This window comes from Oncorhynchus clarkii, chromosome 12, assembly GCF_045791955.1.
Source record: "Oncorhynchus clarkii lewisi isolate Uvic-CL-2024 chromosome 12, UVic_Ocla_1.0, whole genome shotgun sequence".
In the NCBI taxonomy this organism is placed as follows: domain Eukaryota; kingdom Metazoa; phylum Chordata; class Actinopteri; order Salmoniformes; family Salmonidae; genus Oncorhynchus; species Oncorhynchus clarkii.
Genome location: NC_092158.1, coordinates 55,797,809 through 55,941,987, shown reverse-complemented (window position 1 = coordinate 55,941,987; position 144,179 = coordinate 55,797,809). Strand labels below are relative to the sequence as shown.

Sequence of the window (144,179 nt, the reverse complement as noted above, 5' to 3'; positions counted from 1 at the left end):
GAGGTGTACCTGTGGATGTATTTCAAGGCCTACCTTCAAACTCAGTACCTCCTTCCTTGACATCATGGGAAAATCAAAAGAAATCAGCCAAGACCTCGGAAAAATAATGGTAAACCTCAACAAGTCTGGTTCATCCTTGGGAGCAATTTCCAAACACCTGAAGGTACCACATTCATCTGTACAAACAATAGAACGCAAGTATAAACACCATGGGACCACGCAGCTGTCATACTGCTCAGGAAGGAGACGCGTTCGTTCTGTCTCCTAGAGATGAATGTACTTTTGTGTGAATCAATCAATCAATTCACAATCAATTGTGAAGATTCTGGAGGAAACAGGTACACAATTATCTATATTCAGAGTAAAATTTGATTTTGTTCAGTGTAGGCCTTTACTTGATATTGACATAACCTGAAAGGCCACTCAGGAAGGAAGAAGCCACTGCTCCAAAACCACCATTAAAAAAGTCAGACTACGGTTTGCAACTGCACACGGGGACAAAGATTGTACTTTTTGGAGAATTGTCCTCTGGTCTGATGAAACAAATATAGAACTGTTTGGCCATAATGACCATCATTATGTTTGGAGGAAAAAGAGGGAGGCTTGCAAGCCGAAGAACAACATCCCAACCGTGAAGCACGGGGGTGGTAGCATCATGTTGTGGGGGTGCTTTGCTGCAGGAGGGACTGGTGCACTTCACAAAATAGATGGCATCATGAGGGAGGAACATTATCTGGATGTATTCAAATCTCAAGACATCAGTTAAAACTTGGTCGCAAATGCGTCTTCCAAATGGACAATGACCACAAGCATACTTCCAAAGTTGTGGCAAAATGGCTTAAGGACAACAAAGTCAAGGTATTGGAGTGGCCATCACAAACCTCATTCCTATAGAAAAATCCTATAGAAAATTTGTGGGCAAAACTGAAAAAGTGTGTGCAAGCAAGGAGGCCTACAAACCTGACTCAGTTACACCAGCTCTGTCAGGAGGAATGGGACACAAATCACCCAACTTATTGTGGGAAGCTTGTGGAAGGCTACCCAAAACGTTTGACCCAAGTTAAACAATTTAAAGGCAATGCTACCAAATACTAATTGAGCGTATGTAAACTTCTGAACCACTGGGAATGTGATGAAAGAAATAAAGGGTGAAATAAATCATTCTCTCTTCTATTATTCTGACATTTCACATTCTTAAAATAAAGTGGTGATCCTAACTGACCTAAGACAGGGAACTAGGATTGGTGAAATTGTGAAAACTGCATTTAAATGTATTTGGCTAAGGTGTTCGTAAACTTCTGACTTCAACTGTATATTATTTTGTTCAGTGTAGCCCTCTATTTGAATGCATATACTACAGGCTACCTCTATCCTAATGAATGTTGCACTGAAATGTCACAATGACAATGCTACAATGAATATTGCACTAAAGAACCAGATGAAATGTTACAATAAAGTTGTAATATTAATGTTTAAATACATGTTGCACTAAAGTAACAATGTTACAATGTATGTTACAATAAAGTAACAATGTTGAAATACGTTGATGGTCGTTTTTTTGTCTTTACTCTCAGTATTAACCCCATTTTGCTCAAATTTGTGCATTACAACATTGAAGTGTAAGAGATCTCACATTATTTTTAATCGGCTGGATCTTTATATTTACCACTTGGATCCTGTTTCAATAATAATTAAATCAGACTGTCTTGTTGAGTGTCTGATAATCTACCATTCATATAGGATTGGTTAAAACATAGGAGTGGTGAAAACGTTAATAACGGTCCTCTGAGAATATCAAAAAAGTTTGGTATACCTCCACTGGTATGCCATCCAGCCCTGGAGTTTGCCTGGACTTAAAGGCTTTAATTGCATCAAGAAGTTCCTACCCTGTAATTTGGCCTTCACATGAGTCTTTCTGTACAGCTGTTAATTTAACATTTAAAAAAAACAAAAATCAATACAATTAGCTTCGGTTAGTGGAGATAGAAGAGACTGAAATTTAAACATATGCTTCAAGTACTTTACTTCCTCTTTCAAAACATTGTTTGGTGAATCATGGGTGACTCCGTTTCAGTAAATAATTTTTGGTAGAATTTCTATGTTGAAGATAAAAAATATAATTTGGTGCATTTTTCCCCACAATCCATCCAGTTTGCTTTATATTTATAATATATTACACTTGATCTTTCTTGAATAAGTTCCTCTGTGTCTTTTAGTTTTTCCTCCAACGTTTGAATTTTATTTTTATATTTAAAACATATAATATACTTGCAGTAAAGCCGCTCAACAACCACATCACACCAGTCATCTATCAGACTCACCTCCAGAGCGGCACACAGAAGCAACCATATTCAACATCCTGCTCAAGGGCATGTCGACAGATCTCCCACAAGGTCAAATATGAGGACCCGAACCAGCGATCCATCAGCCACCGGCCCAAGCTCCCAACTGCCAGGCCACCAGCCCTCCAAGATCCCCACCCACAGTTCCCCAAGAGCTGCCCCTCAACCGTTCGAAATCTCCCCAACAGTCCCTCCCCGAGAAAAAATAAAAATAAAAACAATTATTCCATTCCCCACCCCAAGACCCCCTCCCCACATGCACCAACAAAATTAACAAAATTGACACAGGGAATAAATTGAGGACCAGACAGATATACAGTGCCTTGCAAAAGTATTCATCCCCCTTGGCATTTTTCCTATTTTGATGCATTACAACCTGTAATTTAAATGGATTTTTATTTGAATTTCATGTAATGGACATACACAATATAGTCCAAATTGGTGAAGTGAAATGAAAAAAATAACTTGTTTTTGTGGTGCATGCTTAAGTGGTGGATGCATATGTATTCTCCCCCTTTCCTATGAAGCCGCTAAATAAGATCTGGTGCAACCAATTACCTTTAGAAGTCACATCATTCATTAAATAAAGTCCACCTGTGTGCAATCTAAGTGTCGCATGATTTGTCACAAGATTTCAGTATATATACACACCTGTTCTGAAAGGCCCCAGAGTCTGCAACAATGCTAAGCAAGGGGCACCACCAAAGCAAGCGGCACCATGAAGACCAAGGAGCTCTCCAAACAGGTCAGGGACAAAGTTGTGAAGAAATACAGATCAGGGTTGGGTTATAAAAAATAGCCGAAACTTTGAACATCCCACGGAGCACCGTTCAATCCATTATAAAAAATGGAAAGAATATGGCACAACAATTAACCTGCCGAGAGAGGACCGCCCACCAAAACTCACGGACCAGGCAAGGAGGGCATTAATCAGAGAGGCAACAAAGAGACCAAAGATAACCCTGAAGGAGCTGCAAAGCTACACAGCTAAGATAGGAGTATCTATCCATTGGACCAATTTAAGCCGTACACTCCACAGAGCTGGGCTTTACAGAAGAGCGTCCAGCACCTCTCATCATTCCGAGAACACCATCCCGAGAACACCATCTCCACAGTGAAGCATGGTGGTGGCAGCATCATGCTGTGGGGATGTTTTCCATCGGCAGGGACTGGGAAACCGGTCAGAATTGATGGAATGATGGATGGAGCTAAATGCAGGGAAATTCTTGAGGGAAACCTGTTTCAGTCTTCCAGAGATTTGAGATTGGGACGGATGTTCACCTTCCAGCAGGACAATGACCCTAAGCATACTAAGCAAAGCCCAGACCTCAATCCAATTGAGAATCTGTGGTATGACTTAAAGATTGCAGTACAACAGTGGAACCCATCCTGAAGCTAGCACCATTTAGCATTGAACTAGCCTCGAGCTAGGCCCATCTCCCGGCTTGCCGAAGAGGTCCACGAGCTAATTCTTGGGCTACTGCCAATTGGCCTTGACCCTTTACTGCCGAACGGAGCCCCGCCGATCCATCACGATTGGTCTGCCAACGAAATCGTCCGAGGTGGCTTCAACAGGCTCTTCCGTTGTGACATCGCCGAAGCCCCATCTGCTAACCCTGGCCTGCTAGCTGTCTGAATCGCCGTGTCTCCAGCTCACCTAGTGTAGTAGCGCCTACTGAAGCGGCTCCCTGACTCACCTGTTGCTACTATTTGGACCCTATGATCACTCGGCTACACATGCCTCTCCCTAATGTCAATATGCCTTGTCTATTGCTGTTTTGGTTAGTGATTTATTGTCTTATTTCACTGTAGAGCCCCCAGCCCTTTCCAATATGCCTTAGATAGCCCTTTTGTCCCACCCCCCACAACTGCAGTGACCTCACCTGACTTAACTGGTGCCTCTGGAGACAAAACATCTCTCATCGTCACTCAATGCCTAGGTTTACCTCCACTGTACTCACATCCTACCATACCCTTGTCTGTACATTACGCCTTGAATCTATTCTTCCACGCCCAGAAATCTGCTTCTTTTACTCTATTCAGAACGCACTAGGCGACCAGTTCTTATAGCCTTTAGCCGTACCCTTATCCTACTCCTCCTCTCTTCCTCTGGTGAAGTAGAGGTTAACTCAGGCCCTGCAGCCCCCAGAACCACTCCCATTCCACATGCGCTCTAATTTGTTGACCTCTGTAACCGTAAAAGCCTTGGTTTCATGCATGTTAACATCAAAGCTTCCTCCCCAAGTTTGTTTTATTCACTGCTTTAGCACACTCCGCCAACCCTGATGTCCTTGCCGTGTCTGAATCCTGGTTTAGGACGGCCACCAAAAGTCCAGAAATTTCCATCCCCAACTATAACATTTTCCGACAAGATAGAACTGCCAAAGGGGGCGGAGTTGCAATCTACTGCAGAGATAGCCTGCAGAGTTCTGTCATACTATCCAGGTGCCAAAACAATTTGAGCTTCTACTTTTAAAAATCCACCTTTCCCCATCTAGTCTCTCACCGTTGCCGCTTGTTATAAACCCCCCTCATCCCCCAGCTATGCTCTGGACACCATATGTGAATTAATTAACGCCCATCTATTTTCAGAGTTCGCACTGTTAGGTGACCTAAACTGGGATATGCTTGACACCCTGGCCGTCCTACAAATCTAAGCTAGATGCCCTCAATCTCACACAAATGATCAAGGAACCCACCAGGTACAACCCTAAATCCGTAACGATGGGCACCCACTTAGATATCATCCTGCCCAACTTGCCCTCTAAATACACTGCCTCATTTCCCCCCCCTAAGAACTAAGAACAGATATAGGCCTTTGTTCACCCCAGACTTGACTGCCTTTGCCAGCACAAAAACATCCTGTGGAGTTCTGCATTAGAATCGAATAGCCCCCCCCCCCCCCCCCGATATGCAACTTTTTAGGGTAGTCAGGAACCAATATACACAGTCAGTTAGGAAAGCTAAGGCTAGCTTTTTCAAACAGAAAATTGCATCCTGTAGCACTAATTCCAAAAAGTTTTGGGACACTGTAAAGTCCATGGAGAATAAGAGCACCTCCTCCCAGCTGCCCACTGCACTGAGGCTAGGAAGCGCTGTCCCCACCGATAAATCTACGATGATCAATCATTTCAATAAGCCAACTCCAATGGCTGGCCATGCATTCCACCTGGTTACCCCTAACCCGGCCAAACTCTCTGCACCCACTGCAGCAACTCGCCCAAAATGCGAGTGTAGCGAAATGCTTGTGCTTCTAGTTCCGACAATGCAGTAATAACCAACAAGTAATCTAACTAACAATTCCAAAACTACTGTCTTATACACAGTGTAAGGGGATAAAGAATATGTACATAAAGATATATGGATGAGTGATGGTACAGAGCAGCATAGGCAAGATACAGTAGATGGTATCGAGTACAGTATATACAGTGCCTTGCGAAAGTATTCGGCCCCCTTGAACTTTGCGACCTTTTGCCACATTTCAGGCTTCAAACATAAAGATATAAAACTGTATTTTTTTGTGAAGAATCAACAACAAGTGGGACACAATCATGAAGTGGAACGACATTTATTGGATATTTCAAACTTTTTTAACAAATCAAAAACTGAAAAATTGGGCGTGCAAAATTATTCAGCCCCCTTAAGTTAATACTTTGTAGCGCCACCTTTTGCTGCGATTACAGCTGTAAGTCGCTTGGGGTATGTCTCTATCAGTTTTGCACATCGAGAGACTGAAATGTTTTCCCATTCCTCCTTGCAAAACAGCTCGAGCTCAGTGAGGTTGGATGGAGAGCATTTGTGAACAGCAGTTTTCAGTTCTTTCCACAGATTCTCGATTGGATTCAGGTCTGGACTTTGACTTGGCCATTCTAACACCTGGATATGTTTATTTTTGAACCATTCCATTGTAGATTTTGCTTTATGTTTTGGATCATTGTCTTGTTGGAAGACAAATCTCCGTCCCAGTCTCAGGTCTTTTGCAGACTCCATCAGGTTTTCTTCCAGAATGGTCCTGTATTTGGCTCCATCCATCTTCCCATCAATTTTAACCATCTTCCCTGTCCCTGCTGAAGAAAAGCAGGCCCAAACCATGATGCTGCCACCACCATGTTTGACAGTGGGGATGGTGTGTTCAGCTGTGTTGCTTTTACGCCAAACATAACGTTTTGCATTGTTGCCAAAAAGTTCAATTTTGGTTTCATCTGACCAGAGCACCTTCTTCCACATGTTTGGTGTGTCTCCCAGGTGGCTTGTGGCAAACTTTAAACAACACTTTTTATGGATATCTTTAAGAAATGGCTTTCTTCTTGCCACTCTTCCATAAAGGCCAGATTTGTGCAATATACGACTGATTGTTGTCTTATGGACAGAGTCTCCCACCTCAGCTGTAGATCTCTGCAGTTCATCCAGAGTGATCATGGGCCTCTTGGCTGCATCTCTGATCAGTCTTCTCCTTGTATGAGCTGAAAGTTTAGAGGGACGGCCAGGTCTTGGTAGATTTGCAGTGGTCTGATACTCCTTCCATTTCAAAATTATCGCTTGCACAGTGCTCCTTGGGATGTTTAAAGCTTGGGAAATCTTTTTGTATCCAAATCCGGCTTTAAACTTCTTCACAACAGTATCTCGGACCTGCCTGGTGTGTTCCTTGTTCTTCATGATGCTCTCTGCGCTTTTAACGGACCTCTGAGACTATCACAGTGCAGGTGCATTTATACGGAGACTTGATTACACACAGGTGGATTGTATTTATCATCATTAGTCATTTAGGTCAACATTGGATCATTCAGAGATCCTCACTGAACTTCTGGAGAGAGTTTGCTGCACTGAAAGTAAAGGGGCTGAATAATTTTGCACGCCCAATATTTCAGTTTTTGATTTGTTAAAAAGAAAGAAATATCCAATAAATGTCGTTCCACTTCATGATTATGTCCCACTTGTTGTTGATTCTTCACAAAAAAATACAGTTTTATATATTTATGTTTGAAGCCTGAAATGTGGCAAAAGGTCGCAAAGTTCAAGGGGGCCGAATACTTTCGCAAGGCACTGTACATATGAGATGAGTATGTAAACAAAGTGGCATAGTTAAAGTGGCTAGTGATACATGTATTACATAAGGATGCAGTAGATGATAGAGTACAGTCTATACGTATACATATGAGATGAATAATGTAGGGTATGTAAACATTATATTAGGTAGCATTGTTTAAAGTGGCTAGTGATATATTTTACATCATTTCCCATCAATTCCCATTATTAAAGTGGCTGGAGTTGAGTCAGTGTGTTGGCAGCAGCCACTCAATGTTAATGGTGGCTGTTTAACAGTCTGATGGTCTTGAGATAGAAGCTGTTTTTAAGTCTCTTTGTCCCAGCTTTGATGTACCTGTACTGACCTCGCCTTCTGGATGATAGCGGGGTGAACAGGCAGTGGCTCGGGTGGTTGTTGTCCTTGATGATCTTTATGGCCTTCCTGTAACATCGGGTGGTGTAGGTGTCCTGGAGGGCAGGTAGTTTGCCCCTGGTGATGCGTTGTGCAGACCTCACTACCCTCTGGAGAGCCTTACGGTTGTGGGCGGAGCAGTTGCCGTACCAGGCGGTGATACAGCCCGCCAGGATGCTCTCGATTGTGCATCTGTAGAAGTTTGTGAGTGCTTTTGGTGACAAGCCGAATTTCTTCAGCCTCCTGAGGTTGAAGAGGTGCTGCTGCGCCTTCTTCACGATGCTGTCTGTGTGAGTGGACCAATTCAGTTTGTCTGTGATGTGTATGCCGAGGAACTTAAAACTTACTACCCTCTCCACTACTGTTCCATCAATGTGGATAGGGGGGTGTTCCCTCTGCTGTTTCCTGAAGTCCACAATCATCTCCTTAGTTTTGTTGACGTTGAGTGTGAGGTTATTTTCCTGACACCACACTCCGAGGGCCCTCACCTCCTCCCTGTAGGCCGTCTCGTCGTTGTTGGTAATCAAGCCTACCACTGTTGTGTCGTCCGCAAACTTGATGATTGAGTTGGAGGCGTGCGTGGCCACACAGTCGTGGGTGAACAGGGAGTACAGGAGAGGGCTCAGAATGCACCCTTGTGGGGCCCCAGTGTTGAGGATCAGCGGGGTGGAGATGTTGTTGCCTACCCTCACCACCTGGGGGCGGCCCGTCAGGAAGTCCAGTACCCAGTTGCACAGGGCGGGGTCGAGACCCAGGGTCTCGAGCTTGATGACGAGCTTGGAGGGTACTATGGTGTTGAATGCCGAGCTGTAGTCGATGAACAGCATTCTCACATAGGTATTCCTCTTGTCCAGATGGGTTAGGGCAGTGTGCAGTGTGGTTGAGATTGCATCGTCTGTGGACCTATTTGGGCGGTAAGCAAATTGGAGTGGGTCTAGGGTGTCAGGTAGGGTGGAGGTGATATGGTCCTTGACTAGTCTCTCAAAGCACTTCATGATGACGGAAGTGAGTGCTACGGGGCGGTAGTCGTTTAGCTCAGTTACCTTAGCTTTCTTGGGAACAGGAACAATGGTGGCCCTCTTGAAGCATGTGGGAACAGCAGACTGGTATAGGGATTGATTGAATATGTCCGTAAACACACCGGCCAGCTGGTCTGCGCATGCTCTGAGGGCGCGGCTGGGGATGCCGTCTGGGCCTGCAGCTTTGCGAGGGTTAACACGTTTAAATGTTTTACTCACCTCGGCTGCAGTAAAGGAGAGTCCGCATGTTTTCGTTGCAGGCCGTGTCAGTGGCACTGTATTGTCCTCAAAGCGGGCAAAAAAGTTATTTAGTCTGCCTGGGAGCAAGACATCCTGGTCCGTGACTGGGCTGGTTTTCTTCTTGTAGTCCGTGATTGACTGTAGACCCTGCCACATACCTCTTGTGTCTGAGCCGTTGAATTGAGATTCTACTTTGTCTCTATACTGACGCTTAGCTTGTTTGATAGCCTTGCGGAGGGAATAGCTGCACTGTTTGTATTCGGTCATGTTACCAGTCACCTTGCCCTGATTAAAAGCAGTGGTTCGCGCTTTCAGTTTCACGCGAATGCTGCCATCAATCCACGGTTTCTGGTTAGGGAATGTTTTAATCGTTGCTATGGGAACGACATCTTCAACGCACGTCCTAATGAACTCGCACACCGAATCAGCGTATTCGTCAATGTTGTTATCTGACGCAATACAAAACATCTCCCAGTCCACGTGATGGAAGCAGTCTTGGAGTGTGGAATCAGCTTGGTCGGACCAGCGTTGGACAGACCTCAGCGTGGGAGCTTCTTGTTTTAGTTTCTGTCTGTAGGCAGGGATCAGCAAAATGGAGTCGTGGTCAGCTTTTCCGAAAGGAGGGCGGGGCAGGGCCTTATATGCGTCGCGGAAGTTAGAATAACAATGATCCAAGGTTTTTCCAGCCCTGGTTGCGCAATCGATATGCTGATACAATTTAGGGAGTCTTGTTTTCAGATTAGCCTTGTTAAAATCCCCAGCTACAATGAATGCAGCCTCAGGATGTATGGATTCCAGTTTGCAAAGAGTCAAATAAAGTTCATTCAGAGCCATCGATGTGTCTGCTTGGGGGGGAATATATACGGCTGTGATTATAATCGAAGAGAATTCTCTTGGTAGATAATGCGGTCGACATTTGATTGTGAGGAATTCTAAATCAGGTGAACAGAAGGATTTGAGTTCCTGTATGTTTCTGTGATCACACCACGTCTCGTTAGCCATAAGGCATACGCCCCCGGCCCTCTTCTTACCAGAAAGATGTTTGTTTCTGTCGGCGCGATGCGTGGAGAAACCCGCTGGCTGCACCGCCTCCGATAGCGTCTCTCCAGTGAGCCATGTTTCCGTGAAGCAAAGAACGTTACAGTCTCTGATGTCCCTCTGGAATGCTACCCTTGCTCGGATTTCATCAACCTTGTTGTCAAGAGACTGGACATTGGCAAGAAGAATGCTAGGGAGTGGTGCACGATGTGCCCGTCTCCGGAGTCTGACCAGAAGACCGCCTCGTTTCCCTCTTTTACGGAGTCATTTTTTTGGGTCGCCGGCTGGGATCCATTCCGTTGTCCTGGTTGAAAGGCAGAACACAGGATCCGCTTCGCGAAAATCATATTCTTGGTTGTACTGATGGTGAGTTGACGCTGATCTTATATTCAGTAGTTCTTCTCGACTGTATGTAATGAAACCTAAGATGACCTGGGGTACTAATGTAAGAAATAACACGTAAAAAAACAAAAAACTGCATAGTTTCCTAGGAACACGAAGCGAGGCGGCCATCTCTGTCGGCGCCATGGCAACCAAAATGCATGCTCTTCAAATGATCGCTGCCCGCACCCTCCCACCCGACTAGCATCACTACTCTGGACGGTTCTGACTTGGAATATGTGGACAACTACAAATACCTAGGTGTCTGGTTAGACTAAACTCTCCTTCCAGACTCACATTAAGCATCTCCAATCCAAAATTAAATTTAGAATAGGCTTCCTATTTGGCAGCAAAGCCTCCTTAACTCATGCTGCCAAACATACCCTCGTAGAACTGACTATCCTACCGATCCTTGACTTCGGCGATGTCATTTACAAAATAGCCTCCAACACTCTACTCAGAAAACTGTATGTAGTTTATCACAGTGCCATCCGTTTTGTCACCAAAGCCCCATATACTACCCACCACTGCGACCTGTATGCTCATGTTGGCTGGCCCTTGCTACATATTCATCGCCAAACCCACTGGTTCCAGGTCCATAGGTCTTTGCTCTGTAAAGCCCCACCTTATGTCAGCTCACTGGTCACCATATCAATACCCACTCATGACGCGCTTTCACTAGTCATCCCCAAAGCCAACACTTCCTTTGGCCGCCTTTCCTTCCAGTTCTCTGCTGCTGGAACGAATTGCAAAAATCACTTAAGCTGGAAACTTCTTTCTCCCTCTCTAACATTAAGCATCAGCTGTCAAAGCAGCTTACCGATCACTGCACCTGTACACAGCCAATCTGTAAATAGCACAACCAACTACCTCATCCCCATATTGTTATTTATCTTCTTGCTCTTTTGCACCCCAGTATCTCTACTTGCACATCATCATCTGTATCTATCACTCCAGTGTTAATGCTAAATTGTAATTATTTTGCTTCTATGGCCTATTTATTGTCTTACTACCTCCCTAATCTTCTACATTTGCACACACTGTACATATATTTTTCTATTGTGTTTTTGACTGTACATTTATTTGTGTGTAACTTTGTGTTGTTGTTTTTGTCACACTGCTTTGGCTTTATCTTGGCCAGGTCGCAGTTGTAAATGAGAACTTGTTCTCAACTGGCCTACCTGGTTAAATAAAGGTGAAATAAAAATGAAATAAAAAACTTGAAGGAGCTGGAGCAGTTTTGCCTTGAAGAATGGGCAAAAATCCCAGTGGCTAGATGTGCCAAGCTTATAATGACATACCCCAACTGTAATTGCTGCAAAAAGGTGGCTCTACAAAGTATTGACTTTGTACTTTTAATAGTTATGCATGCTCAAATTCAGTTTTTTGTGTTATATCTTGTTTGCTTCACAATAAAAAATATTTTGCATCTTCAAAGTGGTTGGCATGTTGTGTAAATGATGGTGACAGGGCAACCTAATGAAGGGAACCTGGCATCCACGAGTGCCAGAGTGTGTGAGTGGGAGCAGGCGTCCCACCTGGGCGAGCCTGACGGGCCGGGTGAGGCATGGGCGCTAGACAAAGAGGCTGAGGCGTAGAAGCTTGTCGAGCCGGCAGACGCGTGGGTGCCTGGTGAACCGGCTGATGCGTGGGAGCCAGATGAACGACTGAGGCGTGGGAGCCTGATGGGCCGGCATGACGTGGGGTGGGCGCCTGCTGAGGAAAACCGAGGCAAGAAAACCTCTCGAGCCAGCTAATGTGTGGAATCCCGACGAGCTAGCTGAGGCACAAACAAACACACACTCATACACACTCAACCCCTTTCCCCCACAAACAACAGTGAACTCAGATGCTCAAAAGTTGTTCCATCCCAGAGCCCAACTACGAATGCATATACAGTTGCAGCTGTTTGAAAAGGCATGCAAAATGTAGCAAAAATGGGGAAACATAGGGAGATTTGATTAACAATTGTCAAGTCCTAGGTGATGGAGATCAGATACACCCCCTTCCCCTGAAACATACACATGCTAGTCCCCCATTGTGGCCATTTTCCCAAGCATCTCTGTGCAGTCAGACCTTTGATTATTTTGTGCCACCTGGTCTACAATAATGCCCTCTCTCTGGATGTTTGAGTGTGACCCCCCTCCCCATGGGTTACATGCTAGTGTTGCCAGCACTGCCACTACCTGGGTGGGGTTGTCAAGGTTCTCATCTGTCTGCACTTAAATGCACACATGTTTCTTCCAGCATTGCCCAAGCTATGCTATAGGTGACAACCCAGCTAGCATTTGACAACCCAGCTATTTGGTTCCTTGGAAGTTGTGGGAATGTATGTTTTTGGTTTCCCATTGGTTCTGGGAATGAAGCCATAAGATTCCTGATTGGTAAAACTGATTTTTTTTTAAATGTTCTGAGAATGGAAGTGAACATTTAGTGTCTTCTCGGAATGTTGTTTTTAAGGTTGCAGGGAGGTTCAGAGAAGGTTTTACTAGGGTTTTCTTGGGACGTTTTGTTAACGTTCTGAGAATGGAAATTATTATAAGGTAATTAAATGAAAATCGGAGAACATGTTTCAATACATTTTGGGGGTTAACTAGTTTGGGTTAACTGTTTTGACCTCCAAGCACAGATAGGACACAGGCAATGCATTTGCTCAGGCATTAATCATAACAAATACAAATGGCACCACATCAGTGAGATTCAAAAGCTATGATCTTCTGTTCTCTATCCATGGAATTAGTCAACTGCACCACAAGGATGGAGCTAGCATTACATGTTTTTTTTTTAAATAATATGAAGCTGTTTATTTTTGTCTAACTGAAAGGTTGCTGGATCGAATCCCTGAGCTGACAAGGTAAAAATCTGTTGTTCTGAACAAGGCAGTTAACCCACTGTTCCCCAGGCACTGAAGATGTGGATGTTGATTATGGCAGAGGGGTTGGGTTAAATGCGGAAGACACATTTCAGTTGAATGCATTCGGTTGTACAACTGACTAGGTATCCCCCTTTCCTTAAAAGAGTGCATGACCACTACCACCCCTACAGGTCAAAGACAGTACTACATTAGGCCAGCCAGAGCCCAACATGTGCAGCAGCCAGGGTGTTGCATTCTTTTGTTCCTCAGAGAGAACAGTCAGGCAGTATGACGAGACAGGAGGGGTGGAGAGGAGGCAGGTTACACTGGGTGGGTGTCTACCATGGAGAATGACTACAGAAACCAATAGGACTCTCTGCTGAGCTGAGGACAGTGTAGCATTGGCTTAGTGTGTTATGTAAAGAGCCAAGCTGGCAGTCCTCCAGTGACCTTTTACAGAGTGCCGCCACCCCGCCACAGGGCTCTGGCACTGTACACCTCTCCTTCCCCTGCCAGGTAAAATGATCCCCTAGGTTAGAACAGAAAGTAGGCAGTAAGGTTTTATTATGTGAGCCATATGTATCAGCTCTCTGAGAATGCATGCATGGTGCCACACGTCAGCCTTAAAAGGACAGCTCGCTCATAACCATCTCACACAAATGTTTCATTTTTCAGAGGGGAATGTAAACAACACTGAGCTCAATACAATCATCATTGTATAGAGTATTCTGTTCAGCAGCAACACAGTGGGACCCTATCAGGAAAATACGTATTGCTTTGAACAGTGGCCTATTTACAACCAGCAACGCAAGAAGGGCTGACAACCATACCGTGTTTGCTAAGCTCAAAGTTGTTTGGGTGGCCTAATTCACCATTTTTATTACACTGACACAAAGAAACATACTGTATTACTGTTCACATCTACACTCATGTACACTTGCATACACGCGCGCACACACACACACACACACACACTACACGCTCGCTCGCACTATGCAGCCATCACCTGAATTGTGGGAGGTGTTATTTGTCAACCAATCATTAGGGTGTTTTTGTTTGACCCATGCGAACGTGGCCATAGGCATGGCTGAAACAGGAACCAACTTTGCCATGATTCTAAAGCCACAGGGGATACACCTCGCTCTAATCAAATAATTGTACACGTTTTCAGTTTGGGAGTGTGGTCTCAGCCTTGCTGTTGGAAAACCACTACAGTGTCCGACTTTCAGCTGTCGCGGATGCACCTCCCCCGACTTCCCTGGCCAACTTTCGTCTGCAGTCAGCTTCGTTGGGCTTACACACACACACACACACACACACACACACACACACACACACACACACACACACACACACACACACACACACACACACACACACACACACACGGTTCACTTTACAAGTTACAAATAGCCTATATAATGTCAGCTTGCCAGTAGATTGTTTTTGTACAATAAATAGACACTGTACGTCACAATACATGGTACTTGGGACCAACGTCTTGGGCATAAACCAGAACTATTTTGGACCAAGATTAATTTAGACTTCACACATCAGTTATGGTGTTGACCAGCCACCCAAACATTCCAGGAGCCCAATCAGACAGTAATGTAGTGCATGAACACTTCCTTTATCTGTAGGCTGTAGTATGGATGGTCTGTCAGTGTTTCCTCAGTTAAATCGAGACAATCGTCGAGACAATTGAGACATGGATTAGGTGTGCCATTCAAAGAGTGAATGGGGACGAAAAAATATTGAAGTGCCTTTGAACGGGGTATGGTAGTAGGTGCCAGGCGAAATGGTTTGAGTGTGTCAAGAACTGCAACGCTGCTGGGTTTTTCATGCTGAACAGTTTCCCGTGTGTATCAAGAACGGTCCCCTACCCAAAGGATATCCAGCCAACTTGACACAACTGTGGGAAGCATTGGAATCAACATGGGCCAGAATCCCTGTAGAACACTTTCAACACCTTGTGGAGTCCATGCCCCGACAAATTGAGTCTGTTCTGAGGGCAAAAGGGGGTGCAACTCAATATTAGGAAGGAGTTCCTAATGTTTTGTACACTCAGTGTATATATATATTTCTGCCAAGATGCAATTTTAAGGAATAGTGCGAGATTTTGGCAATTAAGCCCTTTTTCTACTTACCCAGAGTCAGATGTCTCTGCGTGCATTTTGAAGGAAGTTTCTAACTAGCGTTGTGTTAGTGCAATGACTGGAAGTCTATGGGAACAGCTAGCTATGGAAACAGCTAGCTATGGAAACAGCTAGCTATGGAAACAGCTAGCTATGGAAACAGCTAGCTATGGAAACAGCTAGCTATGGAAACAGCTAGCTGTTCCCATAGACAATGGCTTGTGTAACTACCTTCAACTGCTTTTAATGCTTGCAAAGACATACAAATGGTATCCACGAGTTCATCTGACTCTTGATAAGTGGAAAAAGGACTCAATTGCCAAAATCTTGCACTATCCCTTTAAGAACAAAGTGACAAGTTAAAACATATTTGTATCAAAAAGAGCCAGCAGTGGCGTGCATCAGTTATGCTTCAGAGGGTATCAACGTAATTACATTTTCATGCATTTTGGAGTAGAATGTCCTTTTAAAAAGTTACCAGAAGTGGCCTTCTCACAATTGTTCTATAAAACCAATTCCCTGATCTATACAGTATAAGTAACCACTACTATAAATACCTGCATACATAAAGTACCAACTACAAACTAACCCACAGATGTGGCATTAAGCACTTTGAACTCTTCATATCTATATGGCCAGGATGAAATGTTCATATCTCTCTATTCCTTTTGCCAGTGTGTTGACTTACCTTATAAACAGAGTATTATGTAATGCTCTACCACTCTGAGTATGTGGGAGGAGGCAAGTCAGAATAATAACTGTCCTCCCCTGACATTCAAAACACACACACTGACTACAGGAAGTCAATAAGGCACGTTGGCTTGGCTGTTTATTGGTTGTGTGTGATCCCCTATTTAAATATATGACAGTGAGAGGCGGTTATGGTTTACTCACCCACCACACCCCTGATAATTAGGGTGGGTGTCCCGTGTCAGAGCTGTACTTTGGTTTTTATCAGCCTCATCTGGTGGTTAACACTGGGCTGTGGGACGTATCTGCTGTAAAACTGCGTCCTGCCTGCATGGCTGTGGAAGAAATAGTGAAATAGTGTATACTGAAGATGAAATTGTACAGATTTGACATCCTTGACAAAGATGAGCCAAAATTACTGTATAAAATAAACAATTCAAATACTGAGCTACAGTGCCTACAGAAAGTATTCACACCTCTTGACTTTTTTTTTGTTGCATTTAAAATCGATTATATTGAGATTTTCTTTTGTCGCTGGCCTACACACAATACCCCATAAAGTCAAAGTGGAATCACAATGTTTGTGATCTTTACTTTTGAAAAAAATAAAATTATCATTCCACTTTGACTTTATGGGGTATTGTGCGGAGGAGGCCAGTTAGTTAAAAATTAAAAGCTGAAATGTTTTGAGTCAATAAATATTCAACCCCTTTGTTATGTCAAGCCTAAATAAGTTCAGGAGTAAAAATGTGCTCAACAAGTCACATAATAAGTTGCATGGAATCACTGTGCAATAATAGTGTTTAACATATATTTTTGAAGACTACGTCATCTCTGTACCCCACACATACAAATTATCTGTAAGGCCCCTCAGTCGCGCAGTGAATTTCACACAGATTCACCCAAAGACCAGGGAGGTTTTCCAATGTCTTGCAAAGAAGGGCATCTATTGGTAGATGGGTAAAAAATAAAAAAGCAGACATTGAATATCCCTTTAAGCATGGTAAAGTTGTTAATTACACTTTGGATGGCACATCAATACACCCAGTCACTACAACGATACAGGCGTCCTTCCTAACTCAGTTGACGGAGATTAAGCAAACTGCTCAGTGATTTCACGAGGCCATGGTGAATTTAAAACAGTTACAGAGTTGGCTGTGATAGGAGAAAACTGAGGATGGACAGTATTATAGTTACTCCACAATACTAACCTAATTGACAGAGTTAAAAGAAGGAAGACTGTACAGAATACAAATATTCCAAAACATGTATTATGTTTTCAACAAGGCAATAATGTAATACTGCAAAAAATGTGATCAAGCAATTAACTTTTTGTCCTGAACACAAAGTGTTAGGTTTGGGGAAAATCTAATACAACACATTACTGAGTACCACTCTCCATATGTTCAAGTATAAAGGTGGCTGCATCATACTATGGGTATGCTTGTAAGCGTTAAGGACTGGGGAGTTTTTCAGGATAAAAAATAAACGGAATAGAGCTAAGCACAGGCAAAACCCTAGAGGAGAACCTGGTTCTGCTTTCCACCAGACACTGGGAGATTAATTCAGATTTCAGCAGGACAACAACCTAAAACGCAAGGCCAAATCTACACTGGAGTTGCTTACCAAGAAGACAGTGAATGTACCTGAGTGGCCTAAGTTACAGTTTTGACTTAAATCTACTTGAAAAAACATGGCAATACCTGATAATGATTGTCTAGCATTGATCAACAAGTAATGTCACAGAGCTTGAATAATTTTGTAAAGAATAATGGGTAAATGTTGCACAATCCCAGTTTGAAAAGCTCTTAGTGTCAAGGGTGCATATTGGCGGCAGAGAAGTCAGACGCAGGAGAGCAAAACTGTGTTTCCAACGGCTAAGTTTAATTATCAAAACCCACCGGATACAGAACAATAAAATACATGGGTACATAACCTGACGCACACCAGAACATAACGTGCACAAGCACTGACAACAAACAATTACAGACAAGGACATGGGGGGGAACATAGGGTTAAATACACAACATGTAATTGATGGAATTGGAACCAGGTGTGATGGAAGGCAAGACATAACCAATGGAAAATGAAAAGTGGATCGGCGATGGCTAGAAGTTCGGTGACGTCGATCGCCGAACGTCGCCCGAACAAGGAGAGGAACCGACTTCGGCGGAAGTCGTGACACTTAGAGACTTATCCAGAAAGACTCACAGCTGTAATCCCTGCCATAGGGGCTTCAACAAAGTATTAACTCAGGGCTGTGAATTTGCAGAACTTTATAAATGTCATGTTTTCACTTTGTCATTATGGGGTACTGTGTGTAGATGGGTGAGAAAAATAAATGTTATCCCTTTTGAATTTAGGCTGTAACACACCAAAATGTGGAATAAGTCAAGGGGTATGAATACTTTCTGAAGGCACTCTATATTGTACGGAAACAAATTTGAAATGTATTTTATACCAATACGAGAAAGATTTTAAAAAATGTTAAGTACAATTTTCTTCTCAAAAAGGGAGGGTTTAAAATCCACAAACAATGGTCAATTGGCCACAAAATCAACATTTTGCAATAGCCATCTCAGTCTCCAGACTTGAAACCCTTTGAAAACATGTGGTTTGAATGGAAGAGGGCAGTCCATACGTGCAGACAATGGATATCAAGGATCTGGAAAGATTCTGTATGGAGAAATGGTGTAAGATTCCTCACAATGTGTTCTCCAAAACATTGGCTGTGGATAAGAGCGTCTGCTAAATGACTAAAATGTACATGTAAAGTGAAGCATTGAATGGCAAAAAAAAACACAGGGCTGTCAATCACTTTGACCACTACCTTTTTGAGAGAAAAAAATAGTACTTGTTAGACAAAATCTCTTTCTCTGAATAATTGTATTAGTATAAAATCATATAATTTTCCCATTCTGTTTTAGCTTACGATTTAGCTCAGCATTTAAATAATTTATTTTATACTTTATACTTTAGCTGTATACTTTAGTATCTCTTCACTTCAAACAACTTCCTCAGATGAATAATACAGTAGGAGGATTATTCCAAATGTTGATCTGCATTGGGGGAAAGTGAATTTTCTTAACTCAATGTTTCCAATGTCATTATGCGATACATTACCCTGACACAAATACACAATTAAATATATGTTAATCACAACTAAAAGACAAAACAGTAATTCATTATTTCAAAGGAGCCACAACATTTGTTTGATGCAAACATATCTACAAAGGAGGTTGATCGACCCTGTTTTGCCACTCATACGCTTGACTGGATAATGTTTATCAGGAAAAGTAATGTGGCTGATGCATACAATCTGGTCTGTGCATGCCAATATCACCCCTCTAAACATATGGCTGGTGTTGGCAGGACACGCCTGGCACCAGGACAGGTCCAGAGAGGAGGGATGCTTCATCATCATTATTGCCCCATTTCTGTTACTCCTCAATGTTCAAAAGTACTGTTGATGTTAACTCTTATAAGAGCCTCAATGTGCACAATATTGGACAACACGAGTCTTACATCTTAGAAGAATCCGTTTAAAATATCACAGCATCCAAATATCCCATTTTGCAACTTGATTAATTAACATGGCCGCAACAATAAAAGATCATTGTATGAAGTGAGATCTGAATCTGGTAAATGAGCTGTTTATATTGTCCTTCACGCTGTAGGCCTATTTGCCATGGTCCGTAAAAAAAGAGCTGATACTGTACGAAATAGTTTTTTTTCACAATGAGAAGATCATATTCAAACACAGCTATCAAAGACACACAAAGGCAACACATTATCTTCAGTGTCAGATGACAAATGTGATGTTCAGCAACCGTAGGGAAAAAGCACAGACTACCTTGTTATTTACCACGAGGAAGGAAGACTCAGCATGATCTGTTGCCCCATGTGATAACATTATTTGGGAGCTTTGTGCCCCCACGCCATGCCTAATCACTAGATATATTATCTAAAACAAGGTCATTTAAAGGCCTCCCTGAGGGGCCATTGAAAGAGGCTGTGGTGCACCTAAACCAAATGTTTCAACCACAGGAGAGGGGGAGAACGACTCACAATAATGGCCAGAACAGAGCAAATGGAATGGCGTCAAACACCTGGAAACCATGTGTTTTAATGTATTTGATATCATTCCACTGATTCTGCTCCAGTCATTAACATGAGTCCGTTCTCCCCAATTAAGGTTCCACCAACCTCCTGGGGTTTCAACCACAACCACTACTGTTGATTGGAATATGTTTCGGGACTCCGCCGATAACATCAATGAGCTAACCACCTCCATCACCGGCTTCATTAGAAAATGTATCGGCGATGTTATCCCCACGGTGAGGGTTCCCTGCTTCCCCAATCAAAAGAAATGGATTAACACCAAGGTTGTCACTACACTAAAGGACAGGGCTACCGCACACAGAGCTATCGTAGAGGACCCTGAGGCTACAACCGAGGACAGGAACAAGTACACAAAGTCCCGCTATGACCTCTGCAGAGTCATCAAAGGAGTAAAAGGACAATATAGGGATAAGGTTGAATCATACTACACAGGCTCCGCTGCCCGCCACATGTGTCAGGGGCTACAGTCTACTACGGATTACAAAGGAAGACCCAGCCATGACCTGCTCAACGATGCCTCTGTACCAGATGAACTCAATGCATTTTTTGCACGCTTCAACAATAACCACATTGTACCGAGTGTGAGGTCAATCACCAACCCAGAGGACTGGCTGATCTTGCTCTCCGAGGCTAACATAAGCAAGATCTTTAATCAGGTCAACACCCGCAAGGCCGTGGAGACCAATGCTATTCCAGGGCACGTTCTCAGAGCAAGCACAGAACAGCTGGCATATTTACAGTAATTTAATTAATTAAATGTCATGAATATCGCCAAAACCATGTTTGTTTTTTGTTCTAATTCCATGAGGAATCACCCAATTCACTTACACCAGGGCCTTCACACTGATGGATAAATTGAGGAATTTAATAATCAAGCTTGATTGAGAGAGCGCTGACATTGAGGGGTTTGCTTTTGAAATGTGTCAGATTAAGTTTGGCACTCTGGCTCCAGGCAGACACAAAAGGCCTGCAGCCCAGTACAGGTCCTGCAACTGAAATGTGCTGCTCACAGGATATCTTTCTCCACTGTCCCTGTCCCCAACGGCCTGAAACCAGTGATCCTCTGCTCACAAACACACTTGACCGTCCTTGACAACGTGCCAACCGTTTGAGCTACACAAAAGGAAGCTGAATAGCTCCATCGTCAACATTTCAAGCTAGCTGTGGAGTGAGTTTACAGCACGTTCTTAACGCTGTTGCACTCACCCCTTCTAAAGTCGCTACACAGCGAGCTACCCTGGCTGTTGAGCTGAGCCCAACTGTCGATACGGATCCAACGGCACCAGGGAAACCGACGTCAGTGTGCGGCTAACAGTATAGCTTCCTTTTTTGTTGTTTCTTGTAGGGTTCTCTTGGATTTTCTTCAGAAGTGTAAGGTTTTGATGCCAGATATCATACAGGCACAATAATAGGCTAACCATTAGCCACAAAGGACAACTGCACTGAGACAGCGACAAGCCAGGGAAAGCAGTAAGAAAAACTATTTCTTAAGTAAATAACTAATCTCCTTCCTCAACAGGGAACAGGGTCCACATGGGAAGGGCAACTGGCTACATCTGAGGCCATCTGTGTTAAAACAAGAGCAAGAAAAAAAAATTGAGACAGACACCACAAGAAGCAGCTGGGCCTGATGGGTGGTCGATGCCTCTTCTTCTTCTCTGGTATAATGGTGAACCCGCAAATGTTATGTGCATGCCGCCATCTACTGTACGGGTAGTGAACTGGAGAAAAAATAAAAGTCCATTGCAGAAAAGAGAAACAGCATTACACAAACAAAATACATCTGACTACACGGTCTCAGAGACTTGTGAGGGTGGAAATTCGTAGAAAGGATTACTTGCAAGGCTTCGGCTGTGAAATCACGGGTACCAAAAAAGCATTCAGCTGCACTCTGCACTCACAATGATGCCAATTTTCTCCAATGTATTCTCTGCTTGTGCTGTAGAGTTTATAACCTTTGCAATAAGTATATAAAGTCCACTTTAACACATGCAATAAATCAGGATCCTTTCACTGGTTGCCATTGTTAATTCAATTCAAATCAAATGTATTTATATAGCCCTTCTTACATCAGCTGATATCTCAAAGTGCTGTACAAAAACCCAGCCTAAAAACCCAAAACAGCAAGCAATGCAGGTGTAGAAGCACGGTGGCTAGGAAAGAATTCCACACTCATCTCTCCTTCAACTCTTCTCATCACCTTTGGATAGGAGACAGGGTGAAGGAGACAGAATTAGCAATAAGGGCTGTAGAGCCTAAGGGCACTCCAGGAATTTGGGCCAGTGTGCGAATGAGACATTTTTCCATTTCTTTCTAGAATCATTATATAGCACATGACTATATTCTTCTTTTAGCTCCTTTGTTTGCAGTAAGCTACTGTTTGTAGCTCATGCCCAGTTCTTTAGGCAAATGTTTGTATGGAAAGAATTTTCGAATAGTCAGTTCCACACATAAATGCAGTTAATTAGGCTATCTGTTTCCTGCCTACAACAGTGAAATGTTGTTTTGGTGCACAGAATCATTGTAAACACTCACGAGTTAGAGAATATGTTTGTTTAATTCTATTAATACTTTCCTTTGTTCATACTTCCCACGTTGTGTCAAAGTTCCGTTTGTCATGTCTTGTCTGTGTCATTTGAGTTATTATGAGGTAATTATGTGGTTATTATGAGGAAGCCAGTTACATTGGCTATTAGTTATGTGGTTACCTATTTCTATTCTACCCTGCCTTTCTAAGGTCTTCGAAAGCCAAGTTAACAAACGGATTACCGACTATTTCGAATCCCACTGTACCTTCTCCACTATGCAATCTGGTTTCAGAGCTGGTCATGGGTGCACCTCAGGCACACTCAAGGTCCTTAACGATATCATAACCGCCATCGATAAGAGACATTACTGTGCAGCTCTATTCATCGACCTGGCCAAGGATTTCGACTCTGTCAATAACATTCTTATCGGCAGACTCAACAGCCTTGGTTTCTCAAATGATTTCCTCGCCTGGTTCACCAACTACTTCTCTGATAGAGTTCAGTGTGTCAAATCGGAGAGCCTGTTATCCTGACCTCTGGCAGTCTCTATGGGGGTGCCACAGGGTTAAATTCTCGGGTCGACTCTCTTCTCTGTATACATCAATGATGTCGCTCTTGCTGCTGGTGATTCTTTGATCCACCTCTACGCAGACAACACCATTCTGTATACCTCTGGCCCTTCTTTGGACACTGTGTTAACTAACCTCCAGACAAGCTTCAATGCCATACAATTCTCCTTCTGTGGCCTCCAACTGCTCTTAAATGCAAGTTAAACTAAATGCATGCTCTTCAACCGATCGCTGCCCACACCTGCCTGCCCGTCCAGCATACCTACTCTGGACGGTTCTGACTACGAATATGTGGACAACTACAAATACCTAGGTTCCTGGTTAGACTGTAAACTCTCCATCCAGACTCACATTAAACATCTCCAATCCAAAAATAAATCTAGAATCGGCTTCCTATTTCGCAAACAAAGCATCCTTCACTCATGCTGCCAAACATACCCTCGTAAAACTTACCATCCTACCGATCCTCGACTTCGGCGATGTCATTTAAAATAGTGATGTCATTAAAAAAAAAAAAAAAGCCTCCAACACTCTACTCAACAAATTGGATGCAGTCTATCACAGTGCCATCCGTTTTGCCACCAAAGCCCCATATACTACCCACCACTGCAACCTGCACGCTCTCGTTGGCTAGGCCTCGCCTCATACTCATCGCCAAACCCACTGGCTCCAGGTCATCTACATGTCTCTGCTAGGTAAAGCCCCACCTTATCTCAGCTCACTGGTCACCATAGCAGCACCCACCCGTAGCACTCGCTCAAGCAGGTATATCTCACTGGTCACCCCCAAAGCCAATTCTTCCTTTGGCCGCCTCTCCTTCCAGTTCTCTGCTGCCAATGACTGGAACAAACTACAAAAATCACTAAAGCTGGAGAGTCTTACCTCCGTCACTAGCTTTAAACACCAGCTGTCAGAGCAGCTCACAGATCACTGCACCTGTACATAGCCCATATGTAAATAGCCCATTCAATCTACCTCATCCCCATACTGTATTTATATATTTATCTTGCTCCTTTGCACCCCAGTATCTCTTCTTGCACATTCATCTTCTGCACATTCTACCATTCCAGTGTTTTATTGCTATATTGTAATAATACCATGGCCTATTTATTACCTTACCTCGCTTATCCTACCTCATTTGCACATACTGTACCTTTTCTACTGTATTATTGACTGTATGTTTGTTTACTCCATGTGTAACTCTGTGTTGTTGTATGTGTCGAACTGCTTTGCTTTATCTTGGCCAGGTCGCAGTTGCAAATGAGAACGTTATCACATAGAGTAGGCCAGAAGGCTAAACTGGAAAACCTAACCTCTATCGAAATAAAAAGATGGCGGAGCCGCAAAAGTTCTGTGGAAGGGTGTTTATTTACATAGTGATTCCAGAACAAAAACAACACTACTGCCATCAAACATTTACCTTTATGGGACAGCTAAAAACAATGCCATGAACTGAGAGAGGCTCCTTTTATAGGACTAGCCCCTCCCCTCAGAATAATTAACACTAATTAATTAAGCAATTACCTATTCAAACCTACATTTTCCATTCACTAAACATACTAAAGTATATACATTGCAACACATTTTTTTATGAAACAATATCCCAATATAACATTTACAAAATTACATCACTACTGACATAGTGTCTTTCAATATCCTCATTTACATTAATGAGCCATTCGGGACAGGCACTACAAAGTCAGCCCATTCCCTTAGCTCGGGTCCCTATCCAGCATACCCGGAAGCTACAGAGATGGAGAGAGAGAGGAACAGAACAAACAAACACACAAACAAACAAACAAATGCGCTCATCCGTAGCATCGATAAGTGTAATAAATATTGCTTATATTAAATATGACCACTTGTCTGTTTATTTCTTTATCCCATAACTGGTTACAACCTCTACGGGATCGGTGTCCCTAAACCGGGACAGTTGTTGCTCAATATGCGATAACGTTACTAGAATGACGCTGCAAACAATAGACAATTTTCCAGGTCATAGACATGAAAGCTTAAATTATTGTTCATCTAACTGCAGTGTCCAATTTACAGTAGCTATTACAGCAACAACAAAAAATACCATTGCTATTGTTTGAGGATAGTGCACAACAACAAAACACTTTTATCACGTCAACTGGTTTGATACATTCGCCTCTGAAGGTAAATAATGTACTTACATTCAGTAATCTTGCTCTGATTTATCATCCTGAGGGTCCCAGAGATAAAACATAGCAAAGTTTTGTTTGATAAAATCTTTTTTTTTATTCAAATGTAGGAACTGTGGTCTACAGTTTGACCCCACTGCTGTCTTTGGCTCCACCCCCACCCCCTCGCGGCCATCTAGATGTCTGAAGGTTAGTGTATTTTCTGTAGGGAAGCTAATGATCCATCATGTATGATATTCCTGGGTGTGTGTAAACTTTAAAATGTGTATTACCATAGCCTTTTTGTATGTTCTCTATAGCTATGTACTTGCAAATGTATAAATTGACTAATTTGGCACATTTGAGCAAACTCCTGGCAGACTTGATACAACATATTGTGTAGAGATGTAATTCTTCACTGGATCAGTCTGAAACTTTGCACACACACGGCTGTCATCTTGTAAAATACACCTAGAATCCTATCTCAATGTATAGCCCTTCTCTTGCAAATCGAAGATGGGGAAAAACATAAGAAAACATTTATATTTTGTATTTATCTTTTACCAGATCTAATATGTTATATTCTACATTACTTTCACATTTCCACAAACTTCAAAGTGTTTCCTTTCAAATGGTATCAAGAATATGCATATCCTTGCTTCAGGTCCTGTGCAACAGGCAGTTAGATTTGGGTATGTCATTTTAGGAGGAAATTGAAAACAAGGGCCCGATCCTAATCATGTAGTTAATGTAGATTTCCTTGACTGGAGTAGAGTATTTAACATCAGAAACAGTTTGATGTGTGATGATGGTTGGGATAACCTGGGTAGAATGTGGGTTATATTGCAGTCAGTCTCTTAGAGCAGCCTTAAAATGGCCTTGCAATGTATAACCCCGAGACAGTTTGGGTGAATTCCATCTTCTTTGTAGAATATTTTCTCTTTCCAAAAAGTGTAAAAGTTATCAAGAAAGACAACATTGACAGCGTTACAAGAACTCTTTAGCCAGACCTGAAGTGATAGCAACCTACTGAATCTACCCTATCCACGTCTTATCGTGGGTATGAGACCGTTTATAATGGGACGCTTGTTTAGGTATCTCCATTTTTGCAATTAGTTCCATGGAGTCACTTTTGAGCATTTCAGAGCTGGCCAACTTAGTGTCATTAAATCCTACATGTACTATAACAGTATCCGTCTGTGTATTTTGGCTTATGGCTTCAGGAAGTAGCGTAGTGAAATACTTAACTTTTGCACCCGGATAGCATAGGGTTCGAATCCCTGGCAAGGAGATGTTCCTTACCATTGAGCTTCCAATGATGAGCGCCGGTCAGAACCCCCTGCTACCGTATCTCCGATCAGCGACAGGAGCCGCAGAAATTGGCTGGGGAGAAGGCCTCGTAGATCCCAATTGTCAGGTGGAGACGCTAGACGCCCTACACCCTGAACACGACAGCGCATAGTGCAGCGGTGGTCGTCAGTGTAGAAGCTACAGCGTCTGCGTACCCGGTGTCCGTACACCCTGAGGAACACAGCGGGGACAGTAGCTCCAAACGAGTTGAGCGTTTAATATCATGATGCTGCGAGAGAAAAAACTGAACGCTGGGGTGCAGGTCTCTTATTTGACACAGGTGAAGTTTCCAGAAAAGTCCTTCACTGGGATGACTGTGAACGTGTCACATTAAAAACATTTAATGGCCTTATGCTTACTTGCAGGTTCCTTCTCGTCAATACAACAACAATAAGAAATAATCAAATATAAGAATATGAACATAAAGTAAATGGCTCAGTAGAATAGAATCACATTTTAGCATAAGTACAGTATATTACAGGAAGGCACAATTTATTTACACGTGTTTTGGGGAAGGGGATTGAGGGGGTGTGTGTGTGTGTGTGTGTCACGAGTCCGACCGAGGGTGTTTCCCTTTCCCGGGCAGGTGGCGCTCGGCGGTCGTCGTCACCGGCCTATTAGCTGCCACTGATTGTTTTTCCTTCCCCTCCTTGTATGTTGAGTGGTAGCACCTGTGGATGTTTAATTAGTTTGTCTTTATTAGACAGCCGGCCCGCCTGGTTGTTGTGCGGGATTATTTCTATGTAACCTTCGGCTCTGTGGTATAGGCACGTGTTAGTGTCCGGTCGGGATTGTTTCCCATTGTACATTTTGATTCCCTGTGTTTTGGGAACGTAACGTTTTTGTGAGCACCCTGTGGTGCGTTGGTGCGATTAAAAGACGCGCAGCATTGAACTCTCTGTCTCCTGCATTTGACTCCACACCCACGACACCCGGAGCAATACAGAATCCCGCACCTATCAAATTGAATGGAGTCAGCAGGAGCAGCAGCCAACCCTCTCCCATCGATGGAGGAACGGGTTCTCCACCACACCACCGTCCTTCATCGGATCGGATCCGCGATGGATCAAGTGATGGAGAGAATGGACAGATGGGAGAGGAGTGGGCTCCTCTCTCCACCTTCGGCACCCACGGTTCCGGACTCCCCATCTCCCGACTCCAGCACTCTCCGTCTGACACTACCGAGGGCTTATGATGGAGCGGCGGCGGGTTGCCAGGGGTTTCTGCTCCAGCTGGAGCTATACCTGGCCACCATCAGACCCACTCCCTCAGGAGCAGAGAGGGTGAGTGTCCTCATCTCCTGCCTCGCGGGTCGTGCCCTGGAATGGGCGAACGCGGTCTGGAATGGTCCAGACTCAGCGCGGGAGCACTACCCAGAATTTTCCCGCCGCTTCCGTGCCGTGTTTGATCACCCTCAAGACGGCCGAGCGGCGGGAGAACGACTATTTCACCTCAGGCAAGAGAGGAGGAGCGCCCAGGATTACGCGCTGGAGTTCCGGACCTTGGCAGCCGGATCTGGGTGGAACGACAGGGCCCTCACGGACCACTACAGGTGTAGTCTCCGAGAGGACGTCCGCCGGGAGTTAGCGTGTCGGGACACCACTCTGTCACTGGACAGCTGATTGACATGTCCATTCGACTGGATAATCTGCTGGCTGCCCGCGGGCGTTCAGAGAGGGTCCTGTGCGTTCCACCACCCAGCCCCTCCGCTCCCATTCCGATGGAGTTGGGAGGGGCTGCGCCGAGGGGTACCGGAGGAGGAGGCCTTCCCTGCACCAACTGTGGTCGGAGAGGACACACGTCTGATCGGTGCTGGGGGGGTCCGTCTGGGAGTAGAGATGGCAGGCGGAACGCTTCTCGGTCACCCCAGGTGAGTCAGCATCAAACTCACCCAGAACCCCCTGTTGGCCACATGTTTGTCTTAACTTTTTTCCTTCGCTTTTTTCCCTCTTCCCAGCATAGGGCGCTAGTCGATTCAGGCGCAGCTGGGAACTTTATGGATCGCGGACTCGCCCTTAAGTTAGGGGTTCCGCTGGTGCCGATAGATTCTCCTTTCCCCGTGCACTCCCTAGATAGCCGGCCATTAGGGTCAGGGATGGTCAGGGAGACCACGGTCCCACTGGACATGGTGACGCAGGGGAATCATAGGGAGCGTATCAGTTTCTTTATTATTGATTCGCCTGCGTTTCCAGTGGTGCTGGGGACTCCCTGGCTGGCCCGGCACAATCCTAAAATTTTGTGGAGACAGGGGGTTCTCCAGGGGTGGTCAGAGGAGTGTTCTGGAAGGTGTTTGGGAGTTTCCATCGGTGCCACGTCGGTGGAGAGTCCAGCCCAGGGTTCCACGGTGTGCATTCCCCCCGAGTATGCCGATTTGGCAATCGCTTTCAGTAAAGTGAAAGCGACTAAATTACCACCTTATCGACCGGGAAGGGATTGTACGATAGATCTCCAGGTAGACGCTGCGCTTCCCAAGAGTCACGTGTACCCGCTGTCCCAGGAGGAGACGTTGGCAATGGAGACATATGTCACGGAGGCGCTGGGACAGGGGTACATTCGGTCCTCCATTTCACCCGTCTCCTCAAGTTTCTTTTTTGTGAGGAAAAAGGAGGGAGGCTTGCGTCCGTGTATCGATTATAGAGGTCTAAACGCCATCACAGTGGGGTCTACCTCTCATCGCTACGGCGGTGGAATCGTTCCACGGAGCGCAGTTCTTCACAAAACTGGATCTCGGGAGCGCGTATAGTTTGGTGCGTATTCGGAAGGGAGACGAGTGGAAAACCGCATTTAGTACTACATCAGGCCACTATGAGTACCTCGTCATGCCGTATGGGTTAAAGAATGCTCCAGCCGTTTTCCAATCCTTTGTAGACGAGATTCTCAGGGACCTGTGCGGGCAGGGAGTGGTGGTTTATATCGATGACATTCTGATCTACTCGGCCACTCACACCGCGCATGTGTCTCTGGTGCGCAAGGTGCTTGGTAGACTGCTGGAGCATAACCTATACGTCAAGGCTGAAAAATGCGTGTTCTCTAAACGAGCCGTCTCTTTTCTGGGATATCGCATTTCCACCTCGGGGGTAGTGATGGAGGGTGACCGCATTAGGGCCGTGCGTAATTGGCCGACTCCGACCACGGTAAAGGGGGTGCAGCGGTTTCTGGGTTTTGCCAACTACTACCGGAGGTTTATCCGGGGTTTTGGCCAGGTAGCGGCTCCCATCACCTCACTGCTGAAGGGGGGCCCGGTGCGTTTGCAGTGGTCAGCAGAGGTGGACGGAGCATTCAACAAGTTGAAGGCGCTGTTTACTGATGCGCCCGTGTTGGCGCATCCGGACCCCTCTCTAGCATTCATAGTGGAGGTGGACGCGTCCGAGGCTGGGGTGGGTGCCGTGCTATCACAGCGCTCGGGTACGCCACCAAAACTCCGCCCCTGCGCTTTCTTCTCAAGGAAGCTCAGCCCAGCGGAGCGTAACTATGATGTGGGGGACCGGGAGTTGCTAGCGGTGGTTAGAGCTCTGAAGGTGTGGAGACACTGGCTAAAGGGGGCTAAACACCCCTTTCTCATCTGGACCGACCACCAGAATCTGGAGTATATTCGGGCAGCTAGGAGACTTAACCCACGTCAGGCAAGGTGGGCCATGTTCTTCACCCGGTTCCGATTTACTTTGTCTTATAGACCGGGCTCCCAGAACGTGAAGGCTGACACACTGTCCCGCCTTTATGACACGGAGGATGGGTCCACCGAACCTACTCCCATCCTTCCCGCCTCGAAGCTGGTAGCCCCAGTGGTATGGGAGGTGGACTCGGACATCGAGCGGGCGTTACGGGCTGAACCCGCGCCTCCTCAGTGTCCAGCGGGGCGAAGGTACGTGCCGCTTGGTGTTCGGGACAAACTGATTCGGTGGGCTCACGTCCTACCCTCCTCGGGTCACCCTGGGGTGACGAGGACAGTGGGGAGCCTTCAGGGGAGGTATTGGTGGCCTACGTTGGCTAAGGACGTTAAGGGTTATGTCTCCTCCTGTTCAGTGTGCGCTCAGAGTAAGGCTCCTAGGCACCTTCCTAGAGGGAAGCTACAACCCCTCCCTGTTCCACAGCGGCCATGGTCACATCTGTCCATAGATTTCCTAACCGATCTTCCGCCGTCTCAGGGGAACACCACGGTTCTGGTGATTGTGGATCGGTTCTCTAAGTCCTGCCGTCTCCTCCCGTTGCCCGGTATCCCTACAGCCCTACAGACTGCGGAGGCGTTATTCACCCATGTCTTCCGGCACTACGGGGTGCCGGAGGACATCGTTTCTGATCGGGGCCCCCAATTCACGTCCCGGGTATGGAGAGCGTTCATGGAACGTTTGGGGGTCTCTGTCAGCCTGACCTCCGGTTATCACCCCGAGAGTAATGGGCAGGTGGAGAGAGTGAACCAGGAGGTGGGTAGGTTTCTGCGGTCGTATTGCCAGGATCGGCCAGGGGAGTGGGCACGATACATTCCCTGGGCTGAAATGGCTCAGAACTCACTACGCCACTCCTCTACTAACGTGTCCCCTTTTCAGTGTGTGTTGGGGTACCAGCCGGTCCTGGCACCATGGCATCCGAGCCAGACCGAGGCTCCTGCGGTGGAGGAATGGGTACAGCGCTCCAAGGAGACCTGGAAGGCCGTCCAGGAATCTCTACGACAAGCGAGTGGACGGCAGAAGAGGAGTGCTGACCGCCACCGCAGTGAGGCCCCCGTGTTTGTACCGGGGGACAGGGTCTGGCTCTCGACCCGAAACCTACCTCTCCGCTTGCCCTGCCGGAAGCTGGGTCCGCAGTGTGTAGGGCCCTTTAAAGTCCTGAGGAGGATAAACGAGGTGTGTTATCGATTACAACTCCCTTCCTATTATCGTATTAACCCCTCGTTTCATGTGTCTCTCCTCAGGCCGGTGGTAGCTGGTCCCCTGCAGGACAGTGAGGTACCGGAGGTCCCCCCCCCCCGCTGGACATCGAGGGGTCCCCGGCGTACACGATCCGGGCCATTCTGGACTCAAGACGCCGGGTGAGGGGCCTGCAGTACCTCGTGGACTGGGAGGGGTACGGTCCGGAGGAGAGGTGCTGGGTACCGGTGGGGGACATCTTGGATCCCTCCATGTTGAGGGATTTCCATCGCCTCCATCCGGATCGCCCTGCGCCTCGTCCTCCGGGGCGACCTCGAGGCCGGTGTCGGCGCGCTGCGGGAGCCGCGCGTCAGGGGAGGGGTACTGTCACGAGTCCGACCGAGGGTGTTTCCCTTTCCCGGGCAGGTGGCGCTCGGCGGTCGTCGTCACCGGCCTATTAGCTGCCACTGATTGTTTTTCCTTCCCCTCCTTGTATGTAGAGTGTTAGCACCTGTGGATGTTTAATTAGTTTGTCTTTATTAGACAGCCGGCCCGCCTGGTTGTTGTGCGGGATTATTTCTATGTAACCTTCGGCTCTGTGGTATAGGCACGTGTTAGTGTCCGGTCGGGATTGTTTCCCATTGTACATTTTGATTCCCTGTGTTTTGGGAACGTAACGTTTTTGTGAGCACCCTGTGGTGCGTTGGTGCGATTAAAAGACGCGCAGCATTGAACTCTCTGTCTCCTGCATTTGACTCCACACCCACGACACCCGGAGCAATACAGTGTGTGTGTGTGTGTGTGTGAGAGAGAGAGATGCATGTGTTCTAAGATACGGAGAGTCAGTGTAGGTGGTCAGTCCAGTTCAAGTGTTCAGTAGTCTGTTTAGCTTGAAGATAGAAACTGTCTCTGAGACCTCATGCCCTGATACTGTCTGCCTGATGGTAAGAGAGTGAACAGCTCGTGTGTGGGGTCCTTGATGATGCTGCGGTCCTTCCTCAGGCACCGTTTTGAGTAGATGTCCTGAATGGATGGATGGATGGGAGCACGGTCCCAGTGATGTACTGGGTCGTTTTCACTACTTGTTGGAGAGCCTTGCGGTCGTGGACGGAGTAATACCGGTACCAGGCTGTGATGCAAATGGTCAGGACGCTCTCAATGGTGCAGCGGTAGTATTTGGAGAGGACCCGGGTGGCATGCCAAATTTCTTCAGCTGCCTTAGGAAGTCGAGACACTGTTGCGCCCTCTTTACAAGAGTGATGGCGTTGTTAGACCATGTCAATCCCTCTGTGATGTGGATGCTGATGAACTTAAAACTGCTGACTATCTCTACTGTAGTTCCATTGATCAAATACAATTTTATTTGTCACATGCGCCGAATACAACAGGTGTAGTAGACCTTACAGTGAAATGCTTATTTACAAGCCCTTAACCAACAGTGCAGTTTCAAGAAAATACCTAAAAAAAAGTAAGAGATAAGAATAACAAGTAATTAAAGAGCGGCAGTAAATAACAATAGCGGGACTATATAAAGGGGTACAGAGTCAATGTGCAGGGACACTGATGTTGAGGTAATTGAGGTAAAATTGTACATGTAGGTAGAGTTGTTATTAAAGTGACTATGCATAGATAATAACAGAGATTAGCAGCAGTGTAGAAGGGCAATGCAAATAGTCTGGGTAGCCATTTGATTAGATGTTCAGGAGTCTGATGACTTGGGGGTAGAACCTGTTTAGAAGCCTCTTGGACCTAGACTTGGAACTCCGGGTACCACTGGGCGTGCGGTAGCAGAGAGAACAGTCTATGACTAGGGTGGCTGGAGTCTTTGACAATTTCTAGGACCTTCCTCTGACAATGCCTGGTATAGAGGTCTTACATGAAAGGAAGCTTGGCCCCGGTGATGTACTGGGCCGTATGCATTACCCTCTGTAGTGCCTTACGGTTGGAGACTGAACAGTTGCCATACCAGGCAGTGATGCAACCGGTCAGGATGCTCTCAATGGTGCAGCTGTAAAACCTTAAGGATCTGAGGACCCATGCCAAATCTTTTCAGTCTCCTGAGGGGGAATAGGTTATGTCGGGCCCTCTTCACAACTGTCTTGGTGTGCTTGGACCATGATAGTATGTTGGTGATGTGGATTCCAAGGAACTTGAAGCTCTCAACCTGCTCCACTACAGCCTTGTCGATGAGAATGGGGGCATGCTCGGTCATCCTATTCCTGTAGTCCACAATCATCTCCTTTGTCTTCATCGCGTTGAGGGAGAGGTTGTTGTCCTTGCACGACACAATCAGGTCTCTGACCTCCTCCCTATAGGCTGACTCATCATTGTTGGTGATCAGGCCTACTACTGTTGTGTCATCAGCAAACTTAATGATGGTGTTGGAGTCGTGCCTGGCCGTGCAGTCATGAATGAACAGGGAGTACAGGAGGGGACTGAGCACGCACCCCTGAGGGGCCCCCCTGTTGAGGATCAGCATGGCGGATGTGTGGTTACCTACCCTTACCACCTGGGGGCGGCCCGTTAGGAAGTCCAGGATCCATTTGCAGAGGGAGGTGCTTAGTCCCAGAGTCCTTAGCTTAGCGATGAGCTTTGAGGGAACTATGGTGTTGAACACTGAGCTGTAGTCAATGAATAGCATTCTCACATAGGTGTTCTTTTTGTCCAGGTATGAAAAGGCAGTGTGGAGTACAATAGAGATTGCATCATCTGTGGATCTGTTTGGGGCGGTATGCAAATTGAGTGTGTCTAGGGTTTCTGGGATAATGGTGTTGATGTGAGCCATGGCCAGCCTTTCAAGGCATTTCATGGCTACAGACGTGAGTGCCACAGGTCGGTAGTCATTTAGGCAGGTTACTTTAGTGTTCTTGGGCACAGGGACTATGGTGGTCTGCTTGAAACATTTTGGTATTACAGACTCAGACAGGGAGAGGATGAAAATGTCAGTGAAGACACTTGCCAGTTGGTCAGCGCATGCTCGGAGTACACGTCCTGAGAATCTATCTGGCCTTGCGGCCTTGTGAATGTTGACCTGTTTAAAGTTCTTACTCACATTGGCTACGGAGAGCATGATCATGCAGTCATCCAGAACAGCTGATGCTGTTTCAGTGTTACTTGCCTCGAAGCAAGCATAGAAGTTATTTAGCTTGTCTGGTAGTTTCGTGTCACTTGGCAGCTCACAGTTGTGCTTCCCTTTCTACACTGTAATCGTTTTCAAGCCCTGCCACATCCGACGAGCATCGGAGCCGGTGTGGTACGATTAGATCTTAGTCCTGTACTGACGCTTTGCCTGTTTGATGGTTCATCGGAGGGAATAGCGGGACTTCTTATAAGCTCCTGGGTTAGAGTCTCGCTCCTTGAAAGCGGCAGCTCTACCTTTTAGCTCAGTGCCATAATCCATGGCTTTATGTTCCCTCCTCTGCTTCCTGAAGTCAATAATCGACTCCTTTGTTGAAATTAGCAAGGGAAATCGATCCCTCTGAAGAAATTCAGATTAAGTTTTCACTTTGAATATGCTTTAGACATAATCAATAATGGTTAGTGTACACATTTAACATTCTGTTTTCCACAGAAATGTTACGTTAAAACTTAAATACATTGACAGGTTGTTAAATCAAATTAATTCAACATAATAATCAGAACCATGAAAATGTGACAGAAATAGAAATTGAATAGAAATGTTGAATTTTAAATTTGATTCGACATACTGTATGTTATTTGACATTGTTTCAATGTAGATATAATAAAATGGTATGTTTGAACCAACGTCATAGTTTCAACGTCATGCCATCAACCTAAATAAAGAGATTGAAGTAAAATGTGAAGCCACAGTCCAATGATTTCTGCTCTAACAGTGACTCCTACTGGTATATGAGGGGTAATGCACTTCATTGAGAATAAGTCTACCATCCAGAGTTGTATCGCTACAGTATGTACTCTGTTCAGTTCAGCTGAGCTATTATGTCAACCCATTTAGACATTGATCAGCTTCCATACCTATTTGAGTAGACTACCTAAATAACATTGAATAGTAGAAAGTAACTCCTCTAACTTTTCTTAAATCAAATAACATTTTATTGAATGCAACGGGTGTAGACTTTACAGTGAAATGCTTACTTACAAGCCCATTCCCCATTCCAAGAGTAAGAAAATGTGACAAACATTTACTAAATAAAAAAGGAAATAGTAACACAATAAAAACAATAACGTGGCTTTATACAAGGAGTACCTGTACCAAGTCAATGTGCAGGGGTACGAGGTTGTTGGGGTAATTGAGGTCATGCAGTATGTACATGTGAGTAGGGTTAAAAGGGACTAGGCGATCAGGAAATACAGTATAATAAACAGAGTAGCAGCAGTGCATGTGAAGTGTGAAAGTGTGTGTTAGAGTGCCAGTGTAGTATATGTGAGTAGAGTCTAGATAACTATTATGTAATTTGATCTTTATTTAACTAGGCAAACCAGATAAGAACAAATTCTTATTTACAATGACGGCCTAGGAAGAGTGGGTTAACTGCCTTGTTCATGGGCAGAACAACATATTTTTACCTTGTCAGGTCAGTGATTCAATCTAGCAACCTTTCGGTTACTGGCACAAAGCTCTTGTAAAGTGGTGCGTAACTGGTGGCAGGGAAGCCAGACGCAGGAGAGCAGAACTAGGTAGTAGCCAGAGCAGTTTAATCCAAAACCCAACGGCATAAAAATACATCAGAATATGGGGTACAAAAAACCTGACGTGCATCATTAAACATGTGCACAAGCACTTACAACTCCACACAAAGACATGGGGGGAACAGAGGGTTAAATACACAACAAATAATGAGGGAAATGGAAACCAGGTGTGTAGGAAAACAGGACAAAACAAATGGAAAATGAAAAGTGGATCGACGATGGCTAGAAGACTGGTGACGCCGACCGCCGCCCGAACAAGGAGTAGAACCGACTTCAGTGGAAGTCGTGACAGTACCCCCTCCGACACCGGCCTCGGGGACAACCCGGAGGGCAAGGTGCAGGGTGATCCGGATGGAGACGGTGGAACTCCCGCAGCATTGAAGGGTCCAACACGTCCTCCAATGGAACCCAGCATCTCTCCTCCGGACCGTACCCCTCCAGTCCACGAGGTACTGAAGGCCCCTCGCCCGACGTCTCAAATCCAGTATGGATCGAACGGAGTACGATGTCCAGAGGGGGCGGAGGAACCTCCCGCACCTCAGACACCTGGAGCGGGTCAGCCACCACCGGCCTGAGGAGAGACACATGGAACGAGAGGTTAATACCGTAATCGGGGGGAAGCTGTAACCTGTAACTCACCTCATTCAGTCTCCTCAGGATTTAAATGGCTCCACAAACCGCGGACCCAGCTTCCGGCAGGGCAGGCAGAGTGGCAGGTTTCGGGTCGAGAGCCAGACCCGGTCTCCCGGTGCGAACACCAGGGCCTCACTGCGGTGACAGTCTGCGCTGGTTTTTTGGCACAGCACGGCGCACTAAAGGTTAATATGAGTGGCATCCCATGTCTCCTCCACGTGCCGAAACCAGTCGTCCACCGCAGAGCCTCATTCTGACTCTGATGCCAAGGAGCCAGAACCGGCTGATACCCCAGTACGCACTGAAAGGGGGAGAGGTTAGTGGAGGAGTGGCAGAGCGAGATCTGGGCCATCTCTGCCCAGGGCATGAACAACGCTCACTCCCCCGGCCGGTCCTGGCAGTAAGACCTCAGAAACCTACCCACATCCTGGTTAACTCTCTTCACCTGCCCGTTACTCTCGGGGTGAAAACCCGAGGTAAGGCTGATCGAGACCCCCAGACGTTCCATGAACGCCCTCCAGACCCTCGAAGTGAACTGGGTCAGACACTATGTCCTCAGGCACCCCGTAGTGCCGGAAGACGTGTGTAAACAAGGCTTCCACAGTCTGTAGGGCCGTAGGGAGACCGGGCAGAGGGAGGAGACGGCAGGACTTAGAAAAACAGTCCACAACGACCAGGATTGTGGTGTTACCTTGTGAGGGAGGAAGATCAGTAAGGAAATCCACCGACAGGTGCGACCACGGCCATTGTGGAACGGGTAAGGAGTGTAGCTTACCTCTGGGCAGGTGCCTAGGAGCCTTACACTGGGCACACACCGAGCAGGAGGAAACATAAACCCTCACGTCCTTAGTCAAAGTGGGCTACCAGTACTTCCCACTCAGACAGCGCACCGTCCGACCGATGCCTGGATGACCAGAGGAGGGTGACGTGTGGGCCCAATAGATCAGCTGGTCATGGACAGCAGACGGAACGTACAGACTCCCAGCGGGACACTGAAGGGAAGTTGGCTCTGCACGTAGCGCCTGCTCAATGTCCGCGTCCAGCTCCCACACTACCGGCGCCACCAGGCAGGAGGCCGGGAGTATGGGAGTGGGATCCATGGGCCACTCCTCTGTGTCATACAGCCGGGAGAGTGCGTCTGCCTTGGCGTTCTGGGAACCTGGTCTGTAAGAGAGGGTGAAAACAAAACGGGTGAAAAACATGGCCCACCTTGCCTGGCGAGAATTCAGTCTCCTCGCCGCCCAGATGTACTCCAGATTGCGGTGGTCAGTCCAGATGAGAAAGGGGTGTTTCGCCCCCTCAAGCCAATATCTCCACGCCTTCAGAGCCTTGACGACAGCCAACAGCTCCCTTGTCCTCCACGTCATACTTTCGCTCCGCCGGGCGTGCTGCTTCTATGAGAAGAAGCAGTAAACATGTGCACAAGCACTTACAACAAACAATTCCACAGAAAGACATCGGGGGAACAGAGGGTTAAATACACAACAAATAATGAGGGAAATGGAAACCAGGTGTGTAGAAAAACAAGACAAAACGATTGCTAGAAGACCGGCGACGCCGACCGCCGCCCGAACAAGGAGAGGAAACGACTTTGGTGGAAGTCGTGACAGCTCTAACCACTAGGCTACCTGCCACTCCAATTAAGGTCAATAAATAAATAATAAACGTGGTCAATGTAAATTGTCAGGGTAGCCATTTGATGTAAATTTTAATCAGTCTTATGGCTTGGGGGTAAAAGCTGTTCAGGTGCTTTTTGGTTCCAGACTTGGTGCTCCAGTACCACGTGCCGTGTCATAGCAGAGAGAACAGTCTATGGCTTGGGTGGCTGAAGTCTTTGACAATTGTTTGGGCCTTCCTCTGACACCTCCTTAGAGATCATGGATGGCAGGTGGCTCGGCCCCACTGTTGTACTGGGCCGTACGCACTACTCTCTGTAGTGCATTGGGGTCAGGATGCCGAGCATATGGCATACCAAGCAGTGATGCAGCCAGTCAAGATGCTCTCAATGGTGCAGCAGTAGGAGCTGAGAATCTGAGGGCCCAACACTGAGGGCCCAACGCTGGTTGAAATGAAATGAAAACAGTACTTGTTGATTACTTTTTTTCAAATCCAATGTATTTTTCACATGGATTCCATGTCACAATATGTAGAAAAATGACATTGAAACAACGTTGATTCAACCAGTGGGTTGTACATCTTCTGACATAGTTATGGTGTTTGGATTGCTTGCTGCATCAACAGGGCAATTCAGGAAAAGCCGTGGGCGTCCACTAATGACGAATGTTTGGTCAGCGTGTTCAGATGCAAAGGTCTTCTCAATTACCTGACCACATATTTATGTATCCATGGAAATGTGTCTTTGTTATGGTGGGTACACCGTGCAACAACACACTTCACTGTTGAACAGAAGTCCCAATATAACAGGCTTACTGCTAACCAATCAATGTGTTCAGCTACAAGCAAGCTCCGTTCACAGTCCCTTTGTCAGAACGCTTGATGAGAACATGAAAAGGACATGAGAAGGCCCTTATGACCGTATGTTTACTAGTTAAATGAGGATAATTTGGCCCACAAAGGGGACACATTATGTAACTAGAGATGGGGTTAAACTTGCTTCCCTTTAGCTGTCAAAAGAGGACATAGACTCCTATCTGTCCTATCATGCTCCCATTGATTGCATTTCACAGATAAAGTAGCAAACCATTACACCAAAGACAGTACAGTATGAAGATACGCTAAAACTGCTTCTCCAATAGAAATCCCCGATCACACTTGTATGGGATGTCATGGCGATGTTGGCTAGCTAAGCTCATGCATAGAAACACATCATCGGGTTTAACGGTTTTCTCTCGCCGAACTGCGCATGTGCAGGCCATCAAATCAAAGTCATTCCTTCGATATAAAGTTGTTCTGATTAAAAAAATTAAAACAGGTCAGTTTGTCACGCTTTGCTTTGCCCAGCGTCGTTCACAGGGGAAATGAGAGCAAAGCTAACAACACTCACTGACATCTCTGGCCATTCGGGTAGTAGTCTGACACAGGGTGTAGTCTGACGAGACCCTGTGGCTTCCCCAACTAGGCTACTTACTTCTCTTCTTCCTTCACGTCCTCCCTTGCTTTACGTAATGGATAGAATCTCTATTCAATTGGATGGATTTACTTATTTTTTTTACCCCTTTTGTTTCTCTAGTCCTCAAAATAATGTCATGGCTATTCACAGGCGACTATTATTTCCTCTCTTAATGTTTAAAAAAGCAGAAAACTCTCAGAGTGTAACAGAGACCCAGTCAAATCAAATGCCATCTGAATGGACATCACATTATCCACACTCATTCAGCCATTCATCATCAAACAGGAAGTGATTAACTGAAAGGAAACAATGGATGTAAGCCCTCAGCTCCTGTACCCAGGGTCCTGGGACACGCTACTCACACTAATCTCTGTACAGCTGAATATGTGCTTCCCATAATGTCCTTGGATATGACTGGGCAATAAGAAGAATGACTGGCAGTGAGGATATGATAAGGATAAGCTGCTTACTGAATCAAAAACTGATTTTAAAGTACCAAGCATAAAGATTCAATCAAAGATCAAGCATGAGGCTTAGAAGATTGATTGTGTTATCTGGTTCTGAGTGTCACAATAATGAGTGTCGTAATGATAACTGCCTCCTTTTCTCTGATTGTCATGTGCGTCTTCTTTTCAGCTTGATACAAGTGTCTCTTGCAATTGCAGCCACGACAGATCATTCTACTCTCTGCACGCTCGCTGGTATGGGGCTTGTTGACTGGGGTAACTGTAGTTAAAACATAATCAAAAATGTACCACAACAGGAGTACATGAAAATTACAACGCACAATATACTAATAATATTACAGATGTACCTGATATTAAAAAAACACATGTTTCCCTTTGTTCATTTCAGAGACAAATAATCCTGTTTAAAAAAAATGCTATACAGTATCCGCCTCACTCTCAAAGAAATAAGTAGTACTACTAGATTTGACAAATTTTGAATATTGAAATGTACAAATGATCCATGTTGTGATATCAATATAATTATTTTGTATTTGTATTGTAATATGAGATCTGTATGTAAAACATGACATTTCAGTCATTTAGAAGATGATCTTATCCATTGCAACTTACACTGAGTGCATTCATCTTAAGATACACTACATGACCATAAGTATGTGGACACCTGCTTGTTGAATGTCTCATTCCAAAATCGTGGGCATTAATATGATGTTGATCCCCCCTTTGCTGCAATAACAGCCTCCACTCTAGTAGAAGGCTTTCCACTAGATGCTGAAACATTGCTGCGGGGTCTTGCTTCCATTCAGCCACAAGCATTATCAATCAATCAATCAAATGTATTTATATAGCCATTTTTACATCAGCCGATGTCACAAAGTGCTGTACAGAAACACAGCCTAAAACCAATAACAGCAAGCAATGCAGATGTAGAAGCACAGTGGCTAGGAAAACCTCCCTAGGTCAGGCATTGATGTTGGGCGATTAGGCCTGATTCAAAGTCGGCGTTCCAATTCATCCCAAAGGGGTTGAGTTCAGGGCTCTGTGCAGAACAGTCAAGTTCTTCCACACTTATCTCGACAAACCATTTCTGTATGGACCTCGCTTTGTGCATGGGGGCATTGTCAGGCTAAAACAGGTAAAGGGCCTTCCCCAAACTGTTGCCACAAAGTTGGAAGTACAGAATCGTATAGAAAGTCATTGTATGCTGTTGCGTTAAGATTTCTCTTCACTGGAACTAAGGAGCCGGAACCATGAAAAACAGCCACAGAACATTATTCGTCCTCCAGAAAACACATTATCCCTCCTCCACCAATCTTTACAGTAGGCACTATGCATTGGGGCAGGTAGCATTCTTCTGGCATTCGCCAAACCCAATTTGACGAACTGACTTGTTGGAAAGGTGGCAAAATTTAATTAAATAACTCAATCATGGACACTCTTACTGACAGTTGTGGCTGCTTTGTGTGATGTAATGTTGTCTTTACCTTCCTACCCTTTGTGCTGTTGTCTCTGCCCAATAATGTTTGTACCATGTGTGCTGCTAAAATGTTGTGTTGCTACCATGTTGTTGCCATGTTGTGTTGCTGCCATGCTATGTTGTAGTCTTAGGTCTCTCTTTATGTAGTGTTGTGGTGTCTCTCTTGACGTGATATGTGTTTTGTCCTATATTTTTATTTTGTTTTTTATTTTGAATCTCAGGCCCTCGTCCCCGCATGAGGCCTTTTGCCTTTTGGTAGGCTGTCATTGTAAATAAGAATTTGTTCTTAACTGAAAGTCATTGTGCTCTTCAGTAAGGCCATTCTACTGCCAATTTTTATATGGAGATTGCATGGCTGTGTGCTCGGTTTTATACATCTGTCAGCAACGGGTGTGGCTAAAATAGACGAATCCACTAATTTGAAGGGGTGTCCAAATACTTTTGTATACAGTGCACTCGGAAAGTATTCAGACCCCTTGACTTTTTCCACATTTTATTACGTTACAGACTTCTTCTAATTCTAATTTTTTTCATCAATTTACACTCAATACCCCATCCTTTTTTGCTAATTTGTCAAATAAAAAAACCCTGAAATATCACATTTACATAAGTATTCAGACCCTTTACTCAGTACTTTGTTGAAGCACCTTTGGCAGCGATTACAGCCTTGAGTCTCTGGGTATGACGCTACAGGCTTGGCACACCTGTATAAGGGGAGTTTCTTCCATTCTTCTCTGCAGATCCTCTCAAGCTCTTGTCAGGTTGGATGGGGAGCATTGCTGCACAGCTATTTTCAGGTCTTTCCAGAGATGTTTGATTGGGGTTAAGTCCAGGCTCTGGCTGGGCCACACAATGACATTCAGAGACTTGTCCCAAAGCCACTCCTGCGTTGTCTTGGCTGTGTGCTTAGGGTCGTTTCCCGTTGGAAGTTGAACCTTCACCCCAGTCTGAGGTCCTGAGCACTCCGGAGCAGGTTGTTATCAAGGATCTCTCTGTATTAAGCTCCGTTCATCTTTCCCTCGATCCTGACTAGTTTCCCAGTCCCTGCCGCTGAAAAACATCCCCACAGCATGATCCTGCCACCACCGCGCTTAACTGTAGGGATGGTGCCAGGTTTCCTCCAGAAGTGACGCTTGGCATTCAGGCCAAAGAGTTTAATCTTGGCATCATCAGACCAAAGAATCTTGTTCCTCATGGTCTGAGAGTCCTTTAGGTGCCTTTTGGCAAACTCTTTAGGTGCCTTTTGCTGTCTGGCCACTACCATAAAGGTTGTCCTTCTGGAAGGTTCTCCCATCTCCGCAGAGGAACTCAAGAGCTATGTCAGAGTGACCATCGGGTTCTTGGTCACCTCCCTGACCAAGGCCCTTCTCCCCCAATTGCTCAGTTTGGCCGGGTGGCCAACTCTAGGAAGAGCCTTGCTGATTACAAACGTTGTCTATTTAGGAAGGATGGAGGCCACTGTGTTATTGGGGACCTTCAATGCTGCAGAATTTTTTTGGTACTCTTCCCCAGATCTGTGCCTCGACATAATCCTGTCTCGGAGCTCTACGGACATTTCCTTTTACCCCATGGTTTGGTTTTTGCTCTGAGATGCACTGTCTACTGTGGGACCTTATATAGACAGGTGTGTGCCTTTCCAAATCATGTCCAATCAATTGAATTTACCACAGGTCGACTCCAATCAAGTTGTAGAAACATCTCAAGGATGATCAATGGAAACAGGATGCACCTGAGCTCAATTTCGAGTCTCATAACAAAGGGTCTGAATATATTTAATAAATGTGCAAACATTTAAAAAAAACTGTTTTTTAATTTTGTCATGATGGTATTGTGTGTAGATTGCTGAGAAAAAAACATGTATTTAATCCATTTTAGAATAAGGCTGTAACATAACAAAATGTGGAGAATGCCAAGGGGTCTGAATACTTTCCGAATGCACTGTATATAGTGTTCCTAGGTGACAGACTGTTTTTAATCTTCATCTCTCTGCCCCCCCACCGGGGATTGATCCACTGTTTATGAGCCCACAGCTTGTCAATGGTTTATGTATAGTTTCACTGGTACAGATAGCCTAGCGGTTAACAGTGCTGGACCAGTAACTGAATGGTCACTGGTTTGAATCTCCAAGTCGACAATGTGAAAGCTCTGTTGACGTGACCTTGAGCAAGACACTTAACCACAATTGCTCCTGTAAGTCGCTCTGGATAAGCATATCACTCTTAATGAAAATGAAATACAGAAATATGTAATCGACGTAAGTACCTGTGTTTATGAAGCATGTGAAACATTTTATTGTATTTTATTTGTCTGCTAAATTACTAAAATGTAGACCGCCTTCAGAAATGATTCAGACCCCTTGATTTATTCCACATTTTGTTGTGCTACAGCCTCAATTCAAAATGGATTACATTAGTTTTTTTCTTTCTCACCCATCAGCAGATAATAAATACCCCATAATGACAAAGTGAAAACGTGTTTTTAGAAATGTAGCAAATTTGATTATGATGATACACAGAATATCTCACTGACATACTGTAAATACGTGATCTGTGAGTCTTTCTCGAGTAAGTCTGTAAGAACTCTGCACACCTGGATTGTACAATATTTGCACATTATTCTTTTAAAAATTCTCAGAGCTCAGACTAGTTGGTTGTTGATTATTGCTATTTCAAGTCTTGCCATAGATTTTAGGTCAAAACTGTAACTAGGCCACTCAGGAACATTCAATGTCATCTAGGTAAGCAACCAGTGTATATTTGGCCTTGTGATTTAGGTTATTGTCATGCTGAAAGGTGAATTTGTCTCCCAGTGTCTCTAGGAAAGCAGACTGAACCAGGTTTTCCTCTAGGATTTTGCCTGTGCTTACCTCTGTTCCTTTTCTTTTTTATCCTAAATAACTCCCTAGTCGTTGCTGATCACAAGCATACCCCTAACATGATGCAGCCACAACCATGCTTGAGAATATGAAGAGTGGGGTGTGAATACTTTCTGAAGGCACTGTATATCGTCTGCAAATATCAGTGTCTAATCATGTAATCCATTAACTGATTGGGCTTTCTGGACTTGTCTGTGAAGTATTGTGAGTTATCCTTTGAGGGCAGGGTGCCAGGCTGTGGAGTTTTTACAACTTTTGTCCGTTTTACATCAATTTCCACAATGATTACTTGGTATTCTTCAATGGGTTTCAGCTGACATACAAACATCTTGAGAAATGTTTGTTTTAAGCCCAGTGTTTGACACATTTCTATGATGAAAAGTTCTGCAATCCAGGTTTTTCTTTCAATAAATGGCAGACATGCAGGAGACCTTCTTGATCACCAATGTTTGCCTCAGGACACCAACACAAGAGGGCGCCATATAACAAGTTCAGAATCCATTCCATGTATTGGTCTACTTTCTGTGGTAATGGAGGGTTTTCCTCAGTCAGTAATGAGTTATTGTTTAAATTGGGTGGAGGCATTGTCTCTGCAGCTAAAGGAATGCCAACCGCACCCACAGCATGAGCAGACAACATTATGATTTATTATTTTCAAATTCATGTTTTCATGCCTGATGGATATGGCACTCAATTACAGTGCACGTTCACTCTTTCATTGCTTAGACTGTAATAAGCAATGCAAGGGAAGACCTTGGGAACATATTTCTGTTGTCCGCTGTTCATTCTGTATGTTGCACCTCTAAGGAGTGTAAATGTAGGTCACTTCAAGGAATTTGACATTATCCTGTCAGTTGTGTCAATTTTGGAGTGTTACCCACATTCCAACGTTTACATGGAATCTCCAAGTGAATTCAACAGTCTTTAGTTGCTATGGCAAATAATCAGGTGAACTTGGCTCAGAGAAGGTTGGAAAACTTTGAGCCAACATTCCAGGATTTTCCTGGAGTTGTTGTAGATTATTCTAAATATTCTGATTTTCCAGCCTCTGGCTTCAAGGAATTTGACATTATCCTGTCAGTTGTGTCAATTTTGGAGTGTTACCCACATTCCAACGTTTACATGGAATCTCCAAGTGAATTCAACAGTCTTTAGTTGCTATGGCAAATAATCAGGTGAACTTGGCTCAGAGAAGGTTGGAAAACTTTGAGCCAACATTCCAGGATTTTCCTGGAGTTGTTGTAGATTATTCTAAATATTCTGATTTTCCAGCCTCTGGCTGCTCTTTTGTAATTATGTTGCAATAACATCTGCCTCATCAGTATTTTCTCACATACATACTCACATACTCACATACTGCTCTTTGTAAGGGACATATCTACGTTTATGGGAAGGGGGTTGTGTGTGTTTTTTTATGGGGCACAAGGGAGGGTAGTACATTTTTTCCCTGGTTTACATTCACCATTTTGCAGGTTTTACTATGTAATGTCTTCCATCGTAGCCAAATATCCTCATCTGCTTGCATGCACCTCCCCCTGTCAAGGTGTTTTGGTACTCCCCATATGCACTAAGCCTTTCCACATGTTTACTATACTGTCTATCCTCTATACACCAATCATAGTGACAATAGTGGTAGGTGAATAGTTTGTCCAGATCTGCAATGGGCTAACTAGCAATCAGACCAAAGGTAAAATCATTCAAAGCTGCACCAATTTTTTATATAAACACAGAGGAATAGCTGATAGGCAGCGGAGAGGCCAGCTGCGTCGTTTGCGCATGAAAGAACAGTGAAGACATGAGACACGCAGATCATAAAGCTCCCCTATTGATCTTGTTCCGGGACAATACATAGACTAGCCTACAACACCACAATGTAATGAATAATTGTATTTTTGTTTTCAAGTGAGTACAAAACTCTACTCTAGGCTGTAAACTGCAGTGAAAATGTCATTTGAATAATGGCACAAAAGCCCTGTTTCACTCCATTTGGATCAGTTGTGTGGGTCTACTCTTAAAAGTTTATAAGGTCTAGAAAGGTACACCCGCTAAGCATTTACCAACTGTGATGTCTTTTGGACGCCATTTTTGGTGCAGTCCGGACCGGCCTTGATTTCCACACCAAAAGACATAGATGTCTATGTTTGGTTCAGATTTGGTCCGGTCAGACAGGCCTTGATTTCAGCATCCACAGACATCAAGTCCGGGCAGGCCTATATTTGGCCCAAACATAGACGTCTAAAGTTGGCAACGATTTGGTCCGTTCTGGACCAAATCTAAACCAATCATAGACAAGTTTGGACAGCACAGCACAGTACAGTACAGAAGAGCACAGAAAAGTTAAGTATAGTGTACCCTACTTTACTCTAATCTACTCTACTGAACTAAACTGTACTGTACTTCTACTTTATGGAATTAAACTCTACAGCACTGTACTCTACTAAATTAAACTATACTGTACTGTACTTTACTGAATAAACTCTAATGTACTGTACTGTACCACACTGTACTGAAAAAGCTGTACTCTACCGTACCATACCGTACTGTAGTCAGGAGTGGGTAGGTTACTTTCTAAATGTAATCCAATACAATTACTAGTTACTTGTCCAAAATTGTAATCAGTAACGTAACTCTCCGATTACATTCAGTTACTTTTAGATTACTTTCCCCTTAAGAGGAATTAGAAGAAGACAAAAATATATGTTTTCAACTGAACGACATCTATTGCAGGATAAATCAATGTTAAAGTTTACATAGCTGGCCATATATGGATGCTAAATTTTCCTTTATGGGTTGGTTATGTAGGCTTCTTTTAATGCATCGCTTTCTACTACATACAGTGCCTTGCGAAAGTATTCGGCCCCCTTGAACTTTGCGACCTTTTGCCACATTTCAGGCTTCAAACATAAAGATATAAAACTGTATTTTTTTGTGAAGAATCAACAACAAGTGGGACACAATCATGAAGTGGAACGACATTTATTGGATATTTCAAACTTTTTTAACAAATCAAAAACTGAAAAATTGGGCGTGCAAAATTATTCAGCCCCTTTACTTTCAGTGCAGCAAACTCTCTCCAGAAGTTCAGTGAGGATCTCTGAATGATCCAATGTTGACCTAAATGACTAATGATGATAAATACAATCCACCTGTGTGTAATCAAGTCTCCGTATAAATGCACCTGCACTGTGATAGTCTCAGAGGTCCGTTAAAAGCGCAGAGAGCATCGTGAAGAACAAGGAACACACCAGGCAGGTCCGAGATACTGTTGTGAAGAAGTTTAAAGCCGGATTTGGATACAAAAAGATTTCCCAAGCTTTAAACATCCCAAGGAGCACTGTGCAAGCGATAATATTGAAATGGAAGGAGTATCAGACCACTGCAAATCTACCAAGACCTGGCCTTCCCTCTAAACTTTCAGCTCATACAAGGAGAAGACTGATCAGAGATGCAGCCAAGAGGCCCATGATCACTCTGGATGAACTGCAGAGATCTACAGCTGAGGTGGGAGACTCTGTCCATAGGACAACAATCAGTCGTATATTGCACAAATCTGGCCTTTATGGAAGAGTGGCAAGAAGAAAGCCATTTCTTAAAGATATCCATAAAAAGTGTCGGTTAAAGTTTGCCACAAGCCACCTGGGAGACACACCAAACATGTGGAAGAAGATGCTCTGGTCAGATGAAACCAAAATTGAACTTTTTGGCAACAATGCAAAACGTTATGTTTGGCGTAAAAGCAACACAGCTGAACACACCATCCCCACTGTCAAACATGGTGGTGGCAGCATCATGGTTTGGGCCTGCTTTTCTTCAGCAGGGACAGGGAAGATGGTTAAAATTGATGGGAAGATGGATGGAGCCAAATACAGGACCATTCTGGAAGAAAACCTGATGGAGTCTGCAAAAGACCTGAGACTGGGACGGAGATTTGTCTTCCAACAAGACAATGATCCAAAACATAAAGCAAAATCTACAATGGAATGGTTCAAAAATAAACATATCCAGGTGTTAGAATGGCCAAGTCAAAGTCCAGACCTGAATCCAATCGAGAATCTGTGGAAAGAACTGAAAACTGCTGTTCACAAATGCTCTCCATCCAACCTCACTGAGCTCGAGCTGTTTTGCAAGGAGGAATGGGAAAAAATGTCAGTCTCTCGATGTGCAAAACTGATAGAGACATACCCCAAGCGACTTACAGCTGTAATCGCAGCAAAAGGTGGCGCTACAAAGTATTAACTTAAGGGGGCTGAATAATTTTGCACGCCCAATTTTTCAGTTTTTGATTTGTTAAAAAAGTTTGAAATATCCAATAAATGTCGTTCCACTTCATGATTGTGTCCCACTTGTTGTTGATTCTTCACAAAAAAATACAGTTTTATATCTTTATGTTTGAAGCCTGAAATGTGGCAAAAGGTCGCAAAGTTCAAGGGGGCCGAATACTTTCGCAAGGCACTGTATAATAATACAATTAAATTATATTGTTACATTAAAAGCCAAGTATATCAGAATTCCACTCATTCCAATAAATGTTATACCCCTTGATCTTCAAGAATAGGACTTGGAAATATGGAAGTATAGATTATCCAAATTGTTTTACCTGAGCATGACCCCAAAACGAAATACTTATTAGCCAGCCCTACTCCGTTGTTTATGATTTTGTTGTCATGGAGGACTGATTGGGATCATTGATTCAAGTTTAAAAATAAATGCTGTGCTCATGGAATGGCATGCTTTGAGCACTACTGAAAATAGCTATTTGCATGTGAACAATGAATGCCATATGCTGCATTTGCTATTGGCCTATTGTTTAACTTTTTGTTGGTGACCCTTTATATCTTGACAATATGCAGCTGTTTAAAGGGCAAACCCACAGGTGCAACAATAACAAAATGGTCTCTGTTTTGGTAAAATGCTGAGGGATGGAGAAACGTAACCACTCTCAGATTAATAGGCAGAGCAATGGATGCAATGACTGACCATCCATGATATCAAAATGGTTGTTTTAACCATGTTATGAGTCTATACAGTGTTTGTTTACATTTACAATGTTTACAAACATTGGAGAAATACATGCTTATATTTTGGGTTCTCATGGAGAGTGACAGTTGAACTAAGCTCATGAGGCATTTAAAAGTTATATTCTTCAAGAATCAATGGATATATATATATATATATATATATATTAATATATAGTATATATAATTTATAAATCCAAAAATGGATGTAGCAACTACAGATTGTGTCTTTAAGTGTATCAAAAATGTGCGAGTTTGAGCATGTGTCCATTAGATTTATGGATTTTTTTGTGTTAATCTGCATGAATTAGATTAAAAACCCCATTTATATTCCATCGGCTGGGATCCCCGCTATGCAGCTGTTGAAAGAGTGCATTTTTCAGTGGCTGTCCACTGGTTTAAAAAACAATGATTGACAGGCAGCTTAAACTTCTTGAATTTAACCATGATTGGGTTCAAATACACATTTAGATGTGTGAACAGCCTACGAAAGCCTATTCCCGCTCTTTTCCATCAAACCCATTTGGTGTGTCATCATAGTGGTCTCTGATATGTGGTCAGACTTGCTCAGGTGGATCAAATTTACATGTGTCTTGTTTCAATGCTGATTTGAATGTCAATGAGAAAACAGAGAAGTGTCAAAGATTTTTTTCCGCAAACATCCTTTCTGAATTTAAAAGTAATCCTCGAAATAATTATCTGGTTCTTCAAAAGTATCTGTAATCTGATTACAATATTTTTGCTGGTGACGTAACGGATTACAGTTACCGTTTTTTTGTAACCCATTACATGTAATCCGTTACTCCCCAACCCTGACTGTACTCTATACTGTGCTCTACCTTACTAAACTAAAATATGTATCTTTGCATATTGGGCGGGAGTAGGACAGTCTGGTTGTATTTTTACTTCTGATACTGAGATGCCTTCTGATACTGAGATTTTTCCTTTAACCTTTAAAATGTACAATTCTAGCATCCAAACTGTGCACCTGTCATTTGAGGAAAGGAAAGAGACATTAAGATCAAGATCACTTTATTGGACGATTGCATGCAAGGTCCAACGGAAATGTGTACTTTCTGTTTGTTGAGATTGATACACGTGGAAAAGTCGATATCCACATTTAAACACCAGTGTCGCTACAGTCAGGGGCGTCATGTACTCATTGTTTTAGAGGGGGCACAATGTACATGGGGATGCATTTTTAAAACACCTGGAACTGCTTTTTCTTGCAATCTGGGGCCATAATCATTATGGCTAAACTGAAATTGAGAAAACAGTGTAGAATTTTAGCAACCAGGAAATTATAGAATGATTTCCACTAGATAACACAGCCACGAAGTCAGAACAGCTTTCCGATTTTGACTACAGATGCTGCTCTGGCAGGAGAAATCAATAGGCGATTATCACAACCAATCACAACACTGGCGGGTAAGTAATACTGTTTAACACTATCATAATGCCAAATATATTATGGACATTTTCTGAAATTACAATGCAAAAATGTAAATAAGCACCTTTAATTCAATGGGCTCCCATGTGGTGCAGGGGTCTAAGGCACTGCATCTCAGTGCAAGAGGGAGGCATCACTACAGTCCCTGGCTGAATCACATCTGGCAGTGATTGGGAGTCCCATAGGACGGTACACAATTGTTTGGCTGGGGTAGGCTGTCATTGTAAATAAGAATGTGTTCTTAATTGACTTGCCTATTTAAATTTAAAAAAGGGGGGAGGGTGAGCATTTTTTTTTTTTTTTTACAGTAGAAGGGGAGTTTCATGTGTAAATATGTTTTAAGGTGGGGAGGTGTTTTTTAATTTTTATGACACCTGGAGTTGGACCTTATAGATAGAACCTGTTCCCATCTCAGTTACACTATGCTGAGTGGTTTCCCAGAGTCTTCTCCCTTTGTCCTCCCCTCTCACCCGCCCATTCCTTACCTATATTTCTCCCTTTCTCAGTCCCCCTCTTTTCTTCGTGAGAAGCAGTCACCTTGTGATGTGTGCTCACTCCGCCTCTTCCCAGCGGATGCTCGCTCTCTGTCAATTTATTTTCTGAGATGAAGAGTTGAGGAAGGGGGAAAAGAAAATAAGAGGGTCTGCGGGGGTAGCGCAGTTAAAACATCCATGGGTGGTTGTGTGGGCAGTCACCATGATTCTTCAGGCAGTCTAAACGAAAACTCTGACGGAACTGGAGGTAGGAAATAAGTTACATAACGTCGGGGTGGTATTTGGTCTGTAGTCGGTGCTTTTTGGTACATGCCAATTTCATGCGTCTTGCCTCCGGGTGTCTTCCTTTATTACAGCCGCCTAGAACATCGTGGCGGCCACGACTTTTCAGCTCGATAGCCCATCTGGCCCCGTGCTAATAGCTTCATAGCTAGGCAACATTTTATGATCTTGAAGATGCCTACTGTTCGGTGTTAAATGACTGCCTTTGTCTGCTTTGAATGAAGGCGTTTGATGTTGTAGTTAGCCAGCCGGTTAGCATGCTAGCTAGCTATCTTGCTACATAATACGTCAAATGTGGGTCACCGTTTGGCTCAAGAATGTATACAAACATAATGGTCAACACAAACAACAATAGTGCTTTGTTGTGTTCTCAGATGCATTTTTTTGCAATCCTGTAGCCTAATGCTGTTTCATTTTCATGTGTCTTTTCTTGGGGGTCGACATTCTAAAGTGGGGGAGCGTACAATTTTTATTCTCAACTAACTGCAGGACTCAAGAGGATGGGGGAGTTGCACCAAAAACACCGGTGGTGGTGGGTCTAGATTTCCAGAGAACACCACCGCTCGGCCCGTTCACGTCTCCATTAACTGTACTTTATCTCTGTATTCAACATTAACCAATATCTGCATATCTCAGTGACGCATAGTTAATGTTTTTTTTGTTGCCACCGTGTTCATTCGTGTAGCACACTGTATCCAAGGCTTTGTGAATGAGAGGCTGGTATTAATCTGCTGGTTGGTCTCCTATGACCCTCGGGTCCCTACTTCACGTTGTTGTTTCCTCACCTATTCGGGATTTCCGGTGTCTAATGTTGCATATGTTGTTATTGTTATGATTGTAACGTGGTTTGATTGAGCTTGTGGTTGCGGGGATGAGGCTTGTACCGGCACACAAAGAAGAAGTGTAAATGTTGTCTCCTTGCATAGATAACCGGTATCTTCTTCATGTTTGCATGGCACACCGAGGCAATGCACTTGTCCCTGAGGTGGGCCTCCCGATGCAACAGTGTCTTGGTATCACTGTGTTACCACATGTTATTAGGCCCACACTGTTATATTGCTATAACCAGGAAGCAAAGTTTTAGCCTGGGTACCTGTTAGTTTAGCTAACATTTCACTCCTTGCCATGAGGAGTTGGCAAGAGCGCAGAAACAGACTGGCATGCACCCAGGCTAGTGATGTTTGTGTTGCAACCAAATGTACACTGCTGAACGTTTGTGGAGCTAATGTAACTTGCAACTGTCAAGATTCTACATAATAATGTAGAGCGAGATGAGGAGAGCAAGATAGGGATTCATCCAGGAAAAGGCTTAACCCAGGGGGGTTGTTCTATATGAATTCAATCCCATTCTGACTGCACCCCTTTTGATTTGACAGAACCTTCCAAACATGTTTGTCCATGGTAGAAGTGGTCAGAAAGTGACTTTTTGGACCTGAACGCCAAAACAAACAAACAAAAAAAAGGTGCTCAAAGTTGACCTATTTTCCATATCCCACCCTACCATGAGACATCTGTCTTAGTCACTGAAAAATATAAACAGTTGAGTTTTATATAAATTGAAAGTTTACAGACAGGGTTGTCAAAATATTCTATGATTTTTTTTAACCAAGTTTTTAAATAAATGTATTGTTTATTTTATTTAAAGGGCCAATCCAAAGTTCAAACAACAACAAAGCCATCACTCCACCCCTAGTTTTGGTAAATAGCTGAGGGAGGGACTTGAGAAATAAAACCACTCTCAAATTCATAGACAGGGCAATGGATGTAAGGACTGACCATCCATGAGATCAAAATGATTCAGTTTTAACCATGTAGCAGAACGAGCTCTCTTTTAGTGGTACATTCTAATGTCTTGATTCCATCCGAAATACACAGCTAAATTATTGAATACTACTTTAACGACTATCTCCCAGATAAAAAATGAGTTGCAGTATTGAGTAGGAAGATGTGACTTTTATAATTTAAAATGACTGAATTCAGTGTGGTGTTTTGGATATCGTCCAGGCCTATTTGATAATATCATCTTTTAACATTAAACCTGTCTTCTCTTGAGATTAAAGCCATATTTAGAGTTTTACTGCAAGATATGAATTGTCACAATGATGTTTGTTCATCAACTTATGTATTTTATTGACGCTGTGGACACTTAGGGTAAGGCAACCAATTTGTAATTTGGGTGAACTATCCCTTTTAACACTGGCCTGTCAATCAATCACTGTGGGTGGGATTGTCAGTGAGGGGGCAGGATGTTTGAGTCAAAGTGGCAGGTCTGAAACCCTACCAAATCAATCACTTAATCTAGCTAGAAAAACTAGTCCAATCTATGCTTTGAATTTAATTTATTGTGGCAAAAACCTAAGAAAAAAGGTTGTGTTCTGTCAAGTACACATGGATTCTCTGTTGAGAACAATATAGAATTGCAGGAAAATGGTTTTAAAATTGCTAAAACAAGTCACTTTAGCAATCACTAGCAAGTCTCGACGTGGGCTTAGAATCCTAGGACAATACAAACAAGATATTTGGTTTACTTGTCCCTATGCGATACAGTAACGGAGAAGGGTGACATCTTACGAGTTCCAACTTTGCTATATAGTTACTTTTGTGTTTATCTTTACTTTTTTTGTACAGTTCATACTATTATCACACTTGACCGCCAAGCACTTCTCGACATCAGATCGACAGTTAGTTACTAACCTCAATTTCTACTTCCACTACAACTCGGCCTCAGCTGTTCCACTGTTCGTACCGGACCCTATTCCTTTGTTCCATGGGCTACCAAAACGCTACAGGCGTAGGTAGACAAGGTGGAGTCCTGGTGAAATTGAGGCGAAGAGAGAATCAAATGGCATTCCCCTTAGTTATATTGGCAAATGTCCAGTCACTCGAGAATAAGATGGGAGACTCTCGACCGAAGCTTGTCCATCAGCAAGACTTTTGCAATATTATGAAAGTTGCAATATTATGTCTTACTCAGACGTGGCTGGTTGATAACGCTATGCACGTGGTACTCAATGGATTCTTCATGCAGCGACAGAATCGAACGGTGGCTTCGATTAAGTTAAAAGGAGGTAGTTTTTTTTTTTTTTTTTTTCCCCTCATAAATAACAACTGGTGTTCTGCTTCAATTGTGAAGGAAATCTTGAGCTTTTGCTCACCTGATATAGAATACCTCATGGTAAGCTGCAGACCTTTTTTATCTACCAAGAGAGTTCTCATCTGTAATTATCACTGTTGTCTACATCCCTCCACAAGCCAACATCACTCTGGCACTCAACAAACTGTATGGTGCCATAAACAAACAAGAAACTGCTCACCCGGAGGCAATGTTTTGGTGGGCGGAGACTTTAACACGGGGAAACTTAAAACCGCCCTACTTCGCTTCTACCAACAAGTCTCCTGCGCCACTAGGGGCGCTAAATACCACTTTTATTCTACCGACAGAAGCGCATACAAGGTCTCTCTCCTCGTTCTCTCTTTGGAACATTTGACCATGACTCCATTTTCCTGCTTCCTGTTTACAAACAAAAGCTCAAACAGGAAGTACCAGTGATATGCTCAATACGGAAGTGGTCGGATGAAGCAGACGCGTGGCTTCAAGACTGTTTTGCTAGTACAGACTGGGATATGTTCCGGGATTCATCCGATTGCATTGAGGAGTTTACCACAATACTCACAGGCTTCATCAAAAAGTGCATAGACAACGTCATCCCCGCAGTGACTATAAGAACGTATCCAATCCAAAAACCATGGATTACAGGCAATATCCACACGGGGCTAAAGGCTAGAGCTACCGCTTACAAGGAATGGGACAAGGACGTATTCAAGACCTCTGACCTCCGAGACATCAAACGTGCAAAAGGACAATACAGGAGGAAGGTCAAATCCTATTACACAAGCTCCAACGTTCGTTGTATGTGGCTGGGCTTGCATTCGATAACTGATTACAAAGGGAAACCCAGCCACAAGTTCTGCGTCACTGGGCAACTCCTATATTCCATTTATGCTCGCTTCGAGGAATATAATAGTCTGCCTTGCGTGGAATGCCCCTGTTTTTCCCGGATGACTATGAGCTCTCTCTCTGTGGCCGATTTGTGAGCAAACCGTTAACCTGTGTAAACACACAAGGCTGAGACTGAATACCACAGGGCTGAGACTGAATACCACAGGGCTGAGACTGAATACCACAGGGCTGAGACTGAATACCAAGGCCCTTTCTCAAAGCATGCGCAGTCCAGCTGGCAGGCGTCTTCATAGACATTTTCAATCTCTCCTGGTCTCAGTCTGTAATCCCAACGTTTCAAGCTGACCACCCTGTTCCCAAGAGGTCTAACTTAACCTGCTAAAATGACTATCGCCCTGTTGCACTCACATATGTAATGATGAAGTGCTTTGAAAGGCTGGTCATGACACACATCAACACTATCATCCCAGACACCCTGGACCCACTCCATCTAGCATACCGTCCCACCAGATCCACAGATGACGCAATCTCAATTGCACTTCACACCACCCTCTCCCACCTGGACAAGAGAGGAAATAACTATGTGAGAATACTGTTCATAGACTACAGCTCAGCGTTCAACACCATACTCCCCTCAAGCTCATCACCAAGCTAGGGACCCTGGGACTGAACTAACAGGCTCCGAGACAGCTTCTACCCTCAACCCATAAGACTACTAAATAGCCAGACTACTAAATAGTCTATTAATGGTACCCAAACTATCTTGCACTGACCCTACACACACTCTCACTAGACCATATACATATACTGTACACACACTACATTGACACTGCCACACAACCCACACACATTCACTACATACGCAAGCACACACAATCACACACACACGCATACCAACACAAACACACATGCATACACCATTTTTTAAATTTAACTAGGCAAGTCAGTCAAGAACAAATTCTTATTTACAATGACGGCCTACCAAAAGGCAAAAGACCTCCTACGGGGGCTGGGATTTCAAAAATTATAAAAAGACAAAACACACATCACGACAAGAGACAACACAACACTACATAAAGAGAGACCTAAGACAACAACACACCAAGGCTGCATCACATGTCAACGCGGTAGTAGCACAAAACATCGTACAAACATTATTGGGCACAGACAACAGCACAAAGGGCAAGAAGGTATAGACAACAATACATCACACAAAGCAGCCACAACTGTCAGTAAGAGTGTCCATGATTGTGTCTTTTGAATGAAGAGATTGAGATAAAACTGTCCAGTTTGAGTGTTTGTTGCAGCTCGTTCCAGTCGCTAGCTGCAGCGAAATGAAAAGACGAGCGACCCAGGGATGTGTGTGCTTTGGGGACCTTTAACAGAATGTGACTGGCAGAACGGGTGTCTCTGTAATCTAGCATGGGTAGGATGGTCATTTGGGAGAGGCGAAGGTGGAGTCATGCAACCTCCGAAACATGACCAGCTAACTGCGCTCCTTAAAACCTGCCAGCTTAACCCGGAAGCCACCCGCACCAATGTGTCGGAGGAAACACCGTTCAACTGGCGCCCTGGTCAGCCTGCAGGCACCTGGCCCACCACAAGGAGCACCATTGTATATGGAGAGTTTCTCCCATTCTCTGCAGATCTTCTCAAGCTCTGTCAAGGTGGATGGGGAGCACCGCTATTTTCAGGTCTCTCCAGAGATGTTTGATTGGGCTCAAGTCCAGACTCTGGCTGGGCCACTCAATGACATTCAGAATCTTGTTCTGAAGCCACTCCTGTGTTGTCTTGGCTGTGTGCTTAGGGTCGTTGTCCTGTTGGAAGGTGAACCTTCACCCCAGTCTGAGGTCCTGAGCGCTCTGTAGCAGGTTTTCATCAAGGATCTCTCTGTACTTTGCTCTGTTCATTTTTCTCTCTCCCAGTCGATGCCTCTGAAAAACATCCCCACTGGCTCATTATCCACCCTCCATCCCAGAAGCCCAAAAGGGATGACAGAGCCAAGCCAATGGGTTCGTTTGTAGCTGCTGAACTCCGCAGCACACACACACTGCTGAATGTATATATATTTTTCTCTTGCTTTGTTTTCTCTTTTCCATATTATGTCTATCTCTGATAAGCTACCCAGGAAAGGGCTTAAAATAGCCCATATGTAGCCTTAGAAATAAGGTTCATGAAATCAATAACTTTCTAACATCAGATACATTAATATATTAGCCATTTCTGAGACTTGGTTAGATAATTCATTTGATGCTACAGCAGTAGAAATATAACATCTATATAAGAGACATAAATGCTTATGGGGGAGGTGTTGCTGTATATATTCAGAGCCACATCCCTGTAATGCTTAGATAAGATCATGTGTTATTAAAGTGTTGTGGTTGCAGGTTCACTTGGCACATCTAAAGCCTTTTCTTTTGGAGTGTTGCTATAGGCCACCAAGTGATAACAGTCAGTATCTAAGTAATGTGTGAAATGCTTGATAGTATGTGATGTAAACCAAGGGGTCTACTTTCTTGGGGGCCTGAATATTGACTGGTTTTCATCAAGCTGTCTGCTCAAGAGGAAGCTTCTCACTGTAACCAGTGCTTGTAATCTGGTTCAGTTTATTAATAAAACTACCAGGGTGTTTACAAACACTACAGGAACAAGATCACCCACATGTATCGATCACATTTGTAGAACTTTGTTCTAAAGCTGTACCCGTACCCATTAGATGCAGTTATCACAATGTAGTGACTATATCCAGGAAAGCCAAAAATAATACAAAATATTTTTGCCGTGACTTTTATGTGGATGATGTTAAAAATTATTTGTTGCTCTGATGTGATTAATCAGGAGAATCCAGATGCTGCACTTGAGGAATTTTTGAAATTCTTCTTCCAATTATTGAGAAACATGCACCTGTTAGGAAACTGACTGTTAGAACTGGGTTGATGAGAAATTGAAAAACTGTTTGGTTGAAAGAGATGGGGCAAAAGGAGTGGCTGAGTCTGGCTGGCACTCTGACTGGCTGACTTACTGCAAATTGAGAAATTATGTGACTAAACTGTATTATGAATCCAATATGAGTGATAGAAAAACAACTTTGGAGTACTTTAAATTATTTGAAAATTCAAATTGAACTCCATCGTTCATCGAATCAGATGGCTTATTCATCACCAAACCATTTGTTGTTGCCAATTATTTGAATGATTGCGTCATTGGCAAAGTGGGCAAACATTGAGCTTTCGTATTCATGCATAAAAAAGAAAAGCATTGCAAGTTTTAAAGTTAGTGTGGGAGAAGTGGAAAAAGCGTTATCAATCAATAATGACAAACCTCCTGGCATTGACAACTTAGATGGAAAGCTACTGAGGATGGTAGGAATGGCTATAGTCTTATTCCTCAGGCATGGAGGGAAGCCAAAGTAATTCCGCTACCCAAGAGTGGTAAAGCGGCCTTTATTGGTTCTAACAGCAGACCTATAAGCTTGATGCCAGCTCTTGAAAAAGTTGTTTGTCCAAATACAATGCTATTTCTCTGTAAACAAATTAACAGACTTTCAGCATGCTTCTAGAGAAGGGCACTCAACATGTACTGCACTGACACAAATGACTGATGATTGGTTGAAATACATTTTTAAAAATAAGATTGTGGGAGCTGTATTGTTAGATTTCAGTGCAGCCTTTGATATTATTGATTGTAACCTGTTGTTGAAAATACATGTGTTATGGCTTTTCATATTCTGCCATATCTTGGTTTCAGAGCTATCCATCTAATAGAACTGAGGGTTTTCTTTAATGGATGCTTCTCTAATATCAAACATGTAAAGTGTGGTGTACTGCAGGGCAGCTCTCTAGGCCTTCCACTCTCTTTTTTTCTATTTTTACCAATGACCTGCCGCTGGCATTAAACAAAGCATGTGTGTCTATGTATGCTGATGATTCAAGCATATACCCATCAGCAACCACAGCTAATGAAGTCACGGAAACCCGTAACAAAGAGTTGCAGTCTGCTTTGGAATGGGTGGCCAGTAATATACTGCGCCTGACCATCTCTAAAACTAAGAGCATTGTATTTGGTACAATCATTCCTTAAGTTCTAGGCCTCCGCTGAATCTGGTAATGAATGTTGTGGCTGTTGAACAAGTTGAGGAGACTAAATTACTTGGCGTTACCTTTAGATTGTAAACTGTCATGGTCAAAACATATAGATTCAACGGTTGTAAAGATGTGGAGAGGTCTGTCCGTAATAAAGAGATGCTCTGCTTTTTTGACACCACACACCAAAAAGCAAGTCCTGCAGGCTCTAGGTTTGTCTTATCTTGATTATTGTCCAGTCATGTGGTCGAGTGCTGCAAGGAAAGACCTAGTTAAACTGCAGCTGGCCCAGAACAGAGCGGCACGTCTTGCTCTTCATTGTAATCAGAGGGCTGACTATAAATACTATGCATGTCAATCTCTCTTCTTTAAGAGTTGAGGAGAGACTGAATGCATCACTTCTTTTCATAAGAAACATTGTTGAAAATCCCAAATTGTTTGCATAGTCAACTTACACACAGCTCTGACACACACACACACACTTACCCCACCAGACATGCCACCAGAGGTCTTTTCACAGTCCCCAAATCTAGAACAAATTCAAGGAAGCATACAGTATTAGATATTAATGCATGGAACTCCGTTCCATCTCATATTGGTCAAGTAAACCGCAAACTTGGTTTAAAAAAACATAAAGCAACACCTCGTGGCACAACGCCTCACGGTAGACTGTGTGCCTTTTTGGAAGAAAAAAATGTAGTTCTGTCCTTGAGCTGTTGTTTAGTAATGTTTTGTGTGGACCCCAGGAAGAGTAGCTGCTGCTTTTCCAACAGCTAATGGGGATTCTAATAAAATACCAAAATACCGCATGATGTTGCCACCATCGTGCTTCACCGTAGGGATGGTGCCAGGTGTCCTCCAGACGTGACGCTTGGCATTCAGGCCAAAAAGCTCATTCTGGTTTCATCAGACCAGAGAATCTTGTTTCTGATGGTCTGCGAGTCCTTTAGGTGCCTTTTGGCAAACTCCAAGCGGGCTGTCATGTGCCTTTTACTGAGGTGAGTGTCGTCTGTGACAATCATTAAATGTGTAGACTGTTATTTATATCATATCAGTTCTTTAGGTCTTATTCTACCAAGTATTTATGTCCTGTCATAAAACTGTGGAGAGAGAGAGCCTCCCCCCATGATCCTCCCTGCCAGGGCACGTCATGACATGAGGCTTCCGTCTGGCCACTCTACCATAAAGGCCTGATTGGTGGAGTGCTGCAGAGATGGGTGACCCTTCCAGAAGGACAACCATCTCCACAGAGGAACTCTGGAGCTAGGTCAGTGGGACCATCGGGTTCCTGGTCACCTCCCCGACCAAGGCCCTTCTCCCCTGATTCCTCAGTTTGGCTAGGCGGCCAGCTCTAGGAAGAAAGAGTCTTGGTGGTTCGAAACTTCTTCCATTTAAGAATGATGGAAGCCACAGTGTTCTTGGACCTTCAATGCTTTAAACATTTGTTGGTACCCTTCCACAGATCTGTGCCTCGACACAATCCTGTCTGAGCTCTACGGACAATTCCTTTTACCTCATGGCTTGGTTTTTGCTCTGACTTGCACTGTCAACAGTGGCACCTTTTTATAGACAAGTGTGTGTGCCTTTCCAAATCATGTCTAATCAATTGAATTTACCACAGGTGTAAACCAAGTTGTAGAACCATCTCAAAGATGATCAATCAAAACAGGATGCACCTCTGCTCAATTTAGAGTGTCATAGCAAAGGGTCTTGAATACTTGTGTAAATAAGGCATTCATTATTTATTTTTTTATCAATGTACAAAAATGTCTAAACCTGGTTTCGCTTTGTCATTAGGGGGTATTGTTTTTAGATTGATGATTGACAAAAATACTTTTATGTAAGAAAATTTTGAAAAAGTTAAGGGGTCTGAACACTTTCCGAATGCGCTTGGGCGGTATACCATATGGGCTTGTACAGTAAACAGGGATGTTTGACGGTACCGTCGGTCTGGTTTTTCAATACCGTTAGAACCGTTTGTAATCTATTACATTTTTATTTATGTGCGCTGTTTGCTAAATCACATCACAACAATATGAGTAAGGGTCATTACACTTCTCTTGACATGAGGGGGGGGGGGGGGTCATACAGCCGACTAACTTTTTGGGTGATAAAAGGAGTGAACTCTTCTACCTTTGTAGTTAGATAAGAGAGATGGGGAATAAAAGGAGGGAAAATGGCTCAAAAAATGCCACTGCCCCAATTTTGGATACTTTTTGGCTTTAGACCCAACGAGAAAGGGGAACCCAAGGATTTAACGGAGGTGATTTTCCTCAAGGCAATAACTGCAAAAGAATACATCAAATAAGCGCTCCCACCTCAGGGACCACCCTCTGACCTATGCACAGTTAGGGACCACCCTCTGACCTATGCACAGTCAGGGACCACCCTCTGACCTATGCACAGTTAGGGACCACCCTCTGACCTATGCACAGTTAGGGACCACCCTCTGACCTATGCACAGTTAGGGACCACCCTCTGACCTATGCACAGTTAGGGACCACCCTCTGACCTATGCACAGTTAGGGACCACCCTCTGACCTATGCACAGTTAGGGACCACCCTCTGACCTATGCACAGTTAGGGACCACCCTCTGACCTATGCACAGTTAGGGACCACCCTCTGACCTATGCACAGTTAGGGACCACCCTCTGACCTATGCACAGTCAGGGACCACCCTCTGACCTATGCACAGTCAGGGACCACCCTCTGACCTATGCACAGTTAGGGACCACCCTCTGACCTATGCACAGTTAGGGACCACCCTCTGACCTATGCACAGTTAGGGACCACCCTCCGACCTATGCACAGTTAGGGACCACCCTCTGACCTATGCACAGTTAGGGACCACCCTCTGACCTATGCACAGTTAGGGACCACCCTCTGACCTATGCACAGTTAGGGACCACCCTCTGACCTATGCACAGTTAGGGACCACCCTCTGACCTATGCACAGTTAGGGACCACCCTCTGACCTATGCACAGTTAGGGACCACCCTCTGACCTATGCACAGTTAGGGACCACCCTCTGACCTATGCACAGTTAGGGACCACCCTCTGACCTATGCACAGTTAGGGACCACCCTCTGACCTATGCACAGTTAGGGACCACCCTCTGACCTATGCACAGTTAGGGACCACCCTCTGACCTATGCACAGTCAGGGACCACCCTCTGACCTATGCACAGTTAGGGACCACCCTCTGACCTATGCACAGTTAGGGACCACCCTCTGACCTATGCACAGTCAGGGACCACCCTCTGACCTATGCACAGTTAGGGACCACCCTCTGACCTATGCACAGTTAGGGACCACCCTCTGACCTATGCACAGTTAGGGACCACCCTCTGACCTATGCACAGTTAGGGACCACCCTCTGACCTATGCACAGTTAGGGACCACCCTCTGACCTATGCACAGTTAGGGACCACCCTCTGACCTATGCACAGTTAGGGACCACCCTCTGACCTATGCACAGTTAGGGACCACCCTCTGACCTATGCACAGTCAGGGACCACCCTCTGACCTATGCACAGTTAGGGACCACCCTCTGACCTATGCACAGTTAGGGACCACCCTCTGACCTATGCACAGTTAGGGACCACCCTCTGACCTATGCACAGTTAGGGACCACCCTCTGACCTATGCACAGTTAGGGACCACCCTCTGACCTATGCACAGTTAGGGACCACCCTCTGACCTATGCACAGTCAGGGACCACCCTCTGACCTATGCACAGTTAGGGACCACCCTCTGACCTATGCACAGTTAGGGACCACCCTCTGACCTATGCACAGTTAGGGACCACGAGTACATTTTCACCCCAAATTATCATTTACAAAATGCGTCCGGATTAAATTCTCGGTTCATTTTATAAAAACAAGGTGGTGGGTGATGCGCTAATAGCCTGCCTACAGTTGACCCTTGACGGTTTGGTTGCTTAAGTATGGGGCAAAATTTACTGGGATGACTTAGATTGTTGACAACATGTTAACTACGTCATCTCCAATGTTTATAGAAAACATAAGCTTGCACAATGAGCACTTGTCTCTCAAATACGTCATTACAGTTCTTGGTTAGCTAAGTAGCAGTTTTTGTTGTTTTGTTTGCAGCTGATGAAACTGAGAAGTATTTCTGTCTGTAAGAACTCCCCTTTGTGGGGAAAAAAAATTATGATTGGCTGGGTCTGGCTCCCCAGTGGGTGGACCTATGCCTTTCCATGCCCACCCATGCCTACACCCCTGCCCAGTCATGTGAAATCCATAGATTACGGTCTAATTTCCTTATATGAACCGTAACTCAGTAAAATCAATTAAATTGTTGCATGTTTTATTTTGTTTAGTATAGATTGTGATTATCCTCACCCACACAGGAGCTGGGATTTAATTAGATCTTATTCCAGATGCTTCTCAATTGGAATTCGCATGTTCTAATCCTGCAAAAACATGTCTAATTCAGTGGGTCATGGCACAGTAACTGCACAGCATATTCTTTAGTACTTTGTGTGTTTCAGTAATGAGACATCCATTGCATATGTTCAGAAGCTGTTCTGTTGTTCAGGGTTTAGATGTCTGTGGTAGTGTCGGCATTTCTACTATTGAGCTGGCCATCTTGCGTCCTCTAGGAGAGTGTTCATTCTGTCCATGCTAGGGGGCACAGATGTTGGCCGGGTCTATTTTTAAGTGGAACACAATGTATTTGGTCTAAACCACATGCTTTTATCTCCATGACACACTGGTGTCTAACAGTAATTGCTCTTTACTCCTGCCAGGCCCAATGTGAATGGTGATTTACCCCATCTCTCTGATCTCTACAGGTCCCTAGGCCCTAGTACCTCCTTCACTACACCACCGCCAGTCAGTCAGTCTTACATCCCGTGGCCTCAGATACTCTTTACAGGCATGTTACGTCAGGTCACAGACTGTTCCCATATGGGCCCCTGCTGTGTATTAGAGGTGTTGTCCAACCTGTGTTTATTGAGTCCAGCCCATGTCCCATGCAGCTGTATCTCTGTCCATACTGTTGAGATGGTTCTGTTGTGATCGGTACTCTATGTTCCAGCTTGGTGATCCGGGGAGGAGGGCTATGCCTGCTCTGCCCAGGGTGACTAACAGCTAGGGTTGCACATTTTGGGGAATATTCAGAGGTGGAAACTTTCCGTGGGAATTAACGGGAACACATGGGAATTAATGTAAATATATGCAAATTAATAATAATACCATTTAAATGTAGATGATTTTTGAATTGGATATATTTACCATATCATATGGAGACAATCATAAACCTTTTACCTTATCATAAGTAGACATAATTGCAAATTATTAAATCCTTCCAATATAAATTTTTAAAACAAATTAAATGAGTTGACTCTTCACATGGGATGATTTCACTGAACAACAAAAAGAGAATATTGAATGATCCCCAATGATCCATCGCATCTCCCCCAAAAAATGTTTTCAACATACATCTGTGAAATGATAGTCTAGAAACTAACATGCTGACCAGACCGGACACGTCGCGTGCGCGAGCGTCGCAAATTAAATTTAGAAATCTATGTTATTCAATTATTGCACCCACACTGCTTTCACGCGCCAACGAGCGTCTGCGAAACCAAGGGCTAAAATAGAACTCATTCCTATTTCTGACGCAGATCGCGCTGAAAGTCCTGCCTCTCCCATCTCCTCATTGGTTTATAGAAGCAGATACCCACGTGCCATCTCCTCATTGGAAGCAGGTACCCACGTGGGTGACTGAAAGACAAACTGTTTTGCCAGTAGTTGTGGTAATACAATGAAAGTTTAGATGCAATCACCATATAAGTTAAAACGATGAAAAAGCCTGGAAAGAGGAGAGATGACTAGAAACCGTACCTAAGTATAAACACCATAGGACCATGCAGCTGTCATACCGCTCAGGAAGGAGACACGTTCTGCCTCCTAGAGATGAACGTACTTTGGTGAGGAAAGTGCAAATCAATCCCAGAACATCAGCAAAAGACCTTTTGAAGATGCTGGAGGAAACGGGTGCAAAGTATCTATATCCACAGTAAAACAAGTCCTACATTGACATAACCTGAAAGGTCGCTCAGCAAGGAAGAAGCCACTGCTCCAAAACCGCCATATAAAAGCCAGACTACGGTTTGCAACTGCACATGGGGACAAAGATCGTACTTTTTGGATGAAACAAAAATATAACTGTTTGGCATAATGACCATCGTTATGTTTGGAAGAAAAAGGGGTAGGCTTGCAAGCCGAAGAACACCATCCCAACCGTGAAGCACGGGGTGGCAGCATCATGTTGCGGCGGTGCTTTGCTGCAGGAGGGACTGGTGCACTTCACAAAATAGATGGCATCATGAGGGAGGGAAATTATGTGGATATATTGAAGCAACATCTCAAGACATCAGTCAAGAAGTTAAAGCTTGGTCACAAATGGGTCTTCCAAATGGACAATGACCCCAAGCATACTTCCAAGGTTGTGGCAAAATGGCATAAGGACATTAAAGTCAAGGTATTGGAGTGATCATCACAATGCCGTGACCTCAATCCTATAGAAAATGTGTGGGCAGAATGGAAAAAGTGTGTGCGAGCAAGGAGGCCTACAAACCTGACTCCGTTACACCAGCTCTGTCAGGAGGAATGGGCCAAAATTGTGAAACCGAGTTAAAATGTATTTGGCTAAGGTGTATGTAAACTTCTTCTTCAACTGTAGTCCTTGGCTTGGACAGTGTGGTAGTGTGGGCTCAATAGCATCTCATTAGTGTTCAAGATCTTGAGAATCAGCTGTACATGTGATGGAAGAATGCACATGGGCATGCAGAGGGTAGCAATTCCATTGACTTGGGGATAGTTTAACCAAAATATGCTACAAGACCTGAAATTGCCTTGTGTATCCCACAAAAAAGGGTTCACTGTTATAAGTGACCTTTTTTTGATGTATTCATGCAAAATTCCACAAATTCCCGGCTTAACTACCCATGGAATTTACCAGAAAGTTTCACTACCCTTTGCAACCCTACTAACAGCACTTGTAAATGCAACGGTGGCTCTGATAAATTAGATTAATGTGCCCGCCCATCTTATTTCAGTTCCAGTACATTAGTCACTGAACAGGAAATACGCCTGTGATGCTAATCAGAGCATGGATTTTGTGTCTGCAGCTGGAGTGTAAACCTGGCCTCTCTTTCGAATGAGGAATCACTTATCTACTGTTTTCATCTTAAAGCCCCGGTAGGCAGGGAACACAGCAGGCAGGCTCTCTCACACAACAAAGGAACTAATATTGAATGTGGAACTTTAGCAAAAGGTAGTGGTAGTAGGAGTCATGGTTGTAGTAGTTATTGTAGTGGTGGTGGTATTAGTTGTTATGATCGTGGTGAAAGTATTACTAGTATCAATAGTAGTAGTAGCTGTGGTGGTGGTAGTAGGGTCATTCCATGAAATGAGTCCCTTTTGCACCCATTTAATATATATAGTTTTGTTTTTTTTCTCCCCAATTTCAATCTTGTCTCATCGTTGCATCTCCCCAACGGGCTCGGAAGAGGCGAAGGTGGAGTCATGTGTCCTCTGAAACATGACCCGCCTAGTCGCGCTCCTTATTAACACCAGCCAACTTAACCCGGAAGCCAGCCGCACCAATGTGTCGGAGGAAACAATGTGTCAGCCGCAGCCACCCAGCCCGCCACAAGGAGTCGCTAGAGCGCGATGAGCCAAGTAAAGGGCTAAAGCGACCTAATAATTTAAGTGAACTAAGAAAATATATATACATATAAGAAATGTCACTTTTTCAGGACCATGTCTTTCAAAGTTAATTCGTAAAAATCCAACTTCACAGATCTTCATTGTAAACGGTTTAGACACTGTTTCCCATGCTTGTTCAATGAACCATAAACAATTAATGAACATGCACTTGTGGAACGGTTATTAAGACCCTAACAGCTTACAGACGGTAGGCAATTAAGGTATCAGTTATGAAAATTTAGGACACTAAAAGAGGCCTTTCTACTGACTGAAAAACACCAACAGAAAGATGCCCAGGGTCCCTGCTCATCTGCGTGAACATGCCTTGGGCATGCTGCAAGGAGGCATGAGGACTGCAGATGTGGCCTGGGCAATAATTTGCAATGTCCGTACTGTGAGGTGCCTAAGACAGCGCTACAGGGAGACATGACGGACAGCTGATCGTTAGCTGATCGTACCCTTCCTGCAGGCTCATCCTGACATGACCCTCCAGCATGACAATGCCACCAGCCATACTGTTCATTCTGTGCGTGATTTCCTGCAAGACATGAATGTCAGTGTTCTACCATGGCCAGCGAAGAGCCTGGATCTCAATCCCATTGAGCACGTCTGGGACCTGTTGGATCAGAGGGTGAGTGCTAGGGCCATTCCCTCCCCAAGAATGTCCAGGAACTTACAGGTGCCTTGGTGGAAGAGTGGGGTAACATCTCGCAGCAAGAACTGGCAAATCTGGTGAAGTCCATGAGGTGGAGATGCACTGCAGTACTTAATGCAGCTGGTGGCCACACCAGACTGTTACTTTTGATTTTGACCTTTGTTCAGGGACACATTATTCCATGTCTGTTAGTCAAATGTCTGTGGAAATTGTTCAGTGTATGTCTCAGTTGTTGAATCTTGTTATGTTCATGCCAATATTTACACATGTTAAGTTTTCTGAAGTTTGGGTAATGTAATTATGTGAACGAGCACAAAACACCACATCTGTAATTTTAGTCCCGTCCAAATCTGCCATGTCAGTCATGTTTACATGGCAAGGAGATTAACAATTCCAGACAGAATAACCTACTGTTTCTTTTGGCTTTACTCCAAGGTCTTCTGATAATCGACATCTGTGTTTTTTGAGAAAAATCTCTGTTTGACAGGTGTTACTCGTGGTTTGATTAAGAAACAATACCTGATTCGATAAATTGAATGAAGTGCTGCGCATAGCATACAGTGCATTCGAAAGGTATTTGGACCCCTTGACTTTTTCCACATTTTGTTATATTACTGCCTTGTTCTAAAATGGATTGTTTTTATTTCCCCCTCATCAATCTACACACAACACCTCATAATGACAAAGCAAAAACAAGTTTTTAGAAATGTTTGCACATTTTATAAAAAAAATATACTGAAATATCACATTTACATAAGTATTCAGACCCTTCACTCAGTACTTTGTTGAAGCACCTTTGGCAGCGATTACAGCCTTGAGTCTCTGGGTATGACGCTACAGGCTTGGCACACCTGTATAAGGGGAGTTTCTTCCATTCTTCTCTGCAGATCCTCTCAAGCTCTGTCAGGTTGGATGGGGAGCGTCGCTGTACAGCTATTTTCAGGTCAGGGCTCTGGCTGGGCCACTCAAGGACGTTCAGAGACTTGTCCCAAAGCCACTCCTGCATTTTCTTGGCTGTATGCTTAGGGTCATTGTCCTGTTGGAAGGTGAACCTTCTCCCCAGTCTGAGGTCCTGAGTGCTCTGGAGCAAGTTTTCATCAAGGATCTCTCTGTACTCAGTTCAACGGACAAAATTTGGAGATAGTGAAAGGTTCTGAATACTTCCCCGAATGCCTACATGCATTAACTTTCACAATGAATGATTTTGTTTATGTTTTGTGCGAATTAATTGAACATCGCCAAAGGCATCACAAAAAAATATTTAATGCAACCTTTGCTGTTAGTAGATCGCAAAGCAGTTTACAACTGATGAAATTACATACACTTCCTCATCTATAGTCTAAAAACCCATATAAAGTGCAAGTGAGCGGGTCGAGCATAACTGAGCGGGTCGAGCATAACACGTCAACCCTGTTACCCATAGATAGACAAAACGGGCTCAAAGTACTTTAACCACGTCAATTTTTCAATGTCAATAACCAGGTTTCCATCCAACCTTGAAGTACATGTCGGTTAAAAAATGTCATGACAGGCCTGTTGGAAACACAATTTTTCCAAATGTCAACAAAACTAAATACGCTATTCAAGGTGGGATCTTTTTTTGTCTGTAAAATTAATTATGCGAGATGTCGGTGGAAATGCTTTTATGTGCAAATATTGACATAATAACCATCATATCGAAGTATACTTGGAGTCACGCTGTGTGTGTGGTCCTCCAACTACAACTTGTCGGGAAAGCATGCAGTTTAGGACTATTAGGCTACACATGAAATAAGTGATGATGAACTTCACAGAATGTGCAAGGTGATGAGCTTGGTTTCCAATAAATATTGAGTGTCTTATTCTGGTGACATGATAATTGATTCTTTGCTGCCATTTGACCAATAAAAATAATCTCGCTCTTTTGTCCATAATAATAATCTTATCATGAAATAGTGCTGTTAGCTACAGTCACGTGCCAATACCAGAGTGGGAGGACTCGCTATGTAACCCAAAATTTATTGTGAATGTAGAGTTGAAAATGCAATGGAAGTATAACTTTTTTTATTTTGTTAGGTACATAGAATTGAACCTCAAGGTATTTTTATGTGCACTACGTTATCACGCAGTACACCATATACAGCTCCTTCGGAAAGTATTCAGCCCCCTTAACTTTTCCCACATTTTGTTAGGTTACAGCCTTATTCTAAAATTGATAAAATAGTTTTTTTTTCATCATCAGTCTATTTTTGCAAATGTATTTATTAAAAACAAACTGAAATCGCATATGATCCAGACCCTTTACTTAGTACTTGGCAGACCTGTATTTGGAGAGTTTCTCCCATTCTTCTCTGCAGATCTACTCAAGCTCTCTCAGGTTGGAAGGGGAGCGTCGCTGCACAGCTATTTTCAGGTCTCTCCAGAAATGTTTGTCCGGGGTCTGTCAGGATCATTCAAGGACATTTGTCACAAAGCCACTTCTGCATTGTCTGTGTTCAGGATCATTGTCCTGTTGGAGGGTGAATCTTCACCCCGGTCTGAGGTCCTGAGTGCTCTGGAGGAGGTTTTCATCGAGGATCTCTCAGCACTTTGCTCTGGTTATCTTTCCCTTAATCCTGACTATTCTCCCAGTCCCTGCCATTGAAAAACGTCCCCACAGCATGATGCTGCCACCACCATGCTTCACAGTAGGGATTCTTCACACCAGGTTTCTTCCAGATGTGATGGTTGGCAAAATCCAAAAAGAGTTCAATCTTGTTTCTCATTGTCTGAGAGTGTTTAGGTGCCTTTTTGGCAAACTCCAAGTGGGATTTCACGTGCCTTTTTATTGATCAGTGGCTTCCGACTGGCCAATTTACCATAAAGGCCTGATTTGGTGGAGTAGAGATGGTTGTCCTTCTGGAAGTTTCTTCCATCTCTACAGAGGAACTCTAGAGCTCTGTCAGACCATCGGGTTCCTATTAGCACAGCAAAATGTGGATGTGCAGTGCACACACACACACACTGTGCGTGCAGACGACTGTCTCCCAGCTCTAACCTCAGAGGCTGTGTGTTTTGAGACCCTAAACCTATGGAGGCTGCTCTCTGATAATACCATAAGCTAAGTCCCCGTTAAACAACTCACATCAGCCTGCCTCTGTCTGTGGCTGGGTGCCCATGGCAACGGTTATGGAACACATGTCTGCTGTGCTGTGAGGGAGACTATGTGAGAAGATGTGCTGTTGGTACATGTGGCTGGAAGCAGCAGCAGCACCCAAGGAGAGCAGGTCTCTGTGTCAGGGCAGGGCTCTAGCTATTGTTTGTCAGTCCCAGAGCCGAGGTGTTGAATAATAGCAGACCGATGGTTTCCCCAGTATACCTTCCTCTCCCGACCTTCCCTCTATTTTCCACAGGCTCTGGGGCGGGTCGGGCGCAGCAGCCCGCTGATGTAAGGCTGCCTAAGATCTTGGCTTGGATGGCAACCCTGTCTGTCCGTGGAACAGGCCTAAAACCAGCCGTTTTTAAGATGAAGTTCAATTTATTCGTCAGTTGTACACAAGGTCCAACCAAAATGTTACTTCTGCTTTATCCCAACCCCTCTAAAAGACACACATACAGGTAGGAGAGGTTGGAGCAGGGGGCTGCCACAACCCTCCGGTTGCCAGCTCACTTCCCGTCATATTTTTCCGGTCAGACCCAAGATTGAACTGGCAACCCTCCGGTTTCTGGCTGGTCTCTATAACCGGTAGGCTACCTGCCACCTTATTCACCCCCAGGGCTCTCACGGGTTCCATGTTTGACGAGGGCTCAGGCTCAGCCAGTGTGTGGGTCTGCTGATAGCACAGTGCTTAAGGGTGATCATGACTGTTGGGATGGAGCTCTGTGTTTACAGTGTGCCTCCATGCATGAACATGTTGCAGGGGCTGAGCTGTTGAGCGCGCGTGTGTGACCACGTGTGTGTGTGTGCGTCTCCCAGCTCTAACTTCAGACAAACTGGCAGAGCAGACTGAGGGGGGGATGGAATTATTTAAGTTCAGTCAGTCTCCAAAACAGGAGGGGGGTAGGGAGTGTCTCTGTCTGTCTCTACCCTCTTTGTTCTCTCTCACACAGCTTTTACATGAATGCAAACAGCCAGGCAGGAGTTGTGCAACACAGTAGTCCACTCACTTTATGTGCACCAGATGCCTACTTCAGCAACATGATTGTAAAGTTATTATGGATATAAATAGTCGTTTTTATAAACCATTTAAATCGTGCTTTAGCTGACCTTAGTGGAATTTAAGCAAAATTGTAGAACAGGCAAAGTTGTAAATAGGCTGCAATTGCTATACTGAATGTTTCCAGAATGTTATGATGTCCAATTGTTACAATTTTCTTGTTACTACCATTTGTCTTTCTTGATTTCTCTCGCTCTCTTTTTCTCTTTCTTTTTTTTTTCTTTCTCTCCCTTTCTCAAATTCGTGTTAAAATTCATATTGCTTTATTGGCAAAGCAGTATAGTGGTACAGCATTTCAGTTCCTTTCAGTAGTAGTAATAATAGTACATATATAATCATGTATACAGGTACAACACTACAGCTGTTGTACTGTGTAGTCTTCTATTGACACATTCAATAAAGTAAAAAATAAGATTTAAAAAAAATAATTAATGGTCAAGGGATGTCCCTCAGGCTATGGCAATCATATACAGTCGGTCAAAAAAGTATTTAGTCAGCCACCAATTGTGCAAGTTCTTACTTAAAAAGATGAGAGAGGCCTGTAATTTCCATCATAGGTACACTTCAACTATGACAGACAAAATGAGAAAAAAAAATCCAGAAAATCACATTGCAGGATTTTTTAATGCATTTATTCGCAAATTATGATGGAAAATAAGTATTTGGTCACCTACAAACAACCAAGATTTCTGGCTCTCACAGACCTGTAACTTCTTCTTTAAGAGGCTCCTCTGTCCTCCACTCGTTACCTGTATTAATGGCACCTGTTTGAACTTGTTATCAGTATAAAAGACACCTGTCCACAACCTCAAACAGTCACACTCCAAACTCCACTATGGCCAAGACCAAAGAGCTGTCAAAGGACACCAGAAACAAAATTGTAGACCTGCACCAGGCTGGGAAGACTGAATCTGCAATAGGTAAGCAGCTTGGTTTGAAGAAATCAACTGTGGGAGCAATTATTAGGAAATGGAAGACATACAAGACCACTGATAATCTCCCTCGATCTGGGGCTCCACGCAAGATTTCACAAGAATGGTGAGCAAAAAATCCCAGAACCACACGGGGGGACCTAGTGAATGACCTGCAGAGAGCTGGGACCAAAGTAACAAAGCCTACCATCAGTAACACACTACGCCACCAGGGACTCAAATCCTGCAGTGCCAGACGTGTCCCCCTGCTTAAGCCAGTACATGTCCAGGCCCGTCTGAAGTGTGCTAGAGAGCATTTGGATGATCCAGAAGAAGATTGGGAGAATGTCATATGGTCAGATGAGTTTTGGTAAAAACTCAACTCGTCGTGTTTGGAGGACAAAGAATGCTGAGTTGCATCCAAAGAACACCATACCTACTGTGAAGCATGGTGGTGGAAACATCATGCTTTGGGGCTGGTTTTCTGCAAAGGGATGACTGATCCGTGTAAAGGAAAGAATGAATGGGGCCATGTATCATGAGATGTTGAGTGAAAACCTCCTTCCATCAGCAAGGGCATTGAAGATGAAACGTGGCATTGAAGATGAAACGTCGCTGGGTCTTTCAGCATGACAATGATCCCAAACACACCGCCCGGGCAACGAAGGAGTGGCTTCGTAAGAAGCATTTCAAGGTCCTGGAGTGGCCTAGCCAGTCTCCAGATCTCAACCCCATAGAAAATCTTTGGAGGGAGTTGAAAGTCTGTGTTGCCCAGCAAATACTTATTTTCCACCATAATTTGCAAATTCATTAAAATTCCTACAATGTGATTTTCTGGATTTTTTTTTTCTCATTTTGTCTGTCATAGTTGAAGTGTACCTATGAAGAGAAAAAAAACAGGCCTCATCTTTTTAAGTGGGAGAACTTGCACAATTGGTGGCTGACTAAATACTTTTTTGCCCCACTGTATTTCAGTGAAATATGGAACCGTTCGGTATTTTTTCTAACGGGTGGCAACCCTAAGTCTAAATATTCTTGTTACATTGCACAACCTTCAATGTTATGTCATAATTACGTAAAATTCTGGCGAATTAGTTCGCAATGAGCCAGGCAGCCCAAACTGTTGCATATACCCTGACTCTGCATGCAATGAGCGCAAGAGAAATGACACAATTTCACCTGGTTAATATTGCCTGCTAAGCTGGATTAGTAGTTATAACTATTGATTATGATTGATTGTTTTTTATAAGATAAGTTTAATGCTAGCTAGCAATTTAGCTTGGCTTCTACTGCATTCGCGTAACAGGTAGGCTACTCGTGGAGTGCAATGGTTAGAGCGTTGGACTAGTTAACTGTACGGTTGCAAAATTGGAACCCCTGAGCTGACAAGGTGAAAATCTGTCGTTCTGCCCCTGAACAAGGCAGTTAACCCACCGTTCCTAGGCCGTCATTGAAAATAAGAATGTGTTCTTAAAACCTCTTAAGTCTACCCCTTCCTTTTTCGAACATTCTGTTAAAAATCGCGCAACTTTTCAGCGTCCTGCTACTCATGCCAGGAATATAGTATATGCATATGATTAGTATGTGTGGATAGAAAACACTCTGAAGTTTCTAAAACTGGTTAAATCACGGCTGTGACTATAACAGATTGTGTGTTACATTGAAAAACGCAAGAAAAACTGCTCTCTGAAAGCTAAAAATAATTTCCATAAGTCACTTTCATGGGTTGTTAAAAGGGCACAAAATTTAATATCGACCTGCATGCAATTCATACAGATTCCACACGATGTCGCCATTGTCGTCATTTTCAATGGAGTTTTTTGTTGGAAAATCCAACTATCTGGATTCCGTTTCTTCCGGTCTCCACCAGGATGTTTTCAATGTGCACATTGGCAGCCATTGATTTGCAGACGAGGAGCTATTGAATATACATCGCCCTGTAATCATTTTGATAGATTATAAACGTTTACTAATACCTAAAGTTGGATTACAAAAGTATTTCGAAGTGTTTTGTGAAAGTTTATCGTCAACTTTTTTAATTTAAAAAAATGACGCAGCGTTTAAAAACAATGTTTTTTTCTGAATGACACAGCTTCCATAGAAAGCTATTTTGGGTATATATGGACCGATTTAAACGAAAAAAAGACCCAATAGTGATGTTTATGGGGCATATAGGAGTGCCAAGAAAGAAGCTCGTCAAAGGTAATGAATGTTTTATATTTTATTTCTGCGTTTTGTGTAGCGCCGGATAAGCAAAGTCTTTGTTTACGTCGCATTCAGGCATTTTGAGGTGTTGCATGCTATCAGATAATAGCTTCTCATGCTTTCGCCGAAAAGCATTTTAAAAATCTGACTTGTTGGCTAGGTTCACAACGAGTGTAGCTTTAATTCAATACCCTGCATGTGAATTTTGATTAAGGTTTGAGTTTTAACGAGTACATTTAGCATTTAGCGTAGCGCATTTGCATTTCCAGGTGTCTACTTGAGACATCTGCGTCTCAAGTAGGAGCAAGAAGTTAACTGACACACCTAGTTAAATAAAGGTATAAAAATAAATAATAATAATCGGATATCAGCGCCCAAAAATACAGATTTCCGATTGTTATGAAAACTTGAAATCTGTCCTAATTAATCGGCCATTCCGATTAATAGGTCGACCTCTAGTATGTTTAGCAGCATGAGTGAAGGAGGCTTTGTTGCGAAATAGGAAGCCGATTCTAGATTTAATTTTGGATTGGAGATGCTTAATGTGAGTCTGGAAGGAGAGTTTGCAGTCTAACCAGACACCTAGGTATTTGTAGTTGTCCACATATTCTGTTGGCAGCGATCGGTCGAAGAGCATGCATTTAGTTTTACTAGCATTTAAGAGCAGTTGGAGGCCAGGGAAGGAGTGTTGTATGGTATTGAAGCTCGTCTGGAAGTTTGATAACACAGTGTCCAAAGAAGGGCCATAAGTATACAGAATGGTGTTGTCTGCGTAGAGGTGGTTCAGATTATCACCAGCAGCAAGAGCAACATCATTGATGTATACAGAGAAGAGAGTCGGCCCGAGAATTGAACCATGTGGCTCCCCCCATAGAGACTGCCAGAGGTCCTAACAACAGGCCCTCCGATTTGACACACTGAACTCTATCTGAGAAGTAGTTGGTGAACCAAGCGAGGCAGTCATTTGAGAAACCAAGGCCATTGAGTCTGCCGATTTAAGAATGTGGTGATTGACAGAGTCGAAATCCTTGGGCAGGTCAATGAAGACGGCTGCACAGTACTGTCTTTTATCGATGGTGGTTATGATATCATTTAGGACCTTGAGCGTGGCTGACGTGCACCCATGACCAGCTCGGAAACCAGATTGCAAAGCGGAGAAGGTACGGTGGGATTCGAGTTGCTGCGGAGGGTGCAGAGCTGTTGGCCGGGGTAGGGGTTTTTGAAGGCCAAATAGCAATTGAATTTATTCTGTGTTTTTGTGTAATTTTCCCAATTTGTCAAATAGGTTTTTATTTCTGTAACAATGTGATTTGATTTCCCTGTGTATGAAAAATAGGTTTGTTTAGTGTTTTTAACAGCTGACATAGGGGACTCTTTTTAGGGTTCAGGTCTTGGGTTTCTAGTGCTTTGAATTGTAAGGATGTTTTGGGGCTTCATTTCAAATGGTGCCAAAATGTTAGTCCTTTTCTTTATATTTACAATTATAAAGGGAATCTTCCAAATTCCGCTCTGCATGCATTATCTGGTATTTTCTTTTTGATATTTAAGATTATTCTGCAGATGTCTGTATGTAGATTTTCTTTGGGGTTTTTCTCCCAATGCTTATAATCGTGATTAGCGGTTGAACCCCAAACCTCACATCCATTATAGTGCAAAAGTTAAAATTACACTTGAATATTTTGCACCAAATTTGGATAGGATTATTGAGAATTGTTTTTTTTATGGAGTACAATGCTTTGCGGGCTGTTTCTTTTAGTGCATTCACTGCCAGACCAAATCTACCAGAGGCACAGATTTTTAGTCCAAGGTAGTTGGGCATGTTCAACCATGGTATTTCGTTATTTGAAGGAGTGTCTGCTGCTCTGAATCCTGGCCTTTTACTGGAAAATCACGACTTTGGTTTCCTGAAAGTTGATATGTTGATTGCCCAGTTGATGCTGTATTCCCAAAGAGTGTTAAGTTGTTCCTGTAGACATTGTCCTACTGTCACCAATAGAGCGAGGTCATCTGCGTAGAGGGTGAGTCCAGGGGCTACAGATCGTTCCAACAACACTGATAGTTCATTGATGTAGACGTTGAACAAGGTCGGACTTAAACTGCACCCTTGTTTCACCCTTCGCCCTTGTGCAACAAAAACAATGTTATTTTATTGTTCAATACTACATGTGTTTGTTTAATACTATATGTGTTTGAGTAAATTAATTTTGATGTTGTATGCTTTCCCCTTTTTGGAGGGTTTTGTAGTATAATCCAGAATGCCATATGGAATCAAAAGCATTCTTAAAATCAACAAAATATGCAAATAATTTTCCTCTTCTTTTCTGATAAACATGCTTTGTGTGTGTGTGTGTGTGTGTGTGGTCTGTTCTGTGTTTGGGTAGAAAGCCCATTATTTTTTTGCTGAGAGCATTGTGGTGTAAGGAAGGTCTGTATTTGGTTATTGAGAATACAGCAGAACAGTTTCCCCATGTTACTAGTGACACATAGCATGCTATAGTTATTAGGGTCTAGTTTGTCACCTTTTTTTATATACATGTGGGTTACGAGCCCCTGGTTCCAAATATCAGGGAGCAGCCACTCTCCAAAACCAGGTTGAATAGTTTTAATAAGGCATCCTGCAGCTCAGTACTTCTGTGTTGAAGCATTCCATTCCTGATGTTGTCAGGACCACATGCCTTTCCAGCCTTTGTATTTTCTTTGACAGTTTAGCCTGTGTAATTTGGTGTTCAATTTGGGTTCTTGATTTTTTTAAATTGTGTGTTCAAAGGAGCTGAGATTTTCTCGCATATTTTTGGGGTCGTCTGATGGTATTATTCCATAGAGACTTTCAAAAATAAATCTTCCAAATGTTGCCATTTTGAATGGCTAGGTCATTCCTCTGTTTTCAATTTAGACCATTTCATTCAGAACTGGTTTCCATCAATGGGGTCTTCAATCTCTTTCAGAGTTCTCAAAATACTCAGAACGACTCTATCCTGTGGTTGGTGACGTATTCTATTTGATCAAGGTATTTTTTTTCCCTTTATGAGATTACATTCAGCATCAAATAATTTTTCTTTTTTGAGGTTTCCAATTAGAACAGTTAAAAAAAAAAAATTGGGCATACAGTGCCTTGCGAAAGTATTCGGCCCCCTTGAACTTTGCGACCTTTTGCCACATTTCAGGCTTCAAACATAAAGATATAAAACTGTATTTTTTTGTGAAGAATCAACAACAAGTGGGACACAATCATGAAGTGGAATGACATTTATTGGATATTTCAAACTTTTTTAACAAATCAAAAACTGAAAAATTGGGCGTGCAAAATTATTCAGCCCCCTTAAGTTAATACTTTGTAGCGCCACCTTTTGCTGCGATTACAGCTGTAAGTCGCTTGGGGTATGTCTCTATCAGTTTTGCACATCGAGAGACTGAATTTTTTTCCCATTCTTCCTTGCAAAACAGCTCGAGCTCAGTGAGGTTGGATGGAGAGCATTTGTGAACAGCAGTTTTCAGTTCTTTCCACAGATTCTCGATTGGATTCAGGTCTGGACTTTGACTTGGCCATTCTAACACCTGGATATGTTTATTTTTGAACCATTCCATTGTAGATTTTGCTTTATGTTTTGGATCATTGTCTTGTTGGAAGACAAATCTCCGTCCCAGTCTCAGGTCTTTTGCAGACTCCATCAGGTTTTCTTCCAGAATGGTCCTGTATTTGGCTCCATCCATCTTCCCATCAATTTGAACCATCTTCCCTGTCCCTGCTGAAGAAAAGCAGGCCCAAACCATGATGCTGCCACCACCATGTTTGACAGTGGGGATGATGTGTTCAGCTGTGTTGCTTCTACGCCAAACATAACTTTTTGCATTGTTGCCAAAAAGTTCAATTTTGGTTTCATCTGACCAGAGCACCTTCTTCCACATGTTTGGTGTGTCTCCCAGGTGGCTTGTGGCAAACTTTAAACAACACTTTTTATGGATATCTTTAAGAAATGGCTTTCTTCTTGCCACTCTTCCATAAAGGCCAGATTTGTGCAATATACGACTGATTGTTGTCCTATGGACAGAGTCTCCCACCTCAGCTGTAGATCTCTGCAGTTCATCCAGAGTGATCATGGGCCTCTTGGCTGCATCTCTGATCAGTCTTCTCCTTGTATGAGCTGAAAGTTTAGAGGGACGGCCAGGTCTTGGTAGATTTGCAGTGGTCTGATACTCCTTCCATTTCAATATTATCGCTTGCACAGTGCTCCTTGGGATGTTTAAAGCTTGGGAAATATTTTTGTATCCAAATCCGGCTTTAAACTTCTTCACAACAGTATCTCGGACCTGCCTGGTGTGTTCCTTGTTCTTCATGATGCTCTCTGCGCTTTTAACGGACCTCTGAGACTATCACAGTGCAGGTGCATTTATACGGAGACTTGATTACACACAGGTGGATTGTATTTATCATCATTAGTCATTTAGGTCAACATTGGATCATTCAGAGATCCTCACTGAACTTCTGGAGAGAGTTTGCTGCACTGAAAGTAAAGGGGCTGAATAATTTTGCACGCCCAATTTTTCAGTTTTTGATTTGTTAAAAAAGTTTGAAATATCCAATAAATGTCGTTCCACTTCATGATTGTGTCCCACTTGTTGTTGATTCTTCACAAAAAAAGACAGTTTTATATCTTTATGTTTGAAGCCTGAAATGTGGCAAAAGGTCGCAAAGTTCAAGGGGGCCGAATACTTTCGCAAGGCACTGTATGTCTATAACCCTCAGGGTCTACACATTCAAGTTCAGAACCGGTTTTAGTATTCAAATATCTACACAAAAGCACATTTCGCTCAGCTTGAAAGGGGTTGTTCTCTCTTTGGACATGATCAGAGAAGCATACACTGCACCTATATAGAAATTATTGTCACTAAGGAATGTGCATTTTGAGTTTTAACCAATTTTTTTTTTCCTTTTTTAATTTGGCTCAGTGAAAGGACCTGTTAATACCATATGATCATTCCTCCCGAGACCCTGTTCGGTTTTATAATTTACTGGTGAAAGTAGAATGTCCCTATAGCCTGAAGGACATTGAGTATATATACTGAACAAAAATATAAACTCAACATGCAACAATTTCAAAGGTTTCACGGTGTTACAGTTTATATTCGGTCAATTGAGAAATTCATTAGACCCTAATCTATGGATTTCACAGATACCAAAAAAAAGGTAGGGGCGTGGATCAGAAAACCAGTGAGTAACTGGTGAGCCCACCATTTGCCTCATGCAGCGCGATACATCTCATTCGCTTAGAGTTCATCAGGCTGTTGATTGTGGCCAGTGGAATGTTGTCCCACTCCTCGTCAATGGCTGTGCGAAGATGCTGGATATTGGCTAAAACTAGAACACGCTGTCGCACACTTCGATCCAGAGCATCGCAAACATGCTCAATGGGTGACATGCAGTCCGGGTGAGTATGCAGGCCATGGATGATCTGGGACATTTTAAGCTTCCAGGAATACTGTACAGATCATTGCGACATGGGGCTGTGTATTATCATGCTGAAACATGAGGTGCTTTTTAATTATTTATTTTTTTAACCTTTATTAACTAAGCAAGTCCAGTTAAGAACAAATTCTTATTTACATTGACGGCATTTGGAGAACAGTGGGTTAACTGCCTTGTTCAGGGGCAGAACGACAGATACCGTGTCAGCTCGGGGATTTGATCCAGCAAACTTTCGGTTTACTGGCCCAACGCTCTAACCACTAGGCTACCTGCTGCCCCAATGGCGGTGGATGAATGGCACTACAGTGGGCCTCATGATGGCCTCATGGTATCTCAGTGCGTTCAAATTGCTATCGATATAATGCAGTTGTGTTCGTTGTCTGTAGTTTATGCCTGCCCATACCATAACCCCAGCACCACCATGGGGCACTCTGACGTGACGCCATACACGTGGTCTGCGATTGTGAGGCCGGTTGGACGTACAGCCAAATTCTCTAAAATGACGTTGGAGGCGGCTTATGGTAGAGAGTAACATTAAAATCACTGGTAACAGCGCTGGTAGACTTTATTGCAGTCAGCATGCCAATTGCACGCCCCCTCAACTTGAGATCTGTGGCATTGTGTTGTGACAAAACTGCACATTTTAGAGTGGCCTTTAATTGACCCCGGCACAAGGTGCACCTGTGTAATGATCATGCTGTTAAATCAACTTCTTGATATACCACAACTGTCAGGTGGATGGAGAAATACTAACAGGGATGTGAACAAATTTGTGCAAAAACATTTGAGAGAAATAAGCTTTTTGTGCATATGGAACGTTTCTGGGATCTTTTATTTTATCTCATGAAAAATGGGACCAACACTTTACATGTTGCGTTTAAATTTTTGTTCAGTGTATGACACCATGTTTCTAGAAGTGTAATTGTCTTAACCTTTGGTGTTAAGAAACTGGAATTGTGGTCGTAGGTCTTAAGGTCGAGAAGTAGAAGCCCAGGATATTCCAATAGTTAATGATCTCATTTCATATCAGTGTATGTATAGCCATATATCACATGGTTAGAATTAAAGTACAGATGAAGTTGGAAGTTTACATACACTTAGGTTGGAGTCATTAAAACTTGTTTTTCAACCACTCCACAAATGTTTTGTTAACAAACTATAGTTTTGGCAAGTCGGAAAGGACATCTACTTTGTGCATGACACAATACATTTTCCCAACAATTGTGTACAGACATTTTCCTTTTATAATTCATTGTATCACAACTCCATTGGGTCAGAAGTTTACATACACCAAGTTGACTGAGCCTTTAAACAGCTTGGAAAATTCCAGAAAATGATGTCATTGCTTTAGAAGCTTCTGATAGGCTAATTGACATCATTGGAGTCAATTGGAGATGTACCTGTGGAGGTATTTTGCCTCTTTGCTTGACATCATGGGAAAATCAAAAGAAATCAGCCAAGACCTCAGAAAACAATTATAGACAAGTCTGGTTCATCCTTGGGAGCAATTTCCAAACGCCTGAAGGTACCAAGTTCATCTGTACAAACAATAGTACGCAAGTCTAAACACTATGGGTCCACACAGCCGTCATACCACTCAGGAAGGAGACGCGTTCTGTCTCTTAGAGATGAACGTACTTTGATGCGAAAAGTGCAAATCAATCCCAGAGCAGCAGCAAAGGACCTTGTGAAGATGCTGGAGGAAACGGGTACAAGTATCTATATCCACAGTAAAACAAGACCTATATCAACATAACCTGAAAGGCCGCTCAGCAAGGAAGAGGAAGAGGCCAAAATTTACCTAACTTATTGTGGGATGCTTGTGGAAGGCTACCCGAAACATTTGACCCAAGTTAAACCATTTAAAGGCAATACACTCAATTAGTATTTGATAGCATGTAAACTTCTGACCCACTGGGAATGTGATGAAAGAAGGGTTGAAATAAATCATTTCACATTCTTAGAATAAAGTGGTGATCCTAACTGACCTAAGACAGGGAATTTTTACTAGGATTAAATGTCAGAAATTGTGAAACTGAGTTTAAATGTATTTGGCTAAGGTGTATGTAAACTTCCGACTTCAACTGTACATAAGAAATTAATACACAAACAAATTTAGAACTCTCTTTCTTTCTCAGTGGCTCTTGGGCGTAACCAGGCCTTGAAGAGAGAGAAGCCCAAATGGAAGAGTGACTATCCAATGACGGACGGCCAGCTGCGCAGTAAGCGGGATGAGTTCTGGGACACTGCGCCCGCCTTCGAGGGCCGCAAGGAGATCTGGGACGCGCTCAGGGCCGCCGCCCAGGCCTTCGAGAGCAACGACCATGAACTGGCCCAGGCCATCATCGACGGGGCCAGCATAACATTGCCACACGGTACGACACACACCAAACATATCTACTCCTTTATCAGCTCTGTCTATCTGCCCCCTCTCTTTGTTAGCCTGTAACATAACACTGCCACACGATACGTCACACATTCCATAGACCACTGCCCTCTTTCAACTGTCCCCTCACTGTTATAGCATAACACTGCCTCACGTTATGAAACACACACACCATCTCTCTACAGCAGACATGACACATCTATCAGCTCTCGCCCTCTATCTGTTCTACGTCTGTCACAATGATTCAACACACACACACACACAGCCCTCTTTTTCTGCACACCATCCGTGTCATACTTTTCTGACTATTTTGAGGAAGTGTATACTGGCTACGGCTTCTCAAAATGGACAAATGGTACTATTGCTCCTTTTTTCTCTCGTTTTTCAAGTGAAGGTCCTTTCAGGGAATATGTAAGCACACTTGTTCGGCTAGCTGAAGCATGCTGACGGCTTAACACACCTGGCTGATTCGTGGTGTCCATTTTGGAGAGAAATGCCGTGGGATATTTTGTGACCACAGGACCTCGGTTTAACATCTCATCCTAAGGACTCTGCAGGGCAGGGTCCCTGTCACTCCCCTGGGGCATTTGACTCTCCTTAGAGCAGAGGAAAGAGTGTCCCCTACTGGTTCTCCAACCTTACTGTGTCTTCACGGGTGGTCTCTCGACCAGACCCAATCCTGTTTAACTTCAGAGGAAAGCTGGCTGGGTGGTATGCCGGTTGGCTTTCCGGAGTCCTTTCTCTTATCTCGTCACACCATTACGTTGTCTCCGTCTCTGTTTTGCTTCAGTCAGTTCTGTCATCCAATTTCTCTGCAGGCGAGGCAGCAGGCCCCTGCTTCCATATACTTCCCTACCAGCTGAAGCTGTCAGTCCGTGGTCTGTGGAGAGGAATATTACATAATCTCTTTAATCCCTCCTCCCAGACACACACACACACACACAGACAGGCAGACCAACACATCCATCCGTCCCCATGCAGCCTTGCTGATTGTGAGGCCGGCTGTTGAACAGAACCAATTAGCTCTATGAAGATAGTCCAACTGTCCTGCTCTGAAGTTACACTGCCGCAAAGAGCCAGATGCCAGCCGGCAGGCTGAGATACTGTAGAATAGATGGAATGAGCCATCAAGGTTAAGGTCAGCCTTGTTTGTCCATATTAGCCTGCCCTCTGCCCTCCTTCTCTTTTGACTTCTGCTTTGAAGTCAGGTTCCCCACCCTCTACTCATCTTTTTTGGTCTCTCACCAAAAACACTGCTAAAAGGTTTGTGTGGTGCCTGCCTTGGCGCTGCTCTGGGTGTGGTTTGAATCTGAGCCATAGAGACAGCAGGGGAGAGTGGTTTGATCTGTACAGTGGCAGACAGGGTGAGCTCACCTTTAAAAGTCGATGCACCAACACAGAGCCCAGAGAGAAAGAGAAGGAGAGCGAGAAAGAGTGCCTGTATCTCAAGAATAAAGTTTTTTATTTTTATTGTCTGTTTGTGGGAACAGCATATGTGGGAACTCCTTCACGACTATTGGAAAAGCATTCCAGTTGAAGTTGTTTAAGCAAATGCCAAGAGTGTGCAAAGCTGTCAAGGCCAAGGGTGGCTTCTTTGAAGAATCCCAAATATAAAATATGGTTTGATTTGTTTAACACATTTGGTTACTACTGTACATGATCCCATATGTGTTATTTCATAGTTTTGATGTCTTCACTATTATTTTACAATGTAGAAAATAGTAAAAATAAAGAAAAACCCTGGAATGAGTAGGTGTGTCAACTTTTGACTGGCTCTGTAAGTATTCAGACTCTTTGCTATGTGAATTGAAAATGAGCTCAGGTCCATCCTGTTTCCATTGATCATCCTTGTCATGTTTCTACAACTTGATTGGAGTCCACCTGTGGTAAATCAAATTGATTGGACATGATTTGGAGGCACACACGTGTCTATATAAGGTCCCACAGTTGACAGTGCATGTTAGAGCAAAAACCAAGACAGGATTGTGTCGAGGCACAGATCTGGGGAAGGGTACAACAACAATTCTGCAGTAGTGAAGGTCCCCAAGAAAACAGTGGCCATCATTATTAAATGGAAGAAGTTTGGAACCACAAAGACTCTTCTTAGAGCTGGCCACCTGTCCAAACTGAGCAATCAGGGGAGAAGGGCTTTGGTCAGGGAGATGACCAAGAACCTGAACGTCACACTGACATCTGTGGAGGTGGGAGAACCTTCCAGAAGGACAACCATCTCTGCAGCACTCCACCAATCAGGCCTTTATGGTAGAGTGGCCAGACAGAAGCCACTCCTCAGTAAAAGGCACATGACCGCCTGCTTGGAGTTTGCCAAAAGGCACCTAAAAACTCTGACTATGAGAAACAAGATTCTCTGGTCTGATGAAACCAAGATTGAACTCTTTGGCCTGAATGCCAAGCGTCACGTCTGGAGGAAACCTGACACCATCCCTACGGTGAAACAGGGTGGTGGCAGTATCATCCTGTTGGTATGTTTTTCAGCGTCAGGCACTGGGTGACTAGTCAGGATCGAGGCAAAGTACAGAGAGATCCTTGATTTTAAAAACCTGCTCAAGACTTCAGACTGGGGCGAAGGTTCACCTTCCAACAGGACAACAACCCTAATCACACAGTCAAGACAGTGCAGGAGTGGCTTCAGGACAAGTCTCTGAATGTCCTTGAGTGGCCCAGCCAGAGCCCGAACTTGAACCCAGTTGAACATCTCTGGAGAGACCTGAAAATAGCTATGCAGCGATGCTCCCCATCCATCCTGACAGAGCTTGAGAGGATCTGCAGAGAAGAATGGGAGAACTCCCAAAATACAGGTTTGCCAAGCATACCCAAGAAGACTCGAGGCTGTAATATTTGCCAAAGGTCATTCAACAAAGTACTGAGTATAGGGTCTGAATATTTATGTAAATGTAATATTCCTCTTCTTTATGTTTTAATACATTTGCAAACATTTCTGAAAAAACTATTTTTGCTTTGTCATAATGGGGTATTGTGTGTAGATTAGGGATTTTTGGGGGTGGGGAATAAGTCTAACGTAACAAAATGTGTAAAAAGTTAAGTGGTCTGAACACTTTCCGAATGCACAGTATTGTGAATTGCTCATAAATTAGAAAACTTAGATTTTTAGGCCATATCGCCCAGCCCTAATAAACACACACGCCCCTTCATGAGGTGGAAAAACACTGCCCCCGCTTTGCCTGTTTTATATGTCTGGTTATATGACCAGTGACATGACATGGTTGAAGCTGTTAGATGGTGTCTGGGAAGCTCTCAGCAAGGTTACCAACAGTACAAAGTACAAGAGTGCTGCCTCATCAGAACATGGATTTGGCCTGCGTTATTGTAAGACCTCTCCTGAGCCCATTCTCTCTCACGGCCCCCGGTCGCTCCATAATACACTGAGACATCCTTATCTCCCCCGCCAATCGTCTGCCATTTTGTCTCAGACCGGGTGTCACTGGGTTGGTGTAAATTAGCCTTGTGTATCCCCCCCCCACCCCTGTCCAGATTAGAGGTAGATTAGCTGGGCTGGCTGGCTGCTTTAATGCGGTGCTGTGGAGCTGCAGCTGTGGATTCCTGAGGCCTGCGGTCAATGTCTCCTGAGAGAGCAGGGGAAAACACACCCCTCTAGTACATTGCAATCACTGGCAGACAGGCAGGGAGGGAGGAATCTCACAAACAGGCCTCTCTCGCTCTCCTCTCTCTCGGTCTCTCACACACAAAGGAAAATCAATCACCAGGGTTCAGTCAATATAGAATCTCTCCATATCAGCACTCCACTGGCATTGCTGTCCGACTGCCAGGTTCATAGATTCAGGCCTCCTTTGTCTTGTCAACATACTTATATTACTACAGTAGCTATCAACATTTCTGACTGCCAGTTCATGAACATAATACGGGTGATGTGATCAGTTTGAGATATGGGTTACATGTTTGGTTATGAGAGGGTAGTTGACAGTGTTCCAGTGTCAGTTTTCCGCTACTGTGCATTCCTTTTAGACACGCCAGTCTTGGGCCTGTATCCACAAAGCGTCTCAGAGTAGGAGTGCAAGTTTTTAAAGTATAGATCATAAAGAATTAGAGCTATTGACAGGTGGGGACCTGATCCTAGATCAGCACTCCTACTCTGAGAGGCTTTATTGATACGGGCTCTGATCTACAATGAGTGGATGGATCTTAGCTGGAACTACAAAGTCTTGTGATATTATATGCCGGCCATGATTCTGAGTTACATCTGAGCAAAAGGGTGAGGCTTGTATGGCGAAGAACACCATCCCAACCGTGAAGCACGGGGGTGGCAGCATCATGTTGTTGGGGTGCTTTGCTGCAGCAGGGACTGGTGCACTTCACAAAATAGATGGCATCATGAGAAGGAACATGATGTGGATATATTGAAGCAACATCTCAAGACATCAGTCAGGAAGTTAAAGCTTGGTCGCAAATGGGTCTTCCAAATGGACAATGACCCCAAGCATACTTCCAAAGTTGTGGCAAAATGGCTTAAGGACAACAAAGTCAAGGTACTGGAGTGTCCATCACAAAGCTCTGACCTCAATCCTATAGAACATTTGTGGGCAGAACTGAAAAAGCGTGTGCAAGCAAGGAGGCCTATAAACCAGTTGCACCAGTTCTGTCAGGAGGAATGGGCCAAAATTCACCCAACTTATTGTGGGAAGCTTGTGGAATGCTACCCAAAATGTTTGACCCAAGTTAAACAATTGAAAGGCAATGCTACAAAATACTAATTGACTGTATGTAAACTTCTGACCCACTGGGAATGTGAAAGAAATAAAAGCTGAAATAAATAATTATCTGTACTATTATTCTGACATTTCACATTCTTAAAATAAAGTGGTGATCCTAACAGACCTAAGACAGGGAATTTTTACCAGGATTAAATGTCAGGAATTGTGAAAAACTGAGTTTAAATGTATTTGGCTAAAGTGTATGTAAACAACACAGGAAACTTTTCCCACACTGCAGCAGTCCTCCCTTTCTGTGGAGTCTTATCGCATTGTGATATAATAAACATACCAGCACTGCAGTGCAGGGAGCATATCACACTGCATCACAAGACATATTCTACCTCCAGGATAAGACGAAAAACAAGCTGGCACTTAATGGACTGTACAAGGCTATAAACAAGCAAGGAAACCTACATCCAGAGGCTGCTGTTCTGGTTGCCTGGCGATTTTAATTCTGCGTCACTAAGACACATGATGCCCAACTTACTATGCCTGTACTCAGCCAATCTGTAAATAGCACACTCAACTACCTCATCCCCATATTGTTATTTATCTTCTTGCTCTTTTGCACCCCAGTATCTCTACTTGCACATCATCATCTGCACATCTATCACTCCAGTGTTAATGCTAAATTGTAATTATTTTGCTTCTATGGCCTATTTATTGTCTTACTACCTCCCTAATCTTCTACATTTGCACACACTGTACATATATTTTTCTATTGTGTTATTGTTTATGTGTAACTTGTTTTTGTCGCACTGCTTTGCTTTTTATCTTGGCAGGTCGCAGTTGTAAATGAGAACGTGTTCTCAACTGGCCTACCTGGTTAAATAAATGTTAAAATGGCTTAAGGACAGCAAAGTCAAAGTACTGGAGTGGCCATCACAAAGCCCTGACCTCAATCCTATAGAACATTTGTGGGCAGAATTGAAAAAGCGTGTGCGAGTAAGGAGGCCTATAAACCTGACTCAGTTACATCAGCTCTGTCAGGAGGAATGTACCAAAATTCACCCAACTTATTGTGGGAAGCTTGTGGAAAGCTACCCAAAATGTTTGACCCAAGTAAAACCATTTAAAGGCAATGCTACCAAATACTAATTGAGTGTATGTAAACTTCTGACCCACTGGGAATGTGATGAAAGAAATTAAAGCTGAAATAAATTATTCTCTCTAGTATTATTCTGACATTTCACATTCTTAAAATAAAGTGGTGATCCTAAATGACCTAAGACAGGGAATTTTTACTAGGATTAAATGTCAGGAATTGTGAAAAACTGATTTGGCTAAGGTGTATGTAAACTTCCGACTTCAACTGTACATAAATACAAATGAGTCTTAAGAAGACAGTGATAGTAATTGCAATGAGGCCAAATATTGACATAAGTACAGTCGTGTATAGGAGTCTATGGTGTTTCTCCTGTTGGAACACTTTTACAACCAAGTTGACGTCTGCAGGATTTTGAATGAACAAAATATGTTGGGTGGGTTACTAAACTCCATAACGTGTTATCATGTGCAATGGGTGAATAGAGTCTGCAGACTAGAGGTCGACCGATAATGATTTTTCAACGCTCATACCGATACCGATTTATTGGAGGACCAAAAAAAGCCCATACCGATAATAAAAATTCAAAATACAAAAAATATTTGTAATAATGACAATTACAACAATACTGAATGAACAATACTGAATGAAATATAATACATCAATACAATCTATTTAGCCTCCAGTAAATAATGAAACATGTTCAATTTGGTTTAAATAATGCAAAAACAGTGTTGGAGAAGAAAGTAAAAGTGCAATGTGCCATGTAAGAAAGCTAACGTTTATGTTCCTTGCTCAGAACATGAGAACATATGAAAGCTGGTGGTTCCTTTTAACATGAGTCTTCAATATTCCCAGGTAAGAAGTTTTAGGTTGTAGTTATTATAGGAATTATAGGACTATTTCTCTCTATACCATTTGTATTTCATATACCTTTGACTATTGGATGTTCTTATAGCCACTTTAGTATTGCCAGTATAACAGTATAGCTTCCGTCCCTCTCCTCGCCACTACCTCTCCTCGAACACATCGCCAACAGCCACCCTCGAAGCAGCGTTACCCATGCAGAGCAAGGGGAACAACTACTCCAAGTCTCAGAGAGTGACGTTTGAAATGCTATTAGCGCGCACCCCGCTAACTAGCTAGCCATTTCACATCGGTTACACCAGCCTAGTCTCTGGAGTTGATAGGCTTGAAATCATAAACCGCTCAATGCTTGAAGCATTGTGAAGAGCTGCTGGCAAAACACACGAAAGTGCTGTTTGAATGAATGCTTACGAACCTGCTGGTGCCTACCATCGCTCAGTCAGACTGCTCTATCAAATCATAGACTTAATTATAACATAACACACAGAAATACGAGCCCTAGGTCATTATTATGGTCGAATCTAGAAACTCAATTCGAAAACAAAACATTTTATTCTTTCAGTGAAATACAGAACCGTTTCATATTTTATCTAACGGGTGGTATTCATAAGTCTAAATATTCCTGTTACATTGCATAACCTTCAATGTTATGTCATAATTACGTAAAATTCTGGCAAATTAGTTCGCAATGAGCCAGGAGGCCCAAACTGTTGCATATACCCTGACTCTGCGTGCAATGAACGCAAGAGAAGTGACACAATTTCACCTGGTTAATATTGCCTGCTAACCTGGATTTATTTTAGCTAAATATGCAGGTTTAAAATATATACTTCTGTATATTGATTTTAAGAAAGGCATTGATGTTTATGGTTAGGTACAGTCGTGCAACAACTCTTTTTTTCGCAAATGTGCTTTTGTTAAATCATCCCCCGTTTGGCGAAGTTGGCTGTCTTTGTTAGGAAGAAATAGTCTTCACACAGTTTCAATGAGCTAGGCGGCCCAAACTGCTGCATATACCCTGACTCTGTTGCAAGAGAAGTGACACCATTTTTCCTAGTTAAAAATAAATTGATGTTAGCAGGCAATATTAACTAAATATGCAGGTTTAAAAATATATACTTGTGTATTGATTTTAAGAAAGGCATTGATGTTTATGGTTCGGTACACGTTGGAGCAACGACAGTCCTTTTTCGCGTAACAGGCAGGCTCCTCGTGGAGTGCAATGTAATCAGGTGGTTAGAGCGTTGGACTAGTTAACCGTAAGGTTGCAAGATTCAATCCCAGAGCTGAAACATCTGTTGTTCTGCCCCTGAACAAGGTAGTTAACCCACCGTTCCTAGGCTGTCAAAAAATAAGAATGTGTTCTTAACTGACTTGCCTAGTTAAATAAAGGTGTAAAAAAAAGAAAGGCTAAATCGGCCAAATCGGTGTCCAAAATTACCGATTTCCGATTGTTATGAAAAACTTGATTTCGGCCCTAATTAATCGGCCATTCCGATTAATCGGTCGACCTCTACTGCAGACACACAATGCATACAGCAGCAGAACGTGTAGTGTTTTTACAAGAGTAGGGAACACTGAAAGGTTCAGTTTACATATTTGACAAGCTATTAGCAAGTTAGACAGACAAACCATGACATTTTCCCCCATTCTGAAGTCCCCACATCATGCATTGTGCTAAAAGTTAACTTACCTTACAGTCGCTATAAAGTAGTGGGTGGTGGTCACGAAGATGACTCGAGATTTGAAGTGTTGCCCCCTTTCGCAGTGACTTTTTTTTTGGGGGGGGGGGCATATTCTGCAGACAGTGGGACCATCTTCAGTTAAGTTTCCCTCAGCACTCTTGAAAAAAACCAAAATACGACCACACTTTAGATTTGGTCCTTTTGGAAGGCTGAAAAATCTCCCAATCGCTGTCACTGCCTTCCGCCATGTTTTTACACAAAACAAAACCCACGTTGCATTCTGCGCCTGCGTCAGACTGTCGCTTACTTTTGTTGATGCTGGACAGTATTTACCGTGAGTTTTTCAAACCGTGATAATCAAACACGGTTTTAATGATAATTTAAAATTTGAAACTGTAATATTAACCGTTGGGAATTTTACCGTGGTTTATTGTGAATCTGGTAACCGTGTCTTCCCTACGCACTACCCTCTAGTAAACTTGCAGTCGGAGGCTGAGCAGTTGCCATACCAGGCAGTGATGCAACCCGTCAGGATGCTCTCTGGGTGCAGCTGTAAAACCTTTTGAGGATCTGAGGACCCATGCCAAATCTTTTCAGTCTCCTGAGGGGGAATATGTTTTGTCGTACCCTCTTCACGGCTGTCTTGGTGTGCTTGGACCATGTTAGTTTGCTGGTGATGTGGACGCCTAGGAACTTAAAGCTCTCAACCTGCTCCACTACAGCCCTGTCGATGAGAATGGGGGCGTGCTCAGTCCTCTTCCTGTAGTCCACAATCATCTCCTTGATCTACTCTTGATCACGTTGAGGGATAGGTTGTTGTCCTGGCACCACACGGTCAGGTCTCTGACCTCCTCCCTATAGGCTGCTTCATTGTTGTGATCAGGCCTACCACTGTTGTGTCATCAGCAAACTTAATGATGGTGTTGGAGCCGTGCAGTAATGAGTGAACAGGGAGTACAGGAGGGGACTGAACACGCAACCCTGAGGGCCCCCCCCCCCGTGTTGAGGATCAGCGTGGCGGATGTGTGGTTACCTACCCTTACCACCCAGCAGTGGCCCATCATGAAGTCCAGGATCCAGTTGCAGAGGGTGGTGCTTAGTCCCAGGGTCCTTAACTAAGTGATGAGCTTTGAGGGCACTATGGTGTTGAACGCTGAGCTGTAATCAATGAACAGCATTCTCACATAGGTGTTCCTTTTGTCCAGGTGTGAAAGAGCAGTGTGGAGTGCAATAGAGAATTGCATCATCTGTGGATCTGTTGGTGCGGTATGCAAATTGGAGTGGGTCTAGGGTTTCTGGGATAATGGTGTTGATGTGAGCCATGACCAGCCTTTTAAAATTATTTCATGGCTACAGACGTGAGTACTACAGGTCGGTAGTCATTTAGGCAAGTTACCTTATAGTGTTATTGGGCACAGGGACTATTCTGGTCTGCTTGAAACATGTTGGTATTACAGACTCAGACAGGGAGAGGTTGAAAATGTCAGTGAAGACATTTTCCAGGTGGTCAGTGCATGCTCGGAGTACATCTCCTGATAATCCGTATGGTCCTGCAGCCTTGTGAATGTTGATCTGTTTAAATGTCTTACTCACATCGACTGTGGAGAGCTTGATCACACAGTCATCCGAAACAGCTGATTCTCTCGTATGTTTCAGTGTTACTTGCCTCGAAGCAAGTTATTTAGCTCGTCTGGTAGGCTTGTGTCACTGTGCAGCTCTCGGTTTTGCTTCCCTTTGTAGTCTGTAATAGTTTGCATGCCCTGCCACCTCCAACGAGCGTCGGAGCCGGTGTAGTACAATTCTATCTTAGTCCTGTATTGACGCTTTGCCTGTTTGATGGTTCGTCAGAGGGCATAGCGGGATTTCTTATAAGCTTCTGGGTTAGAGTCCAGCTCTTTGAAAGTGGCAGCTCTACCTTTTTAGCTCAGTGTGAATGTTGCCTGTTATCCATGTCTTCTGGTTGGGGTATGTACGTGCAGTCACTGTGGGGACGACGTCATCGATGGACTTATTGATGAAGCCAGTGACTGATGTGGTGTACTCCTCAATGCCATCGGGAGAATCCCAGAACATATTCCAGTCTGTGCTAGCAAAACAGTCCTGTAACAGTCCTGTAGTTTTAGTATATGCTTCATCTGACCACTTTTTTTCATAGACCGAGTCACTGGTCCTTCCTGCTTTAATTTTTGCTTGTTAGCAGGAATCAGGAGGATAGAGTTATGGTCAGATTTGCCAAATGGAGGGAGAGCTTTGTACGCGTCTCTGTGTGTGGAGTAAAGGTGGTCTAGAATTTCTTTCCCTCTGGATGCACATTTAACATGCTGATAGAAATGAGGTGAAACTGATTTAAGTTTCCCTGCATTAAAGTCCCCAGCCATTAGGAGTGCCGCCTCTGGATGAGCGTTTTCCTGTTTGCTTATGGTGCTATACAGCTTATTGAGTGTGGTTTCAGTGCCAGCATTGGTCTGTGGTGGTATGTAGACAGCTACAAAAAAAATACAGATGAAAACTCTAGGTAGGTAGTGTGGTCTACAGCTTATCATGAGATACTCTACCTCAGATGAGAAAAACCTTGAGACTTCCTTAGATATCTTGCACCAGCTGTTGTTTACATGTATGCATAGGCCCCCGCCCCGTGTCTTACCAGAGGCTGCGGTTCGCAGTTCTGATGTCCAGATGCTCTTTTTGGTCACGAGACGGTAGCAGCAACATTATGTACAAAAGAAGTTACGAACCATGTGGAAAAACAAACAAAATAGCATGGTTGGTTAAGAGCCGATAAGACGGCAGCCATTCCCTCCGGCACCATCTTCATGTCCAAGGGCGCGTTCTGAGAGCAGGCGCAGAACAGCTGGCTGGCATATTCACAGTAATTTTCAACCTCTCCTGGTCCCAGTCTGTAATCCCCACATGTTTTAAGATGACCACAATCATTCTTGTCCCCAAGAACTCTTAAGGCTTCGTGACACAATGACTGCTGTCCTGTAGCTCTCACTTCTGTAATCATGAAGTGCTTTGAGAGGCTGGTTATGGCACACATTAACTCCACAATCCCAGACACCCTAGACCCACTCCAATTTGCATACCGCACCATCATATCCATAGACGACGCAATCTCAATTGCTCTCCACACTGTCCTCACCCACCTAGATAAGAGTGAATAAAAAAGTAAATAAATAATTACCGCACAAAACATTTTCTGATGGGGATTTATTGATACAAGTGATGCGTGCCGGCAGTCAGTCACGTAACCCCTCTCTCCCACTCTGAGCCATTCAGTGTTGTTGTTTATGTATGTAGCTAGTGAGCTAAGCTGTAGCATTAGCAATGTCTTTCAAGGGGAGACGACTCACAAATGTGGAAATTCTGGAGATTTTTATAAATTAGTATGAAAGTCAGGAATCAGATTCTGACAGTGACAGTGAGGAGCTGCCCCACCAACCTTGTAGCCATTGAGAACCCTGAATCTGAGGACCCCTTGTCTACTGACGAAGTCCCAGGTCCCTTCTGAAGATGATGGTGGAGGCAGACCGACAGTGGATGAAGTACAGGAGGTCTGTGGTAGCTGGAAGGCCGCCGGCTATTTCACCCCTCCTGGCCCTGCAGTTTGCTTTGAGTCCCAGTCTGGAGTGCAAAGCCCCTTCCCATTTCCCTCTGAGGCAGAGGGCTTCAAGCTATTTCGGACAGAGGAGCTGGTGGGAGACATAGTAGAGGAGACCAATCGCTATGCCTTGCAGCTACATGAGAAGAGGGATCCAAGAGTGAGGGAGAAACTCCATAAATGGGTGACAACCACAATTAGTGAAATGTATACCTTCCTGGTGACAGAAAGAAGAACTCCCTAAGAGAATACTGGAGCACAGATCCTATGTTTGCAGCTCCCTTCTTTGCCACACTCTTTTCCTAGTTCTGCTGCAATACCTGCATTTCGTCAACAATGCTACTGCCGACCTAAATGACCCGTTACACAAAATAAGAAATGTTCTTACCAGCCTGACATCAGAATTTTGTTGGGTCTTTGTGCCATACAAGGACCTATGGGTTGATGAGTCCCTGATGTTATGGAAGGGTAGACTGGCGTTCCGTCAATATATTCCCTCCAAAAGGCACAGGTTTGGGGTCAAGTTCTTTGTCATGTGTGACGTGAAGACAGGATTAGTCCAGGACATTATAGTTTACACAGGGTCCACCACTGACATCCAACATTATGAGGGGCTTGGGGTGTCCAGGTCTGTGATGCCCACGCCGGCTCCTCATCTCGGCAAGGGACACACTTTGTATGTGAACAATTGGTACAGCAGTCCCACACTCTTCCAGAATCTGCTCTCCAACAGCACAGGGGCCTGTCAACAGGAAGGGGATGCCGGCATTCGGATGCAGGAAGATGCAGAGAGGGGAGGTGGAGTTCAAGGAGAACGGTCAACAGCTGGCAGTAAAGTGTGCATGACAAACGAGACGTCCATGTCCTCTCCACTGTCCATACAGCAACCATGTTGGCCACAGGGAAGGTGGACCACCTGACAGGAGAGAGAGATTAAACCAGACTGACTGTGTGCTTGACTATAACCTCAAAATGGGGGCAGTGGATAAGGCGGACATGATAAACAGCTTTGTGAAATGCACTAGGAAAACTACCAAGTGGTATAAGAAGATATTTTTTCCATTTGATCGACACTGCTGACCTCAATGGCCACACAGTTCAGCGCCAACTAACAGGTGAGATGATTACTGAACAAGGTATTTTTTGTAATTGGACGTACAGTTCACATACAGTTTCATTATGCAACTATAGTGACAATTTCTCACCCACCTACCCACTGCCTCATCATCCTCTCCCTTCCCTCATCCTCCCCACTCCCTCATAGGTAAAGTAATTACCTACCAAAAGCCTCATGAGAGAGCTGCTGGAGGAGCTCCACACCCCTCGGTGCCCATCCAATGGGGGTAGTCCTGCTGCAGACAATACCCTATGCCTCACTGCACGGAATGTCCCCTGCAAAGTCCCTGCAAACTGCTGCTCAAGGTAGTCGCACACGGAGACACTGCCTAGTCTGCCGTTCTGGCACCGGAAGAAGGAAGCAGAGGTTGACAAAGCACCCGCGTTTAGCTTATGACACACCTCTGGGTTTCACCATGCTTTGGGGAGTACCATATGCTCAGGTACTATTGAGCACATCTGTAGCGATTATTGACTGACTGACCTGACAGGTGACTTGACCGGTGATCTGCCATGATACTATGATACTGTGCCTTTAGAGGTGGAAATGCAGTTGTTGTTCAGTCACTGCATGAATATGAAATATGGGTTATGCATATTCATAAGTTGCCAGTCTTTTCTGGCTGTTTTTTTCCCCTCTAGTAAAACAAGTTGTTGTTGTTCAACCACCACCCAATACTTCAATAAAATGGATGACAATTCAAATCAAATCAAATCAAATCAATCAAATCAAATTTTATTTGTCACATACACATGGTTAGCAGATGTTAATGCGAGTGTAGCGAAATGCTTGTGCTTCTAGTTCCGACAATGCAGTAATAACAAGTAATCTAACTAACAATTCCAAAACTACTGTCTTGTACACAGTGTAAGGGGATAAAGAATATGTACATAAGGATATATGAATGAGTGATGGTACAGAGCAGCATAGGCAAGATACAGTAGATGGTATCGGGTACAGTATGTACAAATGAGATGAGTATGTAAACAAAGTGGCATAGTATAGTATAAAGTGGCTAGTGATACATGTATTACATAAGGATACCGTCGATGATATAGAGTACAGTATATACGTATGCGTATGAGATGAATAATGTAGGGTAAGTAACATTTATATAAGGTAGCATTGTTTAAAGTGGCTAGTGATATATTTACATAATTTCCCATCAATTCCCATTATTAAAGTGGCTGGAGTTGAGTCAGTGTCAGTGTGTTGGCAGCAGCCACTCAGTGTTAGTGGTGGCTGTTTAACAGTCTGATGGCCTTGAGATAGAAGCTGTTTTTCAGTCTCTCGGTCCCAGCTTTGATGCACCTGTACTGACCTCGCCTTCTGGATGATAGCGGGGTGAACAGGCAGTGGCTCGGGTGGTTGATGTCCTTGATGATCTTTATGGCCTTCCTGTGACATCGGGTGGTGTAGGTGTCCTGGAGGGCAGGTAGTTTGCCCCCGGTGATGCGTTGTGCAGACCTCACTACCCTCTGGAGAGCCTTACGGTTGAGGGCGGTGCAGTTGCCATACCAGGCGGTGATACAGCCCGCCAGGATGCTCTCGATTGTGCATCTGTAGAAGTTTGTGAGTGCTTTTGGTGACAAGCCGAATTTCTTCAGCCTCCTGAGGTTGAAGAGGCGCTGCTGCGCCTTCTTCACGATGCTGTCTGTGTGAGTGGACCAATTCAGTTTGTCTGTGATGTGTATGCCGAGGAACTTAAAACTTGCTACCCTCTCCACTACTGTTCCATCGATGTGGATAGGGGGGTGTTCCCTCTGCTGTTTCCTGAAGTCCACAATCATCTCCTTAGTTTTGTTGACGTTGAGTGTGAGGTTGTTTTCCTGACACCACACTCCGAGGGCCCTCACCTCCTCCCTGTAGGCCGTCTCATCGTTGTTGGTAATCAAGCCTACCACTGTTGTGTCGTCCGCAAACTTGATGATTGAGTTGGAGGCGTGCGTGGCCACGCAGTCGTGGGTGAACAGGGAGTACAGGAGAGGGCTCAGAACGCAACCTTGTGGGGCCCCAGTGTTGAGGATCAGCGGGGAGGAGATGTTGTTGCCTACCCTCACCACCTGGGGGCGGCCCGTCAGGAAGTCCAGTACCCAGTTGCACAGGGCGGGGTCGAGACCCAGGGTCTCGAGCTTGATGACGAGCTTGGAGGGTACTATGGTGTTGAATGCCGAGCTGTAGTCGATGAACAGCATTCTCACATAGGTATTCCTCTTGTCCAGATGGGTTAGGGCAGTGTGCAGTGTGGTTGAGATTGCATCGTCTGTGGACCTATTTGGGCGGTAAGCAAATTGGAGTGGGTCTAGGGTGTCAGGTAGGGTGGAGGTGATATGGTCCTTGACTAGTCTCTCAAAGCACTTCATGATGACGGATGTGAGTGCTACGGGGCGGTAGTCATTTAGCTCAGTTACCTTAGCTTTCTTGGGAACAGGAACAATGGTGGCCCTCTTGAAGCATGTGGGAACAGCAGACTGGTATAGGGATTGATTGAATATGTCCGTAAACACACCGGCCAGCTGGTCTGCGCATGCTCTGAGGGCGCGGCTGGGGATGCCATCTGGGCCTGCAGCCTTGCGAGGGTTAACACGTTTAAATGTCTTACTCACCTCGGCTGCAGTGAAGGAGAGACCGCATGTTTTCGTTGCAGGCCGTGTCAGTGGCACTGTATTGTCCTCAAAGCGAGCAAAAAAGTTATTTAGTCTGCCTGGGAGCATTCCATATAGTCCTGTGTGTTTTCTTGCTGTGTTTTCACCCAGTAAAACTGTTAAGGAGTGTACACTAACATACAAACGCTGGCCTCAATCTTCAGCTCCAAAGATGTCCAGCTCCAGTTGTGATACTGGCAAATAATGTTCAATACTGTTGTCTGGTTTCTGAAAGTACAGAATAAAGAGGAATTATTAGAATACGATATAGCAAGTGACATAACACTGCTATAAAAATAACAAATTGCATTGACAAAATCACAAATATGAGTTATATAACAGTAAGAAACAGTAACTGTTAAACTCCACAAGGGGGCAGGGCAGAGCTATGCTAAACAGGCCAAATGAAAACATAAGGCCAGGGTAGCTTCAAAAGACAACACAAGCTAATACCTCTCTAACGCAATTAGCATTGTTTTACAGCGCTAATAGAAGAATGTAGCTAGCTACATAAGCACGATTGAGTATAACATAAAGGCTATGAAATTAGTGACCTTGCCTTGCGCGTCTGCGGTTATCAATCAATTTTTTTTATATAGCCCTTCGTACATCAGCTGATGTCACAAAGTGCTGTACAGAAACCCACCCTAAAACCCCAAACAGCAAGCAATACAGGTGTAGAAGCACGGTGGCTAGGAAAAACTCCCTAGAAAGGCCATGAGTTTTTGAGGCTATGAGGGGTGGCCAGTCCTCTTCTGGCTGTGCCGCGTGGAGATTATAACAGAACATGGCCAAGATGTTCAAATGCTCAAAGATAATGAGCAAGGTCAAATAATAATCACAGTGGTTGTCGAGGGTGCAACAGGTCAGCACCGCAGGAGTAAATGTCAGTTGGCTTTTCATAGCCAATCATCTCTACCGCTCCTGCTGTCTCTAGAGAGTTGAAAACAGCAGGTCTGGGACAGGTAGCACGTCCGGTGAACAGGTCAGGGTTCCATAGCCGCAGGCAGAACAGTTGAAACTGGAGCAGCAGCACGGCCAGGTGGACTGTGGACAGCAAGGAGTCAGGTCAGGTAGTCCTGAGGCATGGTCCTAGGGTTCAGGTTCTCCAAAAGAAAGAAAGAGAGCGAGAATTAGAGAGAGCATACTTAAATTCACACAGGACACCAGATAAGACAGGAGAAATACTCCAGATATAACAGACTGACCCTAGCCCACCGACACATAAACTACTGCAGCACAAATATTGGAGGCTGAGACAGGAGGGTTCGGGAGACACTGTGGCCCCGTCCGACAATACCCCCGGACAGGGCCAACCAGGCAGGATATAACACCACCCACTTTGGGAATACAAACACATATTATGCTCCATACATACAGTGAGCACTTACTTTGAAAGAAACTCACCCATGTCCACAGTTATTATCATGTAGTAATGAAAACAACAATGAAGGCGACGCGAGCACCAGCCAGAAAATGTGAACAAGTTTATGCAGGTCCTTTTCTAACTGTTTGGGGTCTTGCTGTCAAGTTGCAGTCTATAATTACTTGTAATTATCTTCCGGCACCCCGCCCATCCACTCAAGATAAAACTGTCCCGTGGCTGAATCTAGTTGATGATCCCTGCTCTGATGGGCCCTAGTACACTAAATAGGGAATAGGTTGTCATTTGAGACATGGAGCTGGGTGGGAATGAGAAGGGTCAATGCTGATATAGCTATAGCATAACCAGTCCATGGAGACTTCATTGCTTTACAGTACTGTAGCAACATGCAGCCATTCGGCCTGTACAAGCTGAACACTCCATTCAATAGCTCTGAAATATCATACATTACACTTGGCAAGGGCCAGTTTTCCTGCGTCATTTCATAAGCAGCACCCATGTGTCTCTAAAGGGGGTTAATGTAACTCTCCTGTTCTGTCAGCTCTGATCTTGTTAAGTCAGTGGGCCTGTGCGAGAGAGAGAACACACTTTACCATCGTGTGCCCCTGAACGCTGCTCCTTTACACTCAGGTGAACATTAAAGGGGCATCTCAAAGACATGCCAGCACTGCCTCTACGTCTGATGCATGGTGGTAATTGAGTGGGCCTGTCGTCTGGCCTTGGCTGGCGTTTTGATGGTCCAATTGTTCCCAGCCATCTGGTGTCATTGAGGAGCTGTTGTAGCGCTGAGTGTAATGGCTCTGGTGGGAGGCCAGACCCATCGCTCTTTAGGACGCTTTCCCGGGGGGGGGGGGGGGTGTATTAAAGAGAGAAGTGTGCGTTTGTTTACCAACTCGTAGAAGAAGAAAAAATGACATGGAGATGGCCTCAATGGCGCTGGCCATGCTCTCACAGATGCCATAATGGGACAGATACAATGTTGCATCCTCTAACTAGATATTGACTACTATTCTCTCTCTGCCTTTTCATCTCCATCTATCTATTCTCCATCTTTCTATACTGAACTAAAAATACAAAACACAACATGTAAATTGTCAGTCCCCTGTTACATGAGCTGAAATAATAAATCACAGAAGTGTTCCATACACACTAAAAGCTTATTTCTCTCAATTTGTGTACAATTATTTTTTTATATTTTTTTGCCAAGATAACCCATCCACCTGACAAGTGTGGCATAACAAGAAGCTGATTAAACAACATGCTCATTACACAAGTGCACCTTGTGCAGTTTTGTGTGCAGTTTTGTCACACAACACAATGCCACAGAAGTCTCCACTTTTGAGGGAGCGTGGAATTAGCATGCTGACTACAGGAATGTCCACCAGAGCATGCTGACTACAGGAATGTCCACCAGAGCATGCTGACTACAGGAATGTCCACCAGAGCATGCTGACTACAGGAATGTCCACCAGAGCTGTTGCCAGATCATTTAATGTTCATTTCTCTACCATAAGCCACCTCCAATGTCATTTTAGAGAATTTGGCAGTACGTCCAACCGACCTCATAACCGTAGACAACGTGTAACCATGCTAGCCTAGGACCTCCACATCCGGCTTCTTCACTTGCGGGATTGTCTGAGACCAGCCAACCGGACCGCTGATGAAATTGAGTATTTCTTTCTATAATAAAGCCCTTTTGTGGGGAAAAACAAATTATGATTGACTGGGCCTGGCTCCCCAGTGGGTGTGCCTATGCCCACCCATGGCTGCGCCCCTGCCTTGTCATGTGAAATCAATAGATTAGGCCTAATTTATTTATTTCAATTGACTGATTTCATGCTTACTGTCCTCCCATTACTACTGCCTTCCTTTAGAAGGATAAATTGTTTCTCTTCACTGGCCACTGTACAGTACCACCTCTTCTTCTCCTCCCATCATCACTCATTTTCTCTCAATGGGAAAGAGAAAGAGAGCGAGAGAGAGAGAGCTACCTAACATTGGAAAGAGACCACTTTAGCTGAATAGTTAACCAGTGTAAAATACCCCCAAACAAATAAAAACCTTAACCAAATACAGAATTAGTGATCATAGCCTGGCAATTGAAACCGGACACCATCAAAATACATGGTTGGCCAGAGAGGACAGACTCATCACTGTGGGTCAGGAGAGATAGAAAGTGGAGAACATCACCTGGCTCAAATATATATGAATTAAAGTTTCCTTCTTCGCAAATTCAAAATGAAAAGTTCTACATTCACAAAACAATCAAACAATGATAAACGTTGTATACTTTTGGGGAAAATTCCACAAGGAAGGAAACAAAGTGTACTATTTTCTCCATATATTATAAGTAAGGCAATAGAAGTACCAGCAGTCATTTTACAGCCTATCGACTAAATAATCCACCAGTCAAATAAAATGGGGTCAGCGCTAATATAATACACACATATATAGTATACACTCAAGGACATTCAGAGACTTGTCCCGAAGCCACTCCTGCGTTGTCTTGCCTGTGTGCTTAGGGTCGTTGTCCTGTAGGAAGGTGAACCTTCGCCCCCAGTCTGAGGTACTTAGCGCTGTGGAGCAGATTTTCATCAAGGATCTTTTCTCCAATCATCTTTCCCTCGATCCTGACTAGTCTCCCAGTGCCTGCCGCAGAAAAACATCTCCACAGCATGATGCTGCCACCACTATGCCTCACTGTAGCGATGGTGCCCAGTTTCCTCCAGACATGACGCTTGGCATTCAGGCCAAAGAGTTCAATCTTGGTTTCTTTAGGTGCCTTTTGGCAAATTCCAAGCAGGCTGTCATGTACCTTTTACTGAGGAGTGGCTTCTGTCTGGCCACTCTACCATAAAGGCCTGATTGGTGGAGTGCTGTAGAAATGGTTGTCCTTCTGGAAGGCTCTCCCATCTCCACAGAGGAACTTTGGAGCTCTGACTGAGTGACCACAGGGTTCCTGGTCACCTCCCTGACCAAGACCCTTCTCCCCTGATTGCTCAGTTTGGCTGGGTGGACAGCTCTTGGTGGTCCCAAACTTCTTCCATTTAAGAATGATGGAGGTTAAAGTGCTCTTGGAGACCTTCAATGCTGAAGAAATGTTTTGGTTTCCTGTCTCAGGAGCTCTGACATGCACTGTCAACTGTGGGACCTTGTATAGACAGGTGTGTGCCTTTCCATATCATGTCCAATCAATTTAATTTACCGCAGGTGGACTCCAATCAAGTTGTAGAAACATCAAGGATGATGGAAACAGCATGCACCTGAGCGCAGTTTTGATAGCAAAGGGTCTGAATACTTATGTAAAAACAACATTTTTTGCAAATCTTTTTCTCTTTGTCATTATGGTGTATTGTGTGTAGGTTGAATAATAATTTAATCCATTTTAGAATAAGGCTGTAACGTAACGAAATGTGGAAAAAGTCAAGGGGTCCGAATACTTTCCGAAGGCACTGTATATTAAAAAAAATAAATGCAACATGCAACAATTAACAATTTTACTGAGTTACAGTTCATAGGAGGAGATGAATGGAGAGCATTAGTCTCCAGTCCCGCCTAGTCTCAGCACGCACCGCACCGCCGTGTCCTTCACAATCACTTACCTCATTCTCCCTGAGAACGCATTACATTCATATATAGGAAAGAAAAACGGTCTATTACCACATCCTGTTATGCTGCGCACATAGAACATGTCCAGGAGTAAAACAGAGAAAGATGTTTGGCTGGCTATACACTACCGTTCAAAAGTTTGGGGTCCCTTAGAAATGTCCTTGTTTTTGAAAGAAAGCAACTTTTTTGTCCATTTAAAATAACATCAAATTGATCCGAAATACAGTGTGGACATTGTTAATGTTGTCAATGACTATTGTAGCTGGAAATGGCAGATTTTTTAATGGAATATCTACATAGGCGTACAGAGGCCCATTATCAGCAACTATCACTCCTGTGTTCCAATGGCACATTGTGTTAGCTAATCCAAGTTTATCATTTTAAAAGGCTAATTGATCACTAGAAAACCTTTTTGCAATTATGTTAGCACAGCTGAAAACTGTTGTTCTGATTGAAGAAGCAATAAAACTGGCCGCCTTTAGACTCGTTTAGTATCTGGAGTATCAGCATTTGTGGGTTCGATTACAGGCTCAAAATGGCCAGAAATTAAGATCTTTCTTCTGAAACTCTTCAGTCTGTTCTTGTTCTGAGAAATTAAGGTTATTCCATGCAAGAAATTGGCAAGAAACTAAAGATCTCGTACAACGCTGTGTACTACTCCCTTCACAGAACAGAGCAAACTGGCTCTAATAGAAAGAGGAGTGGGAGGCACATTTGAGCAAGAGGACAAGTACATTAGAGTGTCTAGTTTGAGAAACAAATGCCTCAGAATTCCTCAACTGGCAGCTTCATTAAATATTACCCACAAAACACCAGTCTCAACGTCAACAGTGAAGAGGCGACCCCGGGATGCTGGCCTTGCAAAGAAAAAGCCATATCTCTGTCCAGTGTTTGTGTTCTTTTGCACATCTTAATCTTTTGTTTTTATTGGCCAATCTGAGATATGGCTTTTTGGCCTTTCTGTGACATCAGGTTCTGTAGCGACAGGTAGCCTAGTGGTTAAAGCGTTGGACTCTAACCACTTGGACTTGCAAGTTCGAATCCCTGAGCTGACAAGGTAAATATCTGTAGTTCTGCTCCTGAACAAGGCAGTTAACCCACTGTTCCTAGACCGTCATTGAAAATAAGAATTTGTTCTTAACTTGCCTAGTCAAATAAATGTAAAAAAGTATGTAAAAAATATATATAATATTGTCATGGAGGGCAGGTAGTTTGCATCCGGTGATGTGTTGTGCAGACCGCACCACCCTGTTGTGTCATCTGCAAACTTGATGATTGAGATGGAGGCGTGCATGGCCATGCAGTCATGGATGAACAAGGAGTACAGGAGGGGGCTGAGCATGCACCCTTGTGGGGCCCCAGTGTTGAGGATCAGCGATGTAGAGGTGTTGTTTCTTACCTTCACCACCTGGGGGTGGCCTGTTAGGAAGTCCAGGACCCAATTGCACAGGGCGGGGTTCAGTCCCAGGGCCTCGGGCTTAATGATAGCTTGGAGGGTACTATGGTGTTAACTGCTGAGCTATAGTCAACGAGGAGCATTCTTACATAGGTATTCATCTTGTCCCGATGGTTGTGGCCTTCAAGCTAAACTGATGTGATTTGATTGATGCCTGACAGTGAAGAGGCTGTAGTTAATCTCCATAACTGAACAGTAGCACACTACACACTCTGCATAGTGAATAGGATCGACTTTTTTTACCCAATAAATTATTTGAAAAAAATTCTATATAGGTCTCTCCCCACTACCTGCTGGCTGTGTGGGACTGACTGACTGCACTGCAGTGACTGGTCTGGTCTAGAGAGGCTGACTGGGGCCAGATGGACTGTTTGCTGAGCCTCGGTAAAGACAGGGAGACTGAGTAATAATGATGGTAGTGTCTCCAGAGGCCAGACATCGCTCACTCTCTTTTTATACCATTACTACCATGTTGACATAGATCAAATAAGTCTTATATCTATGAGGTGGATTGGCTTTATAGTTTTCAACAGAGAGAAACGCTTAGCTGTTTTTAAATGATACTCAAGGGGAGGGGGGGGGGGTTGTACGAAAAAAAGTATTCAGCGGTTGAATCGTCTTTAACCAATCAGAGTATCAAAGCCAATGACACATTTTCATTTTCACATTTTACCCACGTGCGTTCTGGCTCGGTTTCTGGACTAAGGGTCGGAAAGATACTCCGATCCAGACTCACTGCTGAGAAGGAACTAATGTCCGTAGCCGTGGCTTAGCGTTTGGCCGGAGCAAGGAGTCTGGGTAGCATGTAGGTAAACGGATAGTATTTTTCTAACCTGTCTGTATCTCCATTTCAACCCCCTGAAGACTGTACAGTATATCAGTGACACCATTTGACTACCGTATGTTTTCTCTTCACACAGTGATACTGCAGCCCTACAACATAGGCTACAGTCCAGTCATCATCTGTTCCACAGCCCAGGCTTTCTATAATGTAAGACCCTTGGTCGTGTCTTGAAGGTCGTGTCTACAATTGACACTTACGTACGACTTCTGCTATCAGAATAACAAGATCGCATTGAAAAGACAGGTCTGTACTGCAGCGCCAGCTGTGCCACCAGAGACTCTGGGTTCGCGCCCAGGCTCTGTCGTAACCGGCCGCGACCGGGAGGTCCGTGGGGCGACGCACAATTGGCCTAGGTTAGGGAGGTTTTGGCCGGTAGGTATATACTTGTCTCATCGCGCCTGGGGCGGGCCGGGCGCAGTGCGCACTATCCAAGGTTGCCAGGTGCACGGTGTTTCCTCCAACACATTGGTGCGGCTGGTTTCCGGATTGCATGCGCGCTGTGTTAAGAAGCAGTGCGGCTTGGTTGGGTTGTGTATCGGAGGACGCATGACTTTCAACCTTCGTCTCTCCCAAGCCCGTACGGGAGTTGTAGCGATGAGACAAGATAGTAGCTACTAAAAACAATTGGATACCATGAAATTTGAGAGAAAAGGGGGTAAAAAAAGTTTTTTTAAAGACGGGTCTGGACTAGAGGTCGACCGATTTAGATTTTTCAACGGCGATACCAATTATTGGAGGACCAAAAAAGCTGATTAATCGGCCAATTTTTATTTTATCTTTATTTGTAATAATTAAAATTACAACAATACTGAATTAACACTTATTTTAACTTAATATAAAACATCAATAAAAATCTATTTAGCCTCAAATAAATAATGAAACATGTTCAATTTGGTTTAAATAATGCAAAAACAAAGTGTTGAAGAAAGTAATATGTGCCATGTAAAAATGTGTGCCATGTAAAAATGTGTGCCATGTAAAATATGTTCCATGTAAAAAAGCTAACGTTTAAGTTCCTTGCTCAGAACATGAGAACATATGAAAGTTCATTTTAACATGAGACTTCAAAATTCCAAGGTAAGAGGTTTTAGGTTGTAGTTAATATAGTATTTATAGGACTATTTATCTCTATACCATTTGTATTTCATATACCTTTGACTATTGGATGTTCTTATAGGCACTATAGCATTGCCAGTGTTACAGTATAGCTTCCGTACTCCAAATCTAAAAGCTAGTGACGTTTGAAACAGTATTAGCGCACACCCAGCTAACTAGCTAGCCATTTCACATTGGTTACACCAGCCATTAGGCTGATAGGCTTGAAGTCATAAACAGCGCTGTGCTTGCGAAGAGCTGCTGGCAAAAGTGCTGTTTGAATGAATGATTACGGGCCTGCTGCTGCTCAGTCAGACTGCTCTATCAAATCAGACTTAATTATAACATAATAACACACATAAAACAAAACGTTTATTATTTCAGTGAAATACGGAACCGTTCTGTATTTTATATAACGGGTGGCATCCCTAAGTCTAAATATTCTTGTTACATTGCACAACCTTCAATGTATGTCATAATTACGTAAAATTCTGGCAAATTAGTTCGCAATGAGCCAGGCAGCCCAAACTGTTGCATACACCCTGACTCTGCGTGCAATGAACGCAAGAGAAATGACACAATTTCACCTGGTTAATATTGCCTGCTAGACTGGATCAGTAGTTATAACTAGTGATTATGATTGATTGTTTTTTATAAGATAAGTTTAATGCTAGCTAGCAATTTACCTTGGCTTCTACTACATTCGCGTAACAGGCAGGCTACTCGTGGAGTGCAATGGTTAGAGCGTTGGACTAGTTAACTGTGCGGTTGCAAGATTGAAACCCCTGAGCTGACAAGGTGAAAATCTGTCGTTCTGCCCCTGAACAAGGCAGTTAACCCACAGTTCCTAGGCAGTCATTGAAAATAAGAATGTGTTCTTAACTGACTTGCCTAGTTAAATAAAAGGTATAAAAAAAATGATTTAAAATATAATATATATTTTTTTTAAATCAGAAATCTGTGCCCAGAAATACAGATTTCCGATTGTTATGAAAACTTGAAATCGGCCCTAATTAATCGGCCATTCCGATTAATCGGTCGACCTCTAGTCTGGACGCACAAAAGTCGCCTTGTGGTCTGATTGTGTTCAGGTCTGGCTGACCACTTCAGGAGGTGGTCAGGAATGCATTGTGTTTGGATTTCTGCTCAGTCTGGATGCAATCAGGCTACCGGAAGCGCATACAGTTGGCGACGTCATCAGCACTCCCCCCACAAGTTTCCAGAGAACTTCTGATTTGGGACCAAGAGGCACCTTTTCATTATAATGTTGGAGGAACGTAGTTGCTGGCCTCATAAATGCTAGCCAGCTAGCTAATATTTAGAAAAACAAAGTTTTGTTTGGCTAGAGTTATGCTAACCTGTTTGCAATCCCTTTTGCATTGCTTTCTAGCTTGCAGGCTAGATACAGATGTTAGCCTGCTAGTTAGCTACAGTAGTTAGATACTGCCATCAGTTGTGTTATTATATTCTGCCTATTCCACCGTTTGTAGAATGCAAACTCAAAAACAAATTGGGGATGCATACCAGCAAAGCCACTACACAACACTAAACAATACATTAATTGCGCTTTAACTGTGACAAGCGGTGTCCACAAACTGTTAGGGCCTACACAAAGCTGTCCCAATAGCAGAGCTTTCTTTCCAACACCATGGAGTGAATCCTTACCACTGCTACACCTGGCTGTCAGCTGAGCCTTGTCTGGGAGCGAAACAGTTAATTCAGCCTCATTTACTGCCTTTTTGAAAAACGTAGCTGATATGGCTGACTTGCTTAAACAAATGTGGTTTCTACTAACAATTGAGATGCACAAACTATGCTCCCGTGTAGCTCAGTTGGTAGAGCATGGTGCTTGCAATGCTAGGGTTGTGCGTTTTAATTTCAGTAATAGTCTGCTAAATTACTCAAATGTAAAAAATGCATAAGAGAACAATGAGCGGATAAAAGGCAAACTGTAATTTTGATTAAGACATTAATGAGCGAGCAAAGACGGACGTACAATATTTGATGATGACATTTCTCTAAAACAGGCTATAGGCTACATAGTAGGCTAAGTTATGGGGGAGAAAGTGACCAAATTATTACAGTGAGGCACATGGGTTACTAACAGCTAACTCCACAACATACACTTAGTATTACTTTCTTAGCTACAATATGCATATCTCCCTGTCACGCCCTGGCCATAGTTATCTGTGTTTTCTTTATTATTTTGGTTAGGCCAGGGTGTGACATGGGTGATTTATTGTGTTTCGTCTTGTCTAGGGGTTTATTAGATTTATGGGGTTGTGTTCAGTGTAGTTGTCTAGGTAAGTCTATGGTTGCCTAGAGTGGTTCTCAATCAGAGGCAGGTGTTTATCGTTGTCTCTGATTGGGAACCATATTTGGGCAGCCATATTCTTTGGGTATTTTGTGGGTGGTTGTTTCCTGTCTCTGTGTTCTCTGCACCAGTTAGGACTGTTTCGGTTTTGCCACGTTTTCTTCTTTTGTATTTGTATAGTGTTTACGTTTTCGTCTTTATTAAAGATGCTTACCAATAACCACGCTGCGTTTTGGTCCGTCTCTCCTTCCCAGGAAGAAAACCGTTACACTCCCTGGCATATTACATCATTTATGCAGCAGCATACAATACATTTTTGGACTCATTATGGACGCATTATGCTAGCTAAGATTTTGAAAGTATGATGTTGACATGATCAGTCCAATCAAAGCCACGGTAGATATAACGTGATTTGACGTAATTTTATCTGTGGCCAATGACCTTGAGCCTGTAAATCTATGGCAGCACCCAAGGGGGCTTGAACTTTCTAGCTTTCCCTGTAGATTTTGCGGCGACGTCGTGTCCCCATGAGTGACAGAACACTGAGCCAATCACGGCGCAACTAGAGAAAATTGCCAACCCCATACTCTCTATTTTTTCCACTGTCTGCTCCTCCCCCACAGAAAGCACTGAGCTAGGCTGAAACACCTGCATTTTGGAGCTGCCTTACTCAAGAAAGCAAAAAAGGGACCATGTTTATATGCAGCTTTATTAACTCTGTTTATTTATTTTTACATTGTTTGCAAACTGATATGTGACAAAATGCCAAAATAAAATGCAAAACAGGCAGCAACACTTTTTTTAAAAAGCTAAACAGGTGGGGTTCAAAACAGGTGGGGTTCAAAACAGGTGGGGCTCTGCCACTGCACAGCACAGAGACAGAGGCAGGCTGTTTGAATGTGATTTGCATCTAGAGTGGATAGTGTTGTCAAAAAATCAGACGGCGTGATAAAGAAACTGCTGAAAGCTGTATTGTTGTGCTTCTGCCTGTCATTGACTGCTCGCTGAGGAGAAAGCCATGCGTCACTCAATGCCCCCTCACTCAGCCCCTCGCACAATCTTGAGTGACAGAACTGGGGTGCTAACTGTAACACTCCCCCTCCAATCACTGCGAACACAACTCCTTACAGACACTCTTCACCCTCCTCAAGATTGCTCTTTCCTTATCAATCCTTTTTCCTTTCATTCGTTCTCTCTCTTTCTACCTCTCTCCCCTCTCTGTCTCTCCCTCTCTCTCACTCATATGAAGTGATAAGAGCCGTTGAGAGTAGAAAGCCAGTACTTAATGATCCTCGTCAAATCAACATGCTTGCAGAGAGTCTCGTGATGCTTCTGAAGTGCTGTTACCATTGTTTATTCTGGTGACATTATTGAGTGTGTCGTATTGTCAAGTAGCCTCTGTATGACGAATGGTGACTGGAGTATTGACATGGTCTGTCCCAACATAAAACAATGATCAACTGAGACCCTGCTTGACACCGTTGAGTCTTTGTTATTCATTGGTATTTCCTTTCTAGTCCTGTGTGCTGATGTGACAGAAAAGTGCGTGACATAAAGAGAGACCTCCAGAGAATCCCAGCTTTGATCGAGGGGATTGGGAAATAAGGTGAATCATATAATATTATGCCATTTAGTAGACACCTTTTATCCAAACAGGACTGGCTTTTATCTCTAAATTTACACTGTCTGCGAGACATCTGTGAATCACCTCACCTCCACACATTTTATCATTTTATCACGACAGTGCTGTTTCTCAGCCTTTGCGCTAAACCAGATTCTATGTGTGCCTGTGTGTGCTATTCAAAGGGGTGTGTGGAGGGTTGGGCTGTTTGTAGGGCTGGGCAATATGGCCCAAATATCATCGTATCTTTCCAATTTTGACGGTATTTTATGTTTTTTTGAATAATACAAGTTCTATATTTGCTTTGAGTAGCTTTTGGAATCGTTAGCTAGCGCATACAACTATCTCTGACGTCACACAAATTTTTGATTTACCTGATATCGTCGGATGGCTAACATTCGATGTCTGCGGATGCGTTGTCTTCTAGCCAAGATATTAAATGCGATCATAATTGACTGTAGTGCATATAAAGCACACAATAGCTACCGGTGGTTCCATGATGACTGAAAACACAACCGTGGGACGAACGAGTGACACATTTCTGGGCAAGGGCTGTCCATTTTAAAATGAATTAATTCATTCTTCCCTTGCCCTGCAAGTGTCAACTCATCATACGTCATCAGAAGTGTCCACCTTATTTGAGGGCTGAGGGGAGAGGATGTCTTTTTATATGTTTGGAATGCAGCCAGTGTTGTTTGACATGAAAAATAATGAAAATGCCAGGGAGGAGTTATTGTGACAGGGGTAGGAACCAAAAGTGTTGGTCAGTGTTTCCTACGGGAACCTACAATCTTGAGCTATATTAAACATTTTCTTTTAATGTATTAAAACATTTAAATGTTTTATTTTTTAGAACGAACGTCAAAAAATGTATGCTAGGCTGTTTTCTGGCAATTGTGCCCGATGTTAAGACTACAAACCGTTATAAATGGCCCATTTGCGAGATTGACTTTTCAATAGGCACAGGCTACAGACTAAAATCTGGGTTTATGATTGCAACTATGCCATGGTTTGCTTATATAAACCTAGGTAGCCTATAGCCCCCGATAGGCCTAAATCTCATTTCAGATCGTCTACAGTAGCCTAGGCAATATGTAGGCAATATTTAAACGAAACAATTTAGCAGCTTGCTTAGTTCCAATTAACAGACTAAGTTATTCAACATGAATAGTGAGTCAATTTCGAGATAAGAAGTGCTTGTGTTTCCCAATAGCCTGCTGGATTAGGCTACTGAGGAGTGGGTGATCATTTCAATCACTGAATTAAATATTAAGCATATTCAATTCATATAAATATTACTGTCAACAACGGCCAGTGTTTGATAAAAAACATTTGTTTTACCTGTAGCCTAATCTGACTAGTTACCGTCAATCTAATGCGTTCTAATCGACAATTGCGATAGAGCTTTGATAACTTCCGATTGAATGAACTAAACATGCCCATTAATAATTGCATAATAACACAAGGCTACAACAATAAACTGAAGTTATGGGCTATTTATTTTCCATCTCCCGGTAGGCTACACAAGTGGCACAAATGGATTTGCAATGACTCCAGAGATATCTTCATTTCAACATATTTATTGTATCAGTAGCCTACAATGGCATATAAATGAATAGGCTACATTATGCCCAAATAGAAACAAATGTATCATTCTTCACATTTAATGTCAGTTTCATTGAAGACTTTAACCCCACCCACCTATTAAAAAGAACCACGCGGGGGAATTACTTCATTTCCCTTTCAAATTTCCCAAGAACTGAGCACGCGTTTTCTTCTTTCAGCTAAGTCTACATTGGAATGCAGTTTAAACCAAAATCATTTTCCATGGCTTTGTCTCCATTATTTATTGATGTGCATCAGTTATAGCATGTTAATGTCTTATGGAAAGAGGGTTGGAAATAGGTTCCATAATGACAATCTACAGCGCATTTGGAAAGTATTCAGACCCCTTGACTTTTAACCACATTTTGTTACCTTACAGCCTTATTCTAAAATGGATTAAATAAAAATAATGTACTCACCAATCTACACATAATACCCCATAATGACAACGCGAAAATTGTAGAAATGTTTTCATATGTCTTACAAATAAAAAAACGATACCTTATTTACATAAGTATTCAGATCTTTTGCTATGAGACTCGAAATTGAGCTCAGGTGCATCCTGTTTCCATTGATCATCCTTGAGATGTTTCTACAAATTCAATTGATTGGACATGATTTGGAAAGACACACCTGTCTATATAAGGTCTCACTGTTGACAGTGCATCTCAGAGCAAAAACCAAACCATGCGGTCAAATGAACTGTCCATAGAGCTCCAAGACAGGATTGTGTTGAGGCACAGATCTGGGAAGGGTACCAAAACATGTATGCAGCATTGAAGGTCCCCAAGAACACAGTGTGGCCTTCATCATTCTTAAAAGGAAGAAGTTTGGAACAACCAAGACTCTTCCTAGATGTGGCCGCCCGGCCAAACTGAGCAATCAGGGGACAAGGGCCTTTGTCAAGGAGGTGACCAAGTTTCTCTGTGGAGATGGGAGAACCTTCCAGAAGGACAACCATCTCTGCAGCACTCCACCAATCAGGCCTTTAAGGTAGAGTGGCCAGACGGAAGCCACTCCTCAGTAAAAGACAGCCCACTTGGAGTTTGCCAAAAGGCACCTAAAAACTCTATGAGAAACAAGATTCTCTGGTCTGATGAAACCAAGATTGAACTCTTTGGCCTGAATGCCAAGCATCACATCTGGAGGAAACCTGGCACCATCCCTATGATGAAGCATGGTGGTGGCAGCATCATCCTGTGGGTATGTTTTTCAGCGGCAGGCACTCGGAGACTAGTCAGGCTGGAGGGAAAGATGAACGGAGAAAAGTACAGAGAGATCCTTGGTGAAAACATGCTCCAGAGCGCTCAAGACCTCAGACTGGGGAGAAGGTTCACCTAAGCACACAGCCAAGACAATGCAGGACTGACTTTGGGACAAGTCTCTGAATGTCCTTGAGCGGCCCAGGCAGAGCCTGGACTTGTACCCGATCGAACATCTCTGGAAAGACCTGAAAATAACTGAGCAACACTCCCCATCCAACCTGACAGAGCTTGAGAGGATCTGCAGAGAAGATGGGAGAAACTCTCCAAATACAGGTGTGCCAAGCTTGTAGCATCATACCCAAGAAGACTCGGGGCTGTAATCGCTGCCAAAGGTGTTCAACAAAGTACTTAGTAAAGGGTCTGCATACTTACAGTGCCTTGCGAAAGTATTCGGCCCCCTTGAACTTTCCGACCTTTTGCCACATTTCAGGCTTCAAACATAAAGATATAAAACTGTATTTTTTTGTGAAGAATCAACAACAAGTGGGACACAATCATGAAGTGGAACGACATTTATTGGATATTTCAAACTTTTTTAACAAATCAAAAACTGAAATATTGGGCGTGCAAAATTATTCAGCCCCCTTAAGTTAATACTTTGTAGCGCCACCTTTTGCTGCGATTACAGCTGTAAGTCGCTTGGGGTATGTCTCTATCAGTTTTGCACATCGAGAGACTGAAATTTTTTCCCATTCCTCCTTGCAAAACAGCTCGAGCTCAGTGAGGTTCGATGGAGAGCATTTGAACAGCAGTTTTCAGTTCTTTCCACAGATTCTCGATTGGATTCAGGTCTGGACTTTGACTTGGCCATTCTAACACCTGGATATGTTTATTTTTGAACCATTCCATTGTAGATTTTGCTTTATGTTTTGGATCATTGTCTTGTTGGAAGACAAATCTCCGTCCCAGTCTCAGGTCTTTTGCAGATTCCATCAGGTTTTCTTCCAGAATGGTCCTGTATTTGGCTCCATCCATCTTCCCATCAATTTTAACCATCTTCCCTGTCCCTGCTGAAGAAAAGCAGGCCCAAACCATGATGCTGCCACCACCATGTTTGACAGTGGGCATGGTGTGTTCAGCTGTGTTGCTTTTACGCCAAACATAACGTTTTGCATTGTTGCCAAAAAGTTCAATTTTGGTTTCATCTGACCAGAGCACCTTCTTCCACATGTTTGGTGTGTCTCCCAGGTGGCTTGTGGCAAACTTTAAACAACACTTTTTATGGATATCTTTAAGAAATGGCTTTCTTCTTGCCACTCTTCCATAAAGGCCAGATTTGTGCAATATACTGATTGTTGTCCTATGGACAGAGTCTCCCACCTCAGCTGTAGATCTCTGCAGTTCATCCAGAGTGATCATGGGCCTCTTGGCTGCATCTCTGATCAGTCTTCTCCTTGTATGAGCTGAAAGTTTAGTGGGACGGCCAGGTCTTGGTAGATTTGCAGTGGTCTGATACTCCTTCCATTTCAATATTATCGCTTGCACAGTGCTCCTTGGGATATTTAAAGCTTGGGAAATCTTTTTGTATCCAAATCCGGCTTTAAACTTCTTCACAACAGTATCTCGGACCTGCCTGGTGTGTTCCTTGTTCTTCATGATGCTCTCTGCGCTTTTAACGGACCTCTGAGACTATCACAGTGCAGGTGCATTTATACGGAGACTTGATTACACACAGGTGGATTGTATTTATCATCATTAGTCATTTAGGTCAACATTGGATCATTCAGAGATCCTCACTGAACTTCTGGAGAGAGTTTGCTGCACTGAAAGTAAAGGGCCTGAATAATTTTGCACGCCCAATTTTTCAGTTTTTGATTTGTTAAAAAAGTTTGAAATATCCAATAAATGTCTTTCCACCTCATGATTGTGTCCCACTTGTTGTTGATTCTTCACAAAAAAATACAGTTTTATATCTTTATGTTTGAAGCCTGAAATGTGGCAAAAGGTCGCAAAGTTCAAGGGGGCCGAATACTTTCGCAAGGCACTGTATGTAAATGTGATATTTCTGTTTTTTTTTATATACATTAGCAAAAATCTCATCTGTTTTTGCTTTGTCATTATAGGTTATTGTGTGTGTGGATTGAGAGGAGAGAAAAAAAACGATTTAATCTGCACTGTAATATAAGAATATGAATATGTACTGTATTTATGAATAGTGTGTAAATAGTATTTTTGTTGTCTTTCCATTATGTAACTCTATAGAATTTATTTAAAATGTTATGTATGTCATGTTTTTCTTGTCTATCTATAACTGTTCTGTACTTTGTTGGGTATTTGTACGTTTTGTGTGGTCACCAGGAAGAGTAGCTACTGCATCTGCATTAACTAATGGGGATCCAAAACTAAACTCTAATTTCTCTCCATTCTCCCTCTCTCCAACTCTCACTCGCCACTCTCACTTCCCATGACAGGCCATTCACAAGGAGGAGCAGCCACAGTGTCACTACTACAGTTGACTGAGGGATACTTGTCTGTCTGTTTAGGCTGTATAGTCTTCCACTGGTTCACTCGGTCACATTCATCTATTTTGTCAAACTCAACATTCCATCATGATCATCATGACATAAAAAAAACACCCATACGGCATAATAGATCAAAACGAGCAGAGGGGCGAGAGATTGAGAGTACGGGAAACATCATTTCACTAGAAATGCAATAGCTAGAACGTTATCGAGCAAAACGGATGAAAATACAATATTCACAGTCCTCTGAATATGAGGGAAGGATTTTGAACTGACTAAGTCAGACTGACTGAGTGAATAAGTGACTTTGTTTCCTCTGTCCTTCTGTGTCCCCCTGCAGGCGCGCTGACTGAGTGCTATGACGAGCTGGGGAACCGCTACCAGCTGCCAGTCTACTGCCTGTCTCCACCTGTCAACATGATCGAGGAGAAGAGTGACCTGGAGAGTCTGGAGGTCAGCGAGCCGCCACCCAGCGAGGGCCAGGAGTGCCAGCTACGCCTGCGCTTGTCTACGGGCCGGGACCTGCGCCTGGCGGTGAGGACCACGGACACGGTGCAGCACATGAAGCGCCGGCTGCAGACGGTGGAGGGCGTGGCGGCGGCCACCCAGCGCTGGTTCTTCTCGGGCCGGCCACTCACGGACAAGATGAAGCTGGAGGAGTTGAAGATCTCCAGGGACTACGTGGTGCAGGTGATCGTCAGCCAGCCCCCCGCCCCCCTGCCCACCCAGGCACCGCCCACCCCCATACCAGCCACGCCCGCCACACTACCCCAGGACCCCACACCCGTGGAAAACTAGTGCCTGGCACCCGGAGAGGGCATGCAGGAGGAGAGAGGACCACAATGGGAGGACCAGCTTGTGTCTAAGAGAGCGAGCGAGAGAGGGGTGGAAGTGTGTGTGTGTGTGTGTGTGTGTGTGTGTGTGTGTGTGTGTGTGTGTGTGTGTGTGTGTGTGTGTGTGTGTGTGTGTGTGTGTGTGTGTGTGTGTGTGTGTGTGTGTGTGTGTGTGTGTGTGTGTGTGTGTGTGTGTGTGTGTGTGTGTGTGAAGGAGCTAAGCAGGTAGAAGATTAAACATGTGTCTGCAAATGGGCTGAAACAGGACTAGAGAACCATTGAAAGGGTTTATTTACAGTTGAGTGTTTGTTAAGCTGTGTTACCTCCCTCCCTCTTCTCCCTCCTCGACGGGACGGCGAGGTTATTCTGCAAGGCATGCTAGGATAGCAGCAGGGGCGTGTCTGTGTCTCAGTCGGAACAGGAAGACTCCGCCTCCTCGATTGAAGACAACCAACCAGGAGCAGGAAGAGACTCAACCACAAGACACGACCACCTGCCAACCTGACTTTTAACAAATCAACCTTTTATAAAAACTTTTTTTTAAACTTGTCTTGCTTTTAGTGGAAACTGAACAACCAAAAAAATAAAGATCTGGGGAAACTATAAGGAACGGGGAAGAATATACAGTAACAACTTTTTCATTTTGCATTGTTTTTACTCTTGTTTTGATTTCACTGCTGTTGCATTTTAGTCCTTGTCTTTGTCAAGGATGATTCTGTATTGATTTGGAGGACTGGGTCAATGTTCCAGAACCTCTTACCTGCCTGCCTGCTCTCCATCTCCTCTATAGCTTCTAGTCAGTCAGCTCTCTGTCCTTCTATTGCTCTCTTTGTTATGCATCCTACCTGTAACAGTCTTGACCTGTAGCTTCTTTCTGCAGACATTACATGTAGCTCTGCCAGTCAACTCTTAAGCAGACAAATCACATGCTCTGGACTATACCTTTTGAATTCCTGTCTTGGTTTGTGAAGTTAGTAGGCCGTCACTGCGTCAGATTAGTTCCCTTCTCATTCTCCAGTGTACATCCCATCGTGTAAACTTGACACTCTCACTCTACAGTTGTCTGTGTGCACCTGATATTTGCTTGAGATGGAAATACAGTAGGTTTCCAGTTATTACAGGTGCAGAACTTTAAAAAAAGGAAAACATGCAAACTGAATGTGCTGGGATGAGGTGTCAGTCATCGCAAATTGTTACTAGCACTGTGTATAGAAATTCTGCTTCACTATACTTTAAGATACTTATGAGCGCAGTGTGTATTCAATTTGTGTGTGTGTGTGATAGAGATAGAGAGAGCGAGAGTAAATGCATGTTTGAGAGGTTGTCGAGAGAAAGTGTTGGATGTACAGCTATGTTCACGTGCACAATATCTTCTGGTGACAAGAAGCCAGACCTCAGAACATACCAAGAAGAGGTTACGACCTTAGCAGGTCTCTAGAGGGTTGTTCTGTGGAGTGTGGACATAACTCACACCAGAGGTCTTGTCCTGTACACCTGTAGCTGTTAAGACTTTGAGTAACATTTTTCTGCTTCTGTCTTTGTGTGTATGAGTGTTTTAAGGCACATCAAGAAATGCATTTCAGAAACCTAGTTGCATATTTTGAAATAGAATGTTTTTAATTAAATTGACCAACATTTGTACTCCACAATCTCTCTCTCATTTCATTGGACCAGTTGTTGGAAATAGAAGAGCCTCTGGGGGTTTCAGTTAGAAAGCAGAACTAAATGGAATTAGAGTCATGTTTGAAGAACAGAACCAGCCTATTTGGAATATGACCTATCCTGTATAGAAGACTAGCTGTGGGTTCTACTTCACACAGGTGTGAAGAATAGGGTTGCAAAGGGAGGGTATATTACTGGAAACCGTCTTAAGTTTATCAGTAAACTACCAGAATCCTGGTATCTTTCAAGGATTTGATGTAATCTATCACAAGACATCTAGTGGCTCTTTAGGGTACTTCAGATTATCACGTGTCCGTAATAATCCTGGCCCTCAGTGGGGCCTTATCACCAAAAAATATATGAAATATTAACATGATTTTAAAATAGAAAATAGAATGAGCTGTAAAATGTAGGTTTCTCCCATTTCGTGCCTAATGACCACGACCCCTATAGAGGTTCAGAGTTTGAGTACACTGACGTTTTGTTGTGGGTTTAGAGGATGTTGACCTACGTCTGCAGCTGTGGAGGAAGAAATGTCCTCCACTTCCTCTGTGGGATTCCACCTATTGGAAAGACAATGAAAAACAGGGAAGCAGCTTTGTGATTGTGGTTCCATATTTCCTTTCATCTGCTGACAGAGAGTAAATCACTTGGTTTTATCACAGTGGAGAGAGAGAGAGATGGGACCTTATGGCCATATTAGGAAGACTAGATATTCTGTGCATATACTCATTTGCCTGGTCACCCATGGCACGCAAACCACCATCCACTCCTGTCCATGAGGCAGCCCATGGACCTAATCCTGTTTTTTCCTGCTAGAGGAAAGTCTGCTGTCAGCCATCAATTATGAGTTGTTTAGCTTGTGGACCTTTGCCCTTGTAATATTTTCATACATTTACTACAAATTATTTGTCAGATAAACAGCATGGGGATTTCCCCTGCCCATGTGAAAGCCTGGTATGATGTATTAGGGGAGGGAAATCCAGAGCTGATGTAGGAAGTTTGTAGGAACATCACAGATTTGTCTTTGCTTTTCACGTTATACAGCTAGCTACTTATATTCAGGGGGTGTGGGGCTCACAATAAGGCATTTGTCTATTTCTCAGTACACCCAAAACAGCACGTGCCATGACACATTCACCCTACGATATGCTACAATCGTCCGCGACAATAATGTCCCTGAATCCAACTACAGGAAGCCAAACAATGTAACCCGTTATTATGAATGCATCAAATGTGACATTAATTGTAGTGTATGACATTGAGAGAGGCCCTCTGACAGCTACAGCGCCACCCAAGAGGAAGTCGTTGGGAAAGACTCTAATGCTCACAGCTCGCCTCTCCTTTGCAATTAGTCTGATGGTGTAATCCATTCCTCTGTAAACGGATGCCATATCTAATCAACATTCCAACGCTAGGCTAATTAGTAGGCCATCTTATCTGGGGAAGGATGCTGCTGCTGCTAATGAACTCTACCATGCATCCCAACGGTACGGACATATGAAGCCCACATGGCCGAGTCAAAGGAGCACACAGATTGAGATTCTGTCCCCCTCGTTTCATAAGGCAATCACAGTTTCATTTACCATAAAAACATACATTCTGATTAGGTTCATTTTCCTCTGAATTGGTTTGCACAGTGTCGGGGGATAAGCTATTCAAAAACGAATTGCACAATGATATGAAGTGTATAAATGAAGAAAACCTTTCATTAGCTTATTTGAGATAAACTCAGCAAAAACAGAAACTTCCCTTTTTCAGGACCCTGTCTTTCAAAGATAATTCGTAAAAATCCCAATAACTTCACAGATCTTCATTGTAAAGGGTTTAAACACTGTTTCCTGTGCTTGAACCATAATTAATGAACATGCACCTGTGGAACGGTCGTTAAGACACTAACGGCATACAGACGGTAGGCAATTAAGGTCACAATTATGAAAACTTAGGACACTAAAGAGGACTTTCTACTGACTCTGAAAAACACTAAAAGAAAGATGCCCAGGGTCCCTGCTCATCTGCGAACATGCCTTAGACATGCTGCAAGGAGGCATGAGGTCTGCAGATGTGACCAGGGCAATAAATTGCAATGTCCATACTGTGAGACGCCTAAGACAGCGCTACAGGGAGACAGGACGGACAGCTGATCGTCCTCGCAGTGGCAGACCACTGCACAGGATCGGTACATCCGAACATCACACCTGCGGGACAAATACAAGATGGCAACAACAACTGCCCAAAGTTACACCAGGAAAACAATCCCTCCAAAAAGTGCTCTTCACTGACAAGTCGCGATTTTGTCTCACCAGGGGTGATGGTCAGATTCACGTTTATCGTCGAAGGAATGAGCGTTACACTGAGGCCTGTACTCTGGAGCGGGATCAATTTGGAGGTGGAGGGTCCGTCATGGTCTGGGGCAGTGTGTCACAGCATCATCGGACTGAGCTTGTTGTCATTGCAGTCAATCTCAATGCTGTGCATTACAGGGAAGATATCCTCCTCCCTCATGTGATACCCTTCCTGCAGGCTCATCCTGACATGACCCTCCAGCATGACAATGCCACCAGCCATACTGCTCGTTCTGTGCGTGATTTCCTGCAAGACAGGACTGTCAGTGTTCTGCCACGGCCAGCGAAGAGTCCGGATCTCAATCCCATTGAGCATGTCTGGGACCTGTTGGATCAGAGGGTGAGGGCTAGGGTCATTCCCCCCAGAAATGTCCGGGAACTTGCAGGTGCCTTGGTGGAAGAGTGGGGTAACATCTCACAGCAATAACTGTCAAATCTGGTGCAGTCCATGAGGAGGAGATGCACTGCAGTACATAATGCAGCTGGTGGCCACACCAGCTACTGACTGTTACTTTTGATTTGGACCCCCCCTTTGTTCAGGGACACATTATTCAATTTCTGTTGTTCAGTTTATGTCTCAGTTGTTGAATCTTGTTATGTTCATACAAGTATTTACATATGTTAAGTTTGCTGAAAATAAATGCAGTTGACAGTGAGAGGATGTTTCTTTTTTTATTCAGTACATAGCAATTAGGTACACATTCAGGAACCCTCTGGAACCCTCAGAAACTTTCATATGTTTTACATCACAATGAACTTGAGGCGCTATGCTTGAACCTCAGACACAGTTCCCTGTTCCAGTTCCTTGATGACACGTCTCGAGCGTGGTTAGATACTAGGTAGGCAGTGTTACGTGATTCCCACCTCAGCCCAACTATTTCCAGTTCCCCTTCATCGCTGTGTCATCTTTAGTCTCAGCCTCCTACTGCACGTCCAGGATTCCTGTCCTCACGTCACTTCACACAAATGTCGTCTAAAGTCGGGGTGCAAACCTGACTTGTCATATGATAGCACAGCCAGGATGGAGCCCACACAAAGTTAGAACAAAGTCATGCCCCTGCAAAAAATAAAAACCAGTATGGGATCTTGAGATGCCTGGTCATTCGCTCTCATGGCAGATGAATGGATTGCATCACTGCTACGTCCCTCTCAGGTAGTGACGTCAGTCACCATACCACAGAAGTTGCAAAAATAGAGCCCCCATCCATTCAGTAGTCGAGTTCTTAATTAAAGGCCCAGTGCAGTCAAAAACATGATTTACTGTGTTTTATATATATTTCCACAATATGAGTTTGTAAAATGTGAAAATTTGAGTGGATAGCTTGTCTAACTATCTTAGCTGGCATGCCTTCTGGCAAGATTGGTAGACTTTAGAAAAGCAAGAGATTACTAAATAAGACGTTTTTTTTTTACATAGAATTAAGCATAATGATTATGGCTCTAGATTGCAGGAAAAGGTTGTTTCAGGTGTTTGAGAAATGCAAAATTCTCAAACTTCCGGACGGAGGGGCCTACCCTCTACGGACCACCCTCCAGCCATCCTCATGCATTTTGTGCCCCCTCAGATTTTGCCCCTGCTCCCAGACAGCCCTTTCAAAATGATTGCTTGAGAAAAAGCTCTTTGCCGGGATGCTATTTTTGTTTCTTTTTGACCATTTTAATTGAAAACGATCACAGTAAGGTACTTAATTGTTCCCCAGAAGTGATTTGATATAGAGATACAAACAGCTCCATTGGACCTTTCAACTGACCACATTCTCAAATCCCATTTAAATAAATACCAATAGGTCAGTTCCTCTAACCTGACAGGCTGGACTTTTTTATTTTGAGCGTGTCTGTCTTTACCCCTTGTTCCACTGATATATAAATACTGGCTGGGTCCACATGTCAGCACGACACTCCAGCCAGGCTCACACTCTGCTTATATATCATTATCAAGGTAAGATATGCACATACTACTACAGTATAGCTTATTGATTGGAGTATACTGACTTTTGTCTGGTTCAGGAGAACGTCCTTAGCATTTCGATCCAATAGATATCAATAGACGTGAACTTGAAAGTGCTCTTGATTTTCTTTCTGCCAGATGAACGTGTTACTACTCAACGTCCTGTATCTCCTCCTACATATGGCATCGAGCAGCCAACATGAGACCATTGTGACTCTCATGCCAAATGGTGACTGTTTATCTGTTTATCTCTACCTATGTCTACTTTTCTTTACAGATACACTATCTACTTCTGATTATATAACTTCTGCTGTCATAATATTCATATTTCGGAGACACCTTGTATAAAAGGTGTTTTAACATGGAGGCTATACTAAAACAGTGGTGGTCATGTGGTTCCCAGTACTTGTCGTCATGGTGGATCGAAAGGTCTTCACTGAGACGCAGGTCCCTCTGCGATGTGGGGACTACCAGGACATAGAGGTGATCTGGAGGAATGGCAAGGAGCGTCTAGAAAACAAAGGGAACCAGATAAATGTGGAAGTGGTGGAGATGATGGGAGGGAACTACAGCTGCCACAACGCTGCCGGAGACTACCTCAACCACACTCTGGTGTTGGTGCAGGACATACCATCACCCAACAGAACGAGACGCGTCCTGGAGAAGTTACATGACACAGATGGTGTGTGTGTGTGTGTGTGTGTGTGTGTGTGTGTGTGTGTGTGTGTGTGTGTGAGAGAGAGAGAGAGAGAAAAAGACAGAATCAGATAATCATTTTTGTTATTGGGTTAACCTTTTTACACAGAGTACATCAGATGTTTGGCGAAAAATTATAGTGGAATATTTCATTGCTCTTGGAAGAAGACCGAATATCGGATGTCAGCAGCTGTTGTTTTTGTCCAAGTAGGACGGTAAGTCTTCAAACACACGCAGTGGATAGTAAATAGAAACAATAGTCGGCTTTCATGTACTTGTGTTCACATCGTTTGATCTTGTCGCATGAAGTTGAAACGCAGCACAGATGCTCTCTTCATTGACTCCCTGTGAAGAGCTTATGATTTGTTATGTTTGGACCTGAGGCTTCTCTCAGAGAGAGGGTTCCAAGGCTAACCAGGAGATTTGTGTTCCTCATCTAGCACCATCTCTTGCTCCGAAGACAGTGATGGTGAAGGCCTGACCTGTCAGGACCGGGATAGTTGCCCCTTTGCTGAGGAGTTGTCCCGCATCAAACTCACTGTATACTTCAGGACTAACTACCTCCTAGAGGACTACACCATCTCACCCTTCTACATCCGAGAAATAGGTACAGTAAGGCCAGGATTCACGTGCTCCACACTCATTCACTGGAAACAGCAACATCACATCATATATAAGTTAATATACAGTACATCTCATTTCATCCTTGCTGTATGTTGCTCAGTACATCATAGGATTCACACGGCCCCCACTTCATCCAATTTAACCCTTCAGAAATATTGATTCTGTCTGGTCATCCCTCCTCAGTGAAACCAGACAAGATCGACATCACCAAGGTGGAGGGGAACACATTTCAGTGGGGGTACCCAGCGACATGGAGCCGCCCCTGCCCTTACTTCCCCCTCACATTCCGAGTCAAAGTGGTCCAACACGAGGCAAGCTGTGACTCGAAGGAAAAGGTATAAGCACCTTTTTTTTTGTACAATGATTTTATCCTTGGAATCCCCAATGTCTTGATTTACACTCTAGTCTGTGATACATGGCCGGTCTGTCTAAGGTAGGGCGGCAGGTAGCCTAGCGGTTAAGAGCGTTGAGCCAGTAACTGAAAGGTCGCTGACTAGGTGAAATGTGTGATGTTCCCTTGAGCAAGGCACTAAAAGTTAAGTCGCTCTAAGTCGCTCTGGATAAGAGCATCTGCTAAATGATGTAAATTTAAGGTGATGGTACCATCTCTCCTCTTTGATAGGTGTTTATAAGTGAAACCAACATAAATGCAACAGAATTCACTGTTCGTTGCAGCTACAAAAAATATTGTTTCTGCCTCGGGGCAAAGGATGACCTGGTTGACTCCCAATGGAGCCAGTGGACACGTTATGAGTGAGTCTAGACTTTTTCACTGTGTCCTGCCCTCTAATACACAACTTCATTAGTAGTTAAGAGTGTAAAAAAAATCAACAGCACTAAACTGTGCAAAGATGAAAGATTTGTGACTGGCGTGCCTTTGTACAACAGGGTGAAGAATAAACCTAACAAACACTGACAGGTTTGATGGCTCCTTATCACCCATAAATCAAAAACATTCCAATACTTACATATATTTTTTTAATTCAATTGTCATTTGTAGAAAAATGTCTAATTTCTGTCTCTATTGTAAAAAGGTAAGGAAACCCAGATGAAGACCGACAACATACCATCACTCAGCTTCAACCAAAACATCCAAATATGGAATAGGCTGGTCATTGTATAGAAACAAATAATTTGACATTATACTGAAGACAAGTTATGAAATGTAGCTAGTATACCATGTTTGTTGGGATTTTTATTTATTTATTTGTAAAAAATTCTGAAATGTAATTACACCATTTATTTATGTTACTCATCTCTTTTCCAATACGGTTTTCATTGCTGGAGCACGAAGATGTTTGCTTAAATGATTAAATAGACGCAAAAATAAAAAGCTACTGCACACTGATTCACGCTCATGTTCATTTGTTTGCATCGGAATCAACAAAGCAAATCATATTTAGATGACTTTAAGAAACTTGGAACAGGTGAGTGTTTACAATGGGTACACTAATTAAAAACTGACGAGACGACTGGGTGTAAAAATCTGACTACAAAAGTTTATTTTCTAAAAAGTGTCATCTTTTATTTACAGTCGGGATATGTTCACAACAGGAATCCGGTGTCCGCTTGTTAAAAAACATGTTCACACTGTCCGACACCCCCCTACGTACTTGGACAGTGAAACTTAAACTTCTAATTTGGCACTATACTCAAGCATTTTGTATTTCAGATCAAATGTTTTACATGAGGTGACAGCATAGAATGTCACCTTTTATTTTAAGGTGTTTTCTGTTTTACCATTTAGGAATGAATGCACTTTATGCATCTAGTCCCCCAATTTGAAGTATTTGGACAAATTCACTTAGTGTATTAAATTGTCCAGTGTATTTGGTCTACATTCCTAACGTGCCATGACTACATCAAGCTTGACTGTACAGACGTTTTGGATGAATTTGATTCATTTCTATTGTGCACAACATAATCGAAACATAACCAAAACAACCAAACCAAAACAACCAAAAGCATCCAACAGGTTTGTAGAGTCACAAGCTTGATGTAGTCATCGCGTGCTAGGAATATGGGACCAAAATACTACACAAGTGAATTTGTCCTTACTTATGACACCTTCAAATGGGTGGGTGGGGGGCGGGGTAGAGGGCTAGATACATAAAGTGCTTTCATTTCTAAAAAGTAAAAACAGATGTATAAAAATACCACAAAATAAAAAAGGTGACATTATGGACTGTTGCATCATATAAAACATGATCTTAAATCCAAAATTCTGGAGTATAGAGCCAAATGAAACATTTTAGTTTCACTGTCCAAATATATACATAGGGGAGTGTACAACAGTCTGCAAATGACATCTCACAGTTTCCTCATCTTTTACAAACCATGTGACTCGGAAGCAAACTTAACTGGAGGTAACAAATATGACAAGCTGAGAACTAAACAAATAATAGTTTGACAAGTGCTGCTTCAGCAACAGACATGAGTTACCATACATACTGAATGTTGGTTATCCAAGTGTGTATTCAGCAACAGACATGAGTTACCATACATACTGAATGTTGGTTATCCAAGTGCTGCTTCAGCAACAGACATGAGTTACCATACATACTGAATGTTGGTTATCCAAGTGTGTATTCAGCAACAGACATGAGTTACCATACATACTGAATGTCGGTTATCCAAGTGTGTATTCAGCAACAGACATGAGTTACCATACATACTGAATGTCAGTTATCCAAGTGTGTATTCAGTGCCTAAGATGCATGTAGACAGAGTACACACAGCTTGGTAAATGATAGTACCAAAGACAGTCCAGTATGAAGACAGGCTAAAACAGCTTCTCCAACAGAAATCCCCAATCACACCCGTAGAAGATGTCACGGCGACGTTGGCTAGCTAAGCTCGTTTAGAAACACGTCATCGGGTCTAAAGGCCATCAAATCAAAGGCACTCCTTCGATATAAAGTTTTGGACGAAAATTGAAAATGTGTCAGTTTGTCACAAGGTTGGAGTAATAGCATGTTCAACTACCTAAGACATTGGCTCAAATCTAGGTTGTGCCTTTAGATTGAGAAAGCATGTACCGCTAAGGAAGAATTATTTCACTTCTCCCATTGACGTCTCAAACACCTAGTCTGTTTGGTCTGTTTCGCAAGCGTTTTCCGGAAGCTCGCGATGTTGCGCCTCTGGGTTTAGAAACTCTGTGAGAGTACCTTAATTTAACAACTGAAATGCTTATTTAAATTGACCTTTGCCACCTGACATGAAGGCGGCAAAACATGTCCTTTACAAGAAAACAAAGAAGTTGGTCTGTAAAATAAATAAACAGAAAATAACAGAGTAAACCCTAACGTGTTCATATCCTCTGATAGCAGTTGATCTTTAGAATATTGCATAACTTTGCGGGATGACGTGAGAGCATTGATGCTCTAGTGTTAGAGCCAATAAAGCAAAATGTTGGCAAATATTGAATTAACCTAAATACTGTCAAAGACTGTTCAATTGCCTCTTAAAGAGAATACTACTAACAGATACAAATGGGTTTGATTCCATGTTCAGAACCATATCCATTCTTCCAACTATCCAACTGAAAACAATACAATTCTATTTCCAAATAAACCTCATACAAAATCTGAGAAGTTTAGTCTGAGAAGTTTAGTGTCTAGTGCTTGTGCTGAGTCTAACACAATGCCTTTCAAATTTTCCCACCCACCTTCAAAAACATCATAAGTGCCTTTTTCCAACTTATTTTCAATCATTCTACAGCAAGTATAGTTTGGTTCATTAACTTCAGTGGCCTTAACATTTGCCTGAGTATATGACAAAAGTGTTCAGCTCAAATCAAAATTCGGTCAAATGCATAATAATAATAAAAAAATACTGTTTAGCCACACGCAAAGATACAGTGCCTTCAGAAAGTATTCACACCCTTAGACTTCTTCCACATTTTGTTGTTACAAAATGGGATGAAAAATGTATTTGTCATTTATTTTGTCATTTATTTTGTCAATGATCGACACAAGATACTCTGTAATGTCAAAGTGGAAGACAAATTGTAAAATTTGAAGAAAAAAAAAATACATATATATATATATTTTATTCTACATCATATATATATATATATATATATATATATATATATATATATATAGTGATTACATAAGTATTCAACCCGTTGAGTCAATACATCCACACCTGGATTGTTCTTTTTAAAATTCTTCAATCTCTGCCAAGTTGGTTGTTGACAGTCATTTTCAAGTCTTGCCATAGATTTTGAAGCAGATTTAAAGTCAAAACTGTAACTAGGCCACTCAGGAACATGCAATGCCATCTTGGTAAGCAACTCCAGTGTATATTTGGCCTTGTGTTTGAGGTATTTGTCCTAATTTGTCTCCATATGTCAGTTGAAAAGCAGACAGTCAGGGTTTCCTCTAGGATTTTGCCTGTGCTTAGCTCTATTCAGTTTATTTTTATCCTAAAAAAACTCCATAATCATGGCTGATGACAAGCATACGCATAACATGGTGAAGCCACCACCATGCTTGGATTTTCCCCAAATATAACACTTTGTATGCAGGACAGAGTTAATTTCTTTGCCACATTTTGTGCAGTTTTATTTTTGCAATGCCTTACTGCAAACAGGACACATGTTTTTGAATATTTTTATTTTGTACAGGCTTCTTTCTTTTGACTCTGTCATTTAGGTTAGTATTGTAGATAACTACAATGTTGATCCATCCTCAGTTCTATCACAGCCAATGTTTTAAAGTCACCTTTGGCCTCATGGTGAAATCCCTGAGCGGTTTCCTTCCTCTCTGGCAACTAAGTTATAAAATACGCCTGTATCTTAGTGACTGGGTGTATTGATACACCATCCAAAGTGAAATTAATAACTTCGCCATGCTCAAAGGGAAATTCAATGTCTGCTTTTTTTTTTTACCCGTCTACCAATCTTTGTGAGGCATTGGAAAACCTCCCTGGTCTTTGTGGTTGAATCTGTGTTTGAAATTCACTGCTCGACTGAGGGACCTTATAGATAATTGTATGTGTGGGCTACAGCGATGAGGTAGTCATTCAAAAAATAATGTTAAACACTATTATTGCACACAGAGTGAGTCCATGCAACTTGTTAAGCACATTTTTAGTCCTGAACTTTAGGCTTGCCATAAAAAGGGTTGAATACTTACTAATTCAAGGCATTTCAGATTTTCATTTTTAATTTGTTTAAAAAAATTTAAAAAAAAAAAAAAAGATTTCCACTCTGACATTATCAGGTAATGTGTGTAAGCCAGTGACAAAATCTTTACGTAAATGCATTTTAAATTCAGACTGTAACAACAAAATGTGGAGGGTGTGAAGACTTTCTGAAGGCACTGTAGATGTTATTTCCAGGCAGGCATAGCTGATGTCAGTACACAATGACATAAACTAAACTGCCTGTTGGACAACATCTTCCCTCTCCTTCTGAAATGACCTCTGTGACAAGCAGCAGCATATGGACATCATCCAAATAAAGGCCTAATCCACCTCACTGGTTAGTTAAGTCTGATCAACTCTACCTCAGTGTCAGGTGCACTCAGTAAAAGTCAGTTCCTGTGCTAGCTTCACCATCTCTACTTGGTATGGTGCCATAAGGGAGAGAGCCGGGGGGAGAGAAAGAGAATATGCAACGGTATCAGTATAGAACATGTTCATATAGCTACAGATGATAAGAGTCACTACTCTGAAAGAGTGATTGGATGAAACCTAACAAAAACCATTGAATGTAAACTGTGTACCGGTATGTGTACAGTACTTACCGTGTGTCTCCTGGTTTATGGATAGGTGACAGAACTGTTATACTGAAGGTAACAAAGGATTTCAGAGATGAGGGGGAAGAACAGAAATCAAAGAACAAGCCATACAATGGGAAACAGCTCCCAGTCAGAAACAGGCAGTAGTAGTTTGGTGAGGGCTTCAGTGTCCAGCACTGTTCCTGGTTGAGGAATGACCATCCCTTCACATATCCACAGCATTGCTCTCACTGGCTCTGTTTCTTTGACAGATACCTGCAGACATACACCACGACAATGGTCACAAAGCTATCTTCATCTACCAACGACTCACTCAGATAACATTTTAAAAAGTCAGTATTGCAGCAGCAAAAAAAACAGGAAACTGAATTAGTTACAGAACAATATTTCAGTAACGTTACCTCTCCCAATGCTTGTGGTTGAGAAAAGAGAAGTCCTCCAGTTTGGCAATCTCTTTAAGATACTGAGACAGTTTGAAGAGCTCTTTGTCTTTCTCGCGGTTTAAGTGCGCTTTCATGAATGGACGAATCTAAAGGGGGAGAAAAAAAAACAAACATTGAAAATGGCTTCTATAAGAATTAACGCCATAACTGTCAACTCAAAAGCCTCAAGTAGGCTTCGGTTGGGTAACTTACCGTAATACTGAGTCTCAAACAAACGCTGGTCTCTTATAAATGGGCCGGCCATCACATTTTTAGCAAATAAACGCCAGTCTCTAATAAGCGCCGGGTCCAATGAAGTGTAATTACGCTTGCAATGCATTTTGTTTGAAATTCTACCGGAACAGTCCAAGCATCAAATCCAATTTCATTGGTCGCATACACGTTTAGCAGATGTTATTTCGGGTGTAGGGAAATGCTTGTATCTCTACCATGTGCCGAATGATTGAGCCCTGCATGTCAAAACGCAATTCTGTGTATGTAAACAGCGAGGAGAACTGATTAGTTCACCCCTTTCGTAACATTTACAATGCACTCGAAAGCCAAAACAGTGTTATTCAGTTGTGATGTAATAGATCTTTTTTTTTTTTTAAATTTACAAAATCGATAGATAAATATTGGGATATATTCGTTTTGACAATATTGCAGCATTATTTTTGCACTAGTTGACTGTTCCTGCACCAGAAATGTTTGCTAATTTATAAATTGAAATATCACATTTACATAAGTATTCAGACCCTTTACTCAGTACTTTGTTGAAGCACCTTTAGCAGCGATTACAGCATCGATTCTGGCACACGTGTATTTGGGGAGTTTCTCCAATTCTTCTCTGCAGATCCTCTTAAGCTCTGTCAGGTTAGATGGGGAGCGCTGCTGCACAGCTATTTTCAGGTCTCTCCAGAGATGTCCGTTCGGTTCAAGTCCGCGCTCTGGCTGGGGTAGTCAAGGACATTCAGAGACTGCATCGTCTTGGCTGTGTGTTTGGGGTCGTTGTCCTGTTGGAAGGTGAACCTTTGCTCCAGTCTGAGGAACTGAGCGCTCTGGAGGTTTTCATCAAGGGTCTCTGTACTTTTCTCCATTCAGCATTCCATTTAGCTTCGACTCGTCTGCCAATCCCTGCCGCTGAAAAACATCCCCACAGCATGATGCCGCCACCACCATGCTTCACTGTAGGGATGGTGCCAGGTTTCATCCAGATGCGATGCTTGGCATTCAGGCCAAAGAGTTCAATCTTGGTTTCATCAGACTAGAGAATCTTGTTTTTCGCTGCCTTTTGGCAAACTCCAAGCGAGCTGCCATGTGCCTTTTACTGAGGAGTGGCTTCCGTCTGGCAATTCTGCCATAAAGGTCTGATTTGTGGAGTGCTGCAGAGATGGTTGTCTTTTTGGAAGGTTCTCCCATCTCTACAGAGGAACTCCAGAGCTCTGTCAGAGTGACCATCGGGTTCTTGGTTATGTCCCTGACCAAGGCCCTTCTCCCCCGATTGATCCGTTTGGCCGGGCAGCCAACTTTAGGAAAAGTCTTGATAGTTCCAAACTTTTTCCATTTAAGAATGATGAAGACCACGGTGTTCATTGGGACCTTCAAAGCTGCAGACATGTTTTGGTACCCTTCCCCAGATCTGTGCCTCGACACAATGCTGTCTCTGAGCTCTATGGACAATTCCTTCGACCTCATGGCTTGGTTTTTGCTCTGACATGCACTGTCAACTGTCAACTGTCAACTTGTGTGTTGTAGACAAGTGTGTGCCTTTCCAAATCCTGTCCAATCAATTTAATTGACCACAAGTGGACTCCAATCAAGTTGTAGAAACATATCAAGGATGATCAATGGAAACAGGATGCCCTCAATTTCGAATCTCATAATAAAGGGTCTGAATACTTATGTAAATAAGGTATATAATTGTATTATTATTAATACATTTGCACAAATTTCTAAAAGCCGTTTATTGGTTTCTCATTTTGGGGTATTGTGTGTAGATTTTTTTGTTTTATTCAATCCATTTTATAATAAGGCTGTAACATAACAAAATGTGGAGAAAGTCAAGGGGTCTGAATTCTTTATGAAGGCACTGTAGAATCGTAAGAATCCCAACACGTTCTATCTAGAGGTCGACCGATTATGATTTTTCAACGCCGATACCGATAATAGGAGGACCAAAAAAGATGATACCGATATTTAAAAAAAATGTATTTGTAATAATGACAATTACAACAATACTGAATGAACACTTACTTAATATAATACATCAATAAAATCAATTTAGGCTCAAATAAATAATGAAACATGTTCAATTTGGTTTAAATAATGCAAAAACAAAGTGTTGGAGAAGAAAGTAAAAGTGCAATATGTGCCATGTAAAAAGGCTAACGTTTAAGTTCCTTGCTCAGAACATGAGAACATATGAAAGCTGGTGGTTCCTTTTAACATGAGTCTTCAATATTCCCAGGTAAGACGTTTTAGGTTGTAGTTATTATAGGAATTATAGGACTATTTCTCTCTATACCATTTGTATTTCATATACCTTTGACTATTGGATGTTCTTATAGGCACTTTAGTATTGCCAGTGTAACAGTATAGCTTCCGTCCCTCTCCTCGCCCCTACCTGGGCTCGAACCAGGAACACATCGACAACAGCCACCCTCGAAGCAGCGTTACCCATGCAGAGCAAGGGGAACAACTACTCCAAGTCTCAGAACGAGTGACGTTTGAAACGCTATTAGCGCACACCCCGCTAACTAGCTAGCCATTTCACATCGGTTACACCAGCCTAATCTCGAGGGTTGATAGGCTTGAAGTCATAAACAGAGCAATGCTTGAAGCATGGCGAAGAGCTGCTGTCAAACGCACGAAAGTGCTGTTTGAATGAATGCTTACGAGCCTGCTGGTGCCTACCACCGCGAAGTCAGACTGCTATATGAAATCAGACTTAATTATAACATAATAGCACACAGAAATACGAGCCTTTGGTCATTAATATGGTCGAATCCGGAAACTATCATCTCGAAAACAAGACGTTTATTATTTCAGTGAAATACAGAACCGTTCCATATTTTATCTAACAGGTGGCATCCATAAGTCTAAATATTCGTGTAACATTGCACAACCTTCAATGTTATGTCATAATTACGTACAATTCTGGCAAATTAGGCGGCCAAAACTGTTGCGTATACACTGACTCAGCGTGCAATGAACGCAAGAGAAGTGACACAATTATACCTGGTTAATATTGCCTGCTAACCTGGATTTCTTTTCGCTAAATATGCAGGTTTAAAAATATATACTTCTGTGTATTGATTTTAAGAAAGGCATTGATGTTTATGGTTAGGGACAGTCGTACAACGATTGTGATTTTTTCGCAAATGAGCTTTTGTTAAATCATCCCCCGTTTGGCGAAGTTGGCTGTCTTTGTTAGGAAGAAATAGTCTTCACAGTTCGCAATGAGTCATGTTAGCAGGCAATATTAACTAAATATGCAGGTTTAAAAATATATACTTGTGTATTGATTTTAAGACATTTGCGTAACAGGCAGTCTCCTCACGGAGTGCAATGTAATCAAGTGGTTAGAGCGTTGGACGAGTTAACTGTAAGGTTGCAAGATTGAATCCCTGAGCTGACAAGGTCAAAATCTGTCACTCTGCCCCTGAACAAGGCAGTTAACCCACCGTTCCTAGGCCATCATTGAAAATAAGAATGTGTTCTTAACTGACTTGCCTAGTTAAATAAAGGTATATAAAAAATTTGTCAAATCAGTGTCCAAAAATACAGATTTCCGATTGTTACGAAAACTTGAAATCGGCCCTAATTAATTGGCCATTCCGATTAATCGGTCGACCTCTAATTCTATCGGCACCTAAGTATTGTGATAATATTGTATCATGAGGTCGCTGGCAAGTTCCAGTCCTATTATTCAGTATTTTTTTACATTTTTGTAACAGAGGGGTGCAGAACCCCCTTCCACCCTCCCACTCGGGGGATCCGGGGGTAATTTTATTGTAGAACGACTGAAACAGTCAGCTCTGGTGACTGTCAGATAGCATATTAAACACATAAGCCATGCTAAAATGTTTAGAATTACTGTAGATTTGCTTTAAAACTGCAACGTTTTCTCTCAGCCTCATGGGGGGGAAAAAATATAGAATACCATGAGCTTAGCTATAAAACTTCCCTCTCTGCCCCATGGCAAAATATGTAGAAACATTAGAAGTTAACAGTTTTGTCTGACCTTTCGGAGGGGGGGACTTTACTAGTGCAGTACTGAGACTTGACTAGGTGAGGAGGAATGATGAAGTTCCTAATATGTATTCCGTACCAGTGACTGGCGTTGTCTTGAGAACGGGTGCATTGTGTTTTGTGCGCAGGCATGTTTGGCTGCTGCAGTGGCACATTTATTTATTCGTAATTTTACCAGGTAAGTTGACTGAGAGCACGTTCTCATTTACAGCAAAGACCTGGGGAATAGTTACAGGGGAGAGGAGGAGGATGAATGAGCCAATTGGAAACTGGGGATTATTAGGTGACCGTGATGGTTTGAGGGCCGGATGGGGAATTTAGCCAGGACACCGGGGTTAACACCCCTACTCTTACAATAAGTGAAATAATGGAATCTTTAATGACCTCAGAGAATCAGGACACCCGTTTAACGTCCCATCCGAAATAGGGCACCCTACACAGGGCAGTGTCCCCAATCACTGCCCTGGGGCATTGTGATATTTTTTAGACCAGAAAGAGTGCCTCCTACCAACACCACTTCCAGCAGCATCTGGTTTCCCATCCAGGAACTGACCAGGAACAACCCTGCTTAGCTTCAGAAGCAAGCCAGCAGTAGTATTGCAGTGTGGTATGCTGCTGGCATACAGCTAAATAACCTTTAGAACGGTGTTCAAAGTAGTGAGCAATGATTTTGCCATGGCGCACCGCCACAGCTAAATGAATGCAGCGGATACACTCATTTTAAACTGGCTATAGAACTGATTGATGACAAATAGCTGGTTCTTAGCAACATGTAGAGCTAGAAAAGCAAATCACAATGCAGTGGGCTGGACTTTCCATACTTTGAATGGTAATAAATGCCAGTCTCCAATACGTGTCCGTCTCCAACAACCGCGGTTGAAGAAAATAAACACCCGGTCTATTAAATGAATGGATGTTTTACCATAACTTACCTTCAGTCCGTTCTGTGGGTTCATGAGGAAATTTCTGCCAATGTCGTCGAACATGATGGTGTTCCTCTTGCTGTAGAACTCACTGTACTTGCCCCATATCACCCCGAGAGGCTTCACCTGAAACACACCCAACATGACAGACTAACTGGAGACACAGTTACATCAGGCGAATGGGACATGAATCAGTGGGATTTATGAGGTTGCATGCTCCAATGTAGGACGACTCACCTCCACTACACCCCTCTTAGGTGTGTGCACTGTGATCATGGCTGCACTGTCCAGCATGAAGGTGATCTTGTAGTTAGGGTTGTCTGTCACTCCTAGCTCCTGAGACACCAGAGGGTACAGTGAGACAGTCACATACACAACAGGAAGGCAACATCTGATTTGATGCTCTACACTACAAGTCAACACAGGCTATTAAATCACTGATCCTCAATTTGTATAGTCTTGCTGTGAAAACATGCTGTGAAAGCTATTTTGGAGAAACATTGCCCTCTTCTGGCCAAGAAGTGTCAACAAGCTAAAGGGAATTTTCAAAAATGTTCTGCTTCATTTTCATCATCTTCAGCACCATGTGAAAATTACACGTTTCTATGTTTTGTAGTAAAAAATGTTAACATTTATCTTCCTCTATTTTTTTTACTACAAAACATAGAAACATGCCATTTTCACATATGGTGATGTTGGGGTGATGCTGGAGCTGAACATGAAGTTGAACATTTTGGAAAATTCCCTTTCACTGAGAAAGATACAAAAATCAAAATTTCAGAAGGGAATACATACTTTCATTTTAGCATCAATCCACTTCATACTCGTGGCAGCTAGAACAAGAAAACTAATTAGGGCGAGTTAACTTGAACTTTCCATTTACTTTTCCAAAATCAAAAAACAAGGAGTTTGGTACTTACACCAAATTACAATGTCATAGTCTTCGAACGCAGAGGTCAAGAACTCATGGAGAAAAGGCCTCATGAGCTCTTGACCTGTCTCTGCACATGACTTGTGATCTGGAATGAAACAAATCAGAGGAAAACAGTCAAAAGTTTGAAGAATCTTATCTTTCAATAATAATCAGAATTCTTAAACAAAATCAACAACAAAAAAAATTCACATTTTGAAATTGTGTAATTATGCATTTAACCAGGAAAAAAACAGAATTTCTCAGGGCAGTTTTGATATCTTCCTACACACCAAACAATGTGTAGTCCACATCTAGTACTAGCAGCCTCTTTCCTTCCCTGGGTGGGTTCATCTCCTCCACTTTGTAGTCTTTGACACGGCGGGCTATCTTGGCCAAGTTCTCCTCTCTAAAGGAGCAAAGTGCATGGCATACAGTTAAAATAAAACATTGAACCGACTATGGTTCCGTCTTAGAAAACTTACCATAGTGTCAAGCAACGTTTGAGCCAAATCAATGACTTGTATTACTGGAGCTACAGTATAAATGAGTTGTCTCTGCAAAGTCCTACTATACCTGTTCTCTACTTCAATCACCTCTTCTTCAATGTCAAAGTCATTGACAACGTCATCATTCTCTGGGGGAGGTGCTAAAACGTCTTCCTTCGCAAAACAAAACACAAAGTGATTGAGTGTTACGAGGTCTTTGACATGCTAAGTATAGGACGACATTGCTTCTGGTATACTTCTGTCTGGAGTAGATGGAAGAGGAACCCACCAGACTCTCCTCTCTGCTGCCCATCATCATGATCTTGGTCTTGGGTTTGAGCTTCAGTGAGCCCAGCTTCATGTCATCCTCTGCTGGTTTACCTGGGATAGAGAGAGAAATATTAACACACAATGACTCAAGACAACGCAGAGGTCTACAATGGTGACATTTTCTAAAAAAAAAAAAATCACACGTTCCACTTGCAGCTAGCGATGGGAGTTTAGGCGACACGGGTGTCTTCCAAGTCGAGAATGAATAAGGTATTGCCGTGCTTACGGCGAAATAACAGCCTGTTATCGACGGCTATCACAGCGAATGACGAGTCGTTTGAGTCCATCAGCTAGGTCTTACCTTTGACTTTTAATCCTAGGAGTTTCTGTCTCTCTGGAAGAACACCAGTCAGGGACTTGATAGACTGCTTGAGGTCCAGCACAGTGTCCTCTTCAGAGAGTGTACTGATGGAGTACTCCTGTCCACCCCATTTAATGATCACAGACACAGACATGCTGGCGCAAACCTCAGACACCTGCACGAGAGCAGAATGGAATCCATCAGCTAGCTAGCTACCTACCTACATCTAGACACCATGACAGGATAGCAATCTAATAGAAATTGAATGCTTCGTTTACTTTGCAATGAAAATAAGTGATAAATGAAGTTTAATAAAGCTCCCATGTGTTAGCTAGCTATATTTGGCCATCCCTAACCTAAATAGCGAACTAGGTTATCTAGCAGAAATGAATCAGTGCAGTACCTTTGTAGCTGCAACATTCAGCCCATTCCATGCAGTAAAGTAGGCTAGACGTTAGCTAGGTAGCTTGCAATTATCCGCAACTAATCAATCACTCAGACAAAATCGGATTAAATGATTATTGTATAAACGCACATACTGTCTGGCATGACTAACAAGCAGGCAGTAGTAACAAAACACAGCATTCGTGTCTCTCATTCATCCAACTCCAGCTAGCCACTCAAGCTAGCTAGCAAGCTAATTCAAGGGCCTGCCATACATGGACTGTTGTTAGCTAGGCTATTTGTAGAATAGCAGACAATCCGATGCGTATTCATACCTAAACAATTGCGCTGTGTCACAAAACCCTTCGTTTATGTGGTGTACAGGAACACGTACTAGCTACGATGGGGAATAAATTAATAAAGTAGGTGATTTCTGAAAACTCATTCAGCGTTGATTAATCAGCAATTCTTCCTTTCTCCCAATGATGCCCGGCCCGGTTTGTGACCAAGGACGCTTGGTTTGCGCCTTCCCGTGAGTGTTGTACTACTAAAATACCGACAGATGGAGACAACTAGCAAGGAATATTCTTCTGCTTCGGTGGGGTTTTACAGCGGGTGGAATCCAGTATAATGTTGCATTACCGCCACCAAATGGACTGGAGTATAAATCACTATACTTTGAAATACAAATTAAAGAAAAAAATTACGCTAACTACGCTAATTACAACTAACCCTACACTCAAAACCCAAAACACATTCTACTATTTTAACCCTATCTGATCCTACATCAGGCCAACGGCCTGGGAGGACAGGACACTACCATTCAACACCCCCTCTTCTGCAGTAGAATCTCGTAATCTCGTAATCCCAAGTACTTGCAGCTACCACCACGACACCTATTTTCTGTGATTTATGTTCCATTCCTGTTGTACTGTTGATAACCTTACTGAAGCACATTTCATTTGTAGGCCTATCACTCTGTACTGGGAAAAAGTCTACTACTCACATGAGCATTTTAGGATCCCTCACCCTTCATCCATCTTCCTCTACTTTCTTCACTGCCTCAGCACATGACACCTTCTTTGCAACTCTGACCCTGTCAACCTCAACCTGTCTCTCTGGCACCGGATACTTCCGATCCCCAGCAAGATGGGCACCCCTACAGCTAACACAAATACCACTTCTTTCACTGATTCTACACATCCCTTTGTCCCATGCCCTCCTGCACACTACTCACATTTTGGAATCTCCCTCCTACACACTGCTACATTGTGATCATAAACTTGGCATCTGAAACATCGTAGTGGATTCGGCACAAAAGCTTGTACGGGATAACTGATATATCCTATCATTACTTTGTCGGGTAATGACTCTGCATCAAAACTCAAAAGAACAGACGATGACTCTTCTGTTTCACCCCTCTCGCCACCGGGTATGCTGTGCACCAAACAGCGGGCGTCACAGACACCGGGAGGTAACAGGAGTTTCACCCCATTGTCATGATCAGTGGTTCCAAGTTTGTATCATAAACTCTTTGACAAGCTGATCATAGCGAAAAAGAAAATACATTGCAAATAGGCTTGCGATAAATCCTGATGAAGTTGGGTAGCTACTAGCTGATATTCAGAGCTTAAATAGCCAAATTAATAAGTCACAGGAATCAAGTCTAATAAAGCCAATGCAATGGCCTTTTTTTTTTGTTTTTCAAATTTGTTTTTACAAACGGTGGGCCTACCACATGGATGGGCATTCAAAAAATTCCATAACGGCCGACATGGTAGGCTACACCCCAGTAAGCACGAGCCGACGTCTTTCTGACGTCTTTTTTTTTGTCCTTTCCTGACATCGTTTTTTGGTGTTTTACAAACGGTAGGTTTACCACATAGATGAGCATTCATAAAATAACATTTCAGGCACCACTATAGGCTACACCTCAGTAAGCACGGATCGACGCAGACTCCTTTTGTATGTCTTTTTTTTATGCAGTTCCGTACCGGCCTTGATTTCCACATCCACGGATATTGGTTTTTGTTCCGGTCCCGACCAAATCTGAACCAATCATAGACGTCTATGTTTAGTTCAGATTTTGTCCAGTCTGGACCGGCCTTGATTTTGCACAAACATAGATGACATAAGTGACTTATTTTCAACTTTTATTCAGAACCCAAAATGTGCCTGATTTCAAAATCTGTAAAATACATATTTCAAACGTCTCTAAAATACGTATTTTCAACAGCAGGAAAATACGTTTTTTTCAACTTTCATTCAGAACCGAAAACAAACCTGATTTCAACATCTGGGAAATCCTTATTTTAAACATATGGTAAATATATTTTTCACCTTTCATTCAGAACCTGTCATGCCGACTCCCACTCCCCCGCTCTACTAACCACCGGCCCTAGCAACCATCATTACGCACACCTGAACATCATTATTTCATCATCATTATACTCTCCCTTTATTTAGCCCTCAGTAGCCATCAGTCACTCGGTAGTATTGTTTTAATTCACATTCTGTACACTTCTCATGTTTTGTTTATCTGTATTTCTCATTATTAAACTCATCTTCTGCACTTGCTTTCTGACTCCCGGTGTATACATAACTGAACCTAAACAGAACCTAACTTCTACGTCTGGAAAAAATATATATTTTCGACATCTTTTCTACGTAAGTTTTGTGCGGGGGTGTGTCATTTTTTGGTCTCGCCAATAGCGGCAGAACGGCAAGGACTTGTATTAACTAGATCACTAACTCTAAATATAATACCCACTGCTAGTAGCCATGTATTCATCAAACAGTAAATATAATGTGAAAAAAAACTGTTGCAGTTGTAGGCTAATACCTATGAGACCTATGGGCCTATTCCCTCACTCAACTCCATATCTCAAAGCCATACCAAATATCTTGGTTGTATAGTTGCTATTGAGCTGAATATTGAGAGTTGAGAAATTTAAATTATACCTACAGAAAGCTGAGACCCTCGCCTCTTTGACAGGGATGAGGGGACTAAGCTTCCAACGCTGTGTTCTTCCCACAATTGCATTTTGAAATGTTATACGATCAGAATGCATTTTTCACTCAAGTGACGCACCAGTGACTAATAGGGTAAGAGGCAGAAAATCCCAGTGGAGAGAGGGGAACCGGCCAGGCAGAGACAGCAATGATGGTTTGTTGCTCCAGTGCCTTTCCGTTCACCTTGACATCCCTGGGCCAGACTACACGCAATCATAGGACCTGAGAGATGAGTCTTCAATAAAGACTTAAAGGTCAAGACCGAGTCTGCGTCTCTCACATGGATAGGCAGACCATTCCATAAAAATGTATCTCTATAGGAGAAAGCCCTGCATTCAGCTGTTTTCTTAGAAATTTTAGGGACAATAAGGAGGCCTGCGTCTTGTGACCATAGCGTACTTGTAAGCATGTACGGCAGGACCAAATTGGATGTAATGCTAATGCTTTTTGTAATGCTAATGCCATGTAATGCTTTGTAGGTTAGCAGTAAAACCTTGAAATCAGCCCTAGCCTTAGCAGGAAACTAGCGTAGAGAGACTAGCACTGGAGTAATATGATCAAATGTTATGGTTCTAGTCAAGATTCTAGCAGCCGTGTTTAGCACTAACTGAATTTGATTTAGTGCTTTATCTGGGAAGCCGGAAAGTAGAGCATTGCAATAGTCTAATCTAGAAGTGACCAAAGACAAAATTGATACATTTTTCCACATCATTTTTGGACATAAAGTTTCAGATTTTTGTAACAATATGTAGATGGCAAAAATCTGTCCTTGAAACAGTCTTGATATGTTCGTCAAAAGAGAGATCAGGGTCCAGAGTAACGCAGAGGTCGTTCACAGTTTTATTTGAGATGACTGTACAACCATCAAGATTAATTGTCAGATCCAACAGAAGATCTCTTTGTTTCTTCGGACCTAGCACAAACATCTCTGTTTTGTCCGAGTTTAAAAGTAAAGAATTTGCCGCCATCCAATTCCTTATGTCTGAAACAGAGGCTTCCAGCGAGGGCAATTTTGGGGCTTCACCATGTTTCATCAAAATGTACAGCATAGCAGTGAAAGTTAACATTATGTTTCCGAATGACATCACCAAGACGTAAAATATATAGTGAAAACAATAGTAGTCCTAAAACGGAACCTTGAGGAACACCAAAATGTATTCCTCTGTGGACAAACCATCCACAGAGACAAACTGATATCTTTCCGACAGATAAGATCTAAACCAGAACTTGTCCGTGTAGACCAATTTGAGTTTCCAATCTCTCCAAAAGAATGTGGTGATCTATGGTATCAAAAGCAGCACTAAGGTTTAAGAGCACGAGGACAGATGCAGAGCCTTGGTCTGACGCCATTAAAAGGTCATTTACCACCTTCACAAGTGCAGTCTCAGTGTTATGATGGGGTCTAAAACCAGACTGAAGCGCTTCGTATACATTGTTTGTCTTCAGGAAGGCAGTGAGTTACTGGGCAATAGCTTTTTCAAAAATTTTGAGAGGAATGGGAGATTCGATATAGGCCAATAGTTTTCAATATTTTCTGGGTCAAGGTTTGGCTTTTTCAAGAGAGGCTTTATTACTGCCACTTTTAGTCAGTTCGGTACACATCCGGTGGATAGGGAGCCTTTTATTATGTTCAACATAGGAGGGCCAAGCACAGGAAGCAGCTCTTCCAGTAGTTTAGTTGGAATAGTGTCCAGTATGCAGCGTGAAGGTTTTGAGGCCATGACTATTTTCATCATTGTGTCAAGATATATACTGTAGTATTAAAAAACGTGAGTGTCTCCCTTTATCCTGGGTCCTGGCAGGGTTGTGCAGACTCAGGACAACTGAGCTTTGGAGAAATACGCAGATTCAAAGAGGAGTCCATAATTTGCTTTCTAATGATCATGATCTTTCGTTAAAGAAGTTCATGAATTTATCACTGCTTAAGTTAAAGCCATCCTCTCTTGGGGAATGCAACTTTTTAGTTAGCTTGCAACAGTATCAAAAATACCTTTTCGATTGTTCTTATTCTCCTCAATTAAGTTTGAAAAATAGGATGATCGATACTGCACGGAAGACTTCCAGTTTGGTGTAGCACCATTTCTGTTCCAATTTTCTGGAAGCTTGCTTCAGGGCTCGGGTATTTTCTGTATACCAGGGAGCTAGTTTCTTATGACAAATGTTTTTTGTTTTTAGCGGTGCGACTGAATCTAGGGTATTGCGCAAGGTTAAATTTAGTTCCACAGTTAGGT

The 144,179-nt window shown here is 43.2% G+C and overlaps 3 protein-coding genes across 3 annotated transcripts; 2 read left to right on the top strand and 1 right to left on the bottom strand.

The window, feature by feature from the left end:
* The first annotated feature begins 51,937 nt into the window (after positions 1-51,937).
* Positions 51,938-119,551, top strand: LOC139420833 (ubiquitin domain-containing protein 2). The gene is made up of 3 exons (XM_071171173.1): positions 51,938-52,092; positions 83,459-83,695; positions 117,413-119,551. The coding sequence occupies exons 1-3, from the start codon at positions 52,023-52,025 to the stop codon at positions 117,868-117,870; spliced, it is 765 nt and encodes a 254-aa protein (XP_071027274.1). The 5' UTR covers positions 51,938-52,022; the 3' UTR covers positions 117,871-119,551.
* Positions 119,552-123,998: 4,447 nt separating this feature from the next.
* LOC139420832 (interleukin-12 subunit beta-like) lies at positions 123,999-126,494 on the top strand. The gene is made up of 8 exons (XM_071171172.1): positions 123,999-124,089; positions 124,264-124,542; positions 124,666-124,771; positions 124,997-125,163; positions 125,364-125,515; positions 125,803-125,933; positions 126,069-126,099; positions 126,215-126,494. Exons 1-7 carry the CDS (start codon positions 123,999-124,001, stop codon positions 126,094-126,096), a joined length of 954 nt encoding a protein of 317 aa, XP_071027273.1. The 3' UTR covers positions 126,097-126,099; positions 126,215-126,494.
* Positions 126,495-126,679: 185 nt separating this feature from the next.
* LOC139420831 (ubiquitin-like domain-containing CTD phosphatase 1) lies at positions 126,680-139,458 on the bottom strand. The gene is made up of 11 exons (XM_071171170.1): positions 139,272-139,458; positions 138,553-138,727; positions 138,211-138,302; positions 138,010-138,095; positions 137,727-137,842; positions 137,444-137,542; positions 137,319-137,356; positions 136,761-136,859; positions 136,533-136,649; positions 131,329-131,456; positions 126,680-131,182 (listed from the first exon to the last, which is right to left on the bottom strand). Exons 2-11 carry the CDS (start codon positions 138,704-138,706, stop codon positions 131,155-131,157), a joined length of 957 nt encoding a protein of 318 aa, XP_071027271.1. The 5' UTR covers positions 138,707-138,727; positions 139,272-139,458; the 3' UTR covers positions 126,680-131,154.
* Positions 139,459-144,179: the final 4,721 nt, after the last annotated feature.

Excerpts from the sequence above, each read along its gene's own strand:
- LOC139420831 (XM_071171170.1), bottom strand. The coding sequence starts at position 138,706 with ATGTCTGTGTCTGTGATCATTAAATGGGGTGGACAGGAGTACTCCATC. Across the intron at positions 138,303-138,552 it reads CCTAGGATTAAAAGTCAAAG|GTAAACCAGCAGAGGATGAC; the intron begins GTAAGACCTAGC and ends TCTCTATCCCAG. Across the intron at positions 136,860-137,318 it reads GGATTGATGCTAAAATGAAA|GAGCTAGGAGTGACAGACAA; the intron begins GTATGTATTCCC and ends CTGGTGTCTCAG.
- LOC139420832 (XM_071171172.1), top strand. The coding sequence starts at position 123,999 with ATGAACGTGTTACTACTCAACGTCCTGTATCTCCTCCTACATATGGCA. Across the intron at positions 124,090-124,263 it reads TGTGACTCTCATGCCAAATG|TACTTGTCGTCATGGTGGAT; the intron begins GTGACTGTTTAT and ends TGTGGTTCCCAG. Across the intron at positions 125,516-125,802 it reads GCTGTGACTCGAAGGAAAAG|GTGTTTATAAGTGAAACCAA; the intron begins GTATAAGCACCT and ends CCTCTTTGATAG.
- LOC139420833 (XM_071171173.1), top strand. The coding sequence starts at position 52,023 with ATGGGTGGTTGTGTGGGCAGTCACCATGATTCTTCAGGCAGTCTAAAC. Across the intron at positions 52,093-83,458 it reads AAACTCTGACGGAACTGGAG|TGGCTCTTGGGCGTAACCAG; the intron begins GTAGGAAATAAG and ends TTTCTTTCTCAG. Across the intron at positions 83,696-117,412 it reads CAGCATAACATTGCCACACG|GCGCGCTGACTGAGTGCTAT; the intron begins GTACGACACACA and ends GTCCCCCTGCAG.